Genomic DNA, 144,179 nt, shown 5'->3' on the forward strand with positions numbered 1-144,179 from the left:
TGCCAGCTTTGGATCCTGGCCCCTAGCATGGGCAACTAACAGAGCATAAGTGTAAGACTCTTGCCCTGGGGGAAAGGCAGTCAGGTCAGGGTTGGGCAAAGGAAAGATGGGTAGGGGTTGTTCAGTCCATGTCCTAATGCACCAATGGGTGACCTGGCTCCCGTCTACCCTCAACCACCCCAGCTCCTCAAGGTACCTAGAGGTAATGTAAGTGTCGGATCCCATGTTAGTCATGCGGTGGGGTCCACTCTCTACAAAGCCGGCCTTCTTGATGGCTATCCTAGTGATCATGCTACCAAGACGGATGGGGGTAGTGGCCTGGTTGCTGGCCGTAGCATGCCTACCTAGGTGGTGGATGATATACCGGGCTATGTTCAATTTCCCGTACCCAAACATATAATGGCCAATTACAGCTAATTCATTGGTTTGACAGTTGTGGGGTTCATACCTACCTAGGAAACAGACACCGGCAAATCTTTGCCACATTTTAGGGACGGGGTGGTGGATAGGCCTAGCACTAGCATGTTGTGCAGAAACATGAGGAATACCAGTTAAAGCAAAATAAACATCATCCATTTTAAACTCAGCATTCCATTGCCTATCTAAATCAGGTTCCAGTTCAAATAATTTACAGAATTCCACAAAAGAAAGAGTGATGTTTCTATTATTAAGCCTAAAAATTAATTTTGGTCCACTTTTATGACTTTGAATAACAAGAGAAGACAAGAATTCACAGGTTAATTCACGGTATGTCGAATAATGCATATCTACAAATTTACGCATACCAATATCATTCAAAAATCTCCTAACAAAGCCATAAATACCTAAAGCTTCTAAAGTGGGACGGTGTAACCACCATGAGGGGATTACCTCGCGTCCGTAGAGTACCTCAAGCTTTTCTCGTTTCTCCGGTGTTGCGATCTTGATCGTTGGCCACTGAGCAAGTTGAAGAGTCGGGTCATATTGTTGAGATGACCCGCTTGAACTACCCCCGAGCAAGTTTCTGCCCCTCTTTGCCGCCATTGGAAGTGGTTATCAAAAATTAATTTTTGTGGAAAATGAAAATTTTTGATATAGGAATGTAGAGGATGAAGGGAGGAGTATAAATATGTAAAGAGTTTTGGGTTTGGGTTAGAAATGGAGGAGGAATCTTAGAGAGAAGTTAGAGGAAAATATGAATTTAGAGAGAGAAAATGGCGGAGGAAAGAAGGAAAGAAGAAGAAAAGAAGAAGGAGAAGACGGTTGGTCGCGCCCGGTCGGGCGAGGCGCCGCCCGATCGGGCGATCTGAATGCTTTTTGAAATTTTCCCTCGCGCCCGGTCGGGCATATGCACTGCCCGGTCGGGCGATTTTCTTCTTCCAAGGGTCTTCACTCGCGCCCGATCGGGCGCTTCACCGCCCGGTCGGGCGCTTCACCGCCCGGTCGGGCGATTTTATTTAATTTCGAACCCTCTTCTCGCGCCCGGTCGGGCGTTCCTTCGCCCGGTCGGGCCAAATAAATGTCCGTATACGTCAACTCTCGCGCCCGGTCAGGCGAAGCTCCGCCCGGCCGGGCCCGAGAACAAGTTTAGACGTTCAACTTCCTTCAAATTTTGGCTAACTCTTTTCCTCTAATCTGTACCAAAAACTCATAAGACTCATTAAATTCCCTCTTCTCACCTCTCATAAGAACAAGAAGAAAAATAAAAATAAAAATAAAAGCAAGTAAAATACGGGTTGCCTCCCGCAAAGCGCTGGTTTATCTAGGTCCCGCACGACCTTCTTACCATCTTTGAGCTCATTTTGGAAGTGGAGTTAGGAGAGTCTCCTCCACATCTCTAATGGTAGCACCTTCATGATACACTTTCAATCTTTGGCCATTTACCTTGAACTCCTCACCCTTTTCATTCACCAACTCCACCGAACCAAATTTGTTCACCTTTGTGACAGTGAAGGGACCGGACCACCTAGATTTCAACTTTCCTGGAAAAATCTTCAATCTAGAGTTAAAAAGAAGAACCTTATCACCCGGTGCAAACTCTTTTGGTAGGATCCTCTTGTCATGCCACTTCTTGGTCTTCTCCTTGTAGATCCTTGCACTATCATATGCTGACAACCTAAACTCATCCAATTCATTGAGTTGGAGAAGTCTCTTCTTACCCGCGGCCTTAGAATCCATATTAAGCTCCTTGATTGCCCAAAAAGCTTTGTACTCCAACTCTACGGGAAGATGACATGCCTTACCATAAACTAGTCTATAAGGTGAAGTACCAATCGGTGTCTTAAATGCTGTTCGGTATGCCCAAAGTGTGTCATCAAGCTTCATACTCCAATCCTTCCTAGACTTGGCTACTACCTTCTCTAAGATCTCCTTGATTTCCCTATTAGAGACCTCAACTTGACCGCTAGTTTGGGGATGGTAACTAAGCCCGGTTCTATGATACACACCATACTTCCTAAGTAAGTTGTCCAACCGTCTCTCATGGAAGTGAGTACCCCCATCACTAATAATAGCTCGTGGAACACCAAACCTGGGAAATATAATCTTCTTGAATAGCTTGATGACTACCTTAGAGTCATTTGTTGGTGAGGCCATGGCTTCAACCCACTTGGACACATAATCTACGGCTACAAGTATGTAGCAATTCCCATTGGAAGATGGGAACGGCCCCATATAATCAATACCCCAAACATCAAAAATTTCAACTTCTAGAATCCCAGTTTGGGGCATCTCATGCCTCCGCGAAATGTTGCCAGTCCTCTGGCAAGGGTCACAAGCCTGCACAAAAGTGTTAGCATCTTTAAACATGGTAGGCCAAAAGAAGCCTGACTCGTTAATCTTAGCCACCGTTTTAGAGGGGCCATGATGTCCACCATAGGGTGAAGTGTGGCAACTTGTAAGGATGCCGTGAACCTCCCATTCGGGAACACACCTGCGAAATAGTCCATCTGCACACTCACGAAACAAAAAGGGATCATCCCAAAAATAATGTTTAACATCATAAAGGAATTTCTTTTTTTGTTGGTAGGACAAGTCAAGAGGTAGAGTACCACCCACTAAATAATTTGCAAAATCAGCATACCAGGGGTGTTGCTCTACAACTGCATATAGGTTGTCATCAGGGAATGAATCATCTATAGGAAGAAAATCCTTACCCTCATCATACCTGATACGTGACAAGTGATCTGCCACTACGTTCTCTGCTCCCTTTTTATCTCTGATTTCGATATTGAAGTCTTGGAGCAAAAGAACCCACCGGAGTAGCCTTGGCTTGGATTCCTCCTTAGCTATTAGATATTTCAAAGCTGCATGGTCAGTAAAAACAATGACTTTAGAACCAACAAGATATGATCTAAATTTTTCTAAAGCATATATAACAGCAAGAAACTCCTTTTCCGTAGTGGCATAGTTGACTTGGGCCTCATCCAAAGTTTTGCTTGCATAATAAATAACATGTAAAACTTTATCCTTCCTTTGTCCAAGCACGGCTCCTAGAGCAAAGTCACTTGCATCACACATGATCTCGAATGGAAGGTTCCAATCGGGTGCACATATGATGGGTGCCGATATCAAAGCCTGCTTAATCCTGTCAAAAGCCTCAAGACACTCGTCAGTGAAAACAAAAGGGGCATCCTTAAGCAAAAGCTGAGTTAGTGGTTTAGCAATTTTAGAAAAATCTTTGATAAAACGGCGATAAAACCCCGCATGACCCAAGAAGCTCCTAACTCCCTTAACATTAACTGGGGGAGGTAATTGCTCAATCACTGAAATCTTAGCTTTGTCTACCTGTATGCCCTTATCAGATACAATGTGACCCAAGACTACTCCCTCTGTCACCATAAAGTGACACTTCTCCCAATTTAGGACCAAATTGCATTCTTCACATCTTTTCAAGATTTTAGCAAGGTTAGTTAGACATGCATCAAATGAAGAACCATAAACACTAAAATCATCCATAAAGACTTCCATGATAGACTCTATGAACTCAGAAAAAATACTCATCATGCAACGTTGAAAGGTAGCAGGTGCATTACATAAACCAAAAGGCATCCTACGATATGCAAAAGTGCCATAAGGGCATGTAAATGTAGTCTTTTCCTGATCTTCAGGGTGGATCGGAATTTGGAAAAATCCCGAATACCCATCCAAATAGCAAAAGAACCTGTGATTAGCTAACCTCTCAAGCATTTGATCAATAAAGGGGAGAGGGAAATGGTCCTTTTTAGTGGCGACATTTAATATACGATAGTCAATACACATACGCCACCCTGTAACAGTTCTAGTGGGAATTAATTCATTTTTATCATTTTTAATCACAGTCATCCCACCCTTCTTAGGAACCACCTAAACAGGACTTACCCATTTAGAGTCAGAAATAGGATAGATAATACCTGCATCAAGTAATTTCATAACCTCTTTCTTGACTACCTTTTGCATATTAGGATTCAACCTCCTCTGGGGTTGAATACAGGGTTTGTAGTTGTCCTCTAAGTGTATCCTGTGCATACAAAAATCAGGGCTTATACCCTTAAGATCATCAATACTGTACCCTATTGCCCTTTTGTGGGTTCTGAGAACCTCTAGAAGTTGGGAAGTTTGTGGGTCATCCAGTGCAGTACTAATGATCACAGGGTACAATTTCTGCTCATCAAGGAAAACATATTTTAAATGAGAAGGGAGAGGTTTTAGTTCAGGTTTCTTCACCTCCGCAGGTTTTGATTCCTGAACTAAATTTACTACCTTTACACACTCAATAGGATCAAATTCCTCAGTAGCAAGAGCTCTTTCTATGTCATCCAGCTCCTTGCTCCATATGCTCATGTCACCTGCAGACAAATTTCCACAAAGAATTTCCTCCAAGGGGTCCCTTGCAAGAACCTGTGGTAAGCTCTCCTCACAAATATCATCCATTACATCAAGCACATCAATTAAATAACAATTTTCTTCAAGCATAGGACCTTTTAAAACTTTCCCTAAATTAAAAGTGATATGATCATCGCCAACAGAAAAGGTTAGTTTACCATTTTTTACATCAATAATGGCTCCTGCAGTGTGGAGAAAAGGTCTACCTAATATAATGGGAATTTGTGTGTCCTCAGCCATGTCTAAAACAACAAAATCAATAGGGATAAAAAATTTACCAACTCTAACAGGTACATCCTCTAAAATACTTAAGGGGTATTTAACAGAACGATCTGCCATTTGCAATGTTATATTAGTAACTTTTAAATCACCCATATTTAATTTAGCACAAACAGACGATGACATCACACTAACAGAAGCACCTAGATCACAAAATGCTTTATCAATGAAAACATTTCCAATATGACAAGGGATTGAAAAACTACCGGGATCCTTTAATTTAGGAGGAGATTTATTTTGTAAAAGAGCACTACATTCCTCAGTGAATGCTACAGTTTCTACTTCATTAAAGGCTCTTTTCCTAGTCAATATGTCTTTCATGAATTTAGCATATGCAGGAACCTAAGTAATAAGTTCTGTGAAAGGAACTGTTACCTGCAAATTTTTTACTACCTCCAAAAACTTACCAAACTGCTTATCCAACTTACTCTTCAAGTGACGGTTGGGAAAAGGTAGCTTGATAACTGGTGGTGCTTCCCTACTCTTCTCTTGGGGTGCATCCTTCCCTGAGGTTGTACCCTGCAATGAATCATCAGAAATATTAGTATCAGGAATTTTACCCTGCAGCCCTGTAGGGGAAATTGGTACAACGGAATCAGGATTAGCAATATTAATTAAATCAGGTTCATTCTCTTTAGGCATTTGGGGCCCATCGTAGTGTGAACCACTCCTTAGGGTGATTGCATTAGCATGATCCGTAGGTTGAATTCCCTGCGCTGGTAAAGCTCCCTGCTGACGAGATTGAAGGGTAGAGGACAATTGGGCTATTTAGGTGTCCATGACTTTATTATGGGTTATAATAGAGTCAATCTGTTGGTCTCTACTCTCCATATGTTTTTGCATACTGGTCAGCATTGCCCTAATTTCTGATAAAGCAGGGTCAGAAGATGTAGTAGGGGCTTGTGATGGGGGTTTTTGGTTAGCATGAGGGTGATAATATTTCTGCCGTGGAGGGGGTGCTTGTTGTGGCTGTTGTGGAGGTGGAGGATTTTGAACATTAGTGCTACGGTAAGATAGGTAGGGATGGTTCCGGTAGCCAGGATTGTAGGAATTGGAGTATGGGTTATTTTGCTTATAAGTTTGGAAAGCATGAACTTGCTCCATTGAACTCCTGCAATCTTGTTCATAATGACCTACACTTCCACAATTTTCACAAAAAGCATCATTAGCATTATTAGAAACAGCAGAAACATTAGCAACAGAATTAGGATTATTAGTAGTAAGGTTATCTAATTTCTGGCAAATAGAAGTAAGCTGAGCTTGCATAAGGGTTACTGAATCAACATGATGCTTGCCCTTATTAGCATAACCTCTAGTATTCCCATATTGGGAATTATGGATCGCCATATCTTCAATAACCTGACCTGCATCATCAACATTTAAATTCATAAATCTACCGCTAGCTGCGGAATCTAAAATTGTCCTAGATGCATTTCCTAATCCATTGTAAAAAGCTTGAATTAGCTGCCACTTTGCCAAGTTGTGGTGGGGACACTCCCTCTGCAGATCCTTGAATCTTTCCCAAGCTTCATATAATGCTTCATCTGTCTCTTGGGCAAAATTCTGGATGGCACTTCTCAATAAAGCTGTTTTCTTTGCAGGGTAATATTTATTATAAAAATTCAAAGCAAGTGTCTCCCAATTAGTAATACCAAGTGCAGCTCTATTCAAACCATTAAACCATAATTTAGCTTTTCCACATAAAGAAAAGGGAAAAAGAATCTCCCTGATTTGGTCCTGCGTTACCCCATTCTGCCTAATAGTATTGCAGTATTGACAGAAATCTGCAATGTGAAGATTAGGATCTTCACCCTTAGCTCCACTGAATTGCTTTCTTTCTATCATCGTTATGAACTGGGGCTTGATCTCGAACTGGACTCCCTCGAGATCGGGTGTAGGAGAAAGATGTGGAAAATCCGTCAGGGATGGTTGCGAATAATCACTAAGCTTGCGAGGTGGAGGTGGTGGTGGTGTACCCATCTCTAGTTCTAAATCAGAAGAGTGCTCCGAATCACTAGAAGTAGGTAATGGATTTCCAAGAATATTATTACTCCCAGAACCTGCCAGGATCTGCCTATAAAAATTCTTCTGTCTATGAAACGAGCGTTCGATCTCAGGGTCGAATGGAATGTAACCTGATCTGGAACACCTGGGCATAAACAAAGAACTAAAAAGACAGATATTAGACCTACCTCAAAGAACTAATGTCCTTTGAGGCAAAAGAAAAATAATCTAGACTACAAAAACAATTAGAAATAAAAATAAAACCGTCTCCCCGGCAACGGCGCCAAATTTTGACAGGCTAAAGTCGTATCACCTAATCAAATGTATTACCTAAATCCTCTAACTAAAGTAGATAGGGAAGTAGGGTCGAATCCACAGGGAAACTGGTCTTTCTACTCCTAATTAATTAATATAATCTAAATTATTAAAGTAACCAATTTGTTGTTTGTAATGTGAAATTATACTACGAAGATTAAGTTTAGGGAGAAAGTCGATAATAAGAAGGCTTAGGGTCATAGGTTCACCAATAATTAATATTCCGGGATAAAACATAACAATCAACAGTTAACATTGCACAAATAACATGATTAACAAGCTCTCGCAATTTATTAAACAACATAGATCTAACAGGCTCTCGCAATTTACTAGATCTAAGTTCCTATTGAAAGTAGCCTTTAATATCAAATTAACATCTGCTCGATTCATCAATTCAATATTGCTAAACATTCACAATCAAATTACATCTGCTCGATTCATAATCTAATTGCAATGAATTAAACAATTCAATAAGAAATTACCATGCAACATCAACAATCAATAATAACAAATTATCCCTTCATATTAATTATGGATCCCCATAAACCCTAGAAAAAGAACTACTCACACATAATTAAATCTAAACTAATCAAAGAAATAAAATAAAACATGATAGAAGGAATAAAATAAATAACTGAGATTAAGAGAAAAGAAATCGTTACCAAGGCGGCGGAATTACAATTGAGCTAAGGAACAAGAGAGAATAAAAGTCTAGAGAGAGAAAGTCTAAGTAGAGAGGGAAAATCTAGAGTAAGAGAGATGAAAAAGAAGTACTAATCTTGCCTAATAAAATTACATTAATACTAAGCAAGCTTATTCGCTAAACCAAAACTAAATCAGAAAACAATCCTCCTAAAGAACTACACGCGCCCGGTCGGGCAGTGGCTCGCCCGATCGGGCCCGCCTTTTCTTCCCCTAAAGTCTTCTAGCGCCCGACCGGGCGCGTGCTCCGGGCGCGGGCTTTGTTTCTTCGCTGCTCGCCCCGCCCGGCCGGGCGCGCCTTCGGGCGGTGCTCAAGTGGTCCGGGCGAGGCTTCTTGGGCCTCGAGGCTCTTCCTTGGGCTCTCCAACTTGGCTTAAACGCCTCGTATCTCCAAAACTGAGCCCTTAGTCACCGATTTACTACCTCCAATCGGTCTTGGGCTATCAAAAGTGGTCGCGGTCTTCCAACGCTTGTAGATGCTCCTCGAAAATCCGGGAAAATGCTCCAAGTACGCAAATTCCTACAAAACTCAAGTAAAACTACAAAAAACACTGGAAAACACAAATTAGTAATAATAGTGGCTCAAAGGAGCCAAAAACACTACTAATTACGACCAAGGGACGGGGATAAATATATATATAAAATGAACACATCAGTTAGAAGCCGTGACAATGGAGCAAAACCGAAGAAAATGTGAAGAGAAGGGCCTTAGAAGACCCTGCACGGCCGTGCCATGTCTTGCACGACCGTACAGGAGTCCTGCACGACCGTGCAGGAATGTCCTTGCAAATCAGAGCTACTGCCTGATTGGCTACTGCCTGATTTGGCACGGACGTGCAAGGCTTCAGCACGTCCGTGCAAGTCAGCTAGCACGTCCGTGCCAGAAGCTGCACGACCGTGCAGCTCACTTGGCCCAAGCAGATGCTACTGCCCAAATCTACACGGCCGTGCTTAGGGTGGCACGTCCGTGCCACCCATGGCACGTCCGTGCGCACCTGTAGCCGTACCCGACTCTTGTTTTCTCCGTCCTTTTTATTTGAGGGTCATATAAATACCCCCCCCCCCTTGCTCAATTGTACGGTATCGAAGTTTTGAGTGCTTCCTCTTAGTTTGTAATTGTAGAAACACAAATACTCTCAAATCATTAGTTAGATTTTAATTATTAGCTTGGAATTTTCAATCTCAATCATTGTAGAAGACAAGTTCCACCATTGTTATTCAAGTTCAAGCTTCTTGTAACATTTTTCTCACTCTTTTCCCCTATTTCTTCTTGCTTTGTTGTTAATTTTTGGTTGATTCTTGTATGTTTAGATTGTTAATTAGCTTAATTCTTAGTTTAATTATGTTCATGAGTTGTTTGAAATCCTTAATTGCTTTAATCTCCATGGATTGTGAGTAGTCTAATTTTCTAGGGTTTGGGTAAAACCCTCAATGTAGTCACTAATTACTTGTTGCATGTACTAATTTGGTACTTGTTGGGTGTTAATTAGTTGGGCTTAAGTGGTTTAATTGCTTAGTTCTTGTATATGGCCATTGCTAGAACTATTATCCAAGCTTTCTCAACGAAGGATCGAGAGATGAACTTGAGTTAGCTCCCTTATGCTTGATTGACTTGAAATGCCATGAGAATAGGAATTTCTAGTCAAGGGAATGTTTATGTCATTGTGATTATGCTTTAACACTTGTTTTATGCTTTGTAACCACGAGAGTAGGTTGTATTCATGATTCAAGTAATCCCTCTAGCTTGAGAGAGTAGTTGGGTGCTTTAGATGATTTTCCCTATTATATCCCTTATTTTACCTTGTTTGTGCATGCTAATCATGATTTGTGATGAAGTTGAGTGGTATAACCCGAGCCCTAGAATCCTCTAAATATTGTTAATTTCCCCTAACTTTAGTTGACTTGAACTAGTACTTGTTACACAAAACCAAACCAACTTTGACTTCATTTAGCTTATTTATGCGATAGTATTTCGGTGGTTGATTCAACGCCTCTCTTGGGTTCGACCCTTTCTTACCCTTGCTATTAGCTAGTGAGACCAAGATAGGACTTATTCTTTGGTAGGCTCGACGACGGCCTATCACTTAACATTAATGGTTTTGCTTGATATAGGGTTTTTTTTGAAGAATTTTTGTTTTTTTTTGTTTTGAATTATATATGTTGGGTTTTGAACGCTTGAGTTGATCTGATAAATTGTTTTGATTTTTTAGGTTTTAAGGGGATGGCGTCAAAGAGGGTGTTTAACGAGCTCAAGGATCTGCGAAAAGATCCTCCGACTTCCTGCAGTGTCGTTGTGTTGGTATACTGCTTTTTTTCTTCAATTATTAAATATAAACACACATTTTATGATCTTTGTTTTGGGTGTTTTTGTCCCTCGGGAGAGTTACAGCTCGAAGAATGGTCCTGTGCGGCCTGTACCTGCAAGACAAACGGAGACACCAGTTGGTAGGTGCTCCGCCTCCGACGATCAAGTCAATAACTTGAAAGGAGAGAAAAAGGTGCGGAAATTTAGGTGGGGATCTGCTCGAATTCCAAGCTCAGTTGTCTCTATCAAAGGGACAGTTTGTAATAAATGGAAAAACGTGCCCTCCAAAAGAGGGGAATCTCCCTATTTATAGGGTCCTTGGGAATTGTGCCCCTGATTAGGTCACAGAACCCTAATCAGTGGAGGGCTGCGCCGCATTGCGGCTTTCTCGGGATTTGGGCCTGAAGGCCGTCATTTTCCCAAGTATCTGGGATGACACGTGTCAAGCAGGGATAGGTCCACTTTGGACCATCCTGGGGCTGACACGTGTCCCCCTCTGGTTGGTCCACATGGCGGGGTAAAATTACCCTAAACATTTGCCCCTCACAGATGTGACGTGGCACGTCACGTGGCATCTGTGACACGTGTCACTTTCTGGTTGGTGGTAATTTTACCGCCAAAATTTTACTGTTCACCATCTGAGTAAATTACAGGGATACCCCGTAATTTACCCTCCTTATATAGCCGTTTACCCTCATTATTCTTGTACGTTTCACAAAAAATTTCAGAGAAAACTTAGAGAGAATCTTGAAAGAGAGAGTAGAAGTCATCCGTCAGAGTCAAGCGCAAGTTAAGAAAACTCAGCCTCATCAACACAGGCGGATCCGTCTACCTTCAGATCTCAAATCTAAAGGTACCGTCTCTGACTCTCTCAGCTCTTTTTCATTTTACCGTTTGTACATATTTCTTGCAATAAATAGATTCATCACCAACACACACGGCACAAGCTAGGTTAGAATCCAGCCGTTCACCAGGTACGGCTGAGTCTAGGACTGGTAGTGCCGTCTCAGGGTATTGGGACCACCCTCATGCTTGGATTCCGACCATTTGCGCGTCTGTGCAGGACACAATGGCTCAGAATATGCAGACGGCACAGGATCCAAATTGTAGGAGCGAAGGCTCAGGCGGCCAAACGCCTGAGGGGGAGACGTCTGGCTCAGAACACCAGACGGCTCCGGAGAGATCCCCTCCGCGTGGCCCCCCAACTCCTCCAGACTCGTTTTTGGACGAGTGCGACCAAGGCGGTGAGGAGGCCGCCTCAGCTTCTGTCTCCCAATCTGGGGAGGAGACGGGGAGCAGATTTACCGTCTCCTCTTCTGAGAGCAGCGATGATCTTCCCCCGCTTGAGGATAGCGAGGAAGAAGAGAGGAAGAAATGGAACGAGACGGACGATCCCTACAAGATCCACGTCTCCATCAAAGACAGGGACCTCATGGAAAGAGGCCTTGAAAATTTTTTGAAAGTGCACCCAATGGGAGACGGGTGGAAAATAAGGGTGCCTCCTTTAGACGGCACTATTTCTTGGGAAGACACTGAACGCAACGCCAACGGCTACTTCGGCTGTTACGAGGCGGCGCTCAAGGCTGGTCTGCGCTTCCCCCTTCACCAGGCGGTGAAGGCAATCTTGAGAGGTTACGGCCTCGGAGTCTGGCAACTTACCCCCAATTCTTGGGCAAACATTCTGGGGTATGTTACCGCCTGTGAATTCCAAGGAATTCACCCCGGCTGGGAAGCTTTTGCTAAGATGCACTATCTTAGCCGCAGCCCAGGCGGGTACAGAGCGTGGTATACTTTGACCACGTTTCCTCAATACATGATGACCTTGGATAAGGTCTCAAAATTTGATGGCTGGAAGCACAGGTTCTACCTGCTGACGGCCCTAACCAGGCGGGAGAACTGCGAGCTCCGCCAATACAATAAAAAGCCTGACCTTCTGGGTCGGAAATGTTGTCTTCCCCGGATGAGGACTTCGACAAAATAATTGAGGCTGACTTCTTCGGCCTCACAGACGCCACATTGTCAACCGGGGAGACAATAAAAGTCCCCAGAAACTGGATCCCGAAGAGCGCCTGGCTCAGGGACGAATGCTTCCTAGCCGCCTGCGGGCTAGGACACCTGTTCACCAGACGTATGCGCCTGAATACATTTCCGTCTGTAGTACTTTTGTATCGGAATCGTTTTTGATGATGTACTAATCGATTCCCTTTTTGTTTTTACAGAAGAAGCTCTGAACATGTTGCCAGAAGAGAAGATCCCTAGACGGTCCTCAACACAGATCCGCCGAGACTTGGCGGAAGCCCAGGCGAGGGAGCTCAGGACCAAGGTAAACGTCTGACTCTTTTCTAGAATATGCTTCAAAGTTTGTTTTCTTCGACTGCTAACATTAACTTGTTTATTTTCTCAGGGAGGAGAGGTGGACAAGACGTTTGAGAAAAAACTCAAACGGGCTAGGGAGGAGACCATCGCCTCTAACCCCAGCAAGTCCTCGAAGAAGGCTGCCTCCACCGCAACTCCCAACGCCCCAGGCGGGAAGACTCAAATGCGGATAGGGGGAAGGACGGAGAGGGTAAGTGGCTCTCTAGGCCTTGACCTGGCCAACCCCCTATCTGCAACCAGGGGGTTCACCACGCCTGCCAGCGGCTCTCGCCTGGCCGGCTCTGCAGGTAAGAACCCTTTTGAATCCCCGCCTGAGCTGGGATGGCCGTTGCGAGTGAAATCACACTCCCAGCAGACGTCATCCTCAAACGGTCGGAACCAAATTGGTGCTGCTTTGGTTTCACACTCTGACGATGATTGTGGTGCAGATCAATCACCCCGCTGGCCAGACGTCCAGAAGCACGCCAAGGCCATGCTGGAGGCTGTCAGCAAGCGGGATAAGGATGCTATCCCGGGGATTGAGACGTTCAATCTTGAACGTATCCTGTCCCTCCTGGCTGAGGTAAGACACTTGAACAATTTTCAATAATTTTCTCCAAGTCTTTCTCCGCCTGCAGTGCTAACCTTGTTTGCTTTTGCAGGCTCTTCTGCGGGTAGACGGGCTCAAGCGTCCTTACACCCGCAAGCGGGACGAGGTAAGACGGGTCAAGCAGGCCGCCACAGACGCCGATAATGTTGCTTTATACTCGTGTATCGTTGACGATCTTGAAACTAAAGCAACCCAAATGACACAGGCGGCCAAGATTCAAGAGCTGGAGGCGGATCTGCGGGCGGCCAAGCAGAGGGCTGAGGATGCCGAGACGGCCCAAAAATAGGCGGAGGAGGACCTCCCCAAGCTCAGGGAGGACCTCAAGAAGGCCTAGGAAGACCTTGAGAAACTTCAGGGTGTCTCTTCAGAGAACACTGATCTGAAGGGCAAGGTTGCCAAGCTAGATAAGGAGGCGGCCAAAGCTCAGGACAATTCTGAGCGACTCTGCAGGCGGATCAAAACCGCCTGGAAGCTGAGATGGCCGCCGACAGCGAGGCTATGATGAAAATCGCCTGGGCTGCCTTGTATCCCAACAAGGATTATGGCGTCTGGGCTCTGGCTTATAAATATGCTGAAGAGGTGATATACCTAAGAGAGAAAGGTGAGCCAGAGCCTGAGTCTTTCCTCGCTTGGGCCAACACTGAGCACCCAGAGCCTGAAGCCCCCGAGACTGAAGAATAAGGGGAGAAGGGCCAGGAAGGACCGTCTGCGGGGCAATAAATTCAGCGGCTGTGTGCCAACTCCTTTTTTTTTTTTCATCTGCGGCAGTATGCCAAACAACTTGCTTTTCCGGCCTGTGTGCCGAGTATATGTGTATCTTTACCGGCTGAGGAGCCGTGTTTGTCAAACAATTTCTCTTTCCCGGACGGGGTCCGGATAACAATTAATCCATCACAGCCGTTTGGCTGGGTGGAAATTCAATGAATGCACCGACTGAGTCGGTTTTTATTACTTTGCGCTTGTGTTTGCACTTCAATTTTTGCATTTTCAATTTTTGCCTAACTTATCAAAAGCATGCGGCGATTTCTGCCTTAACTTATCAAAAGTATGCGGCTGTCCTTGCCCCTGGACGGCTGTGTGGTTGGTTTCAAGTGGAGTTGGTTGATTGACTTGGGAACGTCTGATGCTGCAAAGAGCATGATACGTTTGTAAGTCAATCAATCACAGTAGTGATTGCCCCAAACCAAGTACACAGCTGTACATTAACAGGCGTTCCAGTCTCTAGCTAGACGGTGTTGACCGTCTAGGTAGGGATTGTATAGCCATTGCACAACTCTTTTGCCCCAAACGAGGATGTATGCAATTTAAAACGAAAAAACGCTAAGTAAGAACTTCAGTCGGTCGCCGACTGATGTCATTGGACATCCGGGTTCCGAAACTTGGTCGTTCCTTAGACTGTTCAGGTCAGACGGCTATGGTTGGCTGATTCAGCCGTCCAATTGTGGCCGCCTGCATTGGTACGTAGAGTAAGCAGGTTGGCTTCTCTCTGCGACGATTGCACCCGGAGGGGTGTCGCCGGACGCCTTTGTCCATGTTGGGACAGGCGAATTTATGGGAAAAGCAGCCATCCGGCCATTGGCCTCTGGTCTTGTTTGAGACCGGTTGTATAGCCACTAAGCGGTTTTGTGCTTAGCTTAATAATCTGGCCATTGGCCTCTCGTCAGACAGACGTTAATTCAATTTCCAAGTGACAAACTTAGAGAAATAAACAAGTGACTCGTCTGAACTTCAAACGGAGTACAAGACAGAAACAAAACAAAAGTGAAAACAAAAGGCAATTTCTCATTAATTTACTTCTTGTTTACAAACATTACAAATCTCAGAAGTAGTACTTTTTCAAATTGTCTACATTCCAAGTTCTAGGCAGGCGCCTGCCGTCTGGAGTTTCCAGGCGGTAAGTGCCGTCTCTTACTTCTTCATAAATCCGGTAAGGGCCTTCCCAATTTGGAGTTAGCTTTCCAAGCTCATTGGCCCTACCGGTTGCCTCCATTTTTCGTAACACTAGGTCGTCCACTTTCAAGGGACGCCTGTGTACTTTCTTGTTGTAGGCTCTTGTCATTCTCAGACGGTAAATCTCATGACGCAAGGCGGCGTTGCCCCTACGTTCTGGGAGTGAGTCCAATGCTAGGCGCATTGCCTCCCAATTTGCCTCTTCATCATAAAGCATGACTCTGAGAGTCGGCTCATAGTGCTCAATGGGCAAGACGGCTTCAGCACCGTAAACCATGAGAAATGGGGTTTCACCGGTTGCCCCCTTTGCTGTTGTCCGGATGGCCCATATGACATGGATTAATTCTTCATCCCATAAGCCACCGGCTCTTTCAATTTTCTTCTTAATGCCGTCCAAGATCAGTTTGTTGAAGGCTTCAACTTGGTCGTTTGCTTGGGGACGGCCGACTGATGCAAAACAAGTTGAGATCCCTTGATCTCCCAACCAAGTTTTTAGCTGAGGCGTCTCAAACTGAGAACCATTATCAAACACCATGGACATAGGAACCCCATACCGGGTGATGACATTCTTCCAGATGAAAGAGATGACGTCTGATGTCTTGATATTTTTTACCGCCTCAGCCTCTACCCATTTGGTAAAGTAATCCACAGCCACCAAGATGTAACGCTTTCCGCCTGGTGCAGGCGTGTAAGGACCTAAGATGTCCATGCCCCATTTTGCAAACGGGATTGGGCTGTGGATGGCCGTCAGATCAGTAGCCGGACGGTGAATAAGTTTGCCAAATATTTGGCACTTGTCACATTTCTTCACCAACTCCTTGGCGTCTGCCTCTACAGTGGGCCAAAAGTAATGTCGTCTGGCTCTGACGGCTAGGGATCTGCCGCCTATGTGGGAGGCGCAGAATCCCGAGTGCAGGTCTTCAAGAACTTCTTTCCCCTTTTCTGGGGTTACACACTTCAAAAGAGGCTTAAGAAACCCCGCCTTGAAGAGTTCTCCATTTCTCAACTCGAAGCTTGCGGCTCGCTTTTTCAGAACGGCTGCCTCCTGTGGCAAATCAGGAAGTGTACCGTCTGAGAGGTATGCCCGGATGCCATCCATCCAGGTAGAGCTTCGGTCCAGGACTCCAATGGGATCCTCATAGATACTTCTTTTTTCAAGGACTTCCCAAAAGACTGACCGAGGCGTATCATGGCAGGCGGAGGATGCAAGTTTTAACAGTGCATCCGCCTGGTTGTTATCAGACCTGGGTACTTGATTTAAATGAAACTCCTCAAGTGACCCAGCCTCCTCTTTGACCGCCTGAAGATATTTGATCATAGCCGGGTGAGTTGCCTCAAATTTTCCCTCATACTGGCTAACGACCAACTGTGAATCAGAGTAGGCGTCAATTTTTGTTGCCCCTGCCGCCTTACACATGCGGATTCCGGCTAGCAGGGCTTCATATTCCGCCTTATTGTTTGAGGCCTGAAACTTGAACCGTAGTGCATATTCATATCTGTCCCCCTCAGGAGACTCGTAGATTACGCCTGCACCACAGCCGTTCTTTGTAGAGCTCCCGTCTACATACACTTTCCAAACCTGATCAAGATTATTCGGAGCCACCGAACGGGTTATTTCAACAATGAAGTCGGCAAACGCCTGACCTTTCACTGCCTTTCTTGGTTCGTAAGTGATTTCAAGACTTTGCATTTCAATAGCCCATTTCAACATTCTGCCGGCTGACTCCAAGGTAGACATTGGGCGCTTGAGTGGCTGGTCGGTGTAAATCACCACCGGATGAGCCAAAAAGTAAGGCTTCAATTTTTTGAATGCCATGTACAAAGCAAGGCCAAATTTTTCAACCACGAGGTACCGGAGTTCAGCATTTTTTAGAACATGGCTAATGAAGTAAACCGGGAGTTGAACGCCGTCTCGCTTAACAAGGAGAACGGCATTGAGAGCATGATCTGAGACGGCCAAATACATATACAACGTCTCCCTAGGCAGAGGACTGACCAGCCTAGGCAGAGAATGCAAGTGCTCTTTTAGCTTCTGGAATGCCGTCTCAGCATCGTCTCCCCATTTAAACCTGGTCTTCTTCCTGATTGCTTGGAAGAAGTAAAGGCATTTGTCACCTGACCGGCTGAGGAACCTTCCCAAGGCAGCCAGGCAACCAGTTAATCTCTGAACTTCCTTGACAGAACGGGGTGACCTCATGTCAATTACCGCCTGTATCTTTTCGGGGTTAGCCTCTATCCCCCTTTAATCAATCAGGAATCCGAGAAACTTCCCAGACTCAACACCAAAGACGCATTTCTTGGGGTTTAACATGACCTTATGCCGCCTGAGGGTGGTGAATGTTTCTCGGAGATCAGCAAGATGATCCGTCTGTTGCTTGGATTTGACTATCATGTCATCGATGTACGCCTCCACATTCCTCCTAATTTGATTAATGAAGACCGTATTAATCATCCGTTGGAAGGTGGCAGGCGCATTCTTCAAGCCAAACGGCATCACAGTATAACAGAATAACCCCAAATCAGTGACGAAGGCCGTCTTCTCTTGATCTTTCTTCTAGAGGGGTATCTGATGGAAGCCGGAGTAGGCATCCATAAAGTTCATCAAGGCGTGACCGGCTGTAGAATTGACCAGACTGTCGATCTTCGGAAGCGGGTAACTGTCCTTTGGACACGCCTTGTTGAGGTCTGTGTAATCAACACACATACGCCAGGTCTCATTCGGTTTCTTAACAAGGACCACATTGGCCACCCAGTCGGGGAAATTACAAGGCCGAATGAACCTGGCGTCTAGCAGCTTTTTGACTTCGGCAGCTGCCGCCTGACTTCTTTCCTCGCCATGGTTTCTTTTCTTTTGCCGGATGGGCTTCTTTTTAGGATCCACGGCGAGTTTGTGGACAGCGAGGTCCAGGCTGACGCCTGACATCTCCTCTACTTCAAAGGCAAAGATGTCTTTGAATTCTTTCAGCAGAAGGTGCAAGCTTGCACCCAGAGTAGCATAAGCAACCGTCCCAACCTTCAAATTACGCTCTGGACGGCTGTCGTCCAGAACGAGATCAACATTTTCACCAGCCGGTTGGGGACGGAGCTCGTCTGACCGTTCCCCGGTCAGTGATTGCTATTTTTTCTCTTTCTTCACCTCCACCAGCAGAGGCGCTTTTCTTTTCAACCAACAGCTGGTGGGGCGGGATTGGCATCCTTGACATCATCAAGGTCTATTGGTTCCTTTTCTTGGCCGTCTGAGGCCACAGTGTCTTTAACGGCTGAGAGGTAGCACTCCCGAGCCGTCTTCTGATCCCCGTTCAGGGAACCAATAGAGCCATCATCCCGCTCATACTTGATGAGCATGAGAGACGGGATGATCACCGCCTTGGCTTCGTTGAGGGTTGGCCTACCAAGGATGATATTGTAGGCGGTCAACTCCTCCACGACCAAGAATCTGACGACAATATGTCGTCCCTGGCCTTTTTCTCCCAGCCGGATGGGCAAGTCAATTCTGCCGGCTGGGTAGACCATCCCACCCCCAAAACCAACCAAGGGGTGGGTGACCGAATGCATGCAGTTGACATTGTATTTCAACTTCTGCAGGCACCGAAGGCTGATAATGTCCGACGAGCTGCCGGTGTCAATAAGGATCCGTCCAACCAGCTGGTTGGCAACCTTACATTCAATGACGACCGGGTCGTCATGCGGATGGCGGACGTTGCCCCTGTCCTTCTCAGTTATGAGGACGTCTGGGAAGGTGGAACTGGCAGACGCCTGCTCATCATCATCATCCTTGTCCATCTTTCGAAGATGGCTCTTGGTGCCCCGGATGGTAGGGCCACCACATGAAAACCCGCCTGCTATAGTGTAGACCGGATCCTTGTCGGTATCCGAGCTACTAGTAGGCTGATGGGTAGTCTTGGGGGACTGACCCTTGTTTTTCTTCTTTGCCCCAGCTGGGGACTTAGAAATGTAGGACTTTAGAAGCCCTTTGTCAGCCAGACGGTCCAACGTCCGCTGTAGACTGAAGCAGTCATTGGTGTCATGGCCAACCTCCTCATGGAACTGGCAAAATTTATTTTTGTTCCGTGACTGGACGGAACTCTTCATTGGATTCGGCTTCTCAATAGACAGCCGGTCCTTTACCTCCATGAGGATGGAGTTGCAGTCTTTATTAAACTCGTACTTGGGGACGTACGGTTTAAACTCTCTTTTTTTCTTCTGGGACGGCTGGTCAGAATCACTAACCGCCCAGACTTCTTTTTTGTTACCCGGCTGAGCAGACCGGCTTTCTTTTTGTTTGTCAGACTTCTTGGAGTCTGACTGACTACCAGGCGTGTAGAGGTCGGTAGCTTGGATGTAGCTCTCCGCCTCCCTCAGGGCCTCCTGTAGCGTAAATGCCCCCTTTCTGACAAGGTCGAACTTAAAAGCCGACCCGTCTCTCAGACCCTTGAAAAAGTCTGTAAAAGCTACCTCGTCAGACAGTCCCTAGATCTGGATTCTGACCAAGTTGAACCTCCTGACATATGAGCGTAGCCCTTCCTTCTCACCCTGCTTAACGGTGCTCAAATCAAGGCTCGTTTTCTTAGCAGGGATGTTCATTGTGAAGTTGGTGGCAAACAAGAAGGCTAGCTTCTTGAAGCAATCAATTGAGCTGGCTGGCAAGTTGCCAAACCACTGTTGGGCAATGCCCTTCAGTGTAGCCGGAAAACATCGACACCAGGTGGCATCGTCCCAACCCTGTAAACACATAAGGTTGGTGTATGCCATCAGGTGGTCTTCTGGGTTGGTGGTACCATCATAGGTGCCCACCAACACATTCTTAACCTTGGACGGCTGAGCCGCCTCGGTTATATTCTTGGCAAACGCAGAGGGTTGTTCACCAAGTTTGAGCAGCCGGAGCTGCCAGTCCAGAGGCTGGACGGGGGTGTATGCCGCCTGTCCTCCAAAAGGAGGAGGCTGCATGAACTGTAGGCCATATTGCCCATACTGCGCCTGAGGCGCATATGGGATAGACCCAATCATCAGTTGAGGTTCGGTATTGACGGTTTTGCCGCTTGTCCGACTCTCAAGTAAGGACTGTGAGTTCCTTACAGAAGTTTCTTTGAAGCTATCTGGAAAGCTCGTAGTAGAGGCTGACTCAGACAGCTGCTGGTTTCTCCTCCGCTCGATGATGTGTCGAGCGTCGGAGGCTGTTTTCTTGCTGGTCCCCGGCTGTTCTTGCCGAGGCTGCCTCTGAGGACCAGTAGGCAGTAGAATTTTCGACCAGTCAAGTCTGGAGGCCATCCTCTCCTTCTCCCAAGAGTAGGAGACTTCTTAGCCGGCGGACTCTTGCTAGAGCCTGTCTTGTTTTTGTTGATCATGGCCTTGATTTCACCTTTGAAGGAGGTCATGAATTTCATGAGCTCATCTCGGGTGACTGGGGCTTGAACTTTGGCCTTCTGGGTTTCTCCTTCTGGCCTTCCAGAGGGGCGCCTGCTTGGGCCCGCCTGGTCGAGATTACGCTCCAATCTATCTTTGGAACGCTTATACTTTGACACGAAGGACCCATCCTTTGTGGTATAGGTCTCCACGTCATCATCATCTTCATCATCAGCTTCATCCTCAGTGACAACCTCAGGCGGAGGCTGAGGGAACGACTGAGGGATTCCAGAACCTCCCGGCTGAGGTGCCGGTTGAGGGTTTTCTCGATTTTCCGGTTGTATAACCGGCTGTAAGTTGGTAAGATTAGGAATGGGTACAGACTCTCCAACCATCTTTGAGGTACTCTCCCCACAGACGGCGCCAAATGTTTTGGGTGTTTTTGTCCCTCGAGAGAGTTACAGCTCGAAGACTGGTTCGATGCGGCCTGTACCTGCAAGACAAACGGAGACACCAGTTGGTAGGTGCTCCGCCTCCGACGATCAAGTTAGTAACTTGAAAGGAGAGAAAAAGGTGCGGAAATTTAGGTGGGGATCTGCTCGGATTCCAAGCTCAGTTGTCTCTATCAAAGGGACAGTTTGTAATAAATGGAAAAACGTGCCCTCCAAAAGAGGGGAATCTCCCTATTTATAGGGTCCTTGGGAATTGTGCCTCTGATTAGGTCACAGAACCCTAATCAGTGGTGGGCTGCGCCGCATTGTCAAGCAGGGATAGGTCCACTTTGGACCATCCTGGGGCTGACACGTGTCTCCCTCTGGTTGGTCCACATGGCGGGGTAAAATTACCCTAAACAATCTTTATAAAACTTGGCAATTATAAATTTATGATCTTATAATAGAGGCCGAATGCTTCTAAAAATGCCCCATAATAAGCACACATTTTTTGATCTTTATTGTCAAAATTTGGGAATGATTGATTGACTGAACCCCCCTATTTTTCTTCAAATTCTATGAATTTGGACCATACTTACAATTTTCTTGTCAGAATTCCCATATTCATGCTCTGTAACCCTTTGATTTTCCTTAGATTTTGTTATTTGGGTGTATCTTCAATGCCCCACTTATAATTTGATGACCCAATTGCTTGATCTAATGCAATTTGGTTTAAATTATGTTGAATTATTAAGTGGGATTAGTTTTATTTTTGAGGTACCCATTTTTTTTAATTTTCTGGATTGAATTTCAGTTTAAAATTGATTAGATTTTTCTAGGTTTGAGAAATTTGGGTCTGGATGTGATGTTTTGTTGATAATTTTTCATGCTATTAGGGTTTTGGAAGTGTGAGAAGCTACTCTATTGACTGAATTGAGGAGTAAGAAGCTGATTGTGTGTGTAAAGGTGAGCGATTTCTCAACTTAATAGGAAAATGTTATGTCTGTTTGTAGGGGTGAACGTGATCTGGTTTGGTGCGGTTTGCGTCTAAACCAAACCAAACCGCAAATACGGTTTGGTTAATTTTTCAAACCAAACTAAACCATATTAGTATTGAAACCAAACCAAACCAAACCGTAATAATGCGGTTTGGTGCGGTTTGGTTTGCGGTTTATGATGAGACGACATTTTTTCCTAAAAAATTGTCAAATATTAATAAATTTATAATAAAGTTTAAATAATTAGCCCAAAGGGATTAAATTTTACTACAAAGTTTTAATAAAAATAACAACCAACTAATCAAGTGCTAAGTGCTAACACAATAAGAGCAATATGAGTTATATGACCTATTGAATTTTAAGTATTGATATTTGAGAATGAGTATAGAGTATAGTAGTATACTGACCGTATAGTCTTCTAATGATTTTTCATGTTTTTTTTTTTTTGTTTTTTCAATTTTTTTTATAATATGTAATAACTATTTTAATTTAAATTAAAATTATATAAATATTAAAATGCGGTTTACTGGTTTACGGTTTGGTTTGGTTTATAATTTTCGAAAAACCAAACCAAACCGCAAACCATATTTCCCCAAAAATCGAAACCAAACCATATATTTCCAAACCGTAAACCAAACCAAACAGCTAAAATGCGGTTTGGTCTGGTTTGGTTACGGTCCAGACCAAATTACCCTATCTGTTTGTAATTTGGATTTTACTAGAAAATAGTTGGTAGATTGCTAGATTTATTGCTTACTTTGATTGATCTATGTAATTTTTACTAAGGTTATATGATATTGTTGCTTGTAGACAGTTGTAGTTGATTTGCTATTTACTATAGTGTTTTGTTTGGTGATTATATCAATGATAAGTGCTTTAGTAGCCTTTTGTTCTATGGAATCTCTTGGATCAAATTTTTAGATTTGGTCGATTCTTGTCATATTTATGTTATTTACATTTACATTTCATTCCTCTTTTATTCCTATTTATTATATTTGTATTTTTGTAAAAGTTGTTAATTAACTTTTTCCTGGTTTCATGCATCTTGGCTAATGGCTATGATGAACAAAACATAAGGGGGAAGAGCATGTCAAATGAATGTTGAGCATGTCAAACAAAACGCAAGAAGAGCTCACACACCATACCTCATTCATCTGCCAAAGGCCTTGATTTTGATTGGTGTAAGGTATAATGTTGTTACCACAACCTCTAATTAAGTGATTGTTAAATCTTCTATAAAATTGGTTTTTAATCACTCATTCATCTACCTTTTCTCTCCCTTCCTACTTTCTTTCTCTTTCCATTCCTATTATTGTCCTGTCAATTTCTCACTGTTTGCTCTCTTTCACGCTCTTTCATTGAAGGTCGCGTTGGGTTCTCCATGAGCTTCCTTTGTTCCATTTTAGCTGAGGTGATTATTATTGTTATTTACTTATTAAGTGTGAATTTATGGAATTCCTGATTGTGCAATTTATAAATTTCTATTCAAACTCTTGGTTTATGTTCTTTCTTTTTATCTGCTCCACTTTTTTTTTTTTTTTTTTTTTTTTTTTTTTTTTTTTTTTTTTTTTGGCTAATTTTGGTCGTTTTTTGCATTCAATTTCGTCGATTTATGTGATTGATTTTAGTCTTCTTAATTTTGTTGATTGTTCTGCAAATTTTTATTTTTAATACTTTCATGACAAATCATGTTATCTTCATCAATTTATTCTCACAAAAGTAAATTGATTTTAGTGGGTGTTGCTTAATTTTGGATTTTACTACTTTCAGATTTTGGCTTGGCACCTAATGTGTCTGTTGCTTAATACGCTATAAGGATGGAATTTTTTGTTTTGTTTTGAAATTAATCTTGGCGCTGATAGAATCCTAATTTTTTGTCTACGAGTTGAAGAAGGCAGAGCATTAATTCTCCATTAGCTTGAAGCTCTCTTTCCTCCATTATATTAAAGCAGCTTCTGAGGTATGCTGATATTTTTTTCAAAACCATCGAATATCAATTTCTCTTTTGGGTTTATCGTTAAGTTAATTGTGAGGTAAGTCAACTTTTGGTTGTTATGCTAGATTATTGAATTGTGGCTACAATTAGTGAAGCTATTAGAAATTTTAAAGGTCAATTTTGATGTTGTAATTTTGATATGTACAATTTACTTTGATATTTTGAGGCGACAAGAATTTAGTGTGGTTTTGAGGCCTCCTTAGATTATTTTGTGGTTTTTTGGGTCTTTTTTTGATGATTTTGTACATTTTGTTTGAAATTTGGTGTGTTTTGGACTTTTGATTTAGGGTTTAATTGGGGTTCTTACTTTGTTTTGAAATGTAGTCGTTTAAGGTGAGTAATGGGGATTACATCTATGTGGAGAAGCTCAAGTACTGTGACTGTCTGGGTAATGACATAGGTAATTCGTTTTTCCACTTGATTTTATGTTCAGTGATTGATAATTGTAATAGTGATAGATTATAAATTGGTGATGCATACGGTTTCCCGGTGGTGATGTGACGTGTTATGATGATGTAGAATTGTATGCTCTTGTTGTTTTAAAACTAATGTGACGTGTTATGATGATGTAGTATATAAAAGATGCAATCAAGTAATGATTTTTGCCATCCTTTTGCAATGACATGAATCCTTTTCACCTTCAATATTTATTACTTTCCTCACACCAGAAACCAATAGAGACAAATATTATGTAATGGGCAGTTATAGTCCTTTCCAAGTATAGACTAGGATAAATCCCACCCCCTACTTCTTTGTTTGATTAGAAGGTGAATTACTTTCAATATGAAATCTGCCTCCCCATTTCATCATTTCTATGATTTTAACTTCAACAAAATTATATTTTTTTATAAGGGTTGGTGGTGTATGGTTATTTTGTCGAGGACTTTAAGTACCCTCTTTGTTGGGTGAATGTTGATTGGCATTTACTAGATTTTTAACCAAAAAATTCCTATATATATATATATATATATATATATATATATATATATATATATATATGTTATTTTATTTTTAATTGTAAAAACTGTTATTTAACAACTGTAGAAATTATTTTCCCCTATTTGTTTTACTTCTCCCCCCTGCAGAGAGAGAGAGAGAGAGAGAGAGAGAGAGAGAGAGAGAGAGAGAGAGAGAGGAGAGAGAGAGAGAGATTTTGGCTTATGATAAATTGTGGATTTAAATGAAATCAAGGCCTTAGCTGATTTATATCTGGTGTTGTATAATTGTGACTTGGTGACTGAGATGGCCTGTTAGGAAGAAATTGTTGTAAACCTGTATATGTTGGAGAAATTGTTGTATTCCTGTATATGTTGGATGCAATGATCTCTTTTCAGTATTGCAGTATAGTTGAGTTGCTTTCTATTTTGCTTCGTTAGAGTGACCTTAATCTCACAAGTAGATTATGTATGCATGAATTGATGTGGAGATGGAGAAAGTGCAAAATAAGCCTTAGAGCTTACACCATCTTCATTTTCATTTTTATCAAAGTTTATTCTTAGCCTTCTAATAGATTTTGCTTGTCATGTTTTAAACTTTTGTGAGCATTATCAATATGCTCACACATGTTGAATATTAATAGTATTGTGGCTGGTATATGACCTTTTTTTTTTTTTTCCTTTACAACTTTGGACTGGCAATTCTATATCTGCCACTTACATCTGATGCACATCAAATTCTGGAGTCTGTTCTCAGGCAGAAACCAAGTAAGCCTGTTTTGGCTCCTGTGTTCATGTGATGATCCTGTTTATACAAAGCCACAGTTTTTGTTGTGTCCATGAACGTTGGATTAGGAGGGCATAAAGCTTAGCAGTGGGATTTAGTCATTGGTTATGCAAATGGGACTATGTTTTGGGGTTTTCTCCTTGATAAGTATCGTATTGGAAGGCTCTTGTTGCCTTTAGTGGAGAAATGTCAGGTATCTGGGAATTTATTGATCATCTTCCCTCTGCAATATAAATTATTGTTAGAAGTGGTTGATTTGACTATAATTGTTAGCCTCACTGGTAAGAAATGTATGTTACTTGTGAGTTAATAGGAGGTATAGGTTCCAATATACTCCGTAGCAATTACTTCAAATAGTTGACAGGGCAGGGTTGAAAGGAGATTTTAAATACTTTTTTGAAAATCGAGCTATATCTATCTATATTACTTCAAATAGTTGCTTTATCTATCTATGGCCACAATCGAGCTCACTTGAAAATCTGCTCAAATATTTCATTGCCTAAATAAGATGTGCTATGCTTCTGCTATCATGTAAGCTCATCCTCATGAATTTTCATTTCTTTTTAAATTCTTGCATGAGCTCGTAATCACATACCAACATATAATGGACAGAAGATAAGCTAGGTGGTTCAGAAGTGAGCAAGACATAATACAGTCTGTTAAATTATAGCATGAATTGTATGAAGATAGTTATTTGACAAATTGGAAATGCTATGAAACTAAGCTTATTCTTACAATTGTAAACTAATTTGGAGAATATAGAAATCTAAGAAATTGGAGTAATTTTAGCTTATCCTCTTCCTTTCTTGTCACAAACCCATAGAAATAATTTATGGAGGGAGTATTGTATTGAGTTTTTTGGATTTTGAAAGTTATGCTTTTGTAATTTGGTGTAATTGGATTGCGTATATCTTATAAATTGGGTGACCTTTAAAGGTTTATGTAGTTTTGTTGCTTGTTCACTCATTGAAAGTTCAGATTGCTTACTTGATCAGTTGGGTATCTTCACCCATAGTAATTTCGTATTGCAAGTTGATTTATATTCTTTCAAACTTTTTATTTTATTTATTTATTTATTTATTATTTTATTTTTTACATATCTATCTATCTACCAACCGCCTTACTAGACTATCTAATTTATACAGGTGTTGCACAACATTACATGGTTTTGGTGGACACAAAGTGCTTGTGCACATTGATTAGGAATTGATAAACTGGTATTACAATTCGCTTGATCTCCCTTTTGTTAATTGCTTATTAATCGCTTGATCACATGTCCTATAAGACTAAATATTTTGAATAGTATGTAAGAATATAATGTAGTTAACCGTAGACAATAATAACTATTTATGCTAGATCTTCAAGGACACCCACCTCGTTGTAAAACGTGTGCCAGTAAACGACAGATCTATTTGGGAAGCAATACAGTTGACAAGAAATGTTTGTTATACATGTTAGGTGATAGTTATTCTCTATATCTCATTGTTGTTTTTAAAGGATTAAGTTTAGAATCTTTTGTATAATATGGATGAGTAGGATTACTACTTTAGAAACTTCATTTTGGAGTCTTGATTCAATTTTAATGCTTTAATTTTTTGCTGGCTGCAACTCGGTTTTTATTTGCTAGCCCACTTCTCTACTGGTTTGCCTCTTACTTTGTCTTCTTCTGGAAAGAGTTGGCGATGGGCACGATTGATATGGACATGTGGTGCCTTGTACATATACTCCTTGGTAGTTTGCTTTTTTTCAAACTTCTATCCATTTCTCAAACTTCAAAATTGTGTATTTTAATGTGAGTTTACTACGAAGTAATATATTTGATATTATTTTTTTGCAAGTTTATTAATAATGTTATGTAAGTTTACTCAACACGGTTAAAGAGAAGTGTTTAAATAGTGGTTAAGTCAAAATGTTTAGCTTTGAAAAAAAAAAAGCAAAGGAAGTATTATGTAATTTCTTTTAAAATTTTATTCATCAAATTCTTATTGTTACTAATATGAAAATTGCTCTATTGTAGTACACTTTAGATTTGCCAAATTTTCAGGTTATGATGATGGATCGAAGAAATAATAGAATTATGTTAAGGTTTTACTTGTATTTATATAAATTAGCTTTTTATATTGAATTTTTGTATACATTGCCTTTACTAAGGTAATGTTGTAAACACAAGATTTGAAACATATAGAGGGTTTAGATTTCGAATGAAGGATGTTTTATAACACGTAGTATATAATAGTCTATACAAACTTTTATATTCTTCATATTGCTTTGATCAATTTATGGTGGTCAATTCTTGTTATTAAACAACAATAATTATTACACTATCCTATTAATGTTACCTTAAATGGATATGTTTTTTTTTTTTTTTTTTTTTGACAAAACCTTAAATGGATATGTTGAATATTTTTCTTGGATAATATGAGTTACAATGTACTCCCTTTGTATTTTATTATATGCTCCACTTTTCTTTTACAACCGGATGTTATTACTTGATCTATCTCCTTTTGGGATACTTTTCACAATATATTACTAATTTCTTTTATTATAGTGGACCTTCAACAATCATACTTTAATATTTTTAAATTCTCTTTCGTTCCAATTATCTTATTTTTATCTCACTTTGTTTATAATTTATATTACTTTCTACTATTTCTCTTAAAACTCTGTACATGGAGAAATGGAGCAAGTAATTAAATATGGAGTGAGTAGTTATTATGTTGCTCTATGGATGATACACATGTTATGCGATTGCAATATTTTTAAGGGGGGGGGGGGGAGAGAGAGAGAGAGAGAGCACTTAAGAAATCAAAGCAATTAGCTTAGGAAAATGTTAGAACACGTAATCTAATTACACTTTCTTAAGCTGATTTCTTACGACAATTAAGCTTAGGAGAAAGAGAGCAAAAGACCACTTAACGAAGATATATATCAGGGCAATTAGATTAGAAAAAGACTAACTAAAATGTTCAAGAGAAAGAGAGAAAGACCACTTAAGAAAATCAATTAGCTTAGGAAAATGCTAGACCACTTGATCTAATTACACTTTCTTATGCTAATTTCTTAAGAAAGATCACTTGAGAAAGAGATAGAGAGTTAAGAAAGATTATTGAAATAAAAGAGAGAGACCGTTACCACTTAAGAAAATTAGAGAAATTAATTTATAAAAAAATTTATAAATGCAAGAGAAAGAGAGAAGGAGCGAAAGAGAAAGACAAGAGAGATAAAGACCATTTAAGAACAATAGGCAATTAAATTAGGAACACACAATTAGCTTAGGAAAATAAAGGCTTACTAAAATGCTGCAGAGAGAGACCACTTAAGAAATTTACTTAAGAAATCTAGGTAATTAACTTAAGAAACTTAGTCCCCTTTTTGGTTCAAGGGATTAGGATGGAAAGAAAAGAAAAGAAATGTTTTTAATCATGTTCCCATGTTTGGTTTAATAAATGACACGAGGATCCAAAGGAAAAGGAAGGAAGTGAGAGGAAAGTATCTTACTAAAAGATTTAACATCATTTTGATCTGACATCACGCCCATGATTTTTACTTATTACATATCAAAATGATATATATAATTTTCACTAATTACATATCAAAATGATATAACATAACAAGTGATTACAAAACTTCCTTTATTTAGCACATACTCTTGAAATAGAATTAACTTCATAATAAAATACTTTTTACTAAGTATGTTCCTATTAATTTCACCTCAAACGGATACAGTGAACATTTTTGTTGGTTAGCATGAGTAGTTATTACACTGCTATATTGGATGATATACATGTTATATGTTTGAAATATTTTAAGAGGGGGGAGAGAGAGAGAGAGATCACTTAGGAAAGAGAGAGATAGACAACTTAATTAAGATGATCACTTAAGAAAATCAATTCAATTAGTTCAAGGGGAGAAAGAGACCACTTAAGAAAAATCACTTAAGAAATATCACTTAGCTAAACAACATTGATTAAAATTACCCATTACTCTTTATCTTGTTGTACGGTTAAAATCACCCATCTTCAGCTATTAGAAGGTGATAGATAAAGATCATTGTTGAATTGTTATATTGTTTGGGTGCTGCTTGCTGCTTTCCCTATTTTTGCTTTAAATTGTCATTGTCGTTGTTGTTCCTACTGTATATTGCTGCTGATGTTCTTGTTGTGGAGTATTATTTTTGCTAAATTGAAGACTATGGCAGCTCTCTCTAGCTTTAAAAACTTGGTGTTTTTTTTTTTTTTTTGGAAAACAATGATTTTATTTTTTTATTTTTTATTATTTTTTTTATTTAGTGTTATTCAAATTGTAATTTTCCCTAAGGGCACCGATGTACCCTCAATTTATATTTATGAAATTTACATAAATGTTGCACATTATGCATTATTTCATTAGCAACTCAAATTGTTGCAAATATAAGCTTTAGAACCATTAACGTATTGATCGGTTGGCTTAAACTCATATAGGTATTCAGAATTCCCATGAATTTTATTTTAAACTTCTTGTTTGGTTGACACAAAAAAGTGAAAATGAGAGCAATGTCAATTTATGGGAATTTTGACCTTTCTCAAAACATGAAAATTTACTTGCCTAAAATTAAATTTATTTCCTCCATTTCCATCAATCAAACAAGTTTGATAAATTCCAATAATTTTGATGAAGAAATTTAATTCCTACAACTTGAAATTTCATATGAATTTTCATTTCCCTAATGTACCAAACGACAACTAAAATGAAGAAATAAGGAGAATACCCAGAAGAAAATGAGAGAGTATACGTGGGAAAATTTAAAAAGGTGGGAGAATACTTTTTAGGGTGTAATTGTGTAAGGAGATGAAAGTACTTTTTAGAAACTTTTTGAAACATTACCAATTTATGTAACCAAATGTTACTAACTCCATTTCCTTATAGTTGAAACAAAGAGATATTCTGTGTGAAACATAATAAAATTCATTTGTTGCAGATTAAAAAAAAAATGAAGATAGTATTAATTAATCAATGTGATTCCATAACAATTATCAGAATATCAAATTGGTAAATAGCACCTTTAGAATAAATTTTTCAACCAAATAAGTGTTTTCTTATATATAATTTTTATATGCATATTCATAATAGATAGATTGAAAAAGAGAAAGAGAGAGTACAACCATAATAATGTGTAAGTAGAAGTTAATTATAAAAGTCACTTTTTTTAAAAAAAAAAAAGAGAAAGAAAAAGAATGAATTTTAACACTTACAATTATCATAAACTTATTAATTAATTCGTAACAAACATGTGTCAAAAGCGTTTTACTTAATATTTTTTACGAAATTGGGGGGCGCGCGCGTACCCACAACTAGTGAAAATAAAAGGAAAAAACGTTTTAGATTTTCACCAAAGGTAGTTTGGCATTTGGGGCTTGTCCCCTCTCCTGCACACAAAAAAAAAAAAAAAAAAAAAAAAAAAAAAAAAAAAAAAAAAAAAAAAAAGATAGTTTGGTATTTATAGAACTTCTCGAAAAAGTGAATTGAATAAAATGGAGGAATTGTCAACAAAAAAATTTGGAGGAAAATTATATTTTACCACCCTTAAAGCACCCTAATTTCATTTAACCACTCATTTTTTCGTTTATGATATTTAATCACTCACAAAACCGCAAAATGTTATTTTAGGTCAATTTGGACTTATGAGTTAAATTTCAACAACTTTTAATAATAGGAAATCTTTTGTATACACCCGGTTTACACTAATATTACTGTACATCGAGCAGTAAAAGGGTAACTTTTACCTAATTTTAGGGTAACTTTTTGCCTTTTTTTTTTGGTAAACTTTAAAAATAATATAATTTTTATATAAATAGACAACAAAAAAAGTTTTACAATGTAATTAAATTACATTCAATCACTAATAATTGATTTTTAGTCATTTAAAATGTAATTCTTTACTAATAAAGCATAAATAAACAAAACCAAAAAGATTCACCCGAGCTGGCGAGAATGTATAATTTTCCTCAAACTTTTCATAATTTTTATCTGTATTGGGTTACTTTATGCATATTGGGGTAACTTTTATTCATTTAAGGGGTAACTTTTAATCACGTTAGCCGATCTTTATAATGGATGTACAATAATTATTGTACACCCGATTTTTTTAAAAGTTTGTGCTGATAATAATTTTCATTTTGACGTACTTAAGGAAAAATTTTGTCTTTTTCATGCGAGATATTGTTAGAAACTTAGAATCGTCTTTATAAGTACTATCACAATATATCACTTTTAATTTTTGATTATAAATATTTAAAGTTATTACTAGTTAAGGCTTTACATTGGCAAGCTTAATAAACGAAACAGATCAAGTAAAAAACAACGAGGAAGATTTATTAAAATATAATAATATTAAAAAATCTATACCTAAAGATATTAACCGTTGAAGTTATGCATTAATGAAAATGAAAATCGAAAATGTTGCAAATAAAAGAACACTAGTGGAATTTTAAAAATAAATAATGGAATAAAATCTGTTTAATTTATGTAAGTAACGATACATATACAATAATCATGAAATATTAGGTCGATATGAAATTATAGATCATGTTTTTTTAAACTACTAACATATGGTGACAACAAATAAGCATGAAATATATATATATATATATATATATATATATATATATATATATATATATATATATATATATATATATATATATATATATATATATATATTTTGGTGCAATAAGCATGAAATATTTAACGTTGATAATAAATAACTAATGGTTTGTTTAACTTATTGAATACTGCCCACGTTTTAGTTATCGCAATCTCTGGATTATTATGTATATTTCGAAAAACTAAAATCACAGTAATTATTTAACTACAAAACCCATTTTTCTTTTAAAAAAGTTGATTAATTTTAATTTATCATCTCATTCAAAGTATTATATAATGAATTTAAAGTTGTAAATTAATTTTTTCATCTATATTTATGGATAACAATTTAAAAAAAAAAAAAACAATTTAACTAATTTAAACTCTCATTTGTGAATTTGACTTGTACAGATATTAAATATTTTAATCCTAAATAAAATTGAGATTTTTTTATTTAATTTAAGATTTCATATACTTCTTATGGGTCTTTTCCATAGATAGAATCCCTAATAACATCAAATATTTTTTTTTATTTATTTAATTTAAACCTGAAAATTTGGACGTGTACATCTCGTCGAGATACTCAATTTAAATAAATAAATAAATAAATTTCTCGAAGTTTCATAGTAATATTTCTCAACCTGCGCATCAGAGGACCCATCCGGGCAAGCGCATGCTTAGTACTTCTTTATTTTTATTTTAATAAATATTTATTATTATTACAAGTCTTTTAAATGTGAAATTCAAACCTTATTCATTAATTTGAATATTTTTTTACAAGAAATAAAATTTCATTGATAAAATATAGCCAAACGGCACTTTACAATGCAAATAGTTCTTAAGAAATTTAAACTCTCTCTCTCTCTCCAACACAAAAATATATCACCATAAAATAAAATGCGAAGTACATTGTACATTCGATCAACAATAACCTTAATACAAACTTCATCCGGAGCAATAGTTAGCACTAAAACGGCTTAAAATCCACTGATGCATAGTCGTATGGATGAAAATACCTATGTGGTACTCTAGACACTTAGAGAGATTATGAAACCCTAAATCGTCTTTCCTTGCCAGATGAACAATCACAAAAATTAATGTTCCAAGCAAGCTGCAACTATCCAATTCTAATCTTCCATAAGAGAAGAAACGAAAATCGTACTCCAAACTCCCACAAACGGAGAGAACAAACCCAAAAAATGGGAACAAAACTCTCATAAAGAGAGAGAAAGGAGAATTATTAATAACTAAACAATTAAAAACTAAGGAATCAAAGAAAATTTTGGGGCTTACCATCATCAAAGAGATGATGGCAACCCCTTGCAGCTAGAGAAAGAGTTAAGTTTTTTGTATTTTTATTTTCTTTTTTTTTATTTTTAAAGAGAGAAGGTGAGAGTAAAATTCATTGATTTGATTTTACTTACATAGTGATTGAATTTTTAATTCAAAATTAAAATGCAAATCCTTTTTAAAGTGGCTAAATTTTCCTTTTTTTTTTATTGGCTAAAAATCGATAATTTTCTATGTGGCACTTTAAAATGTTGGAAAAATTCCATAATTGAGCCAAAATGGCCAAACATTGGCATTTTAGGCCAAATTTAGTATTCCAAAGTCTAAGACACAACCCTGATATTACCCAATTGCGAACCTAGTTTGTAAAAAGTTATTAAAATATAAATACAAAAATAAGTATAATAATAACACATCATCAATTCTAACCTGTTTTGATGAATTAGATTAAGGGCCTGTTCACATTTACTGAACTGAGCTGAACTGAATTGATTGGAGCTGAACTGAACTGAGCTGAAATGAGTATTTTATGAGAGAGGGAAATTGAAAGCTGACGTGAACTGAACTGAACTGATTGGAGCTGAGCTGAGCTGAAATTAACTAAATATGAACAGGCCCTAAGCCTAATGTACCATTGAGAAAGCTTATGGAGCCTAATTGACCATTGAGAAAGCCTTTAGGGCTTACTACTACTATATTTCCATTGAATAGAAATATAGGAGGGGGGGTCAGTGGCGTGGTGGATCCAGGAGTTCTAAGCAGGGATATCATTTAGCCATTGAACAATAAGAGAAAAAAGGGTAAAAACAAGTATTATACTGCATATACACCTATAAAAGTCCTTTAATCTGATCTACCTATAGAAGGGCAAATGCTGACGGGAGGGAGCCAGGAGGAAGCTAATGATAATTGGCAAACATGGAAATGATCTTTTTTTGTTGTTGTTGTTAATCTACTACATATATTAATTACCAAGGATGACATTTTGCGTGAGTCAACCTATTATTATCTCACGATCCAAACATGATTCACTAGATGAAAGTGGATCGGGCATGGTGTTTATCCAAGTTTACCTTTCAGTAGGTTTGGGGTGCTAATGCATCCCGGACTTGTGAACTTGAAACCTTGCACCCAGCTGAATATAGTGTGAATAAATATCATCAGAATTTTTGAAGTCAAATGGGTTTGAAACATTAGTCCAGGACTCCGGGTACAGTTAGCACATAAAATTCCTTAAACTGAGGTGATGTTAAATATTGAAAGTATAATTCATACCAAAAAAAATATTGAAAGTATAATCGGATAAATCAACACAGTATTTACACCCATACAAAAACCAATGAAAACAAGAACCCATAATTACTCTTGCTATAGAGACATTTCTCTGGAGCCATACTAAGACTATTTCAACAAAAGCAACCAATGGTTAGGCATCGAGATAAGACTGGAACGGATAGACAGTATGGCTCCAAGAAAATGTCTATACAGCAAGAGTTGTATAGACATTTTCACATTCAGCAACCAATGAAAACAAAGTTGCTAGCTCATTTTCACATTGCATCTCAAAATGACCCATAAGAAATCAGATCAATGAAAACAAGAACCCATCTCCTTAGATGACCTAATAATGATACAGTAAGTATAATCAAACATGTATTCAACAAGGAAACCGAAAGCCAAAGACAGGGGAAATACCGAACTACCATTATTACTCTTTGCCTGTTGAATAACTTCTTTGAACACCCGGTGGTGCTGTTGGCATTGGGTAGCTAATATGGCATTGTGAATCATCAGCAAACTGGGGGGCAACCACATATGGAATCTGCAATGAGTATAGATAGTAAATTTCCAATGAATGCTAAGCCCGAGCACTGATCAGGAAAAGTTTTCTTTGAGAGTTTGAGAACATTTCATAGGACAAAAAAATAAAGTAAAAGAGAGAATTATGGGGAAGGTCAAGGTGTCTGCAAGGAACTTTAAGAAGTATGAATCAAATCAATCACCTGAATTGTTAAGGAGAGGAGATAAAACGGGACAAGCCCAAGCTTATGAATGTTATGATAACTAGGCTTGGCCCTTAACTCAATTCAAGCTTGGAAATTTTAATGCCAATTTCCATGTTTCAGAGGATACTGTGAGATTCTCATTGGTATTATTTATGATAATCTATATGATACTCGCAAGTCATTTAGCTCAGTTTATTTAAGTTGCACATTCGAGCAACATTCTCGAGCTGAACTATGCTCTGTTTTTCCCGGCTTATTAAATTTCAAGCTGATCTCACACAAACACCTATCCAAAAAGTTTCCAACATTTGACGTTCTGAAGCCAGTATTCTCACAAATATAGTCTTTCTAGCCAAAGAGTCCACTAATATTAATAACACAAAACCAACCTGAAGCAAAATTAATCTGACATGTATTTCTGTACAAGTGACAAGTTAGTGTCCAAGCATAAGATTCAGCCAATAAATCATAATTTTAGATTTTTTTTGCCTAAACTAAAGCTGTCATACAACACCCTACCTCACACAGTCCCTCTTTTCTTTTTGTTTCTTTTCATGTTCAACTTCTTTCTCCTCTCCTTTTTTTTTCTTCCCTGCTGCTCGCTGCTCGCTGCTCTCCCTCTCCTCTTTGATTTCTTCTGCTGCTTCACCATCATATTGCCATCATCTTCTTGTAAGCAAGCTGCTTGCGACTGTGTTTTGGGTCGTTTTTGTAAGATGTTGAATATTTGAGATTTATCGCATGGCCTCATAAAAACTTAAATTGTAGTAGTTGACAAAACTTGATTTTTAATGCCCTAGATACTACTGTATGCATTAGCATGATTCACAATATTAGAGGCTTTGGGTACACATAATTTACGAGTATAAAGATAATCACAAGATTGTTCTTTCGAATACTTATGTTGTAAACCAGATTGTGTCAAGAATGATGAAGCTTATTTTTAATGCCTTGATATTAATTTTATCATGATTTTTGCAAGGTTTAGTGCTATTAATGACTTAGGGCCTGTTCTCATTGACTGAACTCAGCTGAACTAAACTGAAATGAAATAAATATTTTATAAGAGAAGGAAATTAGGATTTCTTTGTATTTTCATATCTAGGTTTAAATAAATACCTATATCTAAAACTCATGAATTGCATGGTATATGCGGACAACTAAAAAACGACAAGTGATTGGTAGCTTGAGAGGTGCAATTCCACTGGTGAATTTTCGAGCATACGATCCAGGTTGCAAACATGGTGTTAGAATCTTACCTCCTTTCTATGTTCTAATTGATTTCCTACACTTTTATTTAAGGAAAATTTGTCTAGAAGGGACATACATGTTCACTATTTTATCTTGAAAGACCTTATATGTTTAAAGTGGTTTAAAAGGACCTTATAAGTTGATTTTGTTGTTTGGGGGGACCTTGAGGTCGGAATCCGACAATAATATTGCTTGAGAGAGAGAGTGTTTACAAATTCTTGGATGGTTTGCAAAATGAGGGGAAGGACCCTATTTATAGGCCTCCCAAGTAGCTAGAACATTCTACTCTAGAACCTTCTAACCTCCTCAAATGGAGGGTCCTAGAAGCTTACTTTTCTAGAGAGTTCTACACTATTCATCTCTACTCCTCTCTATGTACATGTTTCCGGAGTATTCCACACTATTCTAGAGTTTACAAGTATGTACAAGAGCAACCTAGAAACTTCTAGAAGCTTCCAAGACACATCCCGAGCCTTGTAGCACGTTCTGGAAGGTTCCGGACCTTTCCTCGAAATTCTGGCTGCACCATTGTGTTTATTGGGTCCAAAAACGGTGGACCACCAAGTTTGGGCTCATTTGGATTCCATTTGGTCTCCCAAATGACCCATTATTGTGTTACTGTTACTTGGGTGTTCACTAGGATTTCAGCACAAATACCATATAAAGCTCTATAGGGGAGAGGGTGCTTCCTAACACCCATGGGCAACTCCCTTGGCCCAAATTGTTGCCTAGTGCCCAAGTGACGTTGCTTGCTGCCTTAGTAGGTGTGGGACATGAGTCGTGACATGCTCCCCCACCCAAGTCTTGACGACCCCGTCAAGGCCGTCCCTCGAACTCGGAGATCTTGTCCCGAAATTGCCAAAGGTCCTCCTCTTTCTCCCATGTCGCCTCGCTGTCCGGGAGCCCTTTCCATCGGACAAGATACTCATTATAGCTTGGCACACCTCTTTTTCTAATGGCCCTCTTGGCCTCAATGACCTCGATGTCCCGAACATACGAAGTCACCACCGCTGTTGGTGCTCGGTGTGACTCACCCCTCGATGGATCTTCCTTATCTTCATGATAGGGTTTGAGCATACTCACATGGAACACCGGGTGAATTTTAAGCTTTGGTGGTAGCTCAAGCTTATAGGAGACCTTTCCCAACCTTCTTGATCACCGGGAAGGGTCCCTCGTAATTCCGCACAAGGCCCTTGTGCACCTTGCGGAAGACTTTAAATTGCTGAGGTAAGTAGGTAACCATGACCAAGTCGCCCTCCATGAACTCCAACGGGCGTCTATGTTTGTCCGCCCACTTCTTCATCTTCTTGGCGGCTTTGTTAAGATATGCCTTCGTGATGTCCAATTGCTCGTGCCACCCCTTGGCTAGCTTGTAAGCTGCTAGGCTGCTACCCGTGTAGCCCGACGCAACGGCTTGTGGAGTCAAGGGTTGTTGGCCCATGACTATCTCGAAAGGGCTTTGCTGCGTTGCCTCGGACCTTTGCAAGTTGTAAGAGAATTGGGCTATGTCCATGAACTTCGCCCAATCTCGCTGATTGACACCTACATAGTGCCTCAAATACAACTCAAGCTAGGCATTCACCCTTTCCGTTTGCCCATCTGATTGTGGGTGAAAGCTTGTTGAGAAATGAAGCCCTGACCCAAGGAGCTTGAACAACTCCGTCCAGAACTTGGCGGTGAACCTCAGGTCCCTATCACTGATTATGCTCCGCGGTAAGCCCCAATACTTCACCACATGCTTGAAGAATAGCTTAGCGGCTTGCTCCGCGGTGCAATCCTTCGGTGCCAGTATGAATGTGCCATATTTGGAAAAGCGATCCACGACCACCATTATTGAGCCACACCCATCTGACTTGGGCAAGGCCGATATGAAATCCATTGAGACGCTTTCCCAAGGCCTCTCCGGAATTGGCAATGGCTGCAATAGACTCGCCGGCACTCGTTGCTCCACCTTGTCTTGTTGGCACACAAGACAAGTCTTGACATAGACCTCCACATCATCCCGCATATGAGGCCAATAATAGATCTCCTCCAAGAGCGCCATGGTGCGTCGGATGCCTGGGTGTCCCGCCCATAGAGAATCATGACACTCCTTCAGCACATCGCGCCTAAGGTTGTCCCACTTAGGCACATAGATACGCCTTCCGACGGTGTAGAGCACCCCATCCTCTACCCAAAACCGTCGGGTCCTCCCTTCCTTGGCCAAGTCTACAAGCCCCTTGGCCATCGAGTTATGCACCAAACCATCCTTGATCCGTCCAAGGATGTTGCTAGCGACACTACTAGCAGTAGCAAAGATAGCCTTGCGGCTAAGAGCATCAGCAACCACATTGACCCTTCCTGGCTTGTACTCCATTACATAATCAAAATCGGCCAGGAAGTCTTGCCACCGAGCTTGCTTGGGGCTGAGCTTCTTCTGATTTTGAAAATAGCTTGTTGCCACATTGTCGGTCATGATGGTAAACCGACTCCCCAAGAGGTAGTGTCTCCATATTCGCAAACAATGAATGATCGCCGTCATTTCCTTATCATGCACCGGATATCTCTTCTCGGTGTCATTCAGCTTGCGAGATTCATAGGCAATTGGATGCCCTTCTTGCATGAGAACCCCTCCAATAGCAAAATCGGAGGCGTCCGTATGTAGCTCAAATGGCTTAGAGTAGTCTGGCAAGGCCAAGACAGGCTCTTCGATGACCGCTTTCCTCAAATCATCGAAGGCTGCCTGGCACTTATCATTCCAGCACCATTGCACCTTTTTCTTCAAGAGATCGGTCAGTGGTGCTGCCCGTGCTGAATAGCTCTTGATGAACCGCCTGTAATAGTTTGCAAGCCCAAGGAAAGAACGCAACTCTGAGACGTTCTTGGGCTCTTCCCATTCATTGATGGAGCGCAGCTTGTCATGCTCCATCATGATCTTCCCAGCCCTGATGCGGTGCCCTAAGAAAGACACCTCTTCTTGAGCGAACGAGCACTTCTTCCGCTTCACATAGAGCTCGTTCTCCCGGAGTACTTGGAACACCTGTCTCAAATGCTCCAAGTGGCTCATTAGATCGTCACTATACACGACGATATCGTCGAGATAGACGACGACAAATTTATCAAGAAATGGCTGGAAAATTCCATTCATCAACGTACAAAATGTGGCTGGGGCGTTGGTGAGGCCGAAAGGCATCACCAAGAATTCAAAAGACCCGTAGCGAGTGACGCACGTCGTCTTAGGCTCGTCGCCTTCGGCGATGCGCACTTGCCAATATCCCGACCTGAGATCAAGTTTCGAAAAGTACCTGGCTTTTCCTAGTCGGTCAAAGGGATCCGCGACCAGCGGGATTGGATATTTGTTCTTCACCGTTATCTTATTCAATTCCCGATAGTCGATGCACATCCGCAAGCTCCCACCATGCTTGCGTTGGAAAAGCACAGGCGCTCCAAATGGTGCTTTGGATGGCCTAATGAACCGAGCATCTAGCAACTCCTTAAGTTGCTTTCTTAGCTCCTCAAGCTCCGGTGGTGCCATCCGATAGGGTGCCATGGCTGGAGGCCTAGCCCCTGGCTCCAGCTCGATCTCATGATCAACTTCCCTTCGAGGGGGAAGCCTTTTGGGTAGCTCCGGAGGCATTACATCTTCAAACTCCTCAAGCACTCCGGCAACTTCTGTTGGAACCTCGTCCACACAAGGTTCGTCTTCGAGAAATGTAGCCAAGAATGTCTCTTAACCCTTCTTTACTCCTTTCTCTAGCTGAATGGCCGAGATCATCTTAGCCTCGACCTCCTCCCGAGTAATAGGGACGGACCATGCTCCTTGATCCTTCACGATAGTCATCGACCCGTCCCTTTCAAATGAGAACGGCCTCACCGAGTCCATGAACTCTAGACCCAACACTAAAGAGAAGTCGTCCATGTTGACGACGGTGAGGTCTACGGTGCCACTCCATTCACCCAAACAAAGAGGCACCTCCCTAGCAATGCCAAGGATAGGCACCGGTGAAGCGTTTACGGTCTTCAACGTGCCTGGCTCCTTGGTATACTTGACTCCCAATTTACTTGCCTCCTCCTTGGCAATGAAGTTGTGTGAGGCACCCGTGTCAACAAGTGCCCTTGAGGCCCTGCCATTCACCAATGCTTCAACAAACATTAGCTTTCCCTTTGGGCGGGGAAGTGTGCTTACCTTGACAACATCGCTGCACCCCTCGGCCTCGAATGTAGCTTTGACACTTCCCATAATGCGCAACGACCCCATCTGCGCTTCGTCTCCCGTAGACTCGCCACCCGAAGAGATAATGGCATTGAGCCTTTGTCGTCCTGGGCATTCTTGAACTCCAGCAAGGATTCGGCCACGGCGATGGCCTCATCAAGTGTTTGCACATTCCTCCATTCCACTTCTTGCTGGGCCCATCGTTGTAACCCTCCGATGAAATAGATCTCCGAGTTCGAGGGACGGCCTTGACGGGGTCGTCAAGACTTGGGCGGGGGAGCATGTCACGACTCATGTCCCACACCTACTAAGGCAGCAAGCAACGTCACTTGGGCACTAGGCAACAATTTGGGCCAAGGGAGTTGCCCATGGGTGCTAGGAAGCATTATAGAGCTTTATATGGTATTTGTACTGAAATCCTAGTGAACACCCAAGTAACAGTAACACAATAATGGGTCATTTGGGAGACCAAATGGAATCCAAATGAGCCCAAACTTGGTGGTCCACCGTTTTTGGACCCAATAAACACAATGGTGCAGCCAGAATTTCGACGAAAGGTCCGGAACCTTCCAGAACGTGCTACAAGGCTCGGGATGTGTCTTGGAAGCTTCTAGAAGTTTCTAGGTTGCTCTTGTACATACTTGTAAACTCTAGAGTAGTGTGGGATACTCCGGAAACATGTACATAGAGAGGACTAAAGATGAATAGTGTAGAACTGTCTAGAAAAGTAAGCTTCTAGGACCCTCCATTTGAGGAGGTTAGAAGGTTCTAGAGTAGAATGTTCTAGCTACTTGGGAGGCCTATAAATAGGGTCCTTCCCCTCATTTTCCAAACCATCCAAGCATTTGTAAACACTCTCTCTCTCAAGCAATACAAAGTTCTCTTAATCATTCTCTCACTTGTGCTTTACTTACTTACTTTAGCTTTCGTTGCCATACTTGCTATAAGCACTCGGGGTAAGCCTTGACTAGCAACTTTAGGGAAGGAAGTTAGTGGGCGCGCGTGCAAGAGACTAAGGGGATCAGTCAGCATGTGACAACGGGCGGGGCCTAAGATGGATGTCCCCAAGCCTCAAAAATACCATGGGAAGAGAGATGCTCGCGAGATCGATAACTACCTATGGGGCGTCGAGAAGTACTCCGACGCTATGCGCTAGGAAAGCGATGCTTCCAAGATCAACGCCGCCACCATGTATCTTGGATAAGATGCTATACTCTGGTGGAGACGACGAGAGCAAGACATCAAGAAGGGGAGTTGTTCCATCAACACGTGGGACGAGTTCAAGAAGGATTTCAAGAGCCAGTTCTATCCGGAGAATGCCAAGAAGCTCTCCATGATGAAGCTACATGACTTGAAGCACATCAACACCATCAAGGAGTACATCAAGCAATTTACGACGCTAATGCTTGAGATCGATGATTTGCCAGCTCATCTACTTCATCGGAGGACTTCAACGATGGGCTCAGCAAGAAGTAGAACGAAGGAATGTAACGAAGGAATGTGCAGACGCTTGCTGAGGCTATCGCTGTGGCCGAGTCCTTGCTTTTCAAAGAAGGATGACAAAGGAGGTGGGAACAAGGGAAAAGATAGGGAAGCAAAACACACCGACCGAAGTAGCAGCAGCGGCAACAATCGCTTCAAGAGGAAGGACAAGGATAAGAGCAAGGTGTCACGTGCGGACTAACTCCCCTAGTCTTATACACGTGCACCCATTAACTTACTTCCCAAAGGTTGCTAGTCAAGGCTAAACCCTAAGTATTGCTCCTAGCAAGGCAACGAAAGCTAAGTAAGTGAGAAAGTAAGAACACAAGAGAGTAAGTTAAGAGAACTTGTATTGCTTGAGAGAGACTGTTAAAAAAATGCTTGGATGGATTGCAAAATGAGGGGAAGGTCCCTATTTATAGGCCTTCCAAGTTCCTAGAAAGTTCTACTCTAGAACATTCTAACCTCCTCAAATGGAAGTCCTAAAAGATTACTTTTCTAGAGCCTTCTATACAATTCTGATTTCCTACTCTTAGTACATCATTCTGGAGTATTCTATACTACTCTAGAGTAACAAGAATGTACAAGAGCAACCTACAAAGTTCTAGAAGCTTCTAGACACATCCCGAGACTCCACGTTCTGGAATGTTCCGGACCTCTCCTCAAAAATCTGGCTGCACCATTGTCTTCGTTGGGCCCAAAACGACGGACCCCAAGTTTGACCTCATTTGGACTCCATTTGGTCCCCAAATGACCCATTATTGTGTTACCGTCAATGCTGTGTTCACCAGTATCTTAGCAACATAGCCATATAAATCTCTATAGGGGGAAGGTGCTTACTAGCACCTATAGGCATCTCCCTTGGCCCAAGTTCCTGCCTACCGCCCATGCGAACGCATTAATGCCTCTAAAGGTGTGAGACATGAGTCGTGACATGCTCCCCCACCCAAGTCTTGATAATCCCGTCAAGGCCATCCCTCAAATTCGGAGATCTTGTCCCGGAATTGCCAAAGGTCTTCCTCCTTTTCCCATGATGCTTCGCTGTCCGGGAGTCCCTTCCAACGAACAAGATACTCGTTGTAGCTAGGCACCCCTCTTCTTCTAATAGCCCTCTTGGCCTCAATGACCTCGATGTCCCGATCAAACGAAGTCACAACCGATGTTGGTGCTCAGTGTGACTCACCCCTAGATGGATCTTTCTTGTCTTAATGATAGGGTTTGAGCATACTCAAATGGAAAACCGGGTGAATTTTAAGCTTCGGTCAAGCTTGTAGGAACCTTTCCAACCTTCTTAATCACCGGGAAAGGGCCGCTCATACTTCCGCACAAGGCCTTTGTGCACCTTTTTGAAGACCTTGAATTGCTGGGGTAGCAGCTTGACCATGACTAAATCGCCTTCCGTGAACTCCAATGGATGCCTATGCTTGTCCGCCCATTTATTCATCTCTTTGATCGTCTAGGGAAAGCCAGTTACTTTTCTAAACTTGATCTTAGGTCGGGGTATTGGCAAGTACGCATCGCCGAAGTTGAGGAGCCTAAGACGACATGCGTTACTCGCTATGGGTCTTTTGAATTCTTGGTGATGCCATTCGGTCTCACCAACGCCCCGGCTTGCCATTCCTTGACAAATTCGTCGTCGTCTATCTCGACGATATTGTCGTGTATAGCGACGACCTAACAAGTCACTTGGAGCATTTGAGGCACGTGTTCCAGGTACTACGGGAGAACGAGCTGTATGTTAAACAGGAGAAATGCTCCTTTGCTCGAGAAGAGGTGTCTTTCTTGGGGCACCGCATAAGGCTGGAAAAATTATGATGGAGCATGACAAGGTGAGCTCCATCAACGAGTGAGAGGAGCCCAAGAACGTCTCGGAGTTACGCTCATTCCTTGGGCTAGCAAATTATTATCGACGATTCATCAAAAGCTACTCAGCTCGGGCAACACCATTGACGGACTTGCTAATGAAGAAGGTGCCTGGTGTTGGAGTGAGAAGTGTCAAAGGGCCTTTGATGATTTGAAGAAGACAGTCACCAATGAGCCCGTATTAGCATTGCCCGACTGCAACAAGCCGTTCGAGCTCCATACGAATGCCTCAGACTTTGTCATTGGAGGTGTGCTAATGCTAAAAGGGCATCCGATCGCCTACGAGTCGCGCAAGCAAAGTGATACCGAGAAGAGGTATCCCGTGCATGAAAAGGAGATAACGGCCATCATTCATTGCTTGCGCATTTGGAGGCACTACTTGCTTGGGAGTCGGTTTATCATCTATACCGACAACATTGCTACAAGCTACTTCCAAAACCAGGAGAAAATCAGTCCCAAGCAAGCTCGTTTGGCAAGATTTCTTGGCTGACTATGACTATGTCATGGGTTACAAGCCAGGCAAAGTTAATTTTGACGCCGATGCTCTCAGCCGAAAGGCTATGCTTGCTGCTATAAGGGCCTAGTACGGAAGTATGAAGGACCGTTCCTGGTCATAAGGAAGGTCGGGAAGTTTAGCTATAAGCTCGAGTTACTGTCAAGCATAAGATACACCCGGTGTTTCATGTTAGCCTACTCAAGCCCTACCATGGTGACAACGATTATCCTACAAGGGGCAGTCACAACAAGCGCCCACATCAGTCGTGACTTCTTTTGATCGGGACATCGAGGTGATCGAGGAAAAAAGAGTCATACGAAGAAGGGGCGTACCAAGCTACAACGAATATCTTGTCCGTTGGAAGGGTCTTCCGGATAGTGAAGCATCGTGGGAAAGAGAGGAAGACTTGGGACTAATTTTCTCCTGGTTTTGAAAGTAGCTTGTAGCAACGTTGTTGGTATAGATGATGAACCGACTCCCAAGCAAGTAGTGCCTCCAAATGCGCAGGCAATGAATGATAGCCGTCATCTCCTTTTCATGCACATGATACCTCTTCTCGGTATCATTCAGCTTGCGCAATTCGTAGGCGATCGGATGCCACTCTTGCATTAGTACCCCTCCAATGGTAAAGTTGGAGGCATCCGTATGAAGCTCGAACGGCTTGTTGTAGTCGGACAATGCTAACACGGGCTCATTGGTTACTGCCTTCTTCAAATCATCAAAGGCCCTTCGACACTTCTCACTCCAACACCATTGCACCTTCTTCTTCAGCAAGTCCGTCAATGGTGCAGCCCGAGCTGGGTAGCTTTTGATGAATCGCCGATAATAATTTGCTAGCCTTGGGCTCCTCCCACTCGTTGATGGAGCGCACCTTGTCATGCTCCATCATAATTTTTCCAGCCTTGATCGGTGCCCCGAGAAAGACACCTCTTCTTGAGCGAACGAGCATTTCTTCGATTGACATACAACTCGTTCTCCCGTAGTACCTGGAACACCTGCCTCAAATGCTCCAAGTGACTTGTTAGGTCGTCGCTATACACGACGATATCATCGAGATAGACTACAACGAATTTGTCAAGGAATGGCTAGAATATTTAGTTCATCAAAGTGCAAAATGTAGCCGGGGCGTTGGTGAGACCGAATGGCATCACCTAGAATTCCAAAGACCCATAGCGAGTAACGCATGCCGTCTTAGGCTCGTCACCTTCGGCGATGGGTACTTGCCAATACCTCGACATGGGATCAAGTTTAGAAAAGTACCCGGCTTTCCCTAAACGATCAAAGAGATCGGCGACCAACGGGATCGGATACTTGTTCTTCACAGTAATCTTGTTATGCACGTCCGCAAGCTTCCGTCGTGCCTGCTTTGGTGCTCCATAGGGTGCCTTGGATGGCCTAATAAACCCTGCCTCCAGTAGCTCTTTGAGCTTCTTCCTTAGTTCCTCCAACTTCGGTGGGGCCATCCGATATGGTGCCATGGCTGGTGGCCTTGCCCAGGCTCCAGGTCTCGATTTTATGGTTGACTTCCCTTCTAGGAGGGAGTCTCTTGGGCAGTTCCGGAGGCATAACATCCTTGAACTCTTCTAAAACTCTGAATACTTCAAGTGGAAACTCACCCCCATGAGGCTCCTCTTCCTTAAGTGTGGCCAAGAATGTCGGTTGTCCCTTCTTGACACCATTCTTCAGTTGCATTGCCGAGATTGTCTTGGCTTCCACCTCTTCTCGAGTGACTGGGATGGACCACGCCCCTTGATCTATTGCAATAGTCATCGTTCCATCCCTCTCGAATGCAAACAGTCTTACCGTGTCAAAGAATTGAAGTCCCAACAACAATGAGTAATCATCCATGTTTATCATGGTAAGATCGATGGTACCCTCCCATTCTCCCATACGAATGGGTACCTTGCTTGCTACACCATGGCCTGGGGTTGGCTTCGAATTCACCATCTTAAAGGACCCGGCCTTCTTGACGAACTTGATCCCCAACCTTGTAGCCTCTTGTAGAGCAATAAAATTGTTTGTTGCACCCGTATCAATGAGTGCCTTTGAGGCCTATCCATTCACCTTGGCCTCTACAAACATAAGAAATGGTTGCGTTCGGGGCAGCATTCTTACCTTGGCTAAGCTTACCCTTGGTGTGACCTCCGTAGCTTCTTCATGGCAATCTCCACCGCATTCTCCGGATAGAATTGCTTTTTGAAGTCGGTCTTGAACTCGTCCTATGTGTTGAGCGAGACAAGCCCCTTCTTGATGTCGGACTCCCGTCTCCTCCACCATAAGATGGCGTCATCAGCCAAATACATTGTAGCGGTGTTGATTTTCATTGCATCATCTTTAAGATGCATTGCATCGAAGTACCTCTCAATGCTCCATAGGAATTTGTCCAACTCCCTAGCATCCCTCTTACCTTGGTACTTCGGTGGTTCGGGAACCTTAATCTTAGGTCCTTCCCAAACCGTGGCACCCCCTGCCACAGCACCACGTCGGCTTGTAGAGACTCGATTTTCTCCTTCATGGAGCCCAACTCCTTCATGAAGGTGTCCTTGAGTTGAGCCAATTCTGACCGAAGAGCATCGGCCATTTGGTTGAATAGGAGCTGTGTCCCGTCCTTCATTTTCGCCGTATCCGACTCCAACTCTTGGACTAGTGTTTCAAGTCCCTCGACGTCCTCGACGCCATCAACTCTTCCCAGGAGGTCACTAACTCTGTCAGCCAATTGCCGAAGGCTATCGTGGTGATCAGCGATAGAGCACTCCAAGGAAGCCACCTTCTCTTCAAGCAATGAAGTACGACTTCCCTTCTTGCTTGTTTGTGGTTCCTCTAAGGTTGAACCAAATGTTTCCTTCGGTTGAGCCATCGTCACCTCCGCACTTCACCTCGTACCGCAACAAAGCTTAACTCCGCAACAGACCGTCCCCTACGATCACCGTTGCTCTTATACCACGTGTCACGTGCTGACTCTTTCCCCAAGTCCTTTGCACGCGTCCTACTAGAATTACCCCCGCAACTCTAGTCAAGGATCCCGCAAAGTACCTTAGTTAGGCTAAGTACGATGCTTGAAGTTAAGTGAGTAAGTTAGAGAATGGCTAAGTAAGCAAGCAAGAGAGAACTTAGAAAGATTGCGTAAAGGATGCTTTGTATTGCTTGAGAGAATTTGCAAACGTGTGGATGAATGTACAAATGAGGGGGAGGCAGCCTATTTATAGTGCTCCCCATGCCTAGAGACTTCTAGCCTAGAAAGTTCTTAACCTCCTCAAATAGAGGGTGCTAGAATAGGGCTACTCTAGAGAGTTCTACACCATTCTACTCTACTCCTCTCTATATACATTTTTCCGGAGAAATCTAGGCTACTCTAGTTTACAAAGAATGTACAAGGTTGCCCTAGAAGTTTCTAAAAGCTCCCGGAAGGCTCACGAACCTTGTAGCGCAATCTGAAATAATGTGGGGCCCATCTCCAAAATCTGACTCAACCATCATCTTCATTGGGTCCAAAAACGGTGGGCCCCCAAGTTTCAGCCTGTTTAGGCTTCATTTGAGCCCCCAAATGGCCCATTATTGTGTTACTGTCACTTTAGTATTCACTAGGAAATCAACATTGTTGCTAAATAAAGCTCTATAAGGGGGAGGTACTTCCTAGCACCCATGGGCAACTCCCTTGGCCCGATCTATTGCCTAGTGCCCAAGTGACGTTGCTTGCTGCTTTTGTGGGTGTGGGGCTTGAGTTGTGACACTGAGCTACCACCTAAGCTTAAAATTCGCTACCACCTAAGCTTAAAATTCACCTGGTGTTCCATGTGAGTATGCGCAAACCCTACCATGAAGACAAGGAAGATCCATCTAGGGGTGAGTCACACCGAGCACCAACAGTATTGTGACTTCGTTCGACGGGACATCGAGGTCATTGAGGCTAAGAGGGACATTAGAAGAAGAGGTGTGCCAAGCTACAACGAGTATCTTGTCCGTTAAAAGGGACTCCCAGACAGTGAAGCATCATGGAAAGAGATGAGGACCAATTTGAGGGACTGCCTTGACGAGGTCGTCAAGACTTAGGTGGGGGAGCATGTCACGACTCATGTCTCACACCCTTGGTAGCGTCGATGCGGTCGTATGGGCAGTAGGCAACAACTTGGGTCAAGGGAGATGCCCATGGGTGCCAGTAAGCTGCTTCTCCCTATAAAGCTTTGTATGGCACCTGTGTTGGAATTGTAGTGAACACCGCATTGACAGTAACACAATAATAAATCATTTGGGAGACCAAATGAAACCCAAATGAGCCCAAACTAGGGAGTCCACAGTTTTTGGGCCCAATAAAGACAATGGTGCAGCCAGATTTTTGAGGAGAGGTCCTAAACATTCCAGAAGTTTTGGGATACATCGGGAAGCTTCTAGGACTTTCTAGGTTGCTCCTGTACATTCTTGTAGCTCTAGAGTATTATAGAATACTCCGAAATGTTGTACATAGAGAGGACTAGAGTAGAGTTGTATTGAAGTCTCTAGAATAACCTTGTTTAGGATCCTCCACTTGAGGAGGTTAGAACTTTCTAGAATAAAACATTCTATGTACTTGGGAGGCCTATAAATAGGGACCTTCCCCTTCATTTGCAAACCATCCAATCATTTTGTAAACAGTCATTCTCAAGCAATACAAGTTCTCTTAATTTAATCTCTCTTGTGCTTACTTTAGCTTTCGTTGCCTTAACTTGCTAGGAGCAATATTCGGGGTTAAGCCTTGACTAGCAGCCTTAGGGAAGGATGTTAGGGGCGCGCGTGCACAAGACTAAGGGGGTTAGTCAGCACGTGACATTAAGCCCTACCATGAACATAAAGACTAAGGGGGTTAGTCAGCACCAACAACGGTCGTGTCATCTTTGGACCGAGACATCGAGGTCATAGAGGCTAAAAGGGTCATTCGGAGGAGGGGTGTGCCAAGCTATAATGAGTACCTTGGACAGTGAGGCGTCATGGGAAATAAGGACTTATGGCAATTTCGGGACAAGATAACCGAGTTCGAGGGACGGCCTTGATAAGGTCGTCAAAGACTTGGGTGGGGGAGCATGTCACGACTCACGTCCCCTCACCCACTAAGACAGCAGCAACGTTCATCTTAAAGAGCACCTTCATCTTAAAGAGCTTTATGGCGCTAAGGGGGTGTTTTAGCAAAATTGACAGTAACTAAATAATGGGTCTTTTAGGGGCCCAAATTAAGGTTTAGCAAAACACATGAGCATATTTATATGATCAATCATGTTTCTTAATTTTAATCTCATGATTAGCCTTGTTTGATAGTTCATATTAATGATTTGTTCGTGTTTAAAGTGCAAAGGTTTGGTACTTAATAGTCTTTAATTGTTTTTCAAGGTGATTTCAATTGATTAAACTAGGATTCAATTAAGTAATTAAAGTTTAAAAGTTTAAGTATTCAAGAAAGGTTTTTTTTATTTTTTTTATTTTTTTTATTTTATAATAAGTGTCGAGGAAAGGCTAAAAAATGTATTATAGTATTGTTTGATCACCATATGATAATCAATCAATCAAAGCCTTCATCCCATATGTGATAAGCAAGATAAACAAAAATCATACTTATGTCTACTTGTCAAAAATACAAAATAAGATACTAACCACTAAAATTGAAAAAGATTAGCAACCAATACTTAAGAGAAGGTTCTCTTATAAAGTGTTGAACAAAGAAGAGATAGTTTTAACATTGCTTTCTTGCATCTTTTTACCCTTTGCACAAAGTGCAATTATAATTAATAATCAATTTTCCTAAGACTAGCTAATCTTCATGAGTCAAGTTAATCAGGATTGGTTACAAGGTATATTGGACTAAAGGTGGTCAAGGACACTAGTTATTTAAGGTCTAAGAGTCAATTGGATGGGGGATTTCCAATCAAGTTGTATTTGGCTTAGTAATATCACGTGTAATAATTTCAATTCATATCTCTCTTTAGTGTATGTAATTTGCATTAGCTTTGACTTTTCGACGTTAACCACCTATTTTCCGGTGTTTGACCTCAACTTGTACGGCAAATGACTTCTTATTTTCCTAAACACGTGCCATGCACGCTGAGGTTAATTGAACAAATTTTATTCATGTTGATAAAGAAAACTAATATTTAGAGTATGACACTTAAAACTCGTCACTCTTGCAATGTGAGTAACTTGGCAATGTTGAAGATCAGAAACTAGGCATATTTTATTTTATGAAGTGTAGCCGATAACATAATGAGCAAAGATAGTACCTGTGTGGCAATTCCATTATAAGATTGATCTTCCATTCCCCGGCTATTGGGGGATGTCTTTGAAGCTAATGGATCATAGCTTGACTCGCTTCCATTTAATTTATAAAGTTCAGCCCCAATTGCAGTATCAGCCTCATTGGTTTCAGATTTCACCTGCTGTAAGTATAAAGACGTTTAATTCAATCAGAATATAAGCAAAGAAATTCAGCAATGTTCGATGATACAGCAGACAAAACTAAAATAAAATAAAAAACTAAGATTACCTGAAATATTTTTCCTAGTGTTTTCAGCCCTTTTGCTCGTGCACGAAGCTCCTCTTTTTTGGCATTGCTGTCTTGAAGTACCTGGATAAGCAAAAGACATATTTGTCAAAAATAATAGTCAACTTGACCCATAGGCATACTACCAAAGTATTTAATACATAATTAGATAGGTATAGCAACCATCTGACAAACACGAGAAAGAGTCCCTTCGATGTCAACAACATTGAGCTTCCACAAAGAATCTATCATCACTTTCTTGTGAGATTCCATATAGCTTTCAAGCTCTTCCTCAGTGTAGTTACCCTCTGCATTGAGATGTCGTTTCATGTCTTCTTGTAGCTGAAATAAAGCGACAGCACCTAAGATGGCCAAAAAAAAAAAGGGAAGAGATTAATGGACACAAATAACCAAGAGGAATCTTAGAAGTGAGCTACAAATTAAAGATGATGTCATAAAGGAACAATTATCGAATGGTTTCAATTTTGCTCCAAACCGTCAAAGAAATCTCTCGACAACTCTTCTTCACACTCGGTTTTGAACGAATTGAAATCACTTAAACTGATGAAAAGGAAATTTTACTGACATAAATTGATATTTGCTGATTAAATTTGTTTTTTACGGGGCCAAGGCATTCATTAACCATCTTTCAAAAAAGGGAATCTCATTGATTCCATTTAATAAAATTGGATTAATGAGTTGAGCATTTTTTCCCCTTATTTTAACGATAAGAGAAAATCCTTTTAAAGATACAAAACAGATGAATAGAGGAGAAGGCAGTTGATTCGTCAAAAAAATTGACTATCTCACAGGCCACTCGTGGGCCTTGAATTTGAGAGTGTACTTACAAAATGAACCCTGAGCGGCGAGCTCGAGCAGAAGCTTTGATGCCCATGTTGAATGCCTAATGATGCATAATTTGAGAGTATTTAAAGGAGAGAGAGTGGTGGATGGTCCTTCACCTTGGCCGAGTATGTAATAATGGGCCCTTATAGTATATTTTGCTTTATTTAGGACTTATTATGAGGCCTCTAGGCTTACAAGGATAAAATTACCCTAGACTAGAATGGGTATGACCATTTGGTACTCAAAAAATTAGCTGGTGCACCTTCAAATGAAATACTTACCTAAAAATATGGGAATGAGTGTAACCCCATTACTCAAGCTCAGAATGGAGGACTTACCTAAAAATGTGGGAATGAGTATAACCCCATTACCAAATCCCAGCTTCAAATGGAATACCTATCCAAAAATCTAGGAATGAGCATAACCCTATAACTGAAACGCATCTTCAAATGAAGTACTTACCCAAAAATCTGGGATTGAATATGATCCCATTACCGAAACCCAACATCTAATGGAATACTTACCCAAAAATCTAGGAATGAGTATAACCCCATTACTGAAGCGAACTTTGAATGGAATCCTTACCCAAAATCTTAGTAAAGAATAAAACCCCATTTGAAGATGTACTTACCCAACAAAGATTTGGCTCGGCTAAAATCCGTTTCTCAAAATTTGAAATTCTTCGAAAATAAAAGAGCTCAAATCTAATTTTCAAATAAATTTATTTAAAGAAAAAAAGAAAAAAAAAACAAACAAACTCATATTTCAAATAGAATTGGGGTTTGCGAGCTAATTGTTTGGGTACAAAAATAGTCATACACTAAACAAACCCATTACATCGCGCTTATATGTTACTATATATAAGCCCAAATGCCTAAATAAGCCAAATACAATACGAACCCATTACATCGCACTTATATGTTACTATATGTAACCCTCTTAAGGGCCAAGGTAAAGGAGGTCACACACTTATCATTTAATAGGACCATCCACCACTCTCTCTCACCTAACTTGGGCATCGGAGGCTCCGCTCCGGGTCCCGACTCGAGTTCATTCTGCAGGTTCACACAAGACCGAAATTCGAGGCCCATGAGCCCGTAAAGGCCTAAATAATCATTTATTTTTCCAAAACAACAATAATCTTTAAACAAGTCCTAATTAGAAATTATGTTGTAGTCCTCTCCCGTCACGAACTTCATGTTCTCACAAAAGTAGAAAAAAGTTGTTTTAGCCAATTTCTTTTAATTCATTAACTACAATTAGTAAATCATAATACAAAATTAATAGCTACACTATAAGTCAACCCATACTATCAAAACCCATACAACACGGAAGGTCAATCTATAATACCAACATTAGATGCATTATGACAATACAATTGCACCCACCTCTCTCTCTTAATCAACCATAAGAAGTCAATGGGGCTTGTTGATCATTCATGCAACACCTCATCTACCGTAACCAAGACATGTAGATGCCTTTCAGGTTAACACTTAATCAAGATATAACTTACCAATACAACAGTTTTGAGTCCGTAATGTGTGATTTAGTGGCTAAAGTGTTAGTTTAGAGGGAGTTAAAATGAAATTTAAGTTCATTAACTTTATCTTCCAGGGACAAGTCTGTATCGACCTATTAAAATCAATAATCGCATTCCTAAATGTTAGGGTCCAAGTGTTTTGACACCGGATTGTGTGGTGCGCTCTTGCCTTTTGGCGATGAGAACGCAAGCCTAGTGCGAAATTGGGGCTTGTAAGCACAAAGCAACACAAGCGGACAAAGGTATTTCAAGGGAGCACGCGTCTTAATGTAACGAGTGCGAAGTCGGGGCTAGTGAAGACTGATACTTCAAGGCACGAGAGGGTCCGACAACAATGAGGGCTTCTTTAGAGGTTCTTTTGGTTTGGAAGGGATGATTTAAAACAATGCAAGCACAATATCAATAAAGGCTTAAAACAACACACAAGTTTCAAAGCAATATGCAATTGGGTAGGGAGCTTGGATTTCATTCAATCAATCACTCCCTAAAGAGCTTAAAATTAGCAATTGGAATCTAGAGGGTTTAAGCTAAGTCGGAGTAAGACTGAATATTTAGTATGTCGCTTTGGTACTTAGAGGGGGACAAGCAATGAGGTGGTGAGTTTGGATGGAAAGGACTTCACCATGAGCGAATGTTTTAAATATCTTGGATCACCCAGAAAAATGGTGACATTGATCAAGACGTGGCCTACAAGATTTAGTCGGGGTGGCTTAAGTGGAGAGTGGCCACGAGAGTGTTATGTGATCGAAGCATACCCTTACAATTTAAGGGAAAAATTCTACAGGATTTCCAGAAGACTAGTGTTGCAATATTGGGCTTTAAAGAATGAGCACATTGAAAAGAAGGTAGGTGTGGCAGGCATTGCATATAAACTAAGGAAAAATCGTGTGCGTTGGTTTGGGCATGTAACACGGAGACCCGAGGGTGCACCGGTACGAACAGTGGAAGAGTGGGACCATGGAGGGGTTAAACGAGGGAGAGGGAGACCAAAAATGACTTGGTTGGAAAGAGTTAGGAAGGAAATGAAAATATGGATTTGCATGAGGATAAGGTATTGGATCTTAAGGGATGGAGGAGGAGGATCTTTGTCGACGATAACACAAAATAATCAAATTTTGTTCATGTAGCCGACCCCACTTATGAGATTAAGGCTTTGATTGATTAATTGAAGTACTAGTGAACACTTAACACTAAAATGACAGTTACACAATAATTCTACCTACACCTTACTATACATAAAGAAAGGCTTAAAGGGCATAACATAGGGAAATTATAAGAATAGGGGAGATACATAAAAGAAAGAGGCGAACTCTAACATCCTTTCTCACTTAAGCAGTCAACGACCTCGTCGACTTACAAATTAACATCTTAACAAAAGAAAAGTGCATGTCAATCTTAAGTCGTGGCTCATTATGTTGCATTTGGAGTATTCTAGGTCTTGATGGTAGGGCTTGAGATGGCTGACGTAAAACATAGGGTCTATCTTCATCGCACTGGCGGCTGAACCTTATATGCATTATTCCTAATCCGTTTTGTGATATGGATGGGGCCTTCATACTTCTTGATGAGTCTAAACTTAAGCTATTATGGCAGAACTTTTACCATCACCCTATCACCTACATCAAATTTTAGTGGCCTTCTGTTTTGATTGGCCTACTTCTTCATTCTCCAAAAGTTCCAGCTGCTCACTCCAAGTAAGTGTTTTAATACCATTCTTTATTGAACTCACTAGCCTCGCGGCAGGAACAGTGTGTGGAAGGAGGTGTTATTGGCCTATGAGTAAATCAAATGGGCTTCTAGTGAGAAGTTTGTTGATCACGGTGAGATCCACGATGTCGCTCTATTCTCCCAAACATGAAGGCATCTTCATGGCTATGTCAAGGATAGGCATAGGTGAAGCATTGATGATCTTCTTCAATGTGCTTAACTCTAGCATATTTTAACCCTAACTTGATCGCCTCCTCCTTGGCGACGAAGTTATGCGAGGCACTCGTATTAACAAGTGCCCTAGAAGCTCATCCATTCACCAATGCTTCAACAAGCATAAGTGAACTCTTTGGGCGTGGGAGTGTACTTACCTTAACCACATCGTTGCTCCCCTCAAGACCACATCGTTGCTCCCCATCATGCCTTGTCCCCTCCCACTCACCACCCGAAACAATGTTGCGTTTGTAGTCCTTATGCTTGCCCTTGTCCGTTAAAGAAGTAGTCCTTATGCTTGCCCTTGTCCGTTAAAGAAGTAGTCCTTATGCTTGCCCTTGTCCGTTAAAGAGGAGGATGATTAACTCTTGCTATTATCTTGTCCTTCTACTCGAACCGTTTGTTGTTGTTGCTTTGATCGGTGGGTTTTCTCCCCCACCTTTTTCCTTGCTACCACCACCTTTGCCATCCTTGTTTGACTCCTTGTATTCAAGGACTCAACAACTACAATGGCTTCAGTACACATCTGTACATTCCTTCTTTCCACTTCTTGCTAAGCCCATCGTTAAAGCCCTCCAATGAAGTAAATGAGTTGGCTAACCTCTAATAGATCATTGATCTCAAGCATTCGCGTCGAAAATTGTTTGATGTACTCCTTGATTTTGCTATTGTGTTTCAAGTCACGTAGCTTCATCATGGAGACTTTCTTGACATTCACCGGACGATGGAACAAGTACCTTTTCTTAATGTCCAATTTACGTCTTCTTAATGGAACAAAGTACATAGTGGCTATAATCCCCCGTATTTTTAAATATATTATAAATAAAATTAAATTTTATTTATAATATTTATTTGTATTTTTCCGGGATTTAATTTCAAAAGTTTCTAATTATTATTGGTTTGATAACGATTTTAATACAAAGAACTTTTTATGAACCTGTCTTCTATAATTATGTCCAACAAACAAAGCCTAACCCACATTACTTAATTGTCCCATTATTTTTTTTATAAGGCTCAATACTTCTACTTACCCTACAACTATCTCTATTATAAATACCCCATAAATCCCTAACATTTTCCCCACACAAAAGCTAAGTCTTATTTTCATTCGCCATTATTTATTTAATTTTTCTATTCTTTTTCCTTTATTTTCTTTTTCTTTTTTTTTCTCTTTCTTTCCTTTTTTGTCTTTCCTACGTGAGTTCTTTAACCTTCCTGCTAACACTCCTGCCGCCAGCCACCTCCGGCGCACCCACCGCCAGACTGCAGCAACCACTGGCCGTGGCCCAACTTTCCTTCCCCCTTTGTTTTATTTACCTTGTATAAATTTTAATATATTAGTTTTGGGTTTTGATCAACGTTACCCGGAACGTAGTACGTTATGGAATATGGTACGGGAACGGGAATGCGGTACGTAGGGTATAGAGTTCCCGGATCATTTGGTTATACATGTATATAATTTGATTTCTTTGAAAAAAGAAAAAAAAAATGGAAATTAAAAGTTTAAAAGTTAAATTGATAACAAATTTTTGGATGCTATGGGTTTTTATTACGTGAAAAGTTGATAGATTTTTTTTGTTAAAAAAATCAATAAAGTTACAGCTATACTGTACTAGTTGTACTCTACTAACTAACTGGTGCAATATTAAATTATTAAGTGGAGACACAAAATACTAAGCATTAAAAAAAATTAAGAAAAAAAGAAAAGATAAAAAGAAGGGTCCACAATTTTTTTTTAATTAGGTTAAGATGTATTGCCTTCATATTTCTTCATCTTCCTCTATTAAAAACTTACATTAAACCTCAAAATTTTAAACAAAAAAAGTACAGCTGCAACACAAGAAAGAACCAGAAGGTTCCTAACTTCCTACACTCACAAATGGGTAATCCATCAAAGACGACCTGAATCGCAAACCACCACGATCCGGGACGAGTCAGTTCCGCGTTTCATGACACACGAACCAATTCGCGGAATGCGCCATTGTCCCGCGTTCCATGTATCGTTGGTTTTGGTTTTGATTTTGTAATATAAAGATTATATTTTTAGCATCAAATTCATGTTTTTGATGGTTTGAACTTATAATTTCATATAATATTTATGTTTAAATTTTCAGATTTTGTGATTATAAAACCTAGGGTTTTAATTTATTTAAATTGGGATTTTAGGGTTCTTATGATCAATTCATTTGGGGCTTTGGTTCCTTTTGGATTTCTATTGATTAATTAAGCATAAAAACATGTTTTTAATGAAATTTTAAGAAGTTTTAATCAAAGTTATATTGCAGGATTTTTGTATAAGTATTAATTTATGATTGTTTATTGTAATCTAGGAGGTAATTATTCCCTAGGAGACTTTTAAGTGATTAAAAGTGGCACAAATGATTGTTTATACGAGTTACGTACATGTCTATTTCGTTGTAAGTAGTATCGTGTTTAGGTACCAAAAGGAACGAACTTAGTTTCATGTTCAGGGAACTCTTAGGGTGAAAATTGTTTGGTTATACATTTAATTAATTTATGTGTTTATATTTATGAGACATGTTTTGGTGAATTAATTATGTTTGTATGGAATTTTCGTTGCAAACATGTTGAATTGTATTGGATTAGTTGTTTGTATGGAATGTTGATACAAGCATATTTTATTGGACTCGTTTGTTAACCATATTTGAATTATTAAGGATTTGAATTGAATGGTTTAAGTGGAATGAATTTATTAATTATTCCACGAGGTTGTTATTTATTTATTACTCAATCATGACTTGTTAGTATGTAATCACTATTATCTAATAAATTAAAAGTGAATTAATGTATAATTGTTATGTATAGTCTACTTGAATGAGTCGGCTATTATTTAAAATTGTAATCACGTAAAGTGAAACATGGATGAGTAATAAAACTCTGGAAAGCGTGCACTTCTACCGTATTGACAATTATGGATTGGGGTAGGCCGTGGCTTTCCGAGGATTGTTTGATCAACATGTCCTCTTTTCTTATGGTACTTACATTTTTATTTTATAATGAAAGTTAGATGGAATCTTAGACTAACTTTGTGAGAATGGAGTCGCGCACATTCTTGCATCACGTTAAACTTTTATTTTAAATGGTCATACGGGACCAAAATGATTTGGTGGATTGCACAACCTAGTCTATCGCTTACTCCAAATTAAATTAATTAAAGTAAATATAAAGAGTCAAGTGTTTGGAATTGATTAGTAAGTATGTTGAGTCAATTGAATAGTTTAAGTATAGAGTCTTATTAATGAATTCGTATTGTAAGTTTATTTACTTTAATTAGTTGAGCATGCTGGGTTTTGTGCATTGTAGCAGTACTTTTGTGTGCTTTCTTTTGGTCATGGCCTTTGCCTTTCAATAATCCTATGATGATCCATTTATTACACTTGTATTATTGGGGAGCAGGTTAGCTTGATGATGTGAAGTTCGGGATTTGACATACGCATTGTCAAGGGATTAGTGTGATTGGTGTGATTGAGTACTGGTGTGATTGAGAGTACTCGATTCTTGTGTTGAACTTACTAATGCTTTGCTATTCATTTATGTTTTAGATTTTGATTATTGAACGGTTTTAAATAAGGGCCTTTAAAGTTCCAATTTGCTAGGTTGCATTGATACGGATACGGGGACAAAAACGGGTTTGGGTACGGGATACAGCAAAATCAAAATTTCAAAAACGGGTATGGCTCGGATACGGCAAAACAAATCAGCAAAATAAAAAATCCATATAAAAAAAATAAATAAAAAAAAAAACCATGATCGAATTTCTTTCCAAATCCGGCTTATCAAGAGAGAGGTCCGCATACTCTAAAAATCCTATGTCTGCCATGGAACTGTATTTTCAGTTGATTTCACAGTATTATCACGTCTATTAACCGACCCACTACCCGTACTACTTTCAATTTTATGAGGCTCCATTCAACTGCACAAAGCACAATATAAAAAAAATAATAAAAAAAAATAAAAATTAAAAAAAATTAAAAATAAATCACCTACTGACATTCTCAATTAATGTCATCACTACAATTCACAACACATTATAACAAAGCAGAAAGTTGAACTAAGGGCTTGTTTGGTTCGCCTTATTTTTTACTATCTGAACTTATCTGACTTATATTGTGTGGTTGATAAATCTATTTTATATATATATTTATTCCCCGTCCCACGGTCATATTTGTGCTTATTTGAGCTCTACGGAGCTATTTTTATTACTAATATACGTTTTCTAGTGTTTTTGTAGAGTTGGTATTATTTTGTAGGAATTTGCAGATTAATGTCAATTCCCAAGCTTATTGAGCCACTATGAAAATATTAGAGACGGAGCGTATTTTATGACCATATATTTTAAGCCCAAGGCCGAGTTAGAGAAATCTAATCCGGTGATTAAGGGCTTGATACGAGTAAAGGTCCAAGATTTCACAAGTTATTATATCACGGACCAAACAAGTGAATGAATTTGGGCTAATGAGCTCTAAAAGACCAAGTCCAAGAACAAAAGGGAGGTAGAGCTATGAAGCCCAGCTCGCAGCTCAAGCTAACCGGGCCCGATCGGGAGAGGCCAGGCCCGGTCGGGCAGAGATCAGCGCAGGCTCATTTTGATTTGGGCTATTTTGATTTGGGCTTAATGTTTACTCTTATTCTCGCTTCTGAGTATTTTTCCTAGTTGGAGTTTTGTTGGGAATAGGAAACTAATAGTTGGTGGTTGACTTTTATTTATAAACGGAGTAGTAGTATTAGTATTGGGGGGGGTTTTTTACGGAGGTTTCCTTAGTTTAGTTTTAGGTTCATTAATTAGTTTTAGTTTTCTTTTCATTAGTTTAGTTTTGTTTTTGTTTTTATTAATTTTAATTTAGTTTTCTTTTCTCTTTCTCTCTCTAACTTTTCTCTCTCTCCTCTTAATTAAACTCTTAGTATTATTTTCTCTCTTGTTTCTCTCTCTACAACTCTTGGTTTAATTTCAGTTATTTATTTTCTTTCTTCTATCATGTCTTCTTTTATTGCTTTGATTAGTTTAGATTTAATTATGCTTGAGTAGTTCTCTTTCTAGGGTTTGTGGGGATCCATGAATAATATGAAGGGGTAATTTATTGTTGTTAATTATCAATGCTTAATTGATTTCCTATTGATTGATTTAATGCTCCGTGACTAGATTAGGCCTGATCTTTTATGCATGAGTTTGACAATATTGATTCGAGATTCGAGAGATGAGAATTGATGTTTAGGTCTAGATTTAATAGGCAGGTTAATCTATAAATGGTTAAGTCGAGATTCGAGAGATGAGATTTAATACCGGTAGATTAATTCTGTGATTGTAATACGTAGCGAAAGCCCTTTATAATCTGGTTAATTGATGCATTGATGATTGATTATTATATTTTACCCTGGAATATTGTTTATTGGTGAACCTATGCCCTAGACCTTTTAATATTTAATTTCTCCCTACTTTATTTTCCCTACTCATATTCTCCGTAGTATAGTCTTTAATTACAACAACATTGGTTACCTTAATAATTTAGATTAAATTAATTAATTAGGAGTAGAAAGACCAGTTTCCCTGAGGATTCGACCCTACTTCCCTATCTACTTTAGTTAGAGGACTTAGGTAATTACTTTTGATTAGGGGATACGACTTTACCCTGTCAGTGGTCAAACCAAACTTTAACCTTAAATATATGATAATCTATACGAAAAATATATATCAAGTGAGGTCTTGTTAGATTCGTATTAATGTGTATTTTATTCACATGTGATTTTCATAATTTTTTTCATTACGAAACTAAAGATATTTAGTAAAAAAAACTGCACATAAAACAATGATCTGATGATCTGCACTTATTTTTTCTGATGGGACCGTTGGAAGAACAAAATCAACGTTTGAAAGTTTAAGGGTTTTTGAGAATTGGGGGAAATCGACAGGTTTTATTTTTAAAACAAAAATGGGTTGGGCTTCATAGGAAACGTCAAAATTGGGCTTCATAGGAAATCGATACGTTTCCGATCAAGATGCTAAAAGTCCCCAAATTGCCTTGGCGTACAACTTTTGAAGGGGGCGGTTTGGGGACGTTTCCTAGGCATTCCTGATAGGCGAATCCGTGCATCAGAGCCAATTTGTAAGCTTTGACTTATTCGTTTTTTGAACTATGTCATTTCAAAGACTTATTTTTGGTTTTCCCGCTGCGATACTTTGATAAAGTCTTAACGTTTTAACACGTGGCAATAACATGCCAATGGTTCTCTACTATTTTATTTAAAGTAAGAGGTTTGAAAAAGGGAGAATTATTGGGGTGTTAGTGGCGGTGTTATTTTGAAACCATCGGTTACCAAGCGCATAGCGTCGAAGTACTTCTTAAAAGTTGCCGATCTCCCAGCGGGCTGGATGGTAACGCCCCCCATCACCGCAGCCTTCGAGAGCTGGCTCCTCCTTCAAGAGTATCAGGACCTCATTCTCCTTCTTTACAGCGAGAAGTTCCTTCGAGAACTCCTCACGTAACTTGGCAACCATACCCATCATCTTCTCCAATGATTGGCAAGAGTGTGGGCCTCCATTATGTGCTCAAGGTTCCTCATCAATCTGATTGTCAAGATCAACTACTTGATCCTTAATCAACATTGCCGATTACATCAGACAAATTGCACATGGCTGGCTCGAACTTAGTTAACTTTTCGTCGGCCTTATGCTCCATGCCTTCGGTGAGTTCAGTCAGATTCATTGAATTCCTTATTCTTACCCATCGTCCCAACACTTGCTTCCCCTTCGCAATCTACCATGCTAGCTAAGCCAACAGAACGACGCCCTAAACGATCATTGTTGTAACACCCCGTTCTATTATTTGTTTGGGGTCGGGGTGTTACAATTGTTGCTTAGATACCACGTTACCACTTGTAGACTAACTCCCTTAGTCTTAAGCACGTGCGCCCATTAACTTCCTTTCCTAAGGTTGTTAGTGAAGGCTTAACACTAAGTATGCTTATAACAAAGTATGTAACGAAAGCTTAAGTAAGATATAAACACAAAAGAGTAAGGTTAATGAGAACACTTATTGCGTAAGAATGAGAGTGTTTACAAATGCATGGATGCTACAAAAATGAAGGAGAAGACCCCTATACATATGGCTCCCCTATAGACTTCTTCTCTAGATCCATCTAACCTCCTCAAATGGAGGGTCCTAAAAGCTATCTCTTTAGAGACATCTATACAATACCCGGCTATACAATTCTTATGTAAATCATTCTGAAGTATTCTACAAGACTTTAGTAATAAGAAAATGTAAAAGATCATCTTAGAGTGTTTAAGAAGCATCCGGGCATTTCCGAACCTCCTAGCGCAATCTGGACATTTCTGGGCCGCACCTTGGAAATTCGACTTCACCATGATGTTCATTGAGTCCAATAACAGTGGGCCTAAAACGGTGGGCTACCAAGTTTAGGCTCGCTTGGGTTCTATTTGGTCCCCAAATGGCTCATTATTGTGTTAATCTCAATGCGGTGTTCACTAGTATTTGAGGTGAATAAAGCTCTATAAGGTGCTGACTAGCCCCCACATGCATCTCCCTTGGCCCAAATTGTTGCCTACCACAATGACCCTATCAAGGGTGTGGGACATGATGAGTTGTGACAAGCCGTCCCCCAAAATCGGCATCTCCATGGACTTTACTTCGGCTCTGCCTAAGTCAGAGGGTTACGGGTCTATCATGGTGGTAGTAGACTCCTTCTCAAAGTACGGGACATTCATTCCAGCACCAAAATACTCCAAAGTCAAGTAAGCTGCCAAGCTATTTTTCAAGCATGTTGTAAAGTATTGGGGCTTGCCAAGGAGTATTATAAATGACCGAGATCTGAGGTTCACCGCGAAGTTTGGATGGAGCTCTACAAACTCCTCGGTCTGTCTACATTTCTCTACAAGCTTTCACCCACAAACTGATGGGTGAATGTTTTGTTGGAGTTGTATTTACGGCACTATATGAGTGCCAATCAAGCAAATTTCATGGATATAGCCCATTTCTCCTTTAACTTGCAGCGGTCCGATGCAACATAGCAAAGTCCTTTCGAGATATTCATGGGTCAACAACCCTTACACCGCAAGCCATTGCCTCAGCCTACACGAGTAGCAGCCCGCAACCTACAAGCTTGCCAAGGGGTGGCTTCAGCAGTTGGACATCACGAAGGCATACCTTGACAAAGTCGTCAAGAAGATAAAGAGCAAGGCGGACAAACATAGACGCTTGTTGGAGTTTGAAGAATGTGACTTGGTCATGGTCAAGTTGCTACCCTTTCGGTTCAAAGTCTTCTGCAAGGTGCATAAGAACCTTGTGCGGAAGTACAAGGGTCCTTTCCCGTGTCATCAGGAAGGTTTCCATGTCAGCATGCTAAATCCCTATCATGGTGACAAGGACGATCCTAGAAGGGGCGAGCCACACCGTGCACCAACCGCAGGTGGCATCTTGTTACAATGAGGCCAAGAGGGTCAAATGAAGAAGAGGTGTGCCAAGTTACAATGAGTATCTTGTTCATTGGAAAGGACTCCTAGATAACGAGACTTCATGGGAAAAAGATGAGGACCTTTGGCAATACAAGGACAAGATAGCAGATTTTAAGGGTCGACCTTCACGAGGATCGAGGATGTCTGGGTGGGGCAGCATGTCACGACTCACGTCTCCACATCCACAAAGGCAGCAGCATCGTCACTTAGTAAATAGGCAACAATTCAGGCCAAGGGAGATGCCCATGGGTGCAAGGAAGCACCTCTCCCACGTAGAGCTGTACAGGGGATGTTTTCTTATGACAGTAATAGGAGTAACACTATATTGGCCTTTTGGCGACCCAAATGAAACCCCAAGGGGCTTAACTTGGGGGTCCACCGTTTTTGGACCCAAGGAACATGATGGTGCAGCCAGATTCCAGAATGCGCTAGGAGTCTCGAGATATGTCCGGAAGCTTCTGGATTTATCTAGGATACTCTTGTACATTCTTATAGCACTAGAATAGTATAGAACTCTATGGAATACTGTACATATGAGTTGTAATCAGAATTGTATAGAACTCTCTAGAAAGCTAGACTTCTAGGTACCTCCATTTGAGCAGGTTAGAAGGATCTAGAGAGGAAGACGCTAGACACTTGGGAGCCCTATAAATAGGGGTCTTCCCCTTCATTTTGCATCATCTAAGCATTTTTGTAAACACTCACATTCTCAAGCAATCTAAGTTCTCTTACCTTACTCTCTTCTACTTACTTTCTTTCTCACTTAATTAAGCTTTCGTTGCCTTCTTTGTTAGTGAGCCTTGACTAGCAACCTAAGGGAATGAAGTTAGTGTGCGCACGTGCATAAGACAAGGGGGATTAGCCAGCACGTGACAACATGGTATCAGCCACAATGTATTTGGTAGATAATGTAAAGCTTTAGTGGCGCACCAATTATGTCAACATCTAAGCAAAAAAATATGTCGGTGGTGGGTGGATACTAGGGAGGAATTATAAAAGGAACTCATGGCACAATTTTACCTAGAGAAGAATACTGAGTTTGTGGCCCGTACGAGGTTAGCGACCCTCTAACATAAGAGCTCTATTTGTGAATATGTGAGAAAATTCTACTTGCATGTTGGAGATCCATGACATATCAACTTCGTGCAAGGATTGAAGGATTATGACCAAAGGGAGATTTGGCGCCAGAAAATAGACACATAACTGCAACGAAGGAAAGGTTTGATGGATTACTCGTCTGCCAAGGTGTGGGGCCTCCAACTCGTCCTAATGGAACAAACCCCTTACTTGTATACTTTGTCGCGAGCCTCACACGTAGTATGAATGCCGCCAAAAAGGAGAAATTGCATCCTTTAGAAGAAACTTTCTTCAATGTCCACATAACTCGGCAAAACAGAGGACAAGGAGGAAGAGAATATCAGTGAAAAGAACCCTCAAAATTGAGTTCGGTGCACTTTATGTATGCCATGGGAACAGAAACATCACAAGATAGATTTCCATCAAATGACCTAGTGTACCCTTGAAAAGTGGTGGGTCCAGCTTTCAAGCGACTTGGGGACGTCTAAGGTACTTTTGGAGTCCCAAATACAAATTGTAGCCCAACCCTAAAGAAAAAAATAATAAATAAATAAATAAAACCTCTTCACTTACCTTTGCAATTTGGAAAACCCTAATCCTAAAAATTAAGACGACGGAGTAGAAGCAACAACCTCTATGTTTCTATTATTCTGTATTGCTAGATTTTTTTTTCTACATTTAAGTTTTTTTTTATTCACTTCTTTTTTATTCATTGGTGTGACTATGAAGGTTTTTTTTGTTTGTTTGTTTGTTTTTTTTCCCTAATTCGATTCCTACTGTAGGTTTTTGCTTTTTTTTTTCTAAATGTAATTTTAATCTTAAAGTTGTTATGTTGTGAGTTTTGTGATTACTTAACGAAAACTTTTCATAGATTTATATTTTGCTTTTTTATTTGGCATATACATGCCGTACTCGTTTTTTAGAATTTTGAATTTTGCCATATTTCGTCCCCGTACCCGTTTTTGTAAGATCCTACAAATTTTATTTTCTGGATCGGTAATGTGTTTTTGGATCATAAGATCCAAATCTGATTTCAACAACAATAAGGCCAGGGACAATTTTTTTTTTTGTACGGTGCTTACAGATAATGTATTAAGATGGTGAGGAACAAAGCAAAGGGGAGAGGAAAAATAAATTAGCAAGTAGAAACAAGAACTTTTTTTTACTTACCTGTTGCCGCTGTTACTTGAGATTTAATAACATGACCTTTGTTCCTGAACCATTCAGCAACAAAAGGTACACCAAGGTATATTGCCTTTTTTCCAAGCTCTTTAGCTGCCTGTCTTGAGTATATATAACCAATTGTGTTTAACATATCAACACCATATGCTGCAGAAGCAAGTCAAAGTTTGAATTAGAAAGATAAAAAAAAATATTTATATATACAATTCAATATTTTATATAGAAATATACACATCGACATCCACCATCTTGTACATACATAGTAGTTAGTTAAGAAAAGTAAATGCTAAGACTCTAGTTGCACAAAACTTCACATGTATCAATTATACTTTTTTTTTTAAAAAAAATAAAATAAAATAAAAAATTATTACACTTAGGGCTTGTTCTGACTCAGCTCAGCTGAACTGAAAGCTTAACTGAATATTTTATTAGAGAAGGAAATTAAGATAGGAACTAAACTTAACTTATTAGAGCTCAACTGAAACATTTTGACTAAAATTGTCTGGTTTTTAGTTATTAGAAGTGACGTCCAATGGGAGCTACACTTCAAAGAAATATATTTCAGTTTAGAAACTTGGTGACATTATGGAAAGGCACACTATGACACTAAACTTAACACTAAAAAACAAATTCTATTGATTTGGTACGAATATAAAAATGAATAGAAAAAATGTCTACACACACCTTTCAATCCTAGCCCAAATAGGCTTCAAATAAACTCAAAGCCTAAAGATAACCTCTATTAGGCCCACAAACCTCCAAACTCCATTAAATGGCCAAAGCCCGCCAAAAACCCTAATTAAAGCCCCAGATGTATAGAGTTGTTTGTTATGACAAAAGTAGGAAACAATCTTGGCAAGGGAGATACATATGGGTGTCAGCCATAAGATGGAGCAAAAACGTCCAGAATGCACCAAGAGGTTCGTGAAAATTCCGAAAGTTTCTAGAACTTTTTAGGGCAATCTTGTACATACTCAAAGTAGCTAGAATTGTATGAAACTCTATGGAAACTTGTACATAAGAGTCTTGTACATTAGAATTGTGCAAGAAAATTAGAGAGGTTAGCTTGTAGGACCCTCCATTTGAAGGGGTTAAGAATACTCTAGAAGGAAATTTCTAGGCTTAACTTGGGGGCATATAAATAGAGAGCTTCCTTGAATTTTTACATCACTCAAGCTCGTAAACACACTCTCTCTCAGTAAAACGTTTTCTTATAAACTTACCCACTTGTGCATCCATCTTTACTTCTTTACTTAAGCTTTCGTTGTCTACTTAGCTTTAAGCATCATTGAGGTTAACTATAACTACCATCCGACGTGACATACTCCTCTTTTTTGTTGTTGCTTGTTTCTTGTGGCCTTTTCTTGGTCATCAATAAATAAAAAAAATAATAAATAAATAAAAATAAAAAAAACCCTACTCGCCACATATGTAGACTTTAGGACTAACATACAACACTCAAATCTAGAAGACTCAAATATGACGTGGAACTAAACGCAAAGTCATCACTTAAACAGGTGACACTAAAACATGCACACAATAATAACTCAAGACAACATAGAACCCCACATATTAAAAATAGAATCAAGTAGAGGCTAACAAGTGAGCACTAACTCCACTTCTAGCCTTAATGTTGTTTAGCTCTTAGGAGTGAATCCCATGACACAAACCTTCCATTGCTTTCATCTAAATACCCTTTTGTACATTCAATTTTTGTAAACTAAAATGCATGACACAATTTGGTTATTGAGTATTCCAGCAAAAACGAATATCCCTAAAACCCCATTAAGAAACCAGTTCTTACATTAGACACACTAACTCACATATCACTATCAAACTCTTCTACTTTGAATTTAAATTTCTTCCGAGCTATTGTAAAACACATTTAATCCGTTCTTTTTATTTTATCTTCCTACTTGCTGATCAAATAAAATGTAGTATTAAGTAAAAAGTGAGTCCCTTTTTTTCTTTTTAGGTAGGAGGGAGAAAATTGCTTAGAAATATTAATATTTTTGTATAGTTTCATGTGGACCATGTGGTGGCGTAAGAACTAATAAAATAAAAAATATTTTCATATTTTCTTTAATATAATAGAAATAAAGCAAAAGTACAAAGGTTAAAAAAAATGGAAAAATTGAAAAGAATAATCCCACCTTCGCCCATCTGCTCAAAATAATCCCACCTTTTCGAATTCCAGAATTTTTCATTTAATTGAACAAGAACTCGATGTTTTGAGTTAAAGCTAGTTATTTGATTGATAAATATAAATTAGAAAATCTAAATCTAAATCAACTTAGTCAAAAGAACATGACTACAGAAAACTTGGGACTACTTGGACTTAGCATACTTTCGATAACAGAAATCATCATCTCAATAATGAGTCATTGAGTTACATTACATACCAGGTTTAATTCACAGCAAATAAAAGATAATATGAAACAAGTAAATACATATCAGATTTAATCCACACCAAATTAAAGATATTATGAAACTACTTCTTTGTCCCTATATATAGTGCTCATTTGTAAATTTCATAGTAATTAAGAAGATGGAGAATGATATACAAAAAGTACATTAAAAGAGATAAATACTAAAAAAATTGAGTGGACCACTAATAATAATTACATGTACAAGAATAAAGGACATGCACATGGGTGGGGGCACAAAGTTCGAGCAAAAAAATTGGGGGTTTGGGTATTTTAAGTACTCCCTCCGTGTTTTTTTAAGTGATACACTTTCCATTTCCGGCCGTGTTTTTTTAAGTGATACACTTCCTTTTTTGGCAAAAAAATACATTAAAATATTATATCTCTCTCCTCTCATGGTCCCCACCCAATCCCACTACTACTTTTTTATTATATCTTTCCTCTCACATTTATTACTTTTCAATAAACTATTAACCCCACTATCTTTCTTTAACAATTTTTTAATACTCCACTACCCCACTTACCTCTTATTTTATTTAAGTCCAGTAAATTGTCTAAAACTATGTGCCGGTCAAAGTGTATCACTTAAAAAAACACGGAGGGAGTAATAAAGACAGAAAAATACTATACTAAAATGGAAATATACTAAATGGGAACAACATTTTGGAAAACCCAAAATGGAAAGTGAGCACTATATTTAGGGACGGAGGGAGTAGTAAGAGAAATGGAAGGAAAAGAGAGAGAGAGAGAGTGAGAGAGAGAGAGAGAGAGAGAGAGAGAGAGAGAGAGAGAAACTAAGAGACTAGGTAATAAAGCGCACAGTCTTATCAATGACATTTATATGCCAGATCTCAACCCATGAAACATTGAAGCCTCATTTCAAAAGATGGGAAAAAGAATTGTGTGAGAAACGATTTGATAATAGGGGGCATGCAGGTCAAGGAACTTTCCCAAAACCAATATCCCCGGTTTTCAATTTACCGCTTTGATCTATGAAAATTAAACAATTCTTAATACTAGTACATAAAAATTGTTTATGCAGATGCGTAATTGAAGATAGAGTGATTGATGTGGTAATGAATGTAAGAAAAAAGGTGGATAAATGGAATAACGTGAAAGTGTACAAAACTTCCAGAGAAGGACAAACAAGAGAAATTGTTAAGAACATTCAAGACAGTAGGTTATTTGTGCGTGTTAAACAAAAAAAAGTCAGATCCACAACAGGGCCAAAGGCCTTCAAATCTTGCCTTGACAGTAACCCACTTATTTAAAGGAATTTAAAGACTAAGCAGGTGTTTATAAGGGGGAATGAAGCCTTCTTTCTGTAAGCATTAATAATCCAGTCTTATCACCACCTGTAAATTTGGAAAGAAGACAATCAAAAAATAGTACCTGCACTAGAAAGTCTAGAGACTTCAGCTTCAGCATTACTCTTAAAATCCTCTTTACTTCCATTCACATATTGGTTGAGTCGATCTTTTAATTTTTCTGCAAGTTTCTCTTCCCTTTCCTTTTGAATTACCTATAATCACAAGTTGTGGAGAAATTAAAATTTTTTAAACTAAACTGGTAACATGTACAAACCCGCGACAATTATCCATCATCAACGCTTAAAACAATATGGCAATCACAATCAAAGCAAGATCGCCTAACTAAACATCAGGATGCAATATCATTAATATATATTCTAACAAAGATGTAAGGACAACTACAATTGAGATGGAACTTCAGCCAGATCCAGGCCCTGTCCTACTGCAACCCAATTTAATGAAAAAGAAAATCTTATCTGAATCCAAAATACAAAAAGTTATATGTTGTATCTAATTTAAAAGATCCGACTGTGAGTATGAGTCGAAATTTAAATCGTGCATACTCCAACTCAATTCCAACAAACATAAGTGTATGCAAATGATTTAAATAACACTCCAAAATTTGACTCATTAACAATTCTTACATCATCTGGACCTTTATGATTGCATTCACATCTTTGACCACTAATATCTCTAATTATTGGTTTGAAAAGCCCAAACATGACTACATCTTTCCTAATTTAAAAATTACAAAAGATGGCCAACACTTGTATCAATAGTGTAAAAATCCAAATGTAGCACTTATTAAAAAAAATGAAGGAACTATAAAGAATTAGCTTTTGAAAATCATTAAATGTATTTAAATTAAACACTCTCTCCATTTCGTAATAATCACAACATTTTCCTTTTTCATCCGTTTCATAATAATCAGAGCATTGGATCTTAAGGAATGGAGGAGGAAGATTTATGTCGATAACTACACGGAATAATCAAATTTGGTTCATGTTAGCCGACCTCACTAATGAGATTAAGGCTTTGATTGATTGATTGATCCACTTCATAAAAATCGCAACACTTCCTTATTTAAATGGACCCAGTGCTATATTATTATTTCTCTCTCTCCTACCAACCCCCCTTACATAAATTTTTTTTTTATCTAACCAAATAACAATTAAAGATAGGAAAAATGAAAAGAATAATTCCATCTTTGCTCGATCTTCCGAAAACAATTCCACCTTCAATTTATACCGGAACAATCCCACCTTTGACCCCCATTTTCTTTTAATGAACCTTGACCGGTTGGTAACCAACTTTCTTAGGTTGCTTGCCACATGTCGATGTCTATTTGGTCTATTTTATTAAAAAAAATACAAAAAAATACTTTATCCCTGCAAAGTCCCAACCCTGGCAGCCAACTCCTTCCCTACCCAAGCCAGCCCTGCCCTCACCTTCCACGTCAAACCTGTTGAATAATTTTGAGAATTTAGACAATATACATGTTAATTAATTAATTTACTTAGGATATGGTGTTGCGAATTAATTAAATAAGATTATTAGAGCAATAACCTTGGTAAAAAGATAATACAACAATGGTGAAGAAATAGCAGCATCTTGGTTTAGAGAAGCTAGAGAGTTTGACGCTGCTCTGCTTAGTTTTCCGCCCGATCGTGGTGGTTCTCACCCGATCGGGCGCGAGAACGGAGTTAGAATTTCGCTGGGTTTATGCCCGATCGGGCCTCCACCACCCGATCGGGCGCGAGAGCGTTGGATGATCGTCACTCCATTCAGCCCGATCGGGCGGCAGCAGCCCGATCGGGCGCGAGTCAGGGCTGATTGAATGTGTGACGGTTGTCTTCATCGTTGTTGAGCAGTTTTCTCATGACTGTTGGTTACTTTGCTTTTAATATAAATATGTTCAAAAGAACATATGTTGTCAGAACCTTTTTCAAGTGGAAAAACTTGTTTCCTTATTTTCTTTCTTGAAAATACGATTGCAAGTAAACATTTGTCATCATCATAATCTCATAAATTTTGTTTTACATTTGACCACAAATATACTACACACTATTGTGGTTGTCTTCGTTGTATCTCCTGGTAATTTCGTGATACCCGGTGTGTTTAATCAGGGTCAAAATATTACTTTGGGAAACTGATTTTGATCGGCCCTCGAAGTGAAATTTGTTCAAGTTCGTTGTGGTTTTTGTGACCCGGTAATAATTTTCCAACAATCCAAAGTAATAATTTCAGCAAAAATGGCAACGGTGAAAGAATTGATGTCAAATATTCAAAAGTTGGACAAATTTGAGGGAGTTGATTTTCGTAGATGGCAGAAAAAGATGCATTTCTTCTTGACTACAATTGGGGTGGCTTATGTTCTTGCTACTCCGAAACCCGAGGAGAAGGAGGAGGAAACTTTGGATGATGCAAGGAAACGCAACAAGTGGGAGAATGACAATTATATTTTTTGTGGCCATATTCTCAATAGTATGTCTAATGAACTCTTTGATGTTTATCAGTTTAATGATTCTGCTAAGTCTCTATGGGATGAATTAGAGGCTAAATATATGGCTGAAGATGCTTCTAGCAAGAAATTTCTTGTTAGTAAATTTAACAATTACAAGCTTGTTGATACTAGGCCAATTATGGAACAGTTTCATGAAGTTCAAAGAATATTAGGAAGTCTTAGACAACATGACATAATTCTTGATGAGACCTTTATAGTGTCATCTATTATAGACAAGTTGCCTTCCTCTTGGAAAGATTTTAAGAATGGTTTAAAGCATAGAAAAGATTATGTAAACCTTGAAGGTTTGGCTACTCACATCCGGATTGAGGAAGAAATCCGGGTGCAAGAGGGAAATAAGGATGCAAATCCTAGTTCTACTACGGTAAATGTAGTGGAGGATGCCAAGCCAAAAGAGAGGAAAAGGGGTAATGACTCAAACAAAAATAAGGGCAAGAAGCCTAAAATTAGCGGTGATGGTTCTAAGTCACGTGCTTGTTGGGTTTGTGGAAAACCCGGACATTTCAAGAAAGATTGCACAATCTGGAAGAAAAAATTGAGCAAGAAGAAGGCTCAAGGTGGGGATGGCAATGGCAATGCTAGCCAATCCCAAGACAAACAAGGTAAATCTTGTGCACAAATTTCATTTAATTCATTTATGGATTATGTGTGTATGATTTCTGAAATCAATTGTGTACAGGCTGATTATTCGTGGTATATCGATTCGGGCGCATCCAGGCACGTGTGCAAGGATAGATCATTGTTCAAGACCTTCTTAAAGGTTGATGATGGAGAAATTCTCTATATGGGCAATGACTCTACAGCTAAGGTGCTTGGCAAAGGACAAGTGGAGCTAGTCTTTAGTTCGGGAAAGTCTCTTATTTTAAGAGATGTGTTGTTTGCTCCCGAACTTAGGAGGAATCTTGTATCCGGTGCGATCTTGAATCGATTAGGTTTTAAGATGGTGTTTGAGTCAGATAAATTTATTTTGTCTAAAGGAGGTCAATTTGTAGGACTTGGTTATTTGTGTAATGGTATGTTTAAGTTAAGTATTTCAAATACTTTGAATGATGTTGTGTATGTTATTAATGATAATTCTTCTCTATGGCATTTGCGACTTGGTCATGTTAATTATAAAAAGTTATATTTTATGTCTAAGCATGATTTGATACCCATGTTTGATCAAAGAATAGAGAAGTGTAAGACATGCATATTAACCAAAATCACAAGGAAACCATTTCCTAAAGTTGTTGAAAAAAATACTTCATTGCTTGATTTAGTGCATAGTGACTTGTGTGATTTTCACAACACACCTTCTTTAGGGAATAAAAAATATTTGGTAACTTTTATTGATGATTATTCAAGGTTTTGTTACATTTATTTGTTATTCTCAAAAGATGAAGCCCTTGACAAATTTAAAATCTACAAAAGTGAAGTAGAATTGCAAACCAATGAAAAGATTAAAAAGCTAAGAACCGATAAAGGAGGTGAATACTATGACCCAAGTTATTTCCAATCTTTAGGTTTAGTACATGAAACTACCGCGGCATATACACCACAACAAAATAGTGTAGCGGAAAGGAAGAATAGGACACTAGAAGAAATGGTAAATTCTATGTTGTCATATTCAGGTTTAAGTGATGGATTTTGGGGTGAAGCCGTTTTAACGGCCTGTTACGTGTTAAACCGTGTTCCCATGAAAGGGAAAGATGTTACCCCATATGAGCTATGGTATAAAAGGAAACCAAACTTGAGTCATCTCAAAGTTTGGGGTTGTAGGGCAATTGTAAAAGTGCCAGAACCTAAACGTAAAAAGTTAGGTGAAAGAGGAGTTGAATGCATTTTTATAGGATATGCGGATCATAGCAAATCCTATAGGTTCTATGTAATAGAGCAAAATGACTTTTGGTCGGTTCACACCACCATAGAATCAAGGGATGCATTGTTTGATGAAAATCGATTTTCTTCAATTCCTAGACCAAAGGATATAACTCCAAGTACCAATGCTCAAAGTTTTGATCAAGCATTGATCAAAAGGTGGATGACCAAACTCATTTAGAGGAGGCATCTACATCATCATCACAACCTAGGAGAAGTAAGAGGGCAAGGAAAGAAAAATCTTTTGGCCCGGATTTTTATGTGTACTTGGTTGAAGGATCAAGGGATGAAGTTTCAATAATACAACATCCATACATTTTTAATGTGGAAGATGATCCTTTAACATATGAAGAGGCTATGAAGTCTCGGGATGCTCCATTTTGGAAGGAAGCAATTAATGATGAGATGGATTCTATCATGGGAAATAACACTTGGGTTTTAGCTAATCTACCACCTAATTTTAAACCAATAGGGTGCAAGTGGATCTTCAAAAAGAAATTGAGGATTGATGGAACTGTTGAAAAGTTCAAGGCCCGGTTAGTGGCACAAGGTTTTACACAAAAACCTGGTATTGATTATTTTGATACATATGCACCGGTAGCTAGAATCTCAACTATTAGATTGTTAATTGCACTTGCGGCAATTAAAAATCTAGTGATCCATCAAATGGATGTCAAGACTACTTTCTTGAATGGAGATTTGGAAGAAGAGGTTTATATGCGACAACCGGAAGGGTTTGTTGAGGAAGGCCAAGAGACAAAGGTTTGCAAGTTAATTAAATCACTGTATGGGCTAAAACAAGCACCTAAGCAATGGCATCAAAAGTGATGAGGTTGTGTTGTCTAATGGATTTAAGTTGAATAATTCTGACAAATGTGTATATAGCAAATTTGATGACAACGGTCAAGGTGTCATAATTTGTCTATATGTAGATGACATGTTGATCTTTGGAACGAATTTGTCACAAGTTGAGATGACAAAATCCTTCCTTAGTTCTCAGTTTTCCATGAAAGACATAGGAGAAGCGGATGTCATCTTGGGCATAAGAATAAAGAGAGAACAAGGGAAGTTGATCTTGTCACAATCTCATTGAGAAAGTGCTCAAGAAGTTTAATGTTAGTGAAAGTTCGGTTTTTCTTTATTCAACACCTATGGATCCTAGTATAAAGTTGGTGCCTAATGAAGGTAATGCAGTTTCACAACTGAAATATGCTAGAGTTATAGGATGTTTGATGTATGCCATGACAAGTACTAGGCCGAATATCGCTTATGTGGTTGGTCAATTGAGCAGGTTCACTAGTAATCCTAGTATGCTCCATTGGCAAGCGATTCGTCGTTTGTTGAAATACTTGAAGAAAACCATGGATTATGGTTTGTGCTATAGTGGATACCCTTCGGTTGTTGAAGGCTATTCGGATGCAAGTTGGATCTCAAATAGAGATCATTCATCCACAAGTGGATGGGTATTCCTATATGGGGGAGGTGCCATTTCATGGGCATCTAAGAAACAAACTTGCATTGCTGACTCTACAATGACATCGGAATTTATTGCATTATATTCTGCTGGTAAAGAAGCAGAATGGTTAAGGGATTTAATGCATGAGATACCTTTGTTGCAAAATCCAATATCGCCAATTGTGATACATTGCGATAATAATGCTACTTTGGCTAAGGCATATAGCCAAGTGTATAATGGTAAATCAAGGCATATTGGAGTGCGGCATAGCTACATCCAAGGGCTTATCAAGAATAGTGTGATCACTATTGATTATGTTCGAACGAATTTCAATCTAGCCGATTGTTTCACCAAGGCGTTGGCTAGAGACGTGAATAAAAGGATGGCAATCAATTTGGGATTGGAGCCCTAGTTAATTACCAATGAGGGAGTCTTAACTTAACGCCCAATAAGACGTTGGGTCTTAAGTTCAATAAGATTAACTTTCTTATTTGGTAATTGGGAACTTGTTTAATCATCCAAGGTAAAGTTCCGGTTTACTGTGATGAAAAGAGGTTGTTTTTAAACTTAATTGAATTCCTGATTAAATGCTTTGTCACAGGAGCATGTTGGAAGTCTACCTATATAAGTACGGAGTTTAGCCGCTTCAAGAAGCTATTTGGGCATAGTTTTGAAGTACTTATGAAAAGATAGGGACACATGGCTTTACGTGTCAAGTATAAATGTAATCAAGTAATTTATCTTGTGTGTGTAATATCTTCATGAATTCAATATGTATTGCTTTTGGTTCAATCGTTTTACGACACCGAATGGATACGGATTCTTGGAATGTGCATTGCACTAAGTGGAAGTTCAAGTCTTTGTACACTTTCATTTATGCACGAGATTGTTTTTTATGATGATGATGTTTTGCAATGTGTCTAGTTTAATTCTCAAAATGGGGGAGGATTGTTGAATAATTTTGAGAATTTAGACAATATACATGTTAATTAATTAATTTACTTAGGATATGGTGTTGTGAATTAATTAAATAAGATTATTAGAGCAATAACCTTGGTAAAAAGATAATACAACAATGGTGAAGAAATAGCAGCATCTTGGTTTAGAGAAGCTAGAGAGTTTGACGCTGCTCTGCTTAGTTTTTCGCCCGATCGTGGTGGTTCTCACCCGATCGGGCGCGAGAACGGAGTTAGAATTTTGCTGGGTTTATGCCTGATCGGGCCTCCACCACCCGATCGGGCGCGAGAGCGTTGGATGATCGTCACTCCTTTCAGCCCGATCGGGCGCGAGTCAGGGCTGATTGAATGTGTGACGGTTGTCTTCATCGTTGTTGAGCAGTTTTCTCATGACGGTTGGTTACTTTGCTTTTAATATAAATATGTTCAAAAGAACATATGTTGTCAGAACCTTTTTCAAGTGGAAAAACTTGTTTCCTTATTTTCTTTCTTGAAAAATACGATTGCAAGTAAACATTTGTCATCATCATAATCTCATAAATTTTGTTTTACATTTGACCACAAATATACTACACACTATTGTGGTTGTCTTCGTTGTATCTCCTGGTAATTTCGTGATACCCGGTGTGTTTAATCAGGGTCGAAATATTACTTTGGGAAACTGATTTTGTTCCGGCCTTGAAGTGAAATTTGTTCAAGTTCGTGACGGTTTTTGTGACCCGGTAATAATTTTCCCAACAAAACCTACCCCACCAACATCCATGTCTTTCCCCTCCCGATAGCCTTAACTTAGCCCATCCACACCTTGTATTCCACTTCCCCAGCAGCCCCACCTACACACCTATCACCGCCAACCCACCATACATTCATCGTCGCAACCCTATCACAACTACCAAAATCACCACCAATAACAATCACCAAGGACACCAACTCATCATAATCACCACCCTACCATAACCTACCACCCCATTACAATTTTGCTCTTTTTCTCTAACATTTTCTTCTTTTTTTCCGTTTTTTTTTTTTAGTGCTTTGAATATTTGATCTACGGATTTGTTCACCATTCACCATATTAAACCCCCCCCCCCCCCACCCCCCACCCCCCCCCCCCCCCAAAAAAAAAAAAAAAAAATGTTGCTGCTTTAAATCTCTGATATTTTGCTCTTTTCCTTACTTTTTCTTTTCAATTGAGATTTGTGGGCTAGTGGGATTTTGTTGTTGTCGATGGCGCATTTGATTAAACTGAGGAACCTGCCATGAAAGGAAGAGGGGAAAGGGAAGGGGAAGGTTAGATGAAGGTGATGGGGCCAATTGACTTGCCGTAGCCCCCACCCACCACCAACACAACCTCGCACCACCACTCTCTCTTCTTCCTGCCGCAGCCACACCTGAGCCCAACCAACCACGCCAGCACAGTGATTTGCACTCGACTCCACCATGGATGGCGAAGGCCTCCACCTCCGTCATCATTTTATATTTTTCTGAAAATTTCAAACTATAAAATACGACCTTTTCTGATTTTTTTTGAAAATTTCACCCCTTTGAATTAATTATAATTGTTTATGCAATTGATGTGAATTTTTTATTTTACTTTATATACAGTAACAATGAGGAGTAGAGGAGAGAGAAAGAGAAGGGAAGAGACGAAGGAGAGAGAAAAAGAAGGAAAATAGTACAGGACGCACAAAGTGTTGGGTGTTGGGTGCAGGTGGACGCACCCAATAGATTGCATTAAACTTTTCCATCTTAAAAACTCTGTGTCCAAAGGGTTCGAAATCATTCAAAATAGTAAGAGAATTTTAAAAATAAATAAATTAATAAAAATAAATAAATAAATAAATAAACAAATAAACAGTTCATAAGACACTAATTGCATAGTGGCTTACTAGCTTCCAGATGAATTGATACCCTCAACAAATTCAAAATCGTGATATTCAAAGGCAATGCTCCAACCCCCCTCATGTTTCAACTATAACAACATTTTTGCCATTTTCAAGAAATTCTAGTCTATTGAAAACGAAGGAAATTAACATGATATGTTACACAAGTGATATCAAGATATTTTTAATATAAAAATAATTCAGCCACGTATAGAAAGACTTAAACAAAAACACGGAACATACACATAGAAAGAATATATTACACAGAATGTGAATGATACCTTCATCCTTTCTTGGAGCTTTCTAGTATCTAACTCTTCTCCATCGGTGAAGAGGTCCATTGAAGCCATCGATGCCATGGCAGGCTGGCCTATGTATTCTTCAAAAAGCTCACTTCCAAAAAGCATGGCAAAGATTGCTGCGGGATCTATAATTCCGTCACTGGAGTTGAGAATAAATATTATATCAGATAAACAGAGTTTTATGATTAAGGAAAAAAAATTATCAAGAGACAAAATGTATTTCAGTTTCAAATAAAATAAGTCATAAGACCGGAAAGTTAATCGTGTTGGACATAGTGACATAGGGGAAACTAATCACAAAATTACTTTCCAACCAGAATGATTCATCATCCCTATCCAACCATAATAAACAAATAATAGCAAAGTATGATCTCCAAAGTACAATAATCCACCTTCCTGTTCTTTCTACAAAAGCTTTTATAATCAATTTACAAGTACCCTTTTTTAACCTATATATAGGATGAGTATCATAACAGATTATTCAACATGTTTCTAACCCAAACCCAAAAGTGCACAATAGTTTATACCAAAGAATTAGTCGTCCGGGTAATCGGTAATGAACACCCCTAGCAGTTTCAACGGATTTTATTCCCAAATTTCCTAAATCCAAACTGGAGACCGAAAACGTAATACCTACCGACCGAAGATTATTCAACATGTTTCTAGGACCGGACTCCAGTCCAAACTTCTTAACATGAATTTTACCTTCAACTAGGTAGTCTCCGTGTAACTGATACTTCCTCCGTTTTTATTTAGATGACTAACAATCCTAACAAGGAAATGTCACAATATTTGACCTATACAATTACCAAACTCCTTCCCATCCTAATAAAGTATTCTCTATATAATCTTCCAAACTCTAAACCACCATCCCCATAACCCAAAATCATCGGTCATCTTACCGAGCCACCACCAACCTTGCCCAAACCACCATCGATCCTACTGAACCACCACCAAGTGAGCGAACCAACCTTACTGAACCACCACCAAAACAACCACCCTTAACCTCAAAACCACCACCGAACCATCCTCCTTGCTGAATCACCACCATGGATCTTAAAACCACCACCGAACCACTCTTTCCTTAATCTTCTTTCAACAATTCAAGCCCAATTTTATGGTTAGACAAGGGTGGTGGTTGTTTGAATGAAGGTGGTGGGTTGCTACTGGTTAGATGTCGTGAAATGAGTACAATGGGTGGTAATTAATTGGTGGGACGAGGAGGTAGTTTGCAGAGTTGGAAAATTGGTGTCAGTGGTGGTGGTTTGCAAAGTTGAGAAATGGATGTCGGTGATGGACTAGTGGTGGGTGTGGCATAATGGGTTGTTTCTTTTGTTGGATTAATTACTTAATTAATGTTCTTTATTAATAAACAATGCTTTGAATGTACGCAATACACTCTCTCTCCTCTTCCTTAAAAAGCATGCCCCAGGTCATCTAGATAGAAACAGAGGAAGTATAACTTACTACATATATACAAAATTACCTATTCTAACGAAAATAATAATAATCGCAGCATACAATAAAGTAGATAAAGATTAATTATAAAACTATTCCAATTTACTTAGCCAGCATCATTTTATCCAAAAAAAAAAAAAAAAAAAAAAAAAAAAAAATCCACCACCAATAACGCACCAACAATTTGCTTGATTTTTTATATTTTATGATGAAGATGGAGGAGACAAGTTAAGTAACTATGCAAAAGAATTAAATAATATAGTGAATATAGGGTTTTTGAATTTTAATTCAATACTAGTCGTCAAACACTAGTCATATACAAATATCACTTTTTCTTTCCCAAGGTTAATTTTATTACTAGCTCCAATTTTTTTTACTTGCAACAAATGAATTTTTTATGTCTTACATAAAATACTCCTTTATAGCAAATAAACAAAAACAGAGGTAGCATTTAATGCTAGGGTCAGACTAGTCACAATAGTAATTATATCACCAAGCAAAGTATGGGAAGTTGGTTAGGTCAAGATTGAAATTGTTGGTCCTAAAAGGGCAACGGTCAGTGATGGTGGTGATGGATCGATTTTCGTAGTATGATATTTTCGTTTAAGCGTGCGCCTAATCCATGTCCTACATATAAAGCAAGCAAAACTATTTGAAATCCCCCACAAACACCGGTACCATGAGTTCTCGCTGCTTCCAATGGTCGTCTCCTCCGTCGACGGCCCATCCATGGTGTTCATTTTGGCCGTTCTCGAACGGTGGGGTTGATTTCACCACCTCTTCCTCCACCACTTATTCCTTCACCAACTCCGAATCTACTTGACTACCTTCTTTCTCCATATTAGTGGTAGAAAATCCCAGATTACTTTGAAGGTTTTGAATGATTTCCTTCGTGATTTCTTCCACCTTCTCTTCTAGTGTTTGAGATTCCTCTTTCACCACCTCTTCCTCCACCACCTCTTCATTCACCACCTCCGAATCTGCTTAACTACCTTCTTTCTCCATATTAGTGGTAGAAAATCCCAGATTATGTTGAAGGTTTTGAATGATTTCCTTCGTGATTTCTTCCACATTCTCTTTATTATGGATTAATTTTCGGCTGCTGTGAATTGAACAAGAGAATGTAATTAAGAGGTGAATGCTTGAGTATTTGATTGATTGAAGATTGAATTACAAAGGATAAACATAACTTGAGGTTATGACTCTCTTAGTAGCTTTAGGCCACAACTCTCTAATGTTTTCTCTCAAATTTCTGGATAAAAGACTAAATGCATTCACTACCTTACATATACTCAAGCTTAAAGGATACATGTGACTAACTAAGCTAAGAATGGAAAAACCATCAAATGACATAGTTGAAGAAGCTTGCTTTCTTTCCCTAATCTCCTCTTAATTAGCTTTGTCTTGTTGTGCATTGTCTCTGATCACCTTTGACCCTTGCTGCCCCTGTTTTGCGCGCCTAGAATACACCAAAAGTGGTGGTTGATGTAGCTTCTTGGAGCCGTTGAACCATTCCATGACATCACTCCCCCCTTTGAGCTTCACCTTGTCCTCGAAGTGGAAGGAGGGAAAACGCAAATTGACAGCCTCAAACTCTTCCCAAGTAGCTTCATAATCGGACAGCCCTTTCCAAGTGAGCAAAACTTCGAGCACAAACACAGAATTCTTCTTCACCACACGCACCTCGAGTAGTTCTTCCGGTTCAACCACCAATTCCAAGTCGGGGGATAGTTGTGGAGGAATGGTGGATTGACTTGGAGTGCTGCCGAGTGCTCGTTTGAGTTGGGATATGTGAAAGACAGGATGTATCTTGCAATCATTGGGCAATAACATCTTGTAAGCAACTCTGCCAATTCGCTCAAGCACTTCAAAGGGGCCGTAAAATCTGGCAGCTAGCTTCTCGAACGGCCTTTTGGCCAAGGATTTCTGTCGATATGGTTGTAGCTTAAGGAACACCTTCTCCCCAATTGCAAAACTCTCCTCCCTCCTCTGTTTGTCAGCGTTAGCCTTCATCACCTGTTGGGCTCGGTTTAAATTCATCCTTAGTTCCTCCAGAATTCCATCTCGTTCTCGCAAACTATCCTCCAAACTGCTGACCATGGTCTGACCCGTGCCCAAACGCCACAACTTCGATGGATCCCTTCCATAGACGACCTTTAATGGTGTCATCTTGGTGGAAGAATGCGGTGAGGTGTTGTATGAGTACTCCGCCCATGGAAGCCAACGAGCCCAACTTTTCGGTTGCCCTGCGATAAAGCATCGCAAATAAGTCTCAAGACTTTTGTTAACGATTTCCGTCTGTCCATCCGATTGGGGATGATAGGCTGTGCTACGACGGAGGTGGGTGCCATGCAATTAAAAAAGTTCCCTCCAGAAATTACTCATAAAAACTCGATCACGGTCAGATACAATCGATGCCGGGAACCCATGGAGTCTGACAATTTCCCGAACAAAAATATCAGCCACCTTAAGAGCATTAAAAGGATGCTTCAGCCCAATAAAATGACTATACTTCGACAGGCGATCAACAACCACTAACACGGCGTCGACTCCCCGGGATAAGGGAAGGCCCTCCACAAAATCCATGGAGATATCCTCCCACACGGCCTCGGGAATTGGCAGCGGTTGAAGTGATCCCAAGGGACTTTTTGTGATTGTTTTACTCCTTTGGCAAACATCGCATTCACGAACAAACTTGCTGACATCTCTCCTCATTCCGGCCCAAAACCAGTCGGAGGTGAGTCGGAGATAAGCTTAATCTCACCGTCGTGGCCTCCAATGGGTGAACTGTGATACTCGCGTAAAAGTGATGGAATATACTTGGAAGAGTTTGGCAGTACAACTCTGTTTTTATAGAGAAGCCTATTTCCTTCAATATGGAAGCCCTTGGGCCCTTCCTTTCCCTCCTTTAGGCCCAACATAATCTGGCCCAACCCTTAGTCCGCGTCCAACTCCTTCTCCAGTTCGGTCCAGTCCACATACTGAGAGTGGATTATTGCCCCAAGTTCGATACTCACGAACTCCTTCTCCTTCCCATTCATCTTCTCTGATTGAAGTAGTAGCCTTTCATCCTTGCGAGAGAGAGCATCAGCAACTCTATTTGCGATGTCGGGCTTGTTTTGAATCGTGAAATCAAAACCCACTAATTTTCTCAACCATCTCTGATACTCACTGCTAACCTCGCGTTGCTCCGCGAGAAACTTTAAGCTCTGTTGATCCGTTCTAATGGTGAATGAGCGGCCAAGTAGGTAGTGCCGCCATTTCGCCACCGCCAAAGAAATTGCCATCAATTCTTTTTCGTATATCGACTTCCCTCGAGCTCTAACGCCTAACACCTTGCTATAAAAGGCAATTGGCCGATTCTTTTGCATCAATACTGCACCCAGACCGAACCCCGAAGCGTCGGCTTCGACAACAAATTCTTCCCTGAAAGAGCGATGGTCATGGCCGTCTTCAGCTTCTGGAAGGCGGATGTCGCCTCATCTGACCACCCAAAGCTGTCTTTTCTCAGTTGTGAAGTGAGAGGATTGGCGATGTGCGCATATCGAGCAATGAATTTCCGATAATATCCCGTTAATCCCAAGAATCCCCTCAATTCCCTCAGATTTCGTGGTATCTCCCAATCAAGGATAGCCCGATTTTTTTCCCCATCCATTGAAACTCCCTGCTCCGAAATCACGTGCCCAAGATATGCAATTTCCTGTTTGCCAAACTCGCACTTTTTAAAATTGGCGTACAAGTGATTCTCCAGTAGCTTTTGCAAAACCAATTCTAAGTGCTCCCTGTGTTCATCACGTCCCTTACGATAAATTAAAATGTCGTCAAAAAGTACGAGCACGAACTTTCTTAAATAAGGCCGAAACACCTCATTCATAAGAGATTGGAATGTGGCCGGAGCATTTGTGAGCCCGAAAGGCATCACGAGAAACTCATAGTGCCCCTCATGCGTTCGGAAAGCCGTGTTGTGGGTGTCTTCCGGCTTAACTCGAATTTGATGATAACCCGATTTTAAGTCGAGTTTTGAGAAAACGGTAGCTCCATGTAACTCAACCAATAGCTCATCAATGACGGGAATTGGATATTTATCCGGCACGGTTTCTTTGTTGAGGGCGCGGTAATCTACACAAAACCGCCAAGATCCGTCTTTCTTCTTGACGAGCAAAACCGGACTTGAGAAAGGGCTTAAGGATGGTTTGATGATACCCGACTCGAGCATCTCTCGGATTAGCCTTTCGATTTCATCTTTCTGAATTTGGGGATATCTATAGGGCCTCACACTAATTGGATTAACACCATCCTTAAGAATAATAGAGTGCTCATGGCCTCTATTTGGGGGCAGCCCAGTAGGCATGTTGAAAACCTCATGAAACTGGCCCTATACTCCCTCCAAGTATGACGGTGGGCCGGTTGGAGTTGGGCCCAACTCCTTTGTTTCCATCTTGCTGAATTCGATCCAGTAGCCTTGTTTTTCCTTCTTAAGTACCCTCACCATAGCCTTTAGTGATACTTGTGTTTTCTCAAGGGTGGGGTCTCCGGTGAGCGTCACCGGTACACCTCCAACGGCGAACTTCATAACATGGGTTCGCCAATTCGTGACAACGGGCCCTAACTTCTCGAGCCATTGCACCCCCAAAATTACTTCGGCGCTCCCTAACGTGAGTGGAAAGAAGTCTTCGGTAATGGCGAGTCCTCCTTGCAAATCCACCTTGACCCCCTTACAAACTCCATTGCCATGGACTACGTCTCCATTCCCTAGAGAAACCGCGAACTCTCCGCCTTAAGTAATGGGGATCGCCACTTGTTTTACCAACGAAGTGGCTAGGAAATTATGAGTGGCCCCGGGGTCAATCATGACCACCACCTCACGCCCTTTTACCCCCCCCACGCAACTTCATAGTCTTCGGGTTCTGTATCCCAATGACCGAACAAAGTGAAATCCCCTTGGAATCATCTTCAGATGGAGGATCAACCTCTAATTCCGGCCCTTCATCTTCCAACTCCTCTTCCCCCTCCGCTACTGTGAGGACACTAAGCTCCTTTCTTTTGCACCGATGGCCCACTCCCCACCTCTCATCACACCGAAAGCACAACCCCTTCGCTCTCCTTTCGGCTAATTCGAATTCGGTCAGCCGTCGTGTACCTCCGGAAGTGTCCTGGGCTGACCCTTGCTGACCTCGGCCCATGTTCACGGACCCTTGTGACTCAGGTGGTTTGGGCCAACTTCGACTAGGCCCATTACTACTAGTGTTAGGTAGCCCGTAGGTCTGGATCAAGCTGCCCTTATTAATGGAAGAGTTACTCTCTAAGGCTTACAATTGAGGGTCCACTAGAATTCACTCCCTTCCAACTCACCACGGGCCTCTTCCCTTGTTGTACTCTATTTTTTTCTTCTATTCTGCTTGCCATTTCCATGGCTCTCTCTAAATTGGGTGGATTTAGGAGTCTCAATTCGGTTTTAATTTCTCGGGATAAGCCGTTAATGAATTGGCTAAACATGAGTCTCTCATGAATATCCTCCAGGGGTGCCGCCATCTCGATGTATCGCCGGCGATACTCCGCTACTGAACCCTCCTGCGACACTGCCAGCCATTGCTCGTGTAAGGTCCCTGAGTGGGATGGTCGGAACTCGTTTAGAATTCGGTGCTTGAGGTCCGGCCACCCATAGAATGGCCGCCGCTTTTGCTCCCACTGAAACCATTTCAGTGCTGCCCCATCCATCGCAACCACCGTCGCCTCCATCTTCTCCCTCTCCGTCGGGCGATAAAATTCGAAGAACATCTCCGCCCTTGCGGTCTAGTTATCGGGGTCGACACCCTCGAAGATCGGCATCTCCAGTTTCCTATGCTTCCAACTACGCCCGCCGCCCCAGTGCCACTCCTGTTCTTCGAACGGCCTGTCCACCGGAGTTCGGACCGTCTCCATCTCTGCCCGTGGGCTGTTTTCCCCTATCACCGGAACAAGTGGTGGTTGGTCGTGCCTCGCCTTCTCCAATTCCTCCTGAAGTTTGGCGATTTTTTCCCCTATCAATTGCAACTTGCGTATTCACGGTGCTTTGGAAACGGTCGAAGCGGATCTCCATCTTATTGGCAGCGGCTGTGATAGCCTCTTCTGTCTTTTTCCTCTCTTCCTTGATCTTCTTGCGTTCTTCCTCCATGGCTGCCTTGATGGCCGCCGACACCACGCGAGTAAGGTTGTCATCTTGCGGTTGTAATTTTTCTTGTAGTGTTACCATCTGAGTTGCGAGATTGGCGAGCGTCTCTTCTATGGCTGACAGCCGTTGCGAGGTGTTTGCTTCCATTTTTTTTATTACGGTCGCAGGGTGGTGGCTTCCGACACCGGCGGTCGCAGGACCACCGCTCTGATACCAAGTTGTTATGGATTAATTTTCGGCTGCTGTGAATTGAACAAGAGAATGTAATTAAGTGGTGAATGCTTGAGTATTTGATTGATTGAAGATTGAATTACAAAGGATAAACATAACTTGAGGTTATGACTCTCTTAGTAGCTTTAGGCCACAACTCTCTAATGTTTTCTCTCAAATTTCTGGATAAAAGACTAAATGCATTCACTACCTTACATATACTCAAGCTTAAAGGATACATGTGACTAACTAAGCTAAGAATGGAAAAACCATCAAATGACATAGTTGAAGAAGATTGCTTTCTTTCCTTAATCTCCTCTTAATTGGCTTTGTCTTGTTATGCATTGTCTCTGATCACCTTTGACCCTTGCTGCCCTGTTTTGCGCGCCTAGAATACACCAAAAGTGGTGGTTGATGTATCTTCTTGGAGCCGTTGAACCATTCCATGACACTCTTCTAGTGTTTGAGATTCCTCTTTTCTTTCCTCATTTGGCCGCCACAACCCAGAATATTGGAGCAACCACTTCTTCAATTCTTGCCACTCACGAAATGGTTACCATGGGTTTTCACATTCAAACAGCTGGAACACTTTGCCGCTAAGCCCAATGATGACAGCCTTCAATTATACCTCCTCATTTAACTCGAAAAATTGGAAGGAATCCTCTAATTGAAGAATCTAATCATTCAAATTTCTTCCATTAAACTCTAGAAGTTGAAGCTCGCATCGGACCCTTTGCTCTTCATTTGCTCTTCATTGGGATCTGAAATTCCATGCTCTCTCTTACTAGAGATGTGTGCATACTCTACACAAATCCATTCTTGCATCTATTGTGCCACTATTCTTTCATCAAGTTCAAATATCAATTTTTTTTTTTTATGAAATGAACAAAAATCAGTAGCTTGACCACCTACTCTGATACCAAGTGTGATGGAATGAAATCGATTACTAAGTAAAATCAATAAAACAGCAAGAATTTCTGATTTTAACTAGCAAATTAATAAAGATGAAAGCTTAAGATTAACTGATAATGGTGAAAGGGTTACAAGGATAGGTTAATAGCTTAAGGCTATCAATCTTCAAAAGTGAGTTTAGCTAACAACTCTCCAAAAGTGACTTGAACTCTCAACAAGTTTCATCCAATTTTTGCCTCCCTTATTCTTTTCCTTCCCTCTCCATTTATACTAAGGGACAATTAACCTAGCAAACAAATGTTACTAAATTACCCACATTACCCCCCTTATGTTAGTCTATTACACGTAGAAGTCAAAGCAAATTCTATTGCAAAGTACTCCCTCCGTCCCTAAATTACATTCCTCTTTCTAGCATTTATTCCTCACATAATAGAGATAAAGAGGAATGTAATTTAGGGACGGAGGGAGTAGCACATTTTGCCTCAAATATTCTTCGAGCCATTCACCCATCAATGCGTTGATAGTTTTGTTATTTAGGCAATCCTAACATATGAGGCGATGCTGATAGTTTATAGCATGCGATGCTTTCCGTGATCAACCCATCAATTCCGTTACCGAATCACCGTAAGCATTTCCGCAATCGCGATCGAAACCGTATTTTCGAACCATGTATGTAGGGGACCACATATTTCTAGGACTAGGAATTGTAAATAGTGATGGTGAGGCTCCGCAAGAAAGGGATGATAATGATGTATCACTAAATATGAGCATCATATCCTGAATGTTATAAACGAGGATCACAAGAAACCAATCAATGATGTACTGAAACGGCAAGGAGCCAAAGATATGTCTATCAATGTCAGGATATCCATAATTTCATCAACGGAGAGTTACCAAGCAAGATGGGCCTTATAGTTGAACCATTGAGTCACATGATTGGAATCAACCGCAGTAAACTTCTCCTACATCGTCAAGGATGATCTCGTCAAAATGGGATCGTGGAAGGGAAAAGTCGATTTTTTAGCTGTACAAATGGAAGACTATGAGTCTGATAATATTTTTTTCACTAAAGCAACGGTTATGGTGCTGCATTTGGGTGGTTACTACTTTGTCAAAAACTTCTACGACTAATGGTATGCTTATGCAAGTTAAAAAGGGTGTGATAACAGGATGAGCCTACCATTGTTGTTGCGCTAGTCGAAATGAAAAAAGGATGAAACTTTTTAAGTGGCCGATAAGACATTGATGTTCTATATAAGGAGTTGAGGGCTTCATTACCACGATTGCGCAATGTGGACCATGCTATTGAATTAGAATTTGGTACAAGGCATATGGGGCCATCAAGCTAAACTTCTCAAACAATTGAATGTGTAGTCTGACTGGTTACATTAAGAAATCTAAGGCTCCCTGTAGTGCTAAAAATTTGTTTAAAAGATGGTGGTTACTCAGAAGTTGGGAATATCTTGCAACAAACAATATCACGGTGAAAAACAAGTACTCAATCCCAAGGACGAATGACTTGCTTGATAGGCTACTAAGGGCTATTTATTTCATAAAGCTAGACTTTGTTTATTGTTAAGTTAGAATCAAAAGGGCAATGAGCCAATGAGCCCAAAACAACATGCGTTACACGTTATGAATTCCTTATACGGCTGCTTAGGCTAACCAATAACCCGGCAAAGTTCCATAACTTGATGAATAATGTGTTTTACACATATTAAAAAAAATGTGTAATGTCACAACATTGTAATGTATTCAACGGTTTAAAATAAATCATATAAAACACGCACTTCTAGCCTTTCAGAATTTAAGAAAGTGTAATTATTTGTAAAAAAATATAAATAAATAAAATGTGAATTTGCAAAAATGGAAATATGTTCCTTAGTTCCAAACATTACAAAACAACATACAATTCTTTTAGTTGAATTGAAGTTTCGGAACTGAAATGATGGAATTCAAATTCTAATTCTTTGTTTGGGAAACATGAGAATTTAAGATACAACCTTTGCTTAAATTATTTTCAACAATGTGACATTCACCAACATCTAGGTAAAATTTGTTTGTGAGTGGTAAAGGAAAGAGAAATAAAGTTACATGTGATGAAGAGAGAGAGAGAAAAGACAAGTAGAAAATGAAAGAAAACATTTGTTGCAAATAATTTATAATATCCATTTATGGTAAATGTTGTACATAAGCTGAAATGGAGATAGAGTATAATTTTGAATTCAACTTAATTTTGGTAATGAATAATGTTATCCTGATAATGCTTGATCTATTTTAATTAAATTGGTAAAGATAATAATAATATATAACATAAAAAAATATTAAAAAAAAAATAAGCTACTAAAATTCGCTCAAAAGTAGACATTTCTTTACCAAGAAATTAAGAAATCACATAAAAGAAGAGCAATAAATATGAAGGTTAGTGAAATAAAATTAGTGAGTTTAAGTTAATAGAGGCTTACTTAAAATATTAAAGCGATTTTGATACCGTTATTTAAGATTGAAAACAAATGAGAAGAAAAATATCAATTTCTCATACATTTGAATAAATCAAAATGAAAAGAAAAATGATAAAGATTTAAAAACTAGTACACCCCTATGTTAATTCTTTTCTTTTCTTTTCTTTATTTTTATCTTTAGTTAATTAATTTTTTAAATGTGGAGGAACATTAATAACCAACAAATCCATTAAAATAGATAAGAGAAACATTTCACCCATTATTAGCTTTCCTTAGAATATCACCTGCTAAAAAAATTCATGCATGAAAATAAAAGGCGTAGGTAGAGTAAGAACTAAGAACAATGCAAATGATCATCATAATGAAGAAAGAGTAAAGAGACTAACGCAGAAATTCCAGACTTTCCGTATGCATCATAAGCTTGACGTTGTGTTGGGTCACTCAATACCTGGTAAGCCTCTCCCAAAACCTGAATAAACAAAACTTATCAACAGTCCATGTCCAAAGTAATTACACATTTTGTTACTAGTAAAGAAGTAATTATATTGTAGAAAACATATACTTAATCCATTTCTTTTTGGTTGCATCACTTTCCTAAAACAAAAGTTTCTAATTAGTTGCATCACTTCCCTTTTTAGTTAATAAACTCTCTCTACCTCTGTCCTATCACATGGGTCTATTTTTTTTATTCTCTATCTCTCACCTCCAAAACACCTAGAATTCGCATTTTACAAAGTGATGCAACTAAAAAACAGAGGAAGTATATGCTTTTTTATTTGAACATCATTGCTTCCTTACAGCACTTTAGTGCATACGTTAATAACATTATACATTTACCTTTTGCAGTAGATAGTTATTTACTTGCACTCTACGAAGAGGTCTAAGTTTACATGGTTGTTGATCTTGTTTGATATTAAAACCTACAGCTTAATAATCTCTTGTGTCAGACGCCCTTATGTATTAACATACATTATACATCGCACATCACACAACACACAGTATTAAAAGGACCGAGGTACTAAAATCAAGTCTAATACACAACTATAATTTGTTAAGATCCAAAAATTTTCAGACATAGGTGCGGAAACATGACATGTATCAAAATCAAAATTACAGACTTCCACATATACCAACATTTAAATTTTCAAATTGTTAATGCATGTGTATACAACTACAAAGCCCAAAAGGAACAAGTAATTTATGGTTCTTGATAGAAGAAAAATGAAATATATAAGATTGACACTCTCTAACAAAAAGAGGGGTAAGGACAAAATATAATAATATCCTGAAGTTATCATAAAGCAATATCTATACAATATCAAAAAAATCAAGAACCAACCCGAACATTATACACTCGAAAATCCTACTTCCAAGAGCACCACCAAATTGCCAACAACGATCTTCCATATTTCACCAACCAGACCTTTCTTTTACCTTTCTTTTATCTTCAGTCCCAAGGTACAATAACATATTTCACACACGAAGACTGCATTCCAAATAAAGCTAATGATAAATGAAAAAGAGAAAAAAAAAAAACTCATGGATATATGAGTGTATATTGATTGACAAACTCTTCCTCCTTAAGACATAAATGACCCAGAAGATTAAAAAAGCTTAAAAGACAATAAAAGTAAAGAATAAAATTAAGCATTATGGCTTTATTTGGCATTAGTGTTTTAGGTGGCAGTTAGAAGCCGGACAAAGTCATAATATTGCTTTGAGGCAATAATAAGTCTTTGGAAAAGTGATGGTTGTAGTAGTGAGTGGTGGTTGAGAATCACACTGTGTCATATTTTAAAAAATGACGTTAAAAGGAATACTGTGCAACTCTTTGAACGGGCTTTCCTAAATGTTGTACCCTATTTGCCTAATTCCTAACTACACATTTTTCTTGTCTTACCTACACCATTGTTGATATCTGAGTACTCTCTCTCTCTCTCTCTCTCTCTCTCTCTCTCTCTCTCTCACACACACACACACACACAACTAGAGGAGTCCGCTCTTTATGAGGCTTTCAACCTTTCGAGCAAGTATTGTAGATGTGAGGCACCTTCATGGAAAAAAGGATGATTACCCTTTCCAATTTCCTCTTTGATTCTCCTTTATCCTACAATGTTTCAAAAGTTTCGAGAACCACAATATGAGTAGTAATTCATACATAATGAGTGATAGTCTAGTTGAAGCCACAACAATCTTAACTCTAATCAATTTGTTTCATATCTCAACTTCCTTCGTTCCTAAATGTTTCCCCTATTTTGACTGTACATTTATCATTGTATTACTTGGACAATACATATCTTTAGTAGCATATTCGTAAAAATAAAAGAATTAAAAAAAATTAAAATTAAAAACATAACAATTGAATATGAATAGTCTACTCATTAATACGAATCAATCAAAATTAGAAAATTTAAAGGTAACATGTGTGCCTTTTAAGTTTTCTAATTTTTTTAAAAAAAAAATAAAAATAAAAAATAAACAAAAAATTGATATAAAGTTATCTTTAAAAAAAATTGAAAAAAAAAAAAAAAGAGTCTATAAGATTGACTGCATGAAAACAATACATATAACATTTTCACTAATGCCAAATCACATTACTAAAGAAAATCAAATACCACCACTAGCCACGGGTTTGTAGCCAAAACTCAATCAATCATGAAGAATTTCCTAATCTGGTCCAAATTGAAATGTTAACGGCTTATATTCTTGTCGAAGGTATGAAGTTATAAAGATCAGGAGCCCTTATAATTTGGTAAAAGGATAACAACTTTAAAATATCATTAGGCTATTCAAATTAGATGTACTTGCCTGAAACTTCTGAGCTGCAAGGGGGTCATTAGGATTCCTATCTGGATGAACTTGCCGCGCCTACAAGCACCACAGACACATTATTACAAAGAAAAATTAATTTAAAATAAAATTAAAAAAAAATACAATATCTCTTGCCTAAGTATTCTAACACTTATAATTTAAAATTAGAGCCTGTCATGAAAAGACTTTAATTTATCTTTAATTATCTAAGGATTTTAGGTGTAAACAAGCAGTGTTAAAAATCCGATAAAATCTGTTCCTTTACCAATTAGTCAGTCCAATTGGATGAAGAAGAAAAAAAGGACTTCTTACTGCAAAGCATTGTGACTTCCTGCTTTCAAGTTCTCCTTTATGAATTGTAAGGTTTATATACAGTTGAAAGCATGCAATTCATTTGGAGCATCATTTCTCCCATTCAGCTTTTTATAATTTAAAGATACAAATTGGCTCATGAGTAAGCCTCTAATGCTTAGATTTAGCTACAAATGTGGCAACCGTCATTCTTTCGTGATTCATTCGGATCATCTCTTCTCTCTCCCATGATTCAAAAGAAGCCAGATCATGTTACAGTTAAGTACCCAAATTATTACAAGCCTTTCTTACACCCTCATCACAAATACAATATGCTCAGTTCTTAGTCTGAAACGATAAGATATCAAACAGCCGAACAATTTTTATGATTTCAGTGACACTGCATGAGTTATAAACAAATAATGCAAATATACATAAATGGAAACACATAATCAATGAAATCAACCTAACATTAATTAACCTAAATCAGAAACCTTAAACTTAGGGTAAAATAGAGGTAAATCAAAAACAAAGTTAAAAACAAAAGCAAGCAAAAGCAATTGACGATTAAATCGAGAATTATTAAAAATTACCTTATTGTAATAGGCTTTCTTAATCTGGGCTTCAGTAGCAGTAGGGCTAACCTCAAGAACATCATAAAATTCGGTTTCCTTCACCATGCTTTTTCAATTCTAAGAGAATTTGATCAATAATCTCACTAACTTCAATCAGATTTATCAACAGCAACAACTAATTTTGGGGTTTTCTGAGTACAATTGAATCCAGCTGAAACTAAAACTGCTTTTTCTCTCTCCTCTTCTATTTTTCCCGAAAGATGTGATCGATTGATCGTTCGTTGAGTTCAGAGGCTTAGGATAGATACGAAACAGTTTGTTCTTTGTTGCTACCACATTTTTATTTGCCCAAGTTTCTCTCGTTCCCTTCCTCCTTAAGGCCTTATTACACTCTTTTTACTTGTCTGTCTTGTCTCATAAGATATACGCGCTGCTACTTTGACCCCTTCTTTTTTGTCAAAGATTAGTTATTGGCAAAAATAAAATGAAATCGGCAATCGCAATTTTAAGTAGACTAGATTAGTGTCGTGCGATGCACGAAAGTAATAATCTTTTTCCATAATTAATTTGTGATATAGTAATATAAAAATGAGGCAGCTTATGTGGAATAAATAAATGCAATGTGTATTAGAAAGATGAAATAATAAGTCAAGAATTATTATTTAAAAATAGTATACAGTATATTACATTAATAATGCATGTAATTCCCAATAAGCTATACAATATAAATGTTGTATGGCTTTTGTTAAGAAAATGGAACCGTGTTCCATTAGCTCATTGTCTTTATCTTCCCTAGGATAAAGATTTCAACGAGGACAAGAAGGCAATGGTTGAACGTACTCAGAGGATAACAGCCTAGTATCAGGAGAGCTAACGAGCTTGGGGTGGGTTCGACCCACCTGTTCAGGAACTCCGAGTGCGTTCGTGAACGTGTCCAAGACGGAGGCGTAATGACCCTCCTACAAGCTTGAACACCTTCGCATGCCCCGAAAATGAAACGACGGTATACTTCATCAAAATTCCCCCAGGGAGTGCAGGATGAGACTTTCTTTCCGTAATTTGTATCATCAGTATTTTCGGTTTTTTGCCGATTAATCAGACCATTACCCCCCCCCCCCGAAGCCCCCCTTGGGGATGAAGGAACTGCAATAAGGCTGCCCCTTGCTCGCTTTCCCTACCTTTTTGGAGTTCGGGAAAGGAGCGGGGGCAGAAATAAGCAAGGGCTCGTAAAATCCAATGAGAAGAGGCTCATAACAAACATAATCCTTCCTCAACTTATTGAGACAGAACGAACTCCCAGCTTAGTCCCTTAATGTAACACCCCCGATTTACTAATTAATAATAAACAAGAATTTAAAGGAAAATTAACGACCTTTAAATAAAATTGCGGAAGCATACACCTAAATCGGAGGTATTATCGCCACACTCGACAACCTGTCAAGTGTTAAGGCTTACAAAATCCCAATAATTACAACCCAATAAATCTAAGTGAGCTATTTGTACAACTTTATAAACTCGTTATAACAAACTAATCGAAACCCTTGAGCTCCTTTAGCTATGATCACTTGATCAACCTGTTTAAACAATCTTTTCTGCTCACCATTAAGGACAAATTCCAAAATAGATCGTCGCAGGGCCACCATAAGAAAAAGACATGGCCGCAAACACAAGTAGCACAACAAAATAGCACACACGTCAGCAAAAAGCTGAGTAATCACCATATATCAGAATACAGAGTATAATAGAATAATTAATATAACCAACTCAATTAAACAATGTAGTTTGAAACTACATTACACGTATACACCTCAAGATGAGTAAAATAACTCCCTACTCTAAAAATAACCTTTATCAATCTCAACCTCGAATATTAAAACGAACTTTTACTCAATTAACTCCTCTAACCAATAAGTGTGCCACGCTCTTTGTTTTATACCTAGCCTTGGACATGAGTAATTTGAATAACAAACCAACAAGTATAAAAACTTGAATACTCCCAAAAATTAGAAAACACCTTGAACCAGACCACACACGGGCCAATTCCCAATGTAGGGGACCATAGAAAAATAAATAATAAAGATTGTACCTCATTCTTAACTCATGATCATTATCTCATTACCAAACATGCCAAGGACTAAGGTCTATAACGCCGAGCCTCAAACCAATAACAAAATAATCACTCTCAACCTTTTGATCTCATACATTGATCAAATAACCATTAACAAATTAATACATAGTATCTCAATAATGGCACGAGTACCCAAATTACACGACAATTGGATTCATAAATATCTCAACTCTTACAGGGCTAATACTAGTACCCAAAATTAATTAATTCTCAACCCAAAATAATACTCTACATTAATAACCCTAAACCTAGATAAAAACAACACTCCCTGTAGAAACAACATTAAAACCCAAAACATAATTGTACGATCAATTATATATACAACAAAATTAATACGATACTCAAATCCAACCAAATCACATAATATTGTGCAATAATTAATCTTTAACGTACACAATTACAAATAATAAATCATACAATTCACACATAACTATACGAAATATAATACAAACAACTCCAATATAAAGATCGTGTGATTACATATAATAATTAATATGATCAAACAATTCCAAAGGGCCAAGCGTGATTACCTTTCAAGCAGTGGCGGATCTAGGAATTGGGGAATGGGGGTACGAAATTATGTTTAATAAAAAAAACAAATTACAAAATAAAAAGTAATATGTGGAGCGTAATAATTTTTTCCTAACTAATAAATTTTGAGTTAATAATTAAAATTACTATTGTATATTTGTATTAATATCTGTGTGTACTATACACCCTATCTTCCGACACTAAGACTTAAAATTAACTAATAAAATTGTGAGGAGAATTTTTTTATCTAAGAGATCTGTTATTTGTAACAGTAGGTCTCTTTGATAAAATGTACAAATCTTCTTGTGGAAAAATAAACAATATCACTTAAGAGACCTGTTTTTGTAACAGTAGCTCTCTTTGATCAAAAGTACTATTCTGAAACTCCTAGGCGTCTAGCGTGGAAGGTATATAAAAAATAACCTAAGAGACCAAATTTTGACAAAGGCGGTCTCTTTAAATTAAACAAAAAAAGGCGGGGCTGATTGGTGTTACATAACAGTACCTAAGAGACCGCCTATTACATAAAGGCGGTCTCTAAGCTTAACAGTTTTTTTTTTTCAGCAGAATGGGGGTACAGCTGTAACTCTATGTACCCCCCTGGATCCGCCAATGCTTTCAAGAGTAATAAGGCATAGTTGATAAAGTAATAAGACAGCGTTGACCAAGGCAATGAAAATTATTCCACCAATTCCCGACTAAAACTCACGCACAAAACTAGCTAATTAATTTTGATCATTGACCGAACATCATGGCGGCATAAAAAAAAATAGATACAAAGGTTACATAATAAAAGTTTGATGGAGAGGAGAATCATGATATTAGTAAAAGGCCCAAAAGACTTATTAAGAGAATTATATTGCTTACTTGATAATAGGGCTTAAAGTTTGCTTGTTCCAATGTAGAGGAACAAAACGGCAAAAGCATTAAAAAAATAATAACAATGAAGCAACATAACATGTATAACAGTAAGGGTTTATAATAGTTAATATAAATTAAATAAGAGTCCTACTAAAATTAAAATAGGGTTTTAAACCTTTCCGAACTCTAAAATAAAAATATGAGATTAGGAAAGTTATTAAATAAATAAAAATAACTATTTTTTTATAAAATATAATATATTAAATCATAAAATATTCGGGCGGGTATTACAATCTACCCTCCTTAAAACAAGTTTCGTCCTCGAAACATAAAGTAGATAAATAACTTACTTGTAGATTTAAAAGAACCAAAACAATCTTAATAAAATATATAGTTAGAGTAAATAATATTAGGGGTATTACACTTAAAGAGGAAGCTTAGTTCTTTCAAGCTTATACTCAAACGTTCGTGAGCCCGCCCCGGTCTCACTCACTTCTTAGAAAGCGGTAGCTACAATAGCTATTCCTTTCTTTAAGTATACTGTTTTTGAGGGTTTAAGCTGATGCTTGCCTTGCTTCCTTAGCTTTTCGAACTTTCCTCGTTTAAGGCCAGAACTGTTTTAGTAAACAGCTTTGTACCTCCGACCAAAGGTTCTGACAGCTTACTTGGTCTCTAAACTGATGGTACTACTAACGAAAAGACGGTCTCATACAACATTTTCTGGTAAGGGGATGAAGGCACCAGAGTGAGTAGAGGCGGCCCTCGCTAGGGGGCTATCATGCAATCGAATGATTTAATCCAATTACCACTGGTAAAATATACCATTTTTGAAATAACCACCAATTAAATTTTTTATTTCATTCTACCACCCTTTAAATATATTTAAATCACCACCATTTTTTTTCTTTCCGGTCACTTTTCTGGCCTTGGAGCCCACATAATGGCTATTAACGGCTAATGTGACCCATGTTTTCATTTTTTTTTCCCTCAATTTTTTTTTGTATAAAACAGCTTCTTACACTCCTCCACAATATTATTGAAATCATTTTTTCAAATTTTCTCAATTTTTATAAGTTTCAATTTGAATAATTTGACTAAAACAAGTGCGGTCACTTAAGTCCCAAATAGGTAAGCTTAATTCTTTTTGTCTCTTAGCAAATAATTTTGGGGTTTTCTGGAATTAGGGTTCCTCACACAAATTAATTGGGGGTTTTCTAAATTTAGGGTTTCTGATACAACTTAATGGTAAAGTATTGTGTAGAACGGACTCACATGAGACCGATCATACAAACAGGAAAAAAAAATTGGGAAAAAAAAATTTATTTGTCAGAAATTAGATAGTAATAGTCAGATATTAGATTATTAGTGTCAGAAATTAGGTAATAATGGTAAGATATTAGATTATACTTATCAGGTATTAGATTATAATTGTTATTGATATTAGATTTTAATTGTCAGATATTAGATTATAATGGTCAGATATTAGATTATAAATATCAGAAATTATATTATGATTGTCAGAAATTAGGTTATATGTATCAGTTTCCCTCAATATATATATATATATATATATATATATATATATATATATATATATATATATATATATATATATATATATGTATCATATATTAGGTTAGTTTTTCCAAAGCACAGACCTCTATTTCTCGGCCGCTAATTCCTCTGGTGTAGTACTGTACGTTTGCACGCCGACGATTTTGACAATTTCAAAACCCACCATGTAAGTTACATGGTTGTGTTTTTGATACTTGAACAAAATCGTCATGTATTTTATACTTGAACAGGAGAGAGAAAGTTGGGGTCTGTGATATTGGGTTCTTGAAATCTTGTTGAATTTAGAGAATAATGGGGGTTTGAGATAATCGAAGCTTTTTCTGGGGCAATCTGATAAGTTTTGTGGGACAATGTGCGTTAATTAAGGAAATATTATAGTAGTACCCGTTAGCTGTTACTGACTACGGCTACAGGTTAACGCACAGTTTCATTAGGCCAGAAAAGGTGGGACAGGGTCGCCGGCACCGGGGTTTGGGAGGGAGAAGGTCGCCGGCAGGAGCTTAGCATTGACAGTAGAAAGGGGATGAGAGTATGTATTATAAACCGGACTCACGTGAAACGGACTCACATAAAACCTTTTCCAATTTAATTGAGGATTTTCTGAAGTTAGGACTCAACGCAATTTAATTGGGTTTATGAAATTAGGGTTCTTGCCACAATTAAATTGGATGTTTTAATGAAATTAGGGTTCTTCAAAACTTTTGTTATAAAATTGTACTTTTGTTTTGAAATTTTATAGAAACCTTAATTCATTAGTAGTAGGAACCCTAATTGACGAAATACCCCGATTAATTTATGCAAAGAACCCTAATTAAGTAATTCCCCAATTATAATGTGCCAAGAACCCTAATTTTAACAGAGAATTGATCATATTTGATTGCAAAATTGCGCGTCTGCACTTGTGGGGGGTTCGTCTTCAAATACAACTTAGCAAAATATGTGAGACTTTGGTAGAAAATGGAGAAGAATCAACCAATTGAGTGGGAGAGCTGTTTTATAGAAAAAAATTGGGGTGAAAACATTAAAGAGTTTTAATATAGCCGTTAATAACCGTTAGTTGGGGCCCACTGACTGAAAACTCATCTTTTGAAAAAGGTGGGAATTTACTTGATTTTTTTATTTAAGGGGTTGTAAAATAAAATAAAAAATTTTAACGGGTGATTATTTCAAAAAAGGTGATTTTTACAGGTGGTAATTTGAAAATTAACCTTTTATTAATGAATTAATTTTTTTTGAATCATATTAATGAATTAATTTAGTTAAAAAAAATACTTTACAATGTACTTCCAAAAAATATAATAAGCTAAGTAGAATTTTTTTTTCTTTTTTTAAAAAAAAAAAACAAAAACAAAAAAACATCATCTATTGTAGTGATAGAAAATTAGCTTGACATATGTCCAAAATGATCGATGTAAGCATAACCTGATTTAATAATAGTTAATATTATTATATTGTATTACACAAATATTTCCAAAAAAAAAAAAAGATTTTAGAGAGGTGTAGTTTTGGAGGGGAAAAAAAGCACCAGGAACACATGTCATTCCTAGTGTCTGTTTTAGTATTATGTTATTGATTTTTATATAGCTATTAAAAAAATTCTTAACATAATTATCATCATTTTATATATAACACTAGTTTTGTGCTCGTGTGATGTCCGAGTAGTTTATTGAATTTTAAGACAAATTTTTTGATCTAAAATATACTTCCTCTAATCCAATTTTATTGCAACAATTGGACTTTTGCACTATTCATACTCTTGTTTAACCATATAATATGATTTAGACAAACTTTTAAATAAATGGATGTACAATAAAATATTGTACATATACAGTTACCCTACAATGAGCAAAAGTTACCCTATATGAATAAAATTAAGTTACCCTGATATAAATAAAAGTTACAAAGTCTTTATGCTTTATTGATAAAAGTTACCTAAAAAATTGTAAAAGTGACCATGAATATGATAAAAGTGACCCCTTGGTGTATAATAAATTAATGTACACTGGATGTATACAAAAGTTACTCTACGATTTATATGTTAAGCAAAAAATAATCCTGTTTGATCTTGTTGAATTCGTGTCATACAATACTTTCGTAATATCAACTTTTTATAAAATTTACTCTTGTGCAATTATAGACATTTAACATAAAAAATGCGCTTCAAGATGCGTAATTTCATCACTGTTGCAATATTATTACAAACAGAGGAAGTATATGTTATTTGGATTTTCTACTTATAGATTAATAATTGACAATCATACTTGTAAAATAACCACCATTAATACAATATTATTGCATCACTTTTCATACGCTAAATACATGTTCATCTTCATGATTAACATGTACCGTTCATCATGGGGGTAATATTGGAAATTAAAGCCTCCGTGGATGCCATTTATGGAGCAAGGTGTCATATGACGTGGATGGCAGTTATGACTAGGATGACGGTGTCAAATAGGAAACAAACGGAAAGTAGGTGGGGAAGTGATTATAGAAATCCAGAATTCACAAGGTTATTTTATTGTAAAAGAAATACAAAATGAATTTCTCCTAAAATCGAAATCCGTATTTCGTGTCGTACAACGGTAGGGGCGTTGTTGAAGAACTTTGTGGATCTTTCGAATAGCCTATCGATTTGAGTGTTTTCTTTTCATCTAAAAGAGTAATCCGTATTTCGTGTCATACACCGGGCGGGGCGGTGTTGAAAAACTTTGTGGATCTTTCGAAGAATTTATCGATGTAAGTGTTTGATTTGTAATTGCGCAGAATTAATTTTGTCAAATTAGGGATTGGAATGCATGTTTAATAATCCATGTCCAGATATAGTGACATATGATGTAATCGGATGGGTTTGGATGCTTAATAATCCATGTCCTGTATGCATATAATTCAGATTGAAGTCAGATTAGGTGAAAGTATGGTCGCAAATTCAGTAATTGGATCTATATGCTGTTCCAACTATTGCTAATCATGTATGCTGGTTCAATGGGTAGTAGTAATATTGTATGAGTTAAGTAGGTGAGTATACATAGATTAGATAAGGAGAATTAGTGGATAATATATGTTATAATTGAATTGGTGTTGTGTTTGTTTCACATGCGTTGAGTGTATGGTTGTTTGGTGTGGTGCAGATATTAAAACATGGGGAATCATACGAATGACTCGGGTGAAGAATCGAAAATACGGGAGGTAAGTGGAAAGGTTGTATGAGGAACAGTTTGTTGGTGAGGTTAGTATCCATTCAAGTAGCGGAAGTACAGGAGGCTAAATGATAGTATTGTAACAGGTACCTTGTCGCGGAGGGAGTAAAAAGTTAATGGATTTGCACCCAGCTTTATTTAAGGTGATAGACGCTGTATACAATGTGTACAATCAATGTTTGAGTAATGTTGCAGTAGCTTGTTGAAGTAGAGGTTTAATATGGTATTTTAATTCGTAGCACAATAGCTAAATGATGTAGTGTACTTCGTAGGACAATAGCCTGAGCCATGGTGGTCTGGTGAAGGGTAGAGGTGAAGTGGTGAGGGAGCATTCAAGAGCAATTAGTAGAGTAAGTACAAAAAATCTTTATCCTGCAAATTATTTTCAGCAAATAGAATTTATGTGTTGTATTAGTGTAGATAAAGGGAAAATATGTAGTACAAATATAGAGTTGATTTGTGTTTGTGCTGATATGTTAAATATGTAGTAAAAATGTAGTGGTAATATGTAATTGTGTTAATTTTGGTGTATTTATGGTGTTTGCAGCCACCCAATATGAATTGTCGGATACAGTCGTTTGGTCGAATATGTAAGAAATTTGATTTTAAGAGGACCAAATGGGTGAATGAGATGGGTTTTGGAGGTATTCTCCACTTGGTATCGTACTTGCATTTACCTAGGCAGTTAGCATATTGGGTGATGACTAGAATTGATCCAATAAATCGAATTTTAGTTGCCCCTAATGGGCAGGAGTTTCCAATGTCTAAGAATCAAGTGAGGTGGGTTCTTGGAACACCTGCGGGCACCAAGGCAGTGCCATGTTCTAAAAGTATGACCAATGATCAACGTGAGAAGGTGCAAAAGGTGCTTATGAAGTATGGTAGTTCATGGAAAACAAAATCTAGTAGGGGGTGTGGGAGTGTGTACACATCTATTGGTATTCCGGTAACAACGCAAATGATGGATCGTTTGGAGGCAAATTTTGAAGATGATGAAGAAGAGGAGTTCAAGACTATTTTTCTTATACTTCTCCTACACATGGTCCTGTGTCCAACGTTATCACCTCGTCTGTCTTCAGATTTACTTCCAGCTCTTAGCTGTGTGCTGGATAGTGCTGGGTATGATTGGAGTGACTTGGTGCTGAAGAAACTGATGGATAGCGTATCAAGTTTTGCCCGTCGGTTTTATGCCACAGGATATGCTAGTGGTTGCGGAGGATGTGCGATATTTGCCGTGGTAAGCTTAATTTATAGCTGTGTTACGTGTACCACGAAATAGTATGTTGGAAACCTGATTTTGAAGTCATTTTACTATGTAGATATTTTACCTAGATCGGCTAGACAGACCGCCGTTACAATGGGACGTGTTCCCGAGGTTGAAGGTGTGGAGTAAGAAAGAAATTTCCATGGCAGCGAAGGATGACAGGCTTACAAAAGGAGACTTTGGGAAGTTAGGGGTAAGGGTTTACTTATACTCTGCAAGGGTACCTATTTTTTAGTTTTATACATCGTTGGCTAATTGTTGTGACACGGTAGTTAAGAAAATCAAAATTCATGGCGTGCAGCTGATAGACGTAGCCTACGGTGAAGCTCATCAAAGGATTGCCAGGGACTTGGTGGCTCCAGGTGGAAACGTCATGATGTGGGTATGTATCTGCATTAAAAAATGATCTGTTAAATGTTATGTTGCGTTTGTAATTTAAGAACTGATATATGTGCTGATCACAGGATGTTTCAGAGATGGTGGTGTCGACCAATGGAAGACAAAGACGGCGAAAGCGGGATCGTGATGAAATTGAGATCATAAAAAGGCCAGAATGTTTCAATGACTAACATTGCATTGAAATGTGCTATATTGAGAAGAACATGTATGCTGTCATTGGAAATGATATTGTTAACAATACTGTCTCATAAACAAATGGGTGCCTTTGCCATCATGACAGCCCAACTGAAAATGTATGAAGACCGCAGTTCTGGATGGGGTGATGAATTGGGTTAAAACTGTATCAGCCCAAAACAAACGAATGTAGTTAAGTGGTTTTCAGGGTGTTGTTGTAATTTTACTGTGGTACTATATATTGGGCAGCCCAATTCTCATGTTTGAAGCTATGTGGAATCTGTGTGATGTTTAAGTTATAACGGACCTTTTATATGGGTTAGCCCAAAACACATGTTCGCTAATTCCAACGATCTGGGCAATTCAAGTTGGAATGTAAGGTTTATAATTGGTTACCCAATTCAGAAGGTAGAAGTAATTGATTTTTATTAGCGAGGCAAGAAATGTACCGGGGTGATAGATTGATAGATTGGGTTTCGGTGTTAATAACAAGGGTGATCTTAAAAATAATGGGTAATTTATGTTGTTACTTAAAATCCAGTCTTGTAAAAATAGCATTTGATCTAGTACGATTGTATTTGACTAAGAAGTTTGAGTTGTATTTGGACACTTGAGATAGTTTACTTCCAAACGAGTTGGCTTATTGACGAATTAAGAACAACGATTTTTTCGGCATCATCTGCTGTGGTGGTCCTTTTCGTAGGTACAGCAATAGGACCTTTTGCGAAAGGGAGATGTTCATGGCAATGTACAAATGCGTGAGTACATGTAAGAAGAGGGGAATAAAACTGTTTGTGCAATCATACACATTAAAAGTCTGTAGAGTAGTAGATCTCCGCTTCATGTATACAAACGACTTAGTATTATGTTATAATAAACAGCATCAAACATTTGTGAAGACGTTTTTGGGGAAAACCGGCCGGAGAAAATGGGCTTAAATATTGTTGCAGAGTCCAAAGTTGTTAATGTATCACGTCATTGGGCCAACATGCCCGAATATATTGGGCTGGACCAAGGGTAGGACGGACGGAATAGGGTGATCGTGTAGGCCCCCCAACTAATAAGACATTGATAAGTTTGTTGTTTAAGTAGTAAATGTTAATAAATATGATATGACGAATTATGAAATGACGGTTTCCTTTTGCAAATCAACAGATTTGAAATTACAAATAGCGTTACGTATTTGATTATTAATTGATTTAAATATGATCCCTCAGCTGAATTGAACTGAACTGAACTGAGATGAACTGAACTGAGTTGAACTCAGCTGCACTGAACTGAACCGAAATGAACTCAGCTGAACTGAATTGAAATGAATAAGACATTGATAAGTTCGTTGTTTAAGTTGTAAATGTTAATGATGTTGATACGACGAATTATGAAATGACGGGTGTCTTTTGCAAATACACATATTTGAAATTACAAATAGCGTTACGTATTTGTTTATCAATTGATTTCAATATGATCCCTCAGCTGGATTGAACTGAACAGAGCTGAACTGAGTTGAACTCAGCTGCACTGAACTGAACCGAAATGAACTCAGCTGAACTCAATTGAAATGAATAAGACATTGATAAGTTCGTTGTTTAAGTAGTAAATGTTAATAAATGTGATATGACGAATTATGAAATGACGGGTTCCTTTTGCAAATCAACATATTTGAAATTACAAATAGCATTACGTATTTGATTATTAATTGATTTAAATATGATCCCTCAGCTGAATTGAACTGAACTGAACTGAGCTGAACTGAACTGAGTTGAACTCAGCTGCACTGAACTGAACCGAAATGAACTCAGCTGAACTTAACAAAACCGATATGAATTCAGGTGAACTAAAGTGAAATGAATGGAACTGAACTGAACTGAACTGAACTTGAACCAAACTTAAATGAACAGAGTTGAACCGAATATTTTATTAGGGGAGAAGAAAATTAGGAGCTGAAGTGAACTGGATTGAACTGAACTGAACTGAAGTGAAGTGAACTGAAATTAACTGAACTCGTAGGAAAAACTAAACCTAATGTTACAACCGGTCACAGTGCCTCCCCAAGAGACGGAAGTATGAAATGACGGTTTGCTCTTGCAATTCTACGTATTTGAATTTACAAATAGCGTTACGTATGTGATTAATAATTGATTTCAATAAGATCCAATCCAATATACGCAACTAACTAAGCTAGATCCGTGTGCGTTGCAATTGTGAGTACTAAGGATAACTAAACCTAATGTTACAAACGGTCCAAGTGCCTCCCTCCCTAGGAGACGGAATTATGAAATGACGTTTTCATCTTGCAATTCAACATATTTGAATTTACAAATAGCGTTATGTATTTGATTATGAATTGATTTCAATATGATCCAATCCATTATACGCAACTAACTAAGCTAGATCCGTGTGCGTTGCAATTGTGAGTACGAAGGATAACTAAACCTAATGTTACAAACGGTCCAAGTGCCTCCCCTGTAGGAGACGGAGTTATGAAATGACGTTTTTTTTTGCAATTCTATATATTTGAATTTAGTAATAGCGTTATGTATTTGATTATTAATGTATTTAGTTTACTTGAAGTCTTGTGAATATAATTTCAATGACTTCATGAGGGTGTGCGTTTAAGTTAGATTTTGGTGTGTCTATTGTAATGTGAGCGTAATTATAAGCATATATGTATTTGAAGAGTATTTATTAACAGTGTTAGTTATTGTCCTTAAGTCGTGACATAGGAAATTTTTTTTTTTTTTTAAATTTGCAATACTACTTACTAATACAAATGATTTACTAATGGAATTGTATGTACATGGACGTAATTATATACTAATCGTAACACATGAAATTCAGCGTATATGTATCCCCCCATCCAACTATTTAATGTTCATGCATGCGAACATCCACGTCTTACTAGTGGGTTGTGCACTATATAAAGGGACGCCTTGGTGTGCAGACAAGTATGAATACATCCCAAAGTAGAATAGAAATGCCTCGTCGTGCCATAACACCTTGCCATACCCCCTCGTTGTTGTTTTTCGATCCCCCTAAGAGTTCACTCAGTGAAATGGATTTCACTGAGTTTGAATACTTGTTTGTTGGTGACGATGGTGAAATTTTTGCAACTCTTGCTGAGGATACTATATCTGCCCTTATTTTACACCCAGACAACACAAACAATGACTTGTTTAACTCTTTGTTCATGCGCCCTATAGACTCTGATGATGTTCCAACTCTAGCTCATTTTCCAAATATACATGACACCCACCCTATTCGTCACGAATTCCAAGTTTTTCTTCTATGGTGTTTAGGGTCCTTGCCTCCATCTAAATTCAATCCCTGTAATATGAAGCCAGCAATGCACATTCTAGACCCTAAACCCGAAATCAACTTTGATAGTCCCATGTGGCCGTTGGACATACACTCCATGAGGTTGTGCATAGGGGCTTATACCGACACATTCCAGGTATGTAGTGTACCCCCTACTCCCCATATCTTACACATGAGGGTTTTGTACAATAAACTACCTGGTAATGAGCCAGGGTATCATATGGTTGATTATACTCCATACGAAGCTCCACAGGCCGAGTACGTTATTTCTGGCCATTTTGCTTCTATCCCTAAAGAGACTGTAGTTATAACGTGGAATGTTAGGGGTTTAGGTAGATCGTCTCTTATCACAAATTTTACAATAATGTATAATAAGTACAAGCCTTTAATTGTGGTTTTGCTTGAAACTCGGCACGGGTATCAAACCGTGAAGAAGCTTGTGAGCATACTACCTGGTAACTACTCATTTGGTATATCAACCCCACGACATGGATTATGTGGGGGGGTGGTATACCTGTGGAAAGACCATCACATTTGTGTTGAACAGAAAGGTGTCTATGGTACAGGCGCTATGCTTGATCTGTACTACAAGGTTAACTACTAAACACTTGTTTAAATGTCATCATTTACAGTCATTAACAATGTTAAACCATGCTTAACATTAGTGATTTATCTTCTGCAGGGCCATCCCACTGCACGGCGCGCCCTTTTCTAACCAGCAGCAATGGGAAGATTTGTAACTCGCTAGGGCAATCCTTGAGGGCGTAGACCAAAACGAATCATTTTATGAGTTGTTAGTTTTAATTCAAAGTCATCTATGTAGCTATGGATCATGGTTCGAGTGCTGACAATGTTTAATTTGGACATGTTTGCCTAAAGACCATGTAAAAAAAAAACGATTTGGGTTAATATACGTATGCTTTACCTTGTGCTTACTTTCATTCAAATAATACTAATTTCGTTATTGAATTGGGTTATTAAGTGATTCGCCAGTACAATTATTAAAATTCAAACGCGTACAATGATAAAGCAAGCAAATAATACCCAGGAGACTAATAAAATGCTACACAACTTGGTGTTCCTCCTAGACACTGCGAGGATTGAACTGCACAATTCATTATTAACCGCACAGTATTTAAAAACATCCTCTTTTAGCTTTGCAATTTCCTCCATGAACTCGTGATTGTTGCACGTGGAGTTCCCTGGAATTTCAGTAGTTGGTCTTCCGGCATTTTGGGAAGAACCATTTTCTAATTCTTCCCATTTGAAAAATCCACAGTCTTTGTTACGATCCTATATGTTGTTAAATCAACACATAGTTAGTGTATGGAAAGGTAGTCCATTACTGGTCCTCATAACAACAAATTCATTAAAATGCTTAGTTTAACATTTACCTGCCAATAGGGGCAACCTAGGAAGGTTCGGCCGCAGTTCGGTCCTTTCCTTGCAACCGACATTTTCGCCGGGATACCATGATGGCACTCAACCTGAAGATATGATCGTCCCGTCGACCTTGTTTGTGATGGCATTTTTACAAACCTGCAAAGACAGTGCTGGCAGTTGGGGTTTTGATTTGGCCGTGACCAGTTTTTATTTCATATGGCGTTCTTCCTGTAATTCAAGCAAGAGGGTGTTATGGTCATTTACATACATATTAACTCTGTTAAAGGGTTTGTATTTTTGTGGGGTCCACTACAGTGTATAATTTTACAGGTACATCAACTGTTTATGTCTGGGATCCTAGTGTACAAGTGCTATTATCTTCGTTGGATTTTGATTACTTACATTTTGATTGTTGGTTTGTTGTAAGGTTAATTGTGGTAAAAAATGTACCATCATATACAAATAGTCCCCAGTTAAGGACATGGTAAATAAATGTAGGTACTTAATGTGCCTAATTTAACGTATTAATAAATCACGGAATGTGGTTTGTTATTGTAATATGTAGTAGAATATTTTCACTACAATATGTCTCCTTTGCCTCGTTTTGTGTATTTATTCGGATTTTAAACGTACTACACTCGCTGAAAATGAAGTAACAATTGTTATAGGAACAACACTAGAACTACTATATATATTGGTTACCTCTACATATTTGTTTATTGGGGTTTTGGCCTCATCATACCTGACCATGAAACCAAATAACAAATATTTAAAAAAATCATCATCAAATATGCCAAATTAGTGTTTACTTAAGCTGTTATTGTCGTTACGAGACAGGTACAATTAATTTGGTCATGGCAGGCATGTTACACTTGTAATGGAATGTCTAAATTATTGTATTTATTCGAGATAACTAATAACATTTAATCGACTGAGATGGTGAAAAATTATGTGTTTATTGATGCCTTGTATTCTACAACCTTTGATTAGCCAATTAGCATAATCTATGACTGAATTTACTAACGTTTAACTTAACAATACGACCCAAGGACCTTTAATTTTTTTATACATTGGTCTACCCCTCTACTCCTGAACTCCTCCCCCAGATTAGGTGAACGGCCGTACACGTGTCCACTCACGTGATGGGTAAGTATTCTACATTTATTTACCAACTGCCCTCCTGCCACATGTACAACGGGGGGGCCTACACTGAATCGTTTCACTTTTATAAAATCTTGCACAAGAAGGAAAATTGTCGTACTTCATGTGAAAGTCTATCAAATTGCTCACTTCGTAAATCATGATTAGCATCTTTGGTTTAACATTAAACAACAGGCTTATAAGTCAATGCTGTACAAATACAAATGCATGGATTAACCTATTGTGCATTTCAGTGATAAGGTTATAACTTTAATCTTATTGTAACTAATTGTAGATAGGAATGAATTTTAAGGTTAATATTATTATAACTGATCGTAGATCGAAATGCAGTATGTAAATTAGTTAGATACTAAATACACGGACGAAAATATGAGTATGTGACAATATAAACCTGAATTACTCCTCTCCCTTGACCCGTGTTAGTTTATTATATCTCATTAACGGCCCAGAAGCTTTGTAGCTTAAATCGGAAACGATATCTAATTACATTACCCGGTGAATTATTAACATAGTGTGTACATAACTATGAATTTTTTTTTAACCCTTTTGTTGTGAAATTTGAATATCTTTGAATCAAAAAAAGACCCCCAGCATAGTTCATATGTGTAGTGTTTTCAATTTATTAGAACTCCAGTGTTCATTAATTGTCTCGAACAACGAACGGTGCATAGCACTTCGAAGGGTAAGTTGTCCGATTATGACCTGTGATGTGATGGTGTGTTGACCACTTCCTTCCTCCTCCATAAACACACCTCAACCACATTTCTGTATTTCTTATATACGTCCACCTAGTCCAATTTCCTCTGAAGTTAAAGTGTTTAGAGAATTAGTTGTGCAATTAACAATTCTAATATAGGAGCATCATTGCAGAATTATATAATAACCTCTAAGTTATCTGTAGTACACGAGTACGAGTGTGAGTAACTTCAGGTGCCAAGACATGTTTAATAAAATACAATTCCAAACTTTGGCGACAGAAATTAATACTTGGGAAAAGAACCATTACTATAATTAATGATTTATCAAAGTGATCCTTTACCGTATTAGTTGTAATCAGTTGCGGAGTAATTCCAAATTTATGCATAGAAGGGAAAAGGTAGTAGTTGGGTGGTTCGCCTAAAATATACTTTCTGCAAGAAATTAATGCCGGGGCATCATTACCCCGCTGCGGAAATCCTAAACACACTGCCGTCGCCTAATAAATGTAAATTTTCATTCCCAATATTTATGGTCAGTACTGTCACACCAGAAGCGGAGTGTAATGAGTTGTCAACTATGTTCCTTACCCGTTAATAGAAATATTCCCATATATGCCCCTCTCTGTTGAATGCCATACTACTGCAACATTCTTCAAATGGTCCATAAGAAACAAAAATAAACTCAAGTTACATAATTCCATGGTAGGCCAGCATATGTGTATCCATGTGTTGAACTCTCCCGCGAGATATGGGGAGGTACGTAGGACGTTACGCAGGGTCTGAATGTTTACACATTAGGTAGTCGAAGGTAACCCGTGGCTAATGAGCGTTTGTGACGTGGGCGTCGTATGGGTTCAAGCCATGTTTGTAACCATGCCAAATACACACATACTTCACTATAAAAGTCAATGTGAGAGGTCGCATGGACGTGTTCTTTCCTTTAATACGTCATTATTGCTTAATATAGTGTATGCAGACACTATTATTGGAAAAAATCCATTTCTCAGTAATGGTGGAGTTTTTTTAATAGAAGGAGAATGGTGTAGTTCCATTTTACGTATTGACATATAGTAATACTGGTTCATGTCACTAATAGAATCCATTTCACTTATGTGCCACATAATTAAATATACAAGTTTGCAATTACGGAAATAAAAGTTAGTACTTTAAATGCGTCAATTGAAGGACTCCCCCGCGTACACATGGTTAGTTTACGATAATTGGTAATGTATACCCCTTAATATAATTATGATTTATGCATTACAAACCAATATTTGGTTTAACCAAATAGTATAATTGTAACATTTACCAGTTATGATTTTCACATACATGTACCAAATGAAGTGAGGCCTCAACAGGAAACACCTTAAAAATTATGAATTGTGAAGTACTGGCGCATTAAGCAGCACACATTGTTTATGTTGTTTTCCTAAATAAAAATGGAACAATCACAAAAGACCAAATACCCAAAACAATGTAAGTTGTAATTAGTAAAATATTTTGGGATCCATTATAAAAAGCATTTTGAGTAAAGCCGTTCGCACCTACCGTATTCGAACGGAAATTATTGGAATACTTGGTAAAATCACCTCACGTATCTAATGATCAAAATGTGAATGTTAGTCCAGTGACCATTGACCTTTTCACTTAATCGTTGTTACGTACATTTGTAAATTGCAATGTGCGTGTACTCGTGTATTATCATGTATTTGATAAAATACCACCACGTCTGCACACTTGACATTAGTTCAGTCAAAACGCATGCAGTGACTCCTATATAAATAGGGTCGCACTACATCACCTCTACACATCAAACTTTTAAAATAATTGTAGTGATATATCTCCTTCCACCATGACTAGGCAAAACAACCACCCTTTCAACCACCATAATGACCACCACGTTCCTGATTTTCCTCGCTCTTGTGGTCGTAAACGCCGCTCTCAAAGGCCTGCCCCCAAAAGTAGCTTGCGCGCACTTGCGATGCTAGCTCAAGCTGCCACCAAATATCCCATGAACTCCTCTCCTAGACACCATGCTGGTTCGTCTAGTAAACAAATCCAAAACCACGACCCTATTAGGGAGGTCATTGAGCTTGATGATAGGCAACACTCACCAAGGCAACATTCCCCTAGGCAACACTCACCTAGAATGAACCCTGATCTCAACCGTACACCTGATGAGTATGATCAGGATGAGGGTGAAATTCCTGCACCCCAACACCATTCTCCCCGTTTGCTTCGATCAATTCCCTTACGCCCACCAGTTGGTATGCCTATGTTTTACCCGTTAAGAAACCCTCATTACGGACTTCCTTTTAACTACAACGGAGGAATCCCAATCTTTCACATTAGGGTTCGTAGCACTAACCCTACAGACCTAGGTGTCCCATACACAATTGCTGGTACCGAAACACTTGGTAGAATTTACCAAGACTATGCTGATAGGGTGGACAGGAAACCGGAGGAGATTGTTATAAGGAGGCTAGGAGGGATCGTGTCCTCCACACAGACTGCCCAAGCTGCTGGGATAATGCACGGCGATGTCCTAACCGTAGAGGCTGTGGTAAAATATCTTAACCCAAATTATTTTTTCATGTTACTTGGAAAAATTTGTGTACGAATATGAATTGTATCATGTAAGAGTAATAATCATGATGTGTTCCACTAATTATTACCTAACTGTTACATATTATTTATGCTGTTCTATTTGATTTATATTACGTCCAAACAAAATAAATACAATCCTTATCATGTGTGTTTATCGTGCGATTAATGATAGTCAGAATAGGTATTTGATGCTTGGTTGGTGGGTATGACTAGGTGGTTGTTTATAAAAATTGACATACGTGATTGTTCTTGTTCATGCCTATGTATTCTACGTTGCAGATTTAATAAAGTGCTTGTTGTTGAATTTATGATTTACATGAGTGATTGTTGTTGATTTTAAGATAATTTTTGTTCTAAAATTATACAGTGCTTTATTCGCATTTTTTTCCTATGCGAGCACAAACTAAGAAATTGAAAAAACTATACATTAAATAAGTTAATTGTAAAACATTGTCCGGATAGAGGTGTCAGATAGTGGGGTAGATCGTCGAACAGTAAGTAATTACTTTTGGTATTTGGAAGAGTATGTCATGTTGTGGAACCAATGAGTTCGTGTGTTTAGTTATTTGGTCGCCCTGTCTGCTTGTGAATCTATTTGATTGAGTGGGGTTGCTCCGGAAAGTAGCTCCTTGGACGTAGAACAAGATGTATGACCCTAAACCTTATAAAAAGTAATAATCCGCATGACTAGTATGATTAGTTGTCACTATGAAAAGTCAAAGTGCCTTTACTTTACATGTATAAGACGCAGTTGACAAAAATGCCTACGTTGTTGCGTGGATCCCCCTTATGTAAGTTCCTAATCTGGCAAATAGTTTGTGATTAAAGTGGTTGGTGGAATGTATGCACATATAATCTACTCACATTAAGGTATGTTATGTTAGGAAATAATATGAACATTAATGACTTTGCTGTAATACTCAAGTTTGGGAGCTAATCAATAAGCACTTAGCTGTAGTAACTAATATTGTAGTTAACTATGTTTTGAACTGGTAACACTGTTGATGTAGGCCGTGAAAACGATGTGTATGTTTATGTCCTAATATGCATTATCTTCCATAATATATATTTACGTGGACACATATACTTATTAACTCGATCAAACTTATACAAAGGACCCGGATCACAACGTGGACACTCGTGTCAAGGTGTTCAAGATGCAGGATATTGTTTCATTTCCGGAGCGGATCAGGGTGACAGCCTTGCCTGACGACACTCTCTACACGGTGTACCAGCAATGGGGAGCTAGGAACAACCTTCATCCGCGTCAGCTATTTGGGATGTATGAGAACAAAGTCGTGACAGCACTGGACACGATCCGGGAGGTTGGTATTAAGAACGACATGCTGCTGTATGTGCTCCCAAACGACTGGCACAGGCTTTGAATGGCAATGGAGGTTGGCATGAGCGGGAATGTACACAGGCTGAAGCGTTTCCGGCTAGTTTCCCCTAAACGTTAACTTAAGTAACTTGTTACTATGTATGGTTGTTAGTTTAGTTTCTAGTAAATTCCATAGCCTTGACTTGGCTGTGAGTTGGTGTTTGGAGCGACGCTGTGGTTTGATGGTTGTGGATTTTACTTCGTACTTGTATCGGCTTGTTGTATTAAGTGGGTCGCACCCATTTTGAAGTCTTATGGGGTGACAAATTTGAATCCGTGGTATTATGTAAGGTAGCTAAGTGTATCTCACTGTATGGACAATGCATGTAGTGTTTAATTACTTAAACTATTGCTTTTACTATAAATGATAATGCATGTACTGTTTGTATAAACTTGAGTGCTTAAATACTGCTTTGATTGTACAATCGTATTATGTTTTTATGACTTTACTAGCAGCGTTATTAAAAACAAACGATTTTAACATAAAAGGCACATGCGGAATTTAGAAACAATTGCATAGTAGTAGTCTGTGGGTGGGTTTCAGTTGCGATATGTCCGTCCTTACATATTGCTACGTGGTTATGCAATTCACTAGAGTACAAACACGAAAAGAAATTGTGTCCTTTATGTGCAGGCATATGAGTTGATCTAGCACAAATATGACCCCATTATTTTGATAAAGGCTAGGCAGTCATTATCGGTGATACAGGGCTTGGGTTACGGATACAAAGGGAGAAATGTGTTGAGAAAACACATTGGCTGTTCTTATAAAGGGGGGGTGGGCTGTTGAGTTGGGTTGTGCCGAAGGTGTTTAAAGCACCATGAGTATCTGCAGCACAAAATGCCCAAAAATAGACATAATGTTGCATGGTGGGTTTCGATCAGCTGAAATTACAGAGATATGTGGAGAAGAAGGAACGGGGAAGACTCAACTGTGTTTGCAATTGATGTTAGCAGCGCAGTTGCCAGCTTATTTGGGTGGGTTGGGTGCTTCAGCCGTGTACATAAAAGGTGTTGGTGATTTTCCATGTTCAAGGTTGAATCAAATGATCCCCCACGTGTTTGGGGCGAGTACAACTGCAGAGGTCCACCCATTGGAGAAAATATTAGTTAAACAAGTGGAATCGCCTCATGATCTGGAAATGGCATTACAATGGCTGGAATCACTACTACAAAGCACATTGGGAAATATGGCTAAATATCGTGTAGTGGTTGTGGATTCTGTAGCAAGTATTTGTCGATTTCATTTCCCAAACACAAAGGCATCAATGTTGGATAGAACACGCCTTGTGACACGAGTTTCTATTGCTCTTAAGGAACTGGCACTCAGATACGATGTTGTAATCGCCTGCGTCAATGACGTTGTACAATGTCATAGGAATGCCGCATCTGGCTCCACAAATATCATTATGTCGAATGGGCGGACTGTAAGGCCGGCCCTAGGAAGAAGTTGGAGTCTTGCTGTGGGTACCAGGTTGTTCATGGACAAAAAATTCAATCACATGACCGAGGACTGGGAAAGAACAATGTCCTTGTTGGAATCAAATGTGGTTGAAGTTAATGGATGCAACTTCAGGATTACTAAGGAAGGCGTTGTTGATGGCTGAAAATGAACTAGCGTAATTTTGTTTTGTTTTTCTTGTTACCTTTTTGGTTATGCGTACATGTTATGATGCATGTAATATTCCAATTGTGTGTTTGGTAAATGCAAGATTTACGTCTTAGTGGAGTGTTAAATATGTCCACAGGCTAGATTTCGTGTACTATCTTACATCTGTGACTGATTTGGTGCTGTGAGTGCATAGTGGGTATAGACCTGTCAACCTGTGTTGGTTAATGACCATGGGAGAGGTTATTACCCGTTAACTCTATACGTAAAATCAACTTTAAGATCTTGAGAATCTAAGGCAGGTGTGTAGTCCTAGTGATTAGTGACAATATCGCGAATAGGCATCATAAAAGGCAGGAATTTGTGCTCGAATAGAGCATTGGATAGTTTCCATTGTTCAACTTTGATATTAATTATTTCAACCACCTCTCGTGGAGTCCGTTCGGTTGGAGTATAAATATGTCCTCGCACTACAAGATTTTGAACACACAACTACAAAGTCACCCTCCAAAATACGTGACAGAGTAGTAGAAAAATCAGCATGGAAGGAGAAGGAGTTTGCGGAGGGGAAATATCACGACATACGTACAAGGAGTCTTCAGTTTTCCTTGGAGCAAGGGACCGTCTGATGACTCCAAACGTAGAATCGTCAGATACTCAGGAAAGGGTTCGTACGTTTGGTGAATTGTACGGTTCAATCCCAACTTCTGAAGAAATTGAAGAGATGCTACGGGGGTTTCTTCCTTTCAACACTGTAGGCGAGGTAGGTGCCACGACCCTACCCGAGGGACACGTTACCTTAGGTAACCTTCTCTTCCTACGTTCCATCTTATCACCCACATTTTTAAGTCGCTGTCCAAGTCATTCTACAGCCAGTGTCCGGGACTATGAGTTGTACACTATTGACGAAGAGAAGGTTCCTTCAGCCCGCAACTCAGTTGGGGGGTTTAGGAAGGTATGGCAAACTGCAAAGGGTAAGATGACGAAACTATCAAGCTGGCGGGTTGTTTTCCAGGGGATGAAGAAAATGGCTTGTATGGGAAACCCCAAAATTGTCAACACTAACCACAAGGGGTGCGCTAAGCCACCAATGTAAGCCTACAAATAGGGGTGTGGGACCCAAGGGGGTGTGGATCCATTTTGTGAAATGTATCTGGTTTATGCGGATGGGGGTTGAGCTACTAGGGCCTTATAGTATAGTATAGTGTATAAGTATGGTATGTGATTCCTAAATTGCCCTTTTGGGCCGAACATTGTTGTATTTACGCCGTTATCTGTAGTGGTAAGTGTATGCTTAGATTAGTATCAATGATTAGTTTAAAATTGTAAATTTATTATTCCCACGGTGATCTATGCCCCCTAATGAAGATGTCACAGACTTTTAACTGTGTTCGTCCATTGTAACGATTACTAAATTCTCAACATCCCATATACTATTATAAGATATTCTCCTCCACCGTTTATCCCCGTCCCTTGGTCGTAATTAGTAGTGTTTTTGGCTCCTACGAGCCACTTTTATTACTAATTTGTGTTTTCCAGTGCTTTGGTAGTTTTGCTTGAGTTTTGTAGGAATTTGCGTACTTGGAGCAATTTCCCGGGTTTTTCGAGGAGCATCTACAAGTATAGGAAGACCGCGACCGCTTTCGATAGCCCAAGGCCGATTGGAGGGATCAAATCGGTGATTAAGGGCTCGGTTATGAAGATTTGAGGACTTGGGCCAAGTTCGGAGGCCCAAGAGTTGGAGATTTCGAAGCCCATGAGCATCGCCCAAGTCCACTCTCTCCGCCCGGAGGCGCGCCCGGCCGGGCGGGCCAAATCAACATGCGCCCGGTGCACGCGCCCGGCTGGGCGCGAGAAAGCTTTTGGGGAGAAAAAGGCGGGCCCGGTCGAGCGAGCCCTTGCCCGACCGGGCGCGTGTCGTTCCTCAGAGACGATTAGCTTTCCGTTTTGTTTTGTTTTAGCGTTAACTCTTGCTGAGTATTAATGTAATTCTATTAGGCAAGATTAGGATCTCTTATCATTATTTTACTCTAGTTTAGTTTTTTTTTCTCTCCCTTCTCTCTACTTAACTTTCTCTCTCTAGATTTTATTTTCTTTCCTTGTTCCTCACACTCTTGTAATTCCGCCGTCTTGGTACGATTTCTCCTTTAATTAATCTCAGTATTTTACTCTTTCCGATTTCTGTTATGTCTTGTTTAATTATTATGCTTTGTTTAGTTTTGATTATGTCCGAGTAATTTAATTCTAGGGTTTATGGGGATCCATAATTAATATGAAGGGGTAATTTATTATTATTGATTATTGACTTTGCATGATAATTTCTTATTGAATTGTTCTAATTCTTTGCAATTGGATTATGAATCGAGCAGATGTAATTTGATTGTGAATGTTTAGCAATATTGAATTGATGAATCGAGCAGATGTTAATTCGATATTAAAGGCTATTTTCAATAGGAACTTAGATCTAGTAAATTGCGAGAGCCTGTTAGATCTATGCTGGTTAATAAATTGCGAGAGCCTGTTAATCATGTTATTTGTGCAATGTTGATTGATTGATTGTTATGTTTTATCCCGGAATATTAATTATTGGTGAACCTGTGACCCTAGGCCTTCTTATATCTGATTTTCTCCCTAAACTTAATCTTCGTAGTATAGTTTCATATTATAACAACAATTTGGTTACCTTGATAATTTAGACTATATTAATTAATTAGGAGTAGAAAGACCAGTTTCCCTGTGGATTCGACCCTACTTCCCTATCTACTTTAGTTAGAGGATTTAGGTATTTCTTTTGATTAGGTGATACGACTTTACCCTGTCAAAATTTGGCGCCGTTGCCGGGGAGACGGTTTTATTTTTATTTCTAATTGTTTTTATAGTTTAGATTATTTTCTCTTTTGCCTCAAGGGACATTAGTTCTTTGAGGTAGTACTAATATCTGTTTTTTTTAGTTCTTTGTTTATGCCCAGGTGTTCCAGATCAGGTTACATTCCATTCGATCCTGAGATCGAACGCTCGTTTCATAGACAAAAGAATCTTTACAGGCAGATCTTAGCAGATTCCGGGAGTAGTGATATTCCTGGAAATCCATTACCTTCCTCTAGTGATTCGGAGCATTCTTCTGATTCAGAACTAGAGATGGGTACACCACCACCTCCACCACCTCGTAAGCTTAGCGATTATTCGCAACCATCGCTGACAGATTTTCCGCATGTTTCTCCTACGCCCGACCTCGAGGGAGTCCAGTTCGAGATCAAGCCCCAATTCATTACGATGATAGAAAGGAAGCAATTCAGTGGAGCAAAGGGTGAAGATCCTAATCTTCACATTGCAGATTTCTGTCAATACTGCAATACTATTAGGCAGAATGGGGTAACGCAGGATCAAATCAGGGAGATTCTTTTTCCCTTTTCTTTATGTGGAAAAGCTAAATTATGGTTTAATGGTTTGAATAGAGCTGCACTTGGTATTACTAACTGGGAGACTCTTGCGTTGAATTTTTATAATAAATATTACCCTGCAGAGAAAACAGCTTTATTGAGAAGCGCCATCCAGAATTTTGCCCAAGAGGCAGATGAAGCATTATATGAAGCTTGGGAAAGATTCAAGGATCTGCAGAGGGAGTGTCCCCACCACAATTTGGCGAAGTGGCAGTTGATTCAAGCTTTTTACAATGGTTTAGGAAATGCATCTAGGACAATTTTAGATTCCGCAGCTAGCGGTAGATTTATGAATTTAAATGTTGATGATGCAGGTCAGGTTATCGAAGATATGGCAATCCATAATTCCCAATATGGGAATGCTAGAGGCTTTGCTAACAAGGGCAAGCATCATGTTGATTCAGTCACTTTATTGCAAGCCCAGCTTACTTCTATTTGTCAGAAACTAGATAATCTTACTACTAACAATCCTAATTCTGTTGCTAATGTTTCTGCTGTTTCTAATAATGCTAATGATGCTTTCTGTGAAAATTGTGGAAGTGTAGGTCATTTTGAACAAGATTGCAGGAGTTCAATGGAGCAAGTTAATGCTTTTCAAACTTACAAGCAAAATAACCCATACTCCAATTCCTACAATCCTGGCTACCGGAACCATCCCTACCTATCTTACCGTAGCACCAATGTTCAAAATCCTCCACCTCCACAACAACCACAACAAGCACCCCCTCCACAGCAGAAATATTACCATCCTCATGCTAATCAGAAACCCCCATCACAGCCCCCTACTACATCTTCTGACCCTGCTTTATCAGAAATTAGGGCAATGCTGACCAACATGCAAAAACATATGGAGAGTAGAGACCAACAGATTGACTCTATTATAGCCCATAATAAAGTCATGGACACCCAAATAGCACAATTGTCCTCTACCCTTCAATCTCGTCAGCAGGGAGCTTTACCAGCGCAGGGAATGCAACCAACGGATCATGCAAATGCAATCACCCTAAGGAGTGGTTCACACTATGATGGGCCCCAAATGCCCAAAGAGGATGAACCTGAATTATCTGACATTGCTAATCCTGATTCCTTTGTACCAATTTCCCCTGCAGGGCTGCAGGGTAAAATTCCTGATGCTAATATTTTTGATGATTCATTGCAGGGTACAACCCCAGGGAAGGATGCACCCCAGGAGAAGAGTAGGGAAGCACCACCAGTTATCAAGCTACCTTTTCCCAACCGTCACTTGAAGACTAAGTTGGATAAACAGTTTGGTAAGTTTTTGGAGGTTGTTAAAAATTTGCAGGTAACAGTTCCTTTCACAGAACTTATTACTCAGGTTCCTGCATATGCTAAATTTATGAAAGACATTCTGACTAGGAAGAGGGCCTTTAATGAGGTAGAAACCGTAGCATTCACTGAGGAATGTAGTGCACTTTTACAGAATAAATCCCCTCCTAAATTAAAGGATCCCGGTAGTTTTTCTATCCCCTGTCATATTGGTAATGTCTTCATTGATAAAGCATTATGTGATCTAGGTGCTTCTGTTAGTGTAATGCCATCGTCTGTTTGTGCTAAATTAAATATGGGTGATTTAAAAGTTACTAATATAACATTGCAAATGGCAGACCGTTCTGTTAAATACCCCTTAGGTATTTTAGAGGATGTACCTGTTAGAGTTGGTAAATTTTTTATCCCCGTTGATTTTGTTGTTCTAGACATGGCTGAGGACACGCAAATTCCCATTATATTAGGTAGACCTTTTCTCCATACTGCAGGAGCCATTATTGACGTCAAAAATGGTAAACTAACCCTTTCTGTAGGCGACGATAATATCACGTTTAATTTAGGGAAAGTTTTAAAAGGTCCAATGCTTGAAGAAAATTGTTATTTGATTGATGTGCTTGAGATAATGGATGATATTTGTGAGGAAAGCTTACCACAGGTTCTTGCAAGGGACCCCTTGGAGGAAATTCTTTGTGGAAATTTGTCTGCAGGTGACATGAGCGTATGGAGCAAGGAGGTGGACGATTTAGAAAGAGCTCTTCCCACCGAGGAATCTGATCTTAATGATTGTGTGAAGGTAGTAAATTTGGTTCAGGAATCAAAACCTGCAGAGGTGAAGAAACCTGAACTAAAACCTCTCCCTTCCCATTTAAAATATGTTTTCCTTGATGAGCAGGAATTGTACCCTGTGATCATTAGTACTGCACTGGATGACCCACAAATTTCTCAACTTTTAGAGGTTCTCCGAACCCACAAAAGGGCAATAGGGTACAGTATTGATGATCTCAAGGGTATAAGCCCTGATTTTTGTATGCACAGGATACACTTAGAGGACAATTACAAGCCCTGCGTTCAACCCCAGAGGAGGTTGAATCCTAATATGCAAGAGGTAGTCAAGAAAGAGGTTATGAAGTTACTTGATGCAGGTATCATCTATCCTATTTCTGACTCTAAATGGGTAAGTCCTGTACAGGTGGTTCCTAAGAAGGGTGGGATGACTGTCGTTAAAAATGATAAAAATGAATTAATTCCCACTAGAACTGTTACAGGGTGGCGTATGTGCATTGACTATCGTAGACTAAATGTCGCCACTAAAAAGGACCACTTCCCTTTCCCCTTTATTGATCAAATGCTTGAGAGGTTAGCAAACCATAAGTTCTTTTGCTATTTGGATGGGTATTCGGGATTTTTCCAAATCCCGATCCACCCTGACGACCAGGAAAAGACTACATTTACATGCCCTTATGGCACTTTTGCATATCGTAGAATGCCTTTTGGTTTGTGTAATGCGCCTGCTACTTTTCAACGTTGCATGATGAGCATTTTTTCTGATTTCATAGAGTCTATCATGGAAGTCTTTATGGATGATTTTAGTGTTTATGGTTCCTCATTTGATGCATGTTTAATTAACCTAGCTAAAATCCTGAAAAGATGTGAAGAATGCAAATTGGGAAAAATGTCACTTTATGGTGACAGAGGGAGTAGTCTTGGGTCATATTGTATCTGATAAGGGCATACAGGTGGACAAAGCTAAAATTTCAGTGATTGAGCAATTACCTCCCCCAGTTAATGTTAAGGGAGTTAGGAGTTTCTTGGGTCATGCGGGGTTTTATCGCCGTTTTATCAAGGATTTTTCTAAAATTGCTAAACCACTAACTCAACTTTTGCTTAAGGATGCCCCTTTTGTTTTTACTGACGAGTGTCTTGAGGCTTTTGACAGGATTAAGCAGGCTTTGATATCAGCACCCATCATATGTGCTCCCGATTGGAACCTTCCATTCGAAATTATGTGTGATGCAAGTGACTATGCTCTAGGAGCCGTGCTTGGACAAAGGAAGGATAAAGTTTTGCACGCTATCTATTATGCAAGCAAAACTTTAGATGAGGCCCAAGTCAATTATGCCACCACGGAAAAGGAGTTTCTTGCTGTTATATATGCTTTAGAAAAGTTTAGATCATATCTTGTTGGTTCTAAAGTCATTGTTTTTACTGACCATGCAGCGTTGAAATATCTAATAGCTAAGGCTGAATCCAAGCCAAGGCTACTCCGGTGGGTTCTTTTGCTCCAAGATTTCAATATTGAGATAAGAGACAAAAAGGGAGCAGAGAACGTAGTGGCAGATCACTTGTCACGTATCAGGTATGATGAGGGTAAGGATTCTCTTCCTATAGATGATTCGTTCCCCGATGACAACCTGTATGCAGTAGTAGAGAATCACCCTTGGTATGCAGATTTTGCTAATTATTTGGTGGGTGGTACTCTACCTCCTGACTTATCCTACCAACAGAAAAAGAAATTCCTTTCTGATGTTAAACATTATTTTTGGGATGATCCTTTTTTGTTTCGTGAGTGTGCAGATGGATTATTTCGCAGGTGTGTTCCCGAATGGGAAGCTCACGGCGTCCTTACTAGTTGCCACACTTCACCCTATGGTGGACACCACGGCCCCTCTAGAACGGTGGCCAAGATTAACGAGTCAGGCTTCTTTTGGCCTACCATGTTTAAAGATGCTAACACTTTTGTGCAGACTTGTGACTCTTGCCAGAGGACTGGCAACATTTCGCGGAGGCATGAGATGCCCCAAACTGGGATACTTGAAGTTGAAATATTTGACGTTTGGGATATCGATTATATGGGGCCGTTCCCATCTTCCAATGGGAATTGTTACATACTTGTGGCCGTCGATTATGTGTCCAAATGGGTTGAAGCCATAGCATCACCAACAAATGACTCCAAGGTAGTCATCAAGCTATTCAAGAGAATCATATTTCCCAGGTTTGGTGTCCCACGAGCTATTATTAGTGATGGAGGTTCCCACTTCCACGAGAGACAGTTGGACAACTTACTTAAGAAGTATGGTGTATATCATAGAACCGGGCTTGGTTACCATCCCCAAACTAGCGGTCAAGTTGAGGTCTCTAATAGAGAAATCAAGGCGATTTTAGAGAAGGTAGTAGCCAAGTCTAGGAAGGACTGGAGTATGAAGTTAGATGACACACTTTGGGCATACCGAACGGCATTCAAGACACCAATTGGTACTTCACCTTATAGGCTAGTTTATGGTAAGGCATGTCATCTTCCCGTAGAATTGGAGTACAAAGCTTTTTGGGCAATCAAGGAGCTTAACATGGATTCTAAGGCCGCGGGCAAGAAGAGACTTCTCCAACTCAATGAGTTGGATGAGTTTAGATTGTCGGCCTATGACAATGCACGCATCTACAAGGAGAAGACCAAGAAGTGGCATGACAAGAGGATCCTACCAAAAGAGTTTACACCGGGTGATAAGGTCCTTCTCTTTAACTCTAGATTGAAGATTTTTCCAGGAAAGTTGAAATCTAGGTGGTCCGGTCCCTTCACTGTCACAAAAGTGAACAAATTCGGTTCGGTGGAGTTGGTGAATAACAAAGGTGAAGAGTTCAAGGTCAATGGTCAAAGACTCAAAGTGTATCATGATGGTGCTACCATTAGGGATGTGGAGGAGACTCTCCTAACTCCACTTCCTAAATGAGCTCAATGGAGGTAAAAAGGTCGTGCGGGACCTAGATAAACCAGCGCTTTGCGGGAGGCAACCCGTATTTTACTTGCTTTAGTTTTTGTTTTTCTTTCTTTTTCTTATGAGAGGAGAGAGGAGGGAATTTAATGAGTTTTATGAGTTTTTGGTACAGTTTACAGGAAAGAGTTAGTCAAATTTTGAGGAAGAAAAAAAGTTCGTCAAAACTTGCTCTCGGGCCCGGCCGGGCGGAGTTTCGCCCGATCGGGCGCGAGAGTTGACGTATACGGACTAAAAATTGGCCCGACCGGGCGGAAGGTCGCCCGACCGGGCGCGAGAAGAAGATCGAAAATCTTGAGAAATTGGCCCGACCGGGCAGTGAGACGCCCGGCCGGGCGCGAGGCGAAAGGAACCCAGGTCCCTCTGATCGCCCGATCGGGCGAAATGGCGCCCGACCGGGCGCGAGAGAGGGAGCTCATGACGAATGTGATCGCCCGATCGGGCGAAACGGCGCCCGACCGGGCGCGAGAACTGAACTGAGTGCCAATCAAGATCGCCCGACCGGGCGCCCTCTAGCCCGGCCGGGCACGCCTTCCCCACGCTTTTTTTTCTTCCCGTCTTCTTCCTCTTTTCTCATTTTATTTCTCTTCCTTCGGCTTTATCTCTCTAAAAACTCTAAATTTCCTCTGACTTCTCTCTAAGATTTCTCCTCCTTCTCTTACCCAAATCCAAAACTTTTTACATTTTCTTACTCCTCTCTTCATCCTCTACATTCCTACATAAAAAAAAATTCTACATTTCCACAAATTAAATTTTCGACTACTACCTAATGGCGGCTAAAAGGGCTCGAAATTTGCTCGGGGGTAGCTCCAGCTCGTCCCAACAGTACGATCCAGCTCTTCAACTCGCTCAGTGGCCGACGATCAAGATCGCGACGGCGGAGCAACGGGAGAAATTGGAGGTGCTCTACGGAAGAGAGGTAATTCCCTCACGGTGGTTACACCGTCCCACTTTAGAAGCTTTAGGTTTATATGGTTTTGTTAGGAGATTTTTAAACGATATTGGTATGCGTAAATTTGTAGATATGCATTATGCGACATACCGTGAATTAACTTGTGAATTTTTGTCTTCTCTTGTTATTCAAAACCATAAAAGTGGTCCAAAATTAATTTTTAGGCTTAACAATAAAAACATCACTCTTTCTTTTGTGGAATTTTGTAAATTGTTTGAACTGGAACCGGAATTAAACAGACAATGGCATGCTGAGTTTAAAATGGAGGATGTGTATTTAGCTTTGACTGGTATTCCTCATGTTTCTGCACAACATGCTAGTGCTAGGCCTATCCACCACCCCATCCCTAAAATGTGGCAAAGATTTGCCGGTGTATGTTTCCTAGGTAGAAATGAACCCCATAACTGTCAGACCAATGAACTTGCTGTGATTGGCCATTACATTTTTGGGTATGAAAGACTGAACATCGCCCGGTACATTATTCACCACCTAGGTAGGCACGCTACGGCCAGCAACCACCACACTACCCCTATCCGTCTTGGTGGCCTTATCACTAGGATAGCCATCAAGAAGGCCGGTTTTGTAGAGAGTGGACCTCATAAGATGACCAACATGGGACCCGACACCTACATGACCTCTAGGTACCTTGAGGAGCTTGGGTGGTTGCGGGTAGACGAGAACCAGGTCACCCATTGGTGCATTAGGACAGGGACTGAACAACCCTTGCCCATTTTTCCTTTGCCCAACCCAGACCTGACCGCCTTTCCACCAGGGCAAGAGTCCTACACTTACGCCCTGTTAGTTGCCCATGCTAGGGGTGAGGATCCACAGCAGGCCCAGGCTCAACCACAGCTCGTAGTTCAACCCATTCCACAGCCACCATCACCACCCCGACAGTCCCATTCCGTCCCTCACGGTGACTCTGACCCAGTTTGGGACTTGCAGAGTATTGGCCAGGCCATAGGTCGCATAGAGCAGACCCAGACCGAGTTCAGACAGATGATTGGTTCTGTCGACCAGAGGCTAGGCTACCTAGAGAGGAACCAGGGTAGGGGACTCTACCCCATTTATGATGATTATGCTCGTCGGGGCAACATTCCCGACGATGCTGTTTACCCAGACTGGTTCCAGCCCCCACCTCAGGGATATGATAGGGATCCCACTGCCCATGGTATTTACACAGACTATTCCTCGTTCCATGGGTACGGCCAGGACATTCCTTTTGGGGGACCGCCGGGGGGGACTTTTCAAGCTAACTATTTTGGTGGTAGCTCTTTTGGTGCAGATGGTGCAGGTTCCAGTGGTGGAGCAGGTGGGTCCTCTCATATGGACCAGGATGAGGATGAGTAGCCAGCTGGGCTACTTTCGAGCCAATGAGGACATTGTCCGATCTTGGCTTGGGGGAGGATTTTTGGATTTGGTATATACTTTTCTCTTTCCTTTTCTTTATTTTTGTTTATTTTTGGTGTGTTTTGTTAGTTTAGATTTATTGCTTTTTAGTTTAGTTTATTGCTTTCCTTATATGAAAAATACAAAAAAAAATTGAAAAATCAAAAAAATAAAAAATACGAACCAATGAACTGTAAATCATGCTTCCCTGTGCCCCATACTTGAGAAAAATTGTTTTGATTCTTGGTATTTGATTGTGAGCATTGTGGATTTGTTGATCATGATTTGAAGTTTAATTGCTTGGATTCCTAAACATGCGTCAATTTTGTCCAACTACTTGTGAATATAGTGCTTGACTAGTTGATTTGGTTAGGAATGCGTGATTAGTTCCTGGTATGTCAATGAATTTGAGTATTGGTTTGCAACTATGAGTAGTGTTTCATGGCTCATTATTATGCACATGTGGAGGACGAAGGCATTTGTTCTTTTAGGTAGCCTTCAGATTTATTTAGATACATTTGTTCCCTTCTTGCTACCCATGTTGTTGCCTTGACTTTTATTGTTTTTAGCCACATTACAAGCCTATTTTGCCCCATTGGTTACTAGTCCCAAGCTTGGCTTGGGGGAGCTATTAGTGAGTGAGGTGAGGGAGTTTGTAGTGTGCACATTATTTGCACAATTGGGTGGGTTTGAGAAGTTATTTGTTCTTGATCATATCTTTATTTGATGAGTTTTATTGTATATATATTTGGAAAATAAAAGTGTGATAGAAAAAAAAAGAGAAGTTCAAAAAGAAAAATAAAAAAAAAAAGAAAGTGAACTTCTAGAAAAGAAAAAAAAAAAAGAAAAAAAAAGAGCAAAAGGAAAAAAAAAGTGTTTGATGTTCAAATGTTCTAAGTGAAGGTTGATCAAAAGAAAAAAAAAATTGAGTTTCATTGTAAATATTTGAGTTTGAGTTCAAAGTTTGTTTATTCACTCTTGTTCTATATTATCATATTTTTATGAGTGAATTTTTGTAAGTATTGGGATTGATTTTTATGATTGGAGTATGTTTGGTGATTTATGTTGGAGTTAGTTTTGTTGGAGATGATTATGACCATTATTTTTGGTCATGTGTTTATTAGGATATGGCTCCCTTTTTGCATAGCTTTTCTCTCACATATTCCCAAATTTATCCTACCCTTTTCCCTAACCTTACATTACAAGCTTTAAAAGACCTTTTGACCTTGTGCATAGGGTTGTGTAAATATGAAAGTGTTGTTTATCAATGCAAGTTAAGACTTGACATATTCCGAGTCGACTATTAGGTTGAGTGTATGTCTTTTTAAACACACGAGTGTTGTGAGTTTGGGAGGGCATTGTTCACATTAAAGGGGTTGGGATGGAGAGCGATCGAGTACATCTTTTACTCGCCACATAAATGAGAGTTGAGTGTGTGAGCACTAGTCTTGAATTCTATATGCTCTTGTGGTTTGCTCTATTTGACAATTGTTGGGGATGAAGGGTGATTAGATGGATAAGATTGGTTGATTTTGAAGCATGTTCACTTGATTTACCTTGAATCGTTTGTGCTTGATTTTTATATTGGGGTGAGGTATGTTTTATTTGTTCATTGAGGAGCTCTTTGCTTAGGGACAAGCAAAGGTTTGGCTTGGGGGAGTTTGATGTGTTCATTTTATATATATATTTATCCCCGTCCCTTGGTCGTAATTAGTAGTGTTTTTGGCTCCTACGAGCCACTTTTATTACTAATTTGTGTTTTCCAGTGCTTTGGTAGTTTTGCTTGAGTTTTGTAGGAATTTGCGTACTTGGAGCAATTTCCCGGGTTTTTCGAGGAGCATCTACAAGTATTGGAAGACCGCGACCGCTTTCGATAGCCCAAGGCCGATTGGAGGGATCAAATCGGTGATTAAGGGCTCGGTTATGAAGATTTGAGGACTTGGGCCAAGTTCGGAGGCCCAAGAGTTGGAGATTTCGAAGCCCATGAGCATCGCCCAAGTCCACTCTCTCCGCCCGGAGGCGCGCCCGGCCGGGCGGGCCAAATCAACATGCGCCCGGTGCACGCGCCCGGCTGGGCGCGAGAAAGCTTTTGGGGAGAAAAAGGCGGGCCCGGTCGAGCGAGCCCTTGCCCGACCGGGCGCGTGTCGTTCCTCAGAGACGATTAGCTTTCCGTTTTGTTTTGTTTTAGCGTTAACTCTTGCTGAGTATTAATGTAATTCTATTAGGCAAGATTAGGATCTCTTATCATTATTTTACTCTAGTTTAGTTTTTTTTTCTCTCCCTTCTCTCTACTTAACTTTCTCTCTCTAGATTTTATTTTCTTTCCTTGTTCCTCACACTCTTGTAATTCCGCCGTCTTGGTACGATTTCTCCTTTAATTAATCTCAGTATTTTACTCTTTCCGATTTCTGTTATGTCTTGTTTAATTATTATGCTTTGTTTAGTTTTGATTATGTCCGAGTAATTTAATTCTAGGGTTTATGGGGATCCATAATTAATATGAAGGGGTAATTTATTATTATTGATTATTGACTTTGCATGATAATTTCTTATTGAATTGTTCTAATTCTTTGCAATTGGATTATGAATCGAGCAGATGTAATTTGATTGTGAATGTTTAGCAATATTGAATTGATGAATCGAGCAGATGTTAATTCGATATTAAAGGCTATTTTCAATAGGAACTTAGATCTAGTAAATTGCGAGAGCCTGTTAGATCTATGCTGGTTAATAAATTGCGAGAGCCTGTTAATCATGTTATTTGTGCAATGTTGATTGATTGATTGTTATGTTTTATCCCGGAATATTAATTATTGGTGAACCTGTGACCCTAGGCCTTCTTATATCTGATTTTCTCCCTAAACTTAATCTTCGTAGTATAGTTTCATATTATAACAACAATTTGGTTACCTTGATAATTTAGACTATATTAATTAATTAGGAGTAGAAAGACCAGTTTCCCTGTGGATTCGACCCTACTTCCCTATCTACTTTAGTTAGAGGATTTAGGTATTTCTTTTGATTAGGTGATACGACTTTACCCTGTCAGCTACGTATTGGCCTGTTCTAGCTGAGAACTTTACAGTTTAGTAGTTTTTCAACCTATGTATAAATATGGGACCGGTCCAACATTAAAAATTCCTATTTGGCCCAATTGAAACGTTTGGCCCTGGACCAAGATTTTAATGTTTTCAACCTATCTAGACATATGGGTCCATATTTAAAAATATCAATGTGGCCCATTTGCAACTTATGGACCTAGTCCAGCTGCAAACATAATATACAAATTTTTACCTAGACTCTACGGCAGGGAAAACTGCCTGCACCCCCCACCCCTCTGAGCGTGCCCCGCCCCCGCCCTTTTTCATTTATGAATTTTCTGTAAATTTTTATAATATGTTCATTTCTATATTGGTAAATGTTCATTTATAAATCATTAGATGTTCATTTTTATAATTAGGAGTTTTTGTTCAAACTAATACGAAGTACATTTTAGGAATTGAACATTTAACGAAATAAAAACGAATATTCATCAAAATAATTCTCCACTTCAAACTATGAAAAAATGAACATTATTACACGAATGACTATAAATTATTAAATACATATGAATTGAATGAGCATTTGTATTAATTAAATGAGAGTTTTTCGAAAAAAAAAACATGTTACTGATAGTATACTAATGTATAAATGAGCATTTATCAAAATGGAAATGAACATTCATCAAAAGAAAAATTTCACTACGAATTAATTTTATTAATACTTACATTCTTCCAGAATCTTTGTTTTCCTTTTCTGGAACTGTTTTCTTTGTTGTAAAAAAAAATAATAAAAAATGAAGAATGTAATTATTTGATTTACTAGTTTTTGAACAAAAATTACTAAAACTATAGTACATACTTACATGATGCATTTTCTGCAGTTGATGTTTCAATAATTGTTTTGAAATACAATCACAACAAAAATTTTTTTAGTAAAACCTAGGTTTCATACTATTTTTTGAACCAAAAATGAACAAAACCACTTATTCTTTCGAATTTCAATGCTTGTTTTGTTGAATTTTGTAGTGATTGAACAATTTTTATTGATAATTTGATAATTTGTCTCAAATTCGTAGAAATTTTGGGTTTGAAAAAGTAGATCAATGGGTTTAGAGAGAGATAATGGGTATAGAGAGAGAAAATGGGTAAGGAGAGAGAAAATGAAATGAAATGATGATTTGAATATATTTTTTTTTTTAATCTATAGGTAGTTAAATAGTGTGTACTGAAAATGGGGTTGTTGGGTTTGTTTATGCATTGTTTAGGAATGGGGGTGTAGGGATAGATAGCTACACTAGAGTCTAGGAGTATATAATTAAACATAATATGGTATTAAGGCCATCCAAAATGATTTGAGGAACAAGTCATACATTGGTTAACAACACACAAGCATTTTATCATATCAGACTTCCATCGGAATAACACACTTCCTAACAACATACATCAAAAACAAATCCATACATGCCTACACAGCATGTTCAACGCACATTTAGTCTAATACTACATTACAGCATAACAACACCGCATGAGATGCAACAACATACTTTATTATACATTCCACCTTACATGTTACTATTAAGGTGCCTTAGAGCATGGGAACCCAGTAACGAGACAATCGTCCTCAGGAACATTACCACATTGGTTGCCATCGTCACAGGGAAGATTAGCTGCAGCGGTGCCTCTGCGCCTGGCCTGGAACATACATGCCAAATTGATTAGCCCTTGCCAAACCGTTTCATTAAGCAATGCCAAACACAACAAGCACATTTCATATAATACGCAATGAAACACATAACAAGCATATTTCATTTTTTTGTCTCAAAACCAGCTTACAGGCAACTTCATAGGAGGCGGGGGTGTCCCAGTCATATCTGCACCTGCAATGTTCTCACCAACTGTCTTTTCTCCCTGCACATGCCATGTATTTAGATACAAATTTCTATACTTTAATTTGCACTCTACTACGTATTAAATAATGTATAAGCATGCATACCTGCCCCTTTTTGGCATTAGCACGTTTATAGCCAATCTTTGCCAGTCCCTTCCCCTTGTTACACGACCCTTTGGGCCTTCCTCTCCCTCTCTTCTTGGGAAGAGGGTCTGCAGGTGAGCAAATAGTCCCTTCTGACCCTTCCACTCTGGTCCCATTCATTGCATTATAAAATTCACCATCAGGGTTATGCACCGTGGATGTCGTTGCATTGTCATTGGTGTTGTTATGCTCCACTGTTGGGGCTCCTTCTTGAGGAAATGTGACTGGAATGGTCTGATCATACTTTCGCTTAGCACTACATCTTACGGCAGCTTTTACTTGGTCCAGTGTACTGATCACCGTGCGGATGGTCTCATCATCCACCATTGCAGCCTCCTGGCAGATTGGCTCAAACACGGTCATCAAATTGTTGTACCTTTTCCACACCCCGGTCTTTAAAGGATCATGCTTGGATACCTTTACACCAGTATGTTTCCTAAGCAAATCCTTTCTCCACCGACTAAGTATGTAACGTTGCGGAATCTCAACGACTTGATTAAGATCAAGAATACGAATGATGTGCCTACACATTATCCCATCTGTTTCAAATTTCCGACAATCACAACACACGGTTTTGGTTTCCGTGTGATATGTAGCTGAATAAAACCTCCTCCTACTAGTCAACACCGCTTCACTCTTCCCCTCCGGAACGATCCACACCCTATCTTCTATAAGGTACTGAATCAGATTATCTGCAACTATATTCTCCTCTCGAGGGTAACAGTACATCAGCCTACAGCATTCACTTTGCACTTCTTGAAACTTCGTGTCCGTGTATATCTTTTGAAATAGCTTTTCCACCCCAAATCCGCTGACCAACCGACGGATATATTTAGCACATTTCTCATCCGCATCTATTTCATCAGCAACTCTCTTCTCCAACGCCTTATCATACTTTTGTGGAAATTCAAAGAGCTTTGTATTCCTATTCAAAAAGCCATCAAAAAAACTGTTGATGCTCTCAACTCGCTGCGTCGTTTTCATTCCAGCCCAGAAATAGTCCCTCATAAACGATGGCACCCACATGTGACGTTCTTTGAACAGATTTCCAAGCCACTCATTGCTCTTTAGCTCATACTTTTCAATAAATTCTGCCCACCTTTTCTCAAACTCCTGGATACTAAAACTTTCATAGACCAACCCCTTGAGCACCGTCTTGAATTCTTGATACCTACAACGACACTTACAAGGTCAGCATATAACGAATACAACATTAAAGCCACTATGCAAGTTTTACCACTTACTTTTCACATTTTCCTAATTATTCTGGAAGCTTTCTCATTATATGCCATATGCACCAGCGGTGTCTGGTGCTCGGCATCACCTCCTCAAGGGGCTTCCTCATCGCAGCTGCCTGGTCTGTTAGTATGGCTTTCGGTGCTGCCCCTTTCATACATTTTAACCATTGTTGAAACACCCATTTGAAGGTATCACAATCCTCGTGAGACACAAGTGCACATCCAAGCAAAATTGATTGTCCGTGATGATTAACCCCGACAAAGTTGGCAAACGGTAAATCGTACTCGTTTGTCAAATACGTCGAATCAAAACAGACGACGTCCCCAAACTCTTCATAAGCTGCTCTACTACGAGCATCCACCCAAAGAACATCCTTCAATCGACCTTCATCATCCATCCTTTGTGCAAAATAAAAATTGTTATTTGCACCTTGCATTTCTTGGAAAAATTTCATCATCGCCACACAATCACCTCCCTCCATTAGCGACCGTCTATTTTTATACACCTCATGCTCACAGTCCTTCACAGTGAAAGGCAAAGGGTCCGAGTCCTCCATCTCCGTCGCCATGCACCCATGGATTTGCTTCACAGGTAACCCCTTCTCAAAATATTTCAATAACTTCTTCCTCACCCTAGATGTAAAGTGTTTCATCCTATACTCCTTCACAAGACGCGCATTCCCAGGAATGGGGGTGTGACCATTGTGTTCCAGTTCCACGGTCCTTATCACCCACTCCCCATCACGGTTCAAGCTAGCATATACTTTGGCAGCACACTCACATTTTTTAGACCTCCTTTTACTACGACTCAGCTCATCCTCACCCACCACTCCACCAATGACTCCACCAGAACCACTAGCGTCCATAGCTTTGGCTCTCTTTCTTTCTTCTCGTTGAGCCCTCATATCCGGTCTCCCATAGCACTCACACCTCCAAGTGGTAGATATTCGGTCCCTCACCTCACCCTTTGAATACACACCCTGCACCCTACTCACTCCAAAACCCTTTTGCTCCGCGTATTCCTTATAATACGCTTCAACATCTTCCCACTTCTTAAATATCATCCCGACCCTAGGTTCTTCCACGTAACTAACTACACTCACGTGGTTACTAGCTACAACCGATTGAACTGTCTCAAATGTTTTTACCGGTGTTACATAATCTGCCCTATCCTCAACACCTCCACCACAAGGTTCGATTACCCCCTCTACAAAAGGCACTAGCTCCCGACATTCATCTTCACTCGGATCCACGATTGTCATGACCTCTCCTTCGACACCCCTACACCCCCTCATACCACTACACCCCCTCATACCACTACCCTTATCTTGCAGTCCTAATTCACTACCCCTAGCAGCAGGAGGGCTTTGAAGACTATTTTCCATTTGCTAAAACTTACAGTATCGATGTGAAATTTTTCTACATATATATATCTACCTGTTCCAAGAACACAATCAAACCAACACTAAAACGATCAATTTTACAATAATTCCATTTTCAGTACATTACACACGTCCAAACACACACTTATGCAAGCAAGCTTTACTAATTTTACCATATAAATCATCAATACGGGCGTATTTGATTTGTCACATATGAAACAAGTACTTAGGACAATCTCCAATTAAATTAACATGTACAATCATGTAACAACATTCCAAATTACATTTCACAACTTTCACTAAACACAAACATAAATATTTATCCTCAACTACATAATCAACAACATTAACATAAATACGGCCAAGATTCACGTAACAATAATGAAATCACTTACCTTCATACACCACAGCTTCACCATACTCTATCACTTAACCATGCTCCCCGCGCTCCGATCCACCAAGACCAGTTCACCTTCCATAGCGCTATTAAGTATATGTACAACATATACGGGTGGGTATTAAACACACAACTACCACCTGTTGAAGATGCAGGCACTAAATGACTCCAACTATATTCTGAATTCTCCGTTACCTTCAATAGTTCGTGTCGTTAGTCCAGTGGCACCCTACTCAGCATTACAATTTAACATAATCTTACATCATGCTCCACATCAACAGAGTACTGTTCTTCATTTTTACGAATATGCCACAAGATTAACAAACCGCGTTCATCATAAAGATGAATGGGGGCGGCCCCCTTTTCATATATGCATGAAAGTTTTAATTTAGATGTATTATTGTATCACTTTTTATATATGGAAGTTTTAATTTAAATGTCTTACTTTCCTTTTTATTCAATAAATTCTCTTTATCTATCTCATATCACATGATACTCTTTATTTTAATTATCTCTCTCTCTCTATATATATATATATATATATCTATAACCCATATAAATATGGGAAGTTAGTAACAATAACTTTTGGTGCGATTACATTACCACCCCTGAATTCATTGAATTGCCGATTTTGCCCTTGCTTTCTCACCTACTTCCTCCCTCACCTTCTTCCCCTCTATCTTTCCATCTCAGAAGAAAAAAGGTCAGAGTATTTAGGGGAAACAATGAGAGAGAACCTAGTGAGAGAAAACTAAAACTTCAGCAACTCAAGACCACCGATCATCCCTTTCAACGATGGGGCTTCGATTCTTCTCAGAGTTTCGATCGTCACATTCATCAGGTCCGATCTCTCTTCTCTTTCTCGATTTTGTTTCAAATTTTTGGGGTTTACTTGTTCGATTGTCGTGGATTTTTGCATATATGTTCCTGTTGTTTTCGAATTTTTTGGGTTAAATCTTTGTGGGTGTATTGTGCGTAGGAAAAAGAAGAATTTCTTGAAAAACCCAGTTCTTTATTTTACAATTTTCATTGATTTAAGCATGATGATGAACTGGGTATTTCTTTTTTTAGTCAATTTTTTTTTTCTTAACAGAAATTAAAAGTGAATGGAATTGAAATAGAACATAAAAAAAAAAGATATTCTTAGTAGTTAGGAAATTGGGGTTTAATTTTAATTTAGTGGTGAATAAGTTAGTAATTTCCCCTAATTTGATTTTGAACAGAAGGAAAGAAATAGGAATTGACATGGAAGAAAGGGCTTGGAAGGTGGTCAACCTGTAGATCAGTCGAGACATCCATCTGGGATCATCCCTACTCTGCAGTATGTTTGATTGAATTTGGGTTTTTGAACCTTGATTTTGGTAGTTAGGGTTTATTTTGAGTGGAATCGTTTATAATGTGCTTCAAATTATACTGCATTTAATATTGTTGAAATTGATTGATTATATTGTATGATTAGTGCAAAACGACCTATATAATCATGCATAAGTGATACTTCAACGTTGTATCTGGATTGTAGGATGAATTATGAGTCAAAACCAGCAATAATTGGTTTAATTGCCTTATGAAATTTAAGGATTTTCAGTTTTCTCTTTCCGTCGATGATTTGTCTTTGGATTTTCTTCACGCCCTCTTCGTATGGTCTATGAGATTTATCTGTTACTTTTATTTTCTGCCCACAAATATAGTTGAAACAAACCTAGAAAGAATTTACATGATACTGTAAAACCGAGTTATTCTAATTGGTTTTGGCGACGCGGTTGCTAAGGTTCATTTATCTTTCTTGTTCTAATTGGTTCGATACTTCGATGTTCATCTCCTCGATTAGATTTTACCTTTTATATGAAGGTTGTTTTATTTATTTCTGGGCTTTCATGTAGTTTTTTTTATTGAATTCGATTTCAAATGGTTTTCTAAAGCAAAGATGTTCGGAGGAATGTTCCAGAAGAAACCAAGCAAGGAAGAAGCTCTGTCGCAGCTTCGATCCCACGAATTGATGTTCGGAGCATGGGTTGTTGCTATTCGAGTCACTCCTTATTTTCTTCAGTATTTTTCCAGAAAGAGGAGATTACTTTGGATCTTTGATTCAACCCTACCAAAATTAAGGTATTAGTCTTATAAGTTTTCAAGATATTGACTTTATTTGATTATTAATTTCACTATTTTACATTATATGGGTGTTTTAGATGTTACAAATTAAATTTTTGCAAGGAGGTAGATGGACCCAGGAGAATTTTGATGTATACTAAGATTCTGGCATTTTAATATGGGTTTGGATGTATTTTGGATATTTGAGTAAATTTCTACAGTTTATTAGGAATATTTGGATTTATTTTGGATATTTGAGAACAATCCTGCAGTGTAATAGAAATATTGATGTGTTGTGTATACAATATCTGTTTCCTTTCTCTTTCTTGTTCTTATTGGTTCAATTTTCAACCCTTCTCTTGTTCGTATTGCTAGCGATCTCACAGGTTTATCTGTCGTAGCAGTTTCAGAAAGATTGAATTACTACAGATTGGGATGCTGTTATTGATGCTGGTATATGCTCTAAAATTTGAATTTTTGTTTTTAAGTTTTAAATTTTTTTTTTTTTTTTTTTGGTTTTGTTTTGTTTTGTGAAGAACTAATTTCAATTTCTGTTGGTTCATTGGTGATTTATCCTTGATTATGTCTCTAACATTGATCAATTTTTGCTAAATTTAAAGGATTAACTAATTAGGTTCTATAAATTTTCATTTCTTGATTGAGATTTTAAGGGGTTTAGGTAGATTTTGGTACTGTTTGTAGCGTGTACATTTACCAGAAGTGTAAGTTTTTATCATTGGAGTTTAGCAATGGAACCAAGTTGCTGCCTTGATTCTGTCGCAGTAGCTTTGCATGTTTAGCATATTATGGTAATTATTGTTTTATTCTGCCAGTTTTTCATTGCATTGAAATAAGTGGTTATCTGCTGGTGAGCTTGCTTTTAGACATGAGATGCTATAGGTGATGTTTGAGGGTGTTGATTCTTGAAATTTCAATTGGAGATTAAAAATTAAAGCTAGATTTGTTAGATTAAAAAGGATGAAAATGCATTGCTCTCAACTTCTCATTGTACTTGGTTATTAGATGTAATTTTAAAATGAAAGTAGGATGTTTTGATAATTTGCCAAAGTGATGAGGATTAATGTATATGTTAAATTTTCAAATGTGTGAGTGACTAAAGTTAATTAGTTTAAATGTATTGAAGGGTTTAAATGTTTATAAAATAGATTGATGAACGAACACTAATCTCCCCAAGTTTATTCATCACTCTTAATTAACTTCTTATTTCGTATTACATGAGCCTTTTGTTGTTTTTTATTAAATGAGTTTATTACAATATACTACTCTTCTAGACTTTTTGTTCTCGAGCACTTCAATTAATTTACATCTCTGCTTGCTTACTTTATTTTCTTGATTGTATGTATTAAAAGCCTGCCAATGGCCCAATAATCATTAAAGCTTAGAGAGTAGTCATTACTTTAGGAAAATACAACTCATCACGATCACCAAACAACGTACTCATGACCCGAAATTGAATATTGTTTATGTCATTTGTCATTTATGACTTTATCTACTCCTATAACAAATAATGTGTGCTACAAAACTGACAGAAGTTTCTGAAGTGCACATAAGGAAATAGATGACTTAATGTTCCGAAGATTCCTCTTACTTGTAATCTTGTGAATAAGACGGGTTCCATGTTCTTAAAGTGTTTGAAAAGGAGGCATACTTATCTGCCTAAAGTTTGTCATAAGATAAGAGAAACATTATGACCTTTCCCATAACAAAGTTAATCTAGGAGGCATAGATAAAAAAAAGGACACCCTACTATGATTGCGTTCGCAGGTGGGCATTACCTAAATGCCAAATCTGGTTGGGGGTCTTGATGAGTTTAAGCGTACGTCTCTTCCTGTTTCTTTGACTATTTAGATTGCTCACTTATACTTCAGTTGCAACTATCTACATCAATGTTTCTGCTATTCATACTTGTTTTGTGTGTTTTTATACAGGTCTACGATCTGTGAGCAATAATGTACCCCTCGAATCTGTCAGCTAGCCATGATACAACAACTGAGTTGTAATAACTCTAAAGTTGTTGTAGTTCTCACTCGCTCGTTGTGCTTTGTTGAGTTCCAGGGGGAAAATAGGAGAAGATCGAGAGGAAGACAATCTCAGAGAAGCTCTCAAGCACTCTGCTCAAATGCTTTTGGAGCTCCAAACCTCATAATAAGTATCTGTGAGTGACTTCTTGCTTTTATGGATTTTTGCAGGATTTTTTTTTTGGTGCTTGTATGAATTTAACTGTATTTTATAATTATCCTTATTAATCTTTAGAGAAAGATTTAATTGACTTACAAATTTCTGAACATTTAGGCTTTGTTACTATAAATTAAGGAAAAAAAAATCTTTATTTTGTATAATGTAGCCATCAAGCTTACACTCTCCTTTTCTGGCAGCTCTTGCTAAATTGTTGCTTCTTCGTGTTTCTTTTGCATATCCTATATGCCTTGTTCTGTAGTAGGCTTGGGATGAAGGCATCATTGGCATTCCAGAATAATGGTTCTGAATGAATAGTGGGTTCTATGAATTGTTTTTGGGTTTATTTCTTAAGATATACTGCTTACTGTGCTTCCTCTCATCTTATGATGCTTTGCCTAATACAGTACATTTATATTTAGATTAGAGAAATTGGCTGCACATTATTCTTTTCGTCAAACATGATAGACAATGAGCTTGGTTATTGCTTATATGGGTGTTTTAGATGTTAAAAATTTAATTTTTGCTTCTAGCTTCCTTTAAGCTTGTTTTTTTTTTTTTTTTTTTTTTTTTTGGGTTGTGCTTGTATGATTGTTTACTGTTTTTTTATAAGTATATATTCTCTTCTCCTTATTATGTCAAATTTGGTTATTAATTCAAATGAGTTTGGTGAATTAGTGAGTGAATTGAATGAATTAGTATGTTGATTATTGTCTTGTTGATTTGTATCAGTTCCTCAATTTGTGGGTTGTTTAGCTCTAAGACACTCAAGAATGTTTTAAGTTTTTCCTTTTTTTTTTTTTTTTTTTTTTTTTGCATTCCTCACTTTTCCAGTATTATAGATTTTGAATTTAATATGAAAAACTCTAAAAGTTTGCACATTTTCTGAAAATGCAGCAAGTCCAAATTTGTTCAACAATGTCGATTTGTTTCCATCACATTCCTGTCAAACTTCCAGGATTCAACAACAAAAAGGTCTAGATAATTTCTTAATTGTAAGATTATTCTAAGAGTAAGCTAATAATTAGGTTGCTCAGTTTGGAAAATGATATTTGTATGGTGTCTGGATTACCCTGAATCATTTTATTTCAATACACATTTTAATCAGTTTTGCAGACTGTCTGGGTCTAGGAGGGAATTGACAATAGTCTCCATGTCGTCAGTTGCTACTGATGCGATGAAGGACGTACTTGCAGCGAATTATATACCTGCAGCTCCTATACTTATCCCTGAAGGACCGTGGCAGCAGGTTACTGATTTCCGAATTATATTTGTGTTTTCTTGTTTATCCTGAACAATGTTATCTAATTTGCAGCACATGGAATGGTACATGAATGTAGTTTACTATTTATATTATTTGTTCAAAAGTGTCACTATTTTATAAGTTCTCAAGTGTTTCATTGTACCAATTCACATGTTTATGATCGTAGTTTTTTAGGGGGCTGGGGGAGTGGGGTTAGCGAATTAGGTCATGCTGATCCTGAATATTGAGTTCAAAGGATAACAAGACAGATTCTGGCGTCTATTTCTATATCTGAAATGAAGAAAGAAAAGCTTGAAATCTCAGTGTTTAGTTTCTTTTGTAGATTTCTGGGGGAGGTACAACTGCGAAGGGATTCAAGGCTGCCGGTATTTATGGTGGTTTGAGGGCCCAAGGAGAGAAACCTCCTTACTTACAAATTTCTGAACATTTAGGCTATAATATGAATGCTATAATAATTAACTCGGTTTCTTCCTTCATTGTTTCATCATGAAGATTGGTTGGATGCTATTGTTTCTACTTTTAAGGTTTTGTTCATTTCCTTTTTTTTCGTTATATTTCCTATACCTTGATTATGAACGATGCTTTAATTTCTATCTATGCAGAAATGGAGGGTGACAAATTATTTCAGAATTTTGGGGTGGTTTCAATTCAGTTTGGTAAAAAAATTGGGATTATATTCCCATGCATCATAAAGCTAGGGTTTTATTTATTTATATATTTGATTTGGATCATTCAATCTCTAATTGATTATTTTCTATATGCAGTCTGTTGGAATATCAGCTCCAACTATTGGAAGAGTCGAGAACACTCATTATTACCATCCTAGAATTGTTGCTCCTCAGTAAATTTTCAGTTTTTTTATAAGCCCCAAATTACTATAATAATGTTGCCATGTTTTTAATAAATACGGGAAGATAGGAAGCTTGCAAAATTAAACAAATTTTTCTTATGATTATAAGACAAAGAGGGTTCTTAATTCATCTGGAATAGAGTAACAAACCTTCTTTTGATCTTATAATTTAAGTTTATATTGTGGATATTTAACCTCATGTAAAAATCCCATTTTCACTTTTTATTTTTTAAAAAAAAAATGATTTCTGCTTTGTTCGTGAAGAGAGTAAAAGGAGAAATGGGGAGATTAAATGGGATCTGAAGTGAAAAGGTTAATGGCTAGCGAAAGAGCAGTATTGAGTGAGTTCTTCGATCTCCAATGCCTTCCCTTTTTAGTATCCTTTTATTCTTTGGCAAACATCTTTTTGGTTCATTTATATTTACTCTATTTCTCAGGTGTTTTTTTTTTTTTTTTTTTGATGTTTATTTTGATGAATTTGAATTTTGAGATTTGGGTTTTGTTTATTTATAGGTATTGTTGGAATTCTGTAGAGGGGAAAAAATGAGTTTAGTTGTGCAATTTAATCCAAAATGCTCATAGTTAAATCTGGTTCACTTTTGATTTCTTAATTATCCATATTTATTTTGATTTGAGTTTCTCTATTTTGATGCGAGTATTAGTGAGCATTTGGGAAAACTATTACTCATACTATATTGATCGGTACGTAGCTAACATTAGCATTACCTTGAATTGAGAATTTGTACATGCTTATACTATGCTGAAAATTGTTATTTGTGAGCTATAATAAGAGAATTTGTACATGCTTATACTATAGCTCAAAAGATTGGTATTTTTAGTGCCGTAGATAACATGATTCTTTTGCTAAGTAATTTGGTAAAGTTTGGATTAAACAATATGTTTGATTACATTGTAATTTATTTACTTTAATAATATAGCCTCCATTGTGGATCGTTGAGTCCATTCTCGTGTATTGATGTATTTTTCTTTAGAGGGCAACTAAGTAGGAGATGAGTGGCATATGATTTCTTATAAACTATCATGGGTGCATTTTTAGAATATACCTTACTATAAAATTATGATATTTAATTTAAAGTCTCAATAATTTTTATGGAGGAATAGGAAGCTGAATCAATCACTGCAGAATTGAGTTTTTTCAGCATTATTGATATTTTTACTTATACTATTTTTGCTTTTGTTATATGATAGGACTTCTGAAGAGGTCAAGAAGATAGTAGCTACCCAAGTTCAATGCAGGTGAAGGTTGGTCATGAAAAAGGCTGTGAGTCTACTTTACGAAACTTAGGGGAAAGGAATTTGATATAGTTCATGAAGTAGCTCAAATCAAAGTACTACACATCATTCAATAGAGTATTAGAGAACTTTGTGACCGTGTCTCATTCCTGCTCCCCTTCCAATGAAAGGATTAATAATTAATGTGTTATGTATGCATTTTTCAACTCATCAAAAGAAGGTCGAGGTCTAGACCGAGTATCTGCTGGTGGAAACAATTGATTGGTTTTGTTGGGTGTTAAACTTTTAATAATAAATTATGGGTACTGGATAATTTTTGCCACTGCTTATTTTTTATTTTTTTTATTTTTTTTTTTTTTTGTTTTTTTTGTGTGAAGATAAGTAGGCAATCTATTACAGTGTTTTAGCTTAAGATAGCTTTAAAATGTCCTTAAATAGTTTCTTGCATTTGATGTTACTCAAATGGATATTCTAAGAATTTAACATTAATCGTAATTAGTGGCTATGTTTTTCCATTTGTATGAATGTACATTTTTAATTTCGTTATGTGCGAACACATTTTTCTATATAGCAACAGATGGATTAGCCAAATAGCATAAATATAACCAACCAACAAACAAGTTAAATAACCATACAAACCATCTAACTTCAATTTTTTTAAATTTGTTCATTGTTTTGTTGGATGAATCTCAATGTGTGTGCTAAGAACATTTGTAGAAGAGTATGATAATCAAGGGTCATTGTACTACCCTCGGCTTCTTATTGATGCTTAAGAGTTCTTACAAGTTATGTCGATATTTGTTCACTTTTTCTTGAGGCAATTATAAACTGATTGGTGTTTGATGAAAACATATAGTTGCAAAATTGTTACTTTTTCTCCGTAACAAGTAGTACAAGGAAATGAAAACTTAAACAAAATTCAAGGTAGGAGTAATAGATACTCAAAATTGAGAACGCAAAATTGTAGATGAGAGGATAGAGGTGAACACACCCAAAAATAACCCATTGAAAAAGGGGGGATGGAGGGAGAGGGAGGGAGGGAGAGAGTACTTATTAAGAATACTTATTAGAGTGTCATTAAGGAGAAGATGGCACTACATTTTAAAGTAGTCAAAATTACAAAA

General features: G+C 38.8%; 4 protein-coding genes, 1 long non-coding RNA gene and 1 other non-coding gene across 11 annotated transcripts; 4 read left to right on the forward strand and 2 right to left on the reverse strand.

Moving 5' to 3' along the window:
• Positions 1-6,598: 6,598 nt before the first annotated feature.
• LOC145615866 (small nucleolar RNA R71) lies at positions 6,599-6,705 on the forward strand. Its single transcript, XR_014107442.1, has one exon. It is a non-coding gene; the product is annotated as a small nucleolar RNA R71 (small nucleolar RNA).
• A 16,338-nt stretch (positions 6,706-23,043) lies between these two features.
• On the forward strand, positions 23,044-27,468 carry LOC145614798 (uncharacterized). 3 transcript variants are annotated; one of them, XR_014107163.1, is made up of 5 exons: positions 23,044-23,320; positions 23,499-23,545; positions 24,020-24,094; positions 24,455-24,530; positions 26,998-27,468. It is a non-coding gene; the product is annotated as an uncharacterized LOC145614798 (long non-coding RNA). The 3 variants fall into 3 exon arrangements; XR_014107162.1 differs by having other exon boundaries at positions 23,047-23,320; positions 24,026-24,094; XR_014107161.1 differs by lacking the exon at positions 23,044-23,320 and having other exon boundaries at positions 23,396-23,545; positions 24,026-24,094.
• Positions 27,469-35,047: 7,579 nt separating this feature from the next.
• LOC145613387 (chaperone protein dnaJ 10-like) lies at positions 35,048-94,591 on the reverse strand. Of its 2 annotated transcripts, none has more exons than XM_081668486.1 (10): positions 94,211-94,591; positions 93,324-93,383; positions 90,902-90,984; positions 79,302-79,461; positions 70,430-70,559; positions 66,600-66,758; positions 51,739-51,917; positions 51,559-51,639; positions 51,296-51,448; positions 35,048-35,585 (listed from the first exon to the last, which is right to left on the reverse strand). In XM_081668486.1, the coding sequence occupies exons 1-10, from the start codon at positions 94,295-94,297 to the stop codon at positions 35,472-35,474; spliced, it is 1,206 nt and encodes a 401-aa protein (XP_081524612.1). In that variant the 5' UTR covers positions 94,298-94,591; the 3' UTR covers positions 35,048-35,471. The 2 variants fall into 2 exon arrangements, with proteins under 2 accessions (XP_081524612.1, XP_081524611.1); XM_081668485.1 differs by having other exon boundaries at positions 51,296-51,451.
• Positions 94,592-115,729: 21,138 nt separating this feature from the next.
• LOC145614084 (DNA repair protein XRCC3 homolog) lies at positions 115,730-116,476 on the forward strand. Its single transcript, XM_081669083.1, has one exon. It carries the CDS (start codon positions 115,730-115,732, stop codon positions 116,474-116,476), a length of 747 nt encoding a protein of 248 aa, XP_081525209.1.
• A 15,453-nt stretch (positions 116,477-131,929) lies between these two features.
• On the reverse strand, positions 131,930-135,009 carry LOC145614085 (protein FAR-RED IMPAIRED RESPONSE 1-like). Its single transcript, XM_081669084.1, has 4 exons — positions 133,685-135,009; positions 132,348-133,557; positions 132,188-132,262; positions 131,930-132,046 (listed from the first exon to the last, which is right to left on the reverse strand). Exons 1-4 carry the CDS (start codon positions 135,007-135,009, stop codon positions 131,930-131,932), a joined length of 2,727 nt encoding a protein of 908 aa, XP_081525210.1.
• Positions 135,010-136,029: 1,020 nt separating this feature from the next.
• LOC145614266 (arginine biosynthesis bifunctional protein ArgJ, chloroplastic-like) lies at positions 136,030-143,391 on the forward strand. Of its 3 annotated transcripts, XM_081669289.1 has the most exons (10): positions 136,088-136,244; positions 136,627-136,724; positions 137,323-137,509; positions 137,867-137,944; positions 139,441-139,667; positions 140,585-140,662; positions 140,796-140,936; positions 141,554-141,607; positions 141,716-142,142; positions 143,011-143,391. In XM_081669289.1, the coding sequence occupies exons 6-9, from the start codon at positions 140,606-140,608 to the stop codon at positions 141,794-141,796; spliced, it is 333 nt and encodes a 110-aa protein (XP_081525415.1). In that variant the 5' UTR covers positions 136,088-136,244; positions 136,627-136,724; positions 137,323-137,509; positions 137,867-137,944; positions 139,441-139,667; positions 140,585-140,605; the 3' UTR covers positions 141,797-142,142; positions 143,011-143,391. The 3 variants fall into 3 exon arrangements, with proteins under 3 accessions (XP_081525417.1, XP_081525415.1, XP_081525414.1); XM_081669288.1 differs by having other exon boundaries at positions 136,090-136,244; positions 137,893-137,944; positions 141,274-142,142; XM_081669291.1 differs by lacking the exon at positions 136,627-136,724 and having other exon boundaries at positions 136,030-136,244; positions 137,893-137,944; positions 141,274-142,142.
• The last annotated feature ends 788 nt before the right edge of the window (positions 143,392-144,179 follow it).

Source organism: Chenopodium album, chromosome 25, assembly GCF_948465745.1.
Source record: "Chenopodium album chromosome 25, dcCheAlbu1.1, whole genome shotgun sequence".
NCBI lineage: Eukaryota > Viridiplantae > Streptophyta > Magnoliopsida > Caryophyllales > Amaranthaceae > Chenopodium > Chenopodium album.

Bases quoted from the DNA above. Each gene is read 5' to 3' on its own strand.
- LOC145614085 (XM_081669084.1), bottom strand. From the start codon at position 135,009: ATGGAAAATAGTCTTCAAAGCCCTCCTGCTGCTAGGGGTAGTGAATTA. The intron at 133,558-133,684 runs GTGCATATGGCA...GTGTCGTTGTAG, and splicing joins CCGAGCACCAGACACCGCTG to GTATCAAGAATTCAAGACGG. The intron at 132,047-132,187 runs GTAAGCTGGTTT...TGTATGTTCCAG, and splicing joins CGCCTCCTATGAAGTTGCCT to GCCAGGCGCAGAGGCACCGC.
- LOC145613387 (XM_081668485.1), bottom strand. From the start codon at position 94,297: ATGGTGAAGGAAACCGAATTTTATGATGTTCTTGAGGTTAGCCCTACT. The intron at 79,462-90,901 runs GTTAGTCTCTTT...TCTCAACTCCAG, and splicing joins GGAAAGTCTGGAATTTCTGC to TGACGGAATTATAGATCCCG. The intron at 51,918-66,599 runs GTAAGTAAAAAA...TGGCCATCTTAG, and splicing joins TCAAGTAACAGCGGCAACAG to GTGCTGTCGCTTTATTTCAG.
- LOC145614084 (XM_081669083.1), top strand. From the start codon at position 115,730: ATGTTGCATGGTGGGTTTCGATCAGCTGAAATTACAGAGATATGTGGA.
- LOC145614266 (XM_081669288.1), top strand. From the start codon at position 140,606: ATGTCGATTTGTTTCCATCACATTCCTGTCAAACTTCCAGGATTCAAC. The intron at 140,663-140,795 runs GTCTAGATAATT...CATTTTAATCAG, and splicing joins CAGGATTCAACAACAAAAAG to TTTTGCAGACTGTCTGGGTC. The intron at 140,937-141,273 runs GTTACTGATTTC...TTTCTTTTGTAG, and splicing joins CTGAAGGACCGTGGCAGCAG to ATTTCTGGGGGAGGTACAAC.